The sequence below is a fragment of the Coregonus clupeaformis genome, unplaced genomic scaffold (assembly GCF_020615455.1).
Source record: "Coregonus clupeaformis isolate EN_2021a unplaced genomic scaffold, ASM2061545v1 scaf0005, whole genome shotgun sequence".
NCBI lineage: Eukaryota > Metazoa > Chordata > Actinopteri > Salmoniformes > Salmonidae > Coregonus > Coregonus clupeaformis.
The window spans coordinates 1,242,451-1,354,400 of NW_025533460.1; the positions used below are offsets into that span (position 1 = coordinate 1,242,451).

A 111,950-nucleotide genomic window follows, 5' to 3' on the forward strand; every position below is an offset into this window, starting at 1 on the left:
GCTCAACATTTAAATGGACTGAAAAATAACGGTAAGTTTTGTGACTAACGACACCCTTTTAACTAGCTGACCACCGATTTTCAGTGCAATTTATGTAAGTTAAGTTAGGTTTTGAGAGTTTTCAAAAAAGTTATATGTACACATTTTGTGGAACACGCTGCATATTGTAAAATTCGACTGCGCGACAGACCACACCTAATTTAATATCCAACTTTTTACCTCTGAAATATAGCTAACGGGTTTTCTAATGTTGCTATCTTAGTTGCTAAATGTTGATAGAACTGCTAAGTAAGCAAAAAGGAAAGAAATTGTAAGTGTTAGATAATACATATCACGAAAACAGCTGCATGTTGTCAAGCTTTACCGTATCAAAATTGGAGTCCTCTGACGGAGGCGTTTTGCACAATCTGCAAAAATGTATTTGGAACTTTGAACCATGAACTTTTCGACACCTATCACTGTTGGCTATATTTCATCTTACAACAGCTACATAGAGGCAGTATTTAGTTAAATGGTACAATGTATGCATCAATATTACACTAATTGGGACACTAATTTTCATTACAGATAACATCAAACAAAAAACGTGGGTACACTTTCAGTTATTGTGAAAACTTTCATCACCTTTCAATGCCTTAGCTTTGAAATGTTAATGTTTATACATATTCAGATTGAGTTATCTTTCTAAAATGTGTATAGTATGCCAAGTTATTTAGCTACATGTATTTACCACTGCAGCATGGAGAAAGTCAAGAGGAAGCAGTGGAGTGAGGTGGACATGTTCCATGCCATGGAGGACTGCGGGGCAGGGATGGCTATCCGCCAGGCTGCCAAGGTTAGGCATCTTTTGTTTTTAGGAGATTACCATGTGTATGTGAATTTTATCTGCTAGTAACAGTTTTCTTTTCTTATCTACCAAGGTGCATGGTGTACCTCGGCAGACCCTGGCGGACAGGCTGAGCGGCCGGGTGACCCATGGTTGTCGCAGTGGACCACCCACATTGCTTGCACCAGAGGATGAAAAGTCTCTGGTGCAGTACTGTATCTACTGCGCCAGCCATGGGTTCCCCTTCACCAGACAGAGGCTGATGAAATACGCCGACAAAATACGCAGGTATTTGGTGTTCTATGTGTTTATGTATGTAGAATGCTGGACTGACTGTTATCAATGTGTGTGATGTAAATGTGGATGTGTATGGTGATGCCAAAACAAACATTTTCATCCTGGATGGACAATTATATATTCTATTCTATTGTAGGTTTCGGCACCCAGGGGGAAACAATCCCACCACTGGGGAAGAGGTGGTGGGAAATGTTCAGGAGGAGGCACAAGAACCTAAGCATGAGGAGGCCGGACACCCTGGACAGGGGGAGAGCTGAGTGTGCCACACGTCCGACGATGGACACCTTCTTCACTTCTTATGAGAAGCACTTGGAGGAGAGTGGGTTGAGGGAGAAACCCAGACAAATCTATAACTGCGATGAGTCTGGGTTTCGTAGCGACCAGAGCAGGCACAAAGTGCTGGCTCCCGGGGCGCAAAACACGTGTACCAGCAGGCTCCGGGGGACCAAGGAGCACATCACAGTGCTGGCCTGCTTCAACGCAGCTGGGGAGGACGTCCCCCGTTTATCATCTACCCCAAGTGTTTCCCCGGTGGCCACTACACACTGGGAGGCCCCCCAAGCCTTGTATGGACGGTCAAGCAGTGGCTACATTGACGGGGACCTGTTCAGGAAGTGGTTTCAGCACTTCATTAAGTATGCAGTGAAAGAGCGCCCTCTCCTTCTCCTCTTTGATGGGCACAAGAGCCACATGGACCCGGAAGTGCTCGCGGTGGCACTAAGGGAAGGGGTTATACTTCTTTGTCTTCCACCACACTGCACCCATGTCCTGCAGCCGCTGGACGTGGCATACTTTGGCCCTTTAAAGGCTGAGTTCTCCAAGGTAGCTGGAGACCTTAGCCATTTTGACCACTCCTACATGGTAAACAAATCAGAATTTGCCAGAGTATTCCGCTACCCGTACCAGCGATGCAAGGACATGCGCTATGTGGTGGAAGGGTTTAAGAAGTGTGGCCTCTTCCCTTTTGACCCTTCAGCCATTGAAGGGTCCCGTTTATGCCGTCTCGGACCCTACCGGGTCCCAACACCGCCTCTACTGGAACCAGCAGCAATGTACCATCCATCAGCACCTCCTCCCCAGCGACTACAGGAGGACCCTCAGCCCCTGCCCCAGTCCCAGCCGCTGCTCCAGTCCTATCCCTAGCTCTAGAAGAGCACCCCCTAATAGAGGGGGGGCTGATAGCGAAGGACCTGGGGCACATCCTTACTGTCCTGAAGTATCGGCTGGACCGATACAGAAGACTCCCTGTGGTCGCCACATGCCTCACCGGGGAGGAATACACGCGCCAGTGGCAGGAGAGGGGTGAGAAGGGAGAGGGCCGGGGCAGAGGAGAAAGAGCGTCGGGCAGCCCTCAGAACACAGAGGGCACAGGAGAGGGCTGCCATGGATGAGACCATTGACGCCATCGCCTCTGCTGGACCCCCTGCTGGAACCACTCCTGACAGCTGCATCACCACTGCCAGTGCCTCCCAGTGTGCAACACCTGTAGGAGCCGCCGGAGTCCCCAGCTGCAGAAGAAGGCCACATGCCTACTCTCCCGGCCACACCATCGTCGGCCCCTCAACCCCCACCATTACAAACACCAGCTCCTCCAAGCCATCGTCGGCGGTTTTGTCCACCACCACCCCAATGCACACCACCCCCCATGTCTGTCACCACCAACACGGCCTCCTCTGGACCAACTGCCTCCTCCGTCTCCCCTGGTCACACCACCATAGCAGCCTCGTCTGGTGTCCCTGCCCCCTGCAATTTGAATACCACCACCTCCACAGGTAAACACATGTTAAATTACGAAAAAATGACTGTTTGTTATCTGTTTTATAAAACAGCAATGTAAAAAAATATATATATATATCTTTATATATCTACAGTAAATAGCACCAGCCCTCAAGTCATCTCCGCCTCCTCCAAAACCTCTGCAGCTTCCTCCAGAGGTATTGATGTAAAAAAAGTTGAAAAGGGTTTTCATGCAACATGCTCTGTCTAACACTACTTTTTCTCAAACTGCAGCACAGAAAAGGAAGAGAAAAGCTCCACCGGTCACATCTGTCACACCACCCATGGCACCACTCTCAGGTACTTCATAATCTGTTTTTCTCGCTCTCTCAGTTGTATCAATTACTATTGTTGTTGAAGAACTTCTACATTTTGCAAAACCATATTAATCAATTTGTATTATTATTTAATTTTTTATAAAAGAAGACACCACCTGCTGTGCTCGCTGCGGGGAGCGTGATCCGCCTGCAAGCTCCTCTCAGGAGTGTAGATCCGAGGTGCCATGGGTGTGCTGTGACTTTTGCCAGCACTGGTTCCACTGCAGGTGTGTGCAGTGGGATCAAGAGGTAGCGGTGGAGCTGGATTTTTATTGTGATTTTTGTGACAATATAGGGATGGAGGTCGAGATTTAATTGTTTGTTTTGTTTGTGTTCATATGAAATTATTTATTTGTTCAAAAAAATAAATGTCTAAAATATAATATATATATTTATTTATCTTTCTGATGATACCAACAGATTTCATCACTTTGCTACAGAATAAGAAATATAGTAAAAAATAGAAAAAAAGAGCCAGAATCTCAATTGGTGGGAATGAAATGGAACAAATCACATCCACTAGATTCCTCTGAGTTCTAATTGATGAAAAGTTATCCTGGAAAGATCATATTCAATTTGTCTGTAGCAAAGTGATGAAATCTGTTGGTATCATCAGAAAGATGAGTGGTTTGGTTCATCAGGAAAGCTTCCTAACTCTACTGTAAAGTAGCTTAATTTACCCATATCTCATTTACTGTAATATTGTCTGGGACAGTACATATATATGCCTCCTACCTACACAAATTACTCATCATACAAAATAAATTTGCAAGACTAGCCACCTCTAATTACCTGGCTCCATCTGCACCTTTGTTTAAGAAACTCAAATATTTTGTCTATTTACGACATTAATGTACGCCAATTATGCACTTTAATCTACAAATACTCATACCTCCCAGACAGTTTACCTAAACCCTTCAATGGATTCTTCCAGGTTAATTCTGAAATCCACCTATATAACACAAGACACTGCGATAACCTTCACCCTCCCCACTGCCGCACCTCACATAGTCAATTCTCTATCAGATACAGAGGTACCATACTCTGGAATTCTTATCTTCACATTGCCAAAACCTCATCATGCCTCAATAAACTTCAAGTGAAGATTTGGGGTCAGTCTGATTAACCAAACTAAACAATAATCCCCTCCATGTAGCCTAACTCTCATACTCACACACACACACAATCAAACATGGTTTTTCTTGTATACTGAGTATATCATGTACAATTATAATTAATATGCTTAGTTGAACTGATTGAATAAATGTAAATTTTTTTGTGCTTATATTTGTGGTGTGGTTTTCATAAAGCACTTTTGGGCTTCCAACCTCACTTGCACACCGTTTTTACCATTTTTTTCATCTGTAATTCTTTGGTGCGTATAAATAAAACCTAAAACCTCATAATAAACCATCCATAAAAAACGATTATATATTTTAACATTTATTATTTGGCCCTTAAAAATAATAATGTGCAAATATTGTACAATCCACGTGTACAAAGCTCTTAGACACTTACCCAGAAAGACTCACAGCTGTAATAGCTGCCAAAGGTGATTCTAATATGTATTGACTCAGGGGTGTGAATACTTAAGTAAATGAGATATTTCTGTATTTCATTTTCAATCAATTTGCAACAATTGTCATTATGGGGTATTGTGTGTAGATGGGTGAGAAAAAAAATATTGTAACCATTTTGAATTCAGGCTGTAACACAACAACATTTTGAATAAGTCAAGGGGTATGAATACTTTCTGAAGGCACTGTACATAACATGTTAGGCTATACCCCGATCAAATACTGCTGTCGTCTATTGTTGTCTTCTATAACCCCTGAAATATTGTTGCCACCTAAACATCGATATCCACTAAATTGTGTCACAGTTTTACAGAATGCATTAAAGTTACAATAAAGCTTTCACAATGATAGACACCAGTGCTTTTTTTTTAGAAAGGAGCACAGTTCATTTTCTTCCCATTCCATATCTCTCTCAGGTCACACAGACCCAGATAATATCTTAGATTTGTTTCAGGCTCTTTCTTAGAAAAGAGCACCTCACCTTTTCCAACCCCTTTGAACCTCTCTTTGTCCACTCAGCAATTGCCATTGTTCCCCATACCTACTTATTTTGTTAATCTTTTGTTTAGCTTAGCCTTCAACACCATAGTGCCCTCCAAGCTCATCACTAAGCTCGGGGGCCCTGGGTGTGAACTCCACCCTGTGCAACTGGGTCCTGGACTTTCTGACGGGCAGACCCCAGGTGTTGAAGGTATGTAACAGCACCTCCGCCACGCTGATCCTCTACACGGGAGCCCCACAAGGGTGCGTGCTCAGCCCCCTCCTGTACTCCCTGTTCACCCATGACTGCAAGTTTGCTGACGACACAACAGTAAGCCTGATTACCAACAACGACGAGACAGCCTACAGGGAGTAGGTGAGAGCCCTAGTGGAGTGGTGCCAGGAAAATAACCTCTCCCTAAAAGTCAACAAAATGAATGAGCTGATCGTGGACTTCAGGAGAGAGCAGAGAGAGCACGCCCCCCATCCATATCGATGGGGCCAATTAGTGGGCTCGGCCAACACACCTGAACACATTTAACAAGATAGAGGATAGAGAGTTTTGTTGATACGGAGAACGGAATGTATATGTTTTTAAATAACATTCTTAGAACGTTCTTTGAACGTTTGTTTTCTTGTGGTTTTTATAGAAATTCCCACAAAACAACATTGTTTCTTAACGTTCTCTGAACTTTCTGAGAACATTTACTTTAAATAGAACCATGAGGAAACCTGTAGAAAACATTATGCTGATGTACTGAAATTCCAACAGAAGAATGTTCTTTCTTAACGTTCTCTAAACAATTTAAAAACATTACTTTAAATAGAACCATGAGGAAACCTGTAGAAAACGTTATGTTTAAGTACACCTAAGAAACATATGGTTCTCAGAATGTTTTGTGGTAGCTGGGTATATTGCGCCATTCCCAGAACATTGTGGGAAGGTTGAATGCAAAATAATCATAGGACAACCATGCTCTCACCAAGCTCTAAGAAACATATTGTTCTCAGAACATTATGTACTCCCTGGGGTCTGTCCATCCTTATTTTCAGTTAATCAGATTGCACTGTACCTGCCTGCTGTGTGGGATTTGGTGGTTTACTGGAAGGCATTAACATGTTAATGACATCCCTATGAGATGTCCAGGACCCCTATTTTCCTCTAGAGAACTTTGGGAATACTGTAACTTACTTTACTGTAGGCCTACTAGGATATCTAGTTATGAGATAGCGCACGACTTCTGAAAATGTAACACAGATAATTTAATAGATTTCAACGCAAACATAGATTTAAGAAACATTGAATACATTTGCGCAAAATATATTAAGATAAATCAGTGATTACATTTTTGGGGGAGGCATTTCTTCACCCTGTGTTTTGATTTAAGCAAGGAAGTCCAAGCGAAGTAGGACTTTCTAAAATCAATCAGTCTTTCTAAAATACTAGTCCAGTGTGTGTCCATAAAATGGCCACTCTGTCCTTTTGTGCCTCCATCTGGTCGGAGAATCAGCTGGAAGAGCATGCCGTAAAGACAATGCTCTCTCTTCCCATTGTCATAGAAACCATTAAAACACACCCTGTTGTCAGATGTCGACAGAGAATAGAACTCTGACAGGTCTCCAAAATTCCAGAACTCGAGGCACCTGATGATGATGATACTGTTTCTCTGTGTTCCACAGGTGACAAAGCTAGTACTAAATAGTCTTTTTTAACTTATTGATGGATACAATTAAATAAATAGCTCTTTTAAAAACGGTATATTTTATCTCTATATGACAGTACTTGTCAGTTAAGGAATTGTAACAACAAGGTAGTAAATGAGGAGTGTTTTCGTATTGAGCCGGCTATGGTTCTGTAGCTGTAGTTGTAGCTGTGTTCTGGTGAGCTATGCAAAGATCTCAGCAATGAACTCATGGAACCTCTTGGCATACTGCTCAGGGTGAACGGTGGAGATTTATGCTCCGGACTAGGAATCACACAAACAAATACAGATATTGATAAACCAACAACGATAAGAATAAAACATGTTCATATAGGGAAGACATCTTGAAAACAATAGATCAATCAAATGTATTTATAAAGCCCTTTTTACGTCGTTGGAATTTTTACTCACATCCCTATTACACACAAACGCAAACACACATCAGCGTGTCACTCAGCCCGTGTTTGATGGTCTTGGCAGCATGAAATGCTTTCTTCTTGGTGTCATAGTGGGTCAGAACGTCAATCAGACCCATGAAGTACACCTCCCTCTGGGCAGCAAGACAGGCAGTGAGTGACAGGCTATCATACAGTGGATGGATGTTAATCACTCCCCTGTTGACTGTGAGGTATAGCTACTGTACTGTGCATGGCCTAATACAGTATGAGACTAATCCTAACTGGAGATCCTGATGCAGTATCAAAAGTAAGTAATGGGTCTCTCAGGTTAGGATTTGGTCCATTGTGTCATTATCACTTACTGTGTCTACACTAATGTACTGTCTTATAAAGAATATTATCTAACAGTAAGATCATCAACCACCATACAAAAATCTAAGACATAAAAAAAAGAGCCCACCCTCTTTTAATCAAGGTTCTGTTCAGCTACAAAATTCACTTGCTGGGACTCACACGGTGAGAGAACAGTAGAATGGAAATTGTCATCCTAGCAATATGCCTAATAACTCAATAATCATGGTCAGGAAAACTTTCATTCTAGAAGTGAATTATAGGATCTCTATGGGGACTCACTATATAAGGGTCAAACTCCCCGGGCCCCAGCGGTTTAAAGGAGTTCATGTAGCCAGCGATGCCTTCAGGAGAGGTGCCATAGAAGCCCACAGCAGGAGCAGGAGTCAGGCCGTTCTCCTTGTCCACTTCATCACAATCATCATATGACTCCTCCTCCATCTCCTCCTCCTCCGTCCGGCCCACATTGTGGATCCCCAGCAGCAGGCTGTAGTCCATGATCCTCAGACGCACCAGTAACTAGATAGATAGCGAGCGAGAGCCCCACAGAAGACAAACGTAACACAGTTAGCCACTTATAACAGATCAGTCACATTTGTCTATATACATCTTTTCTCCCTCCCTACACACACTGGGGCATCCCTCCCAGCCACTCTGCACGTATGTATAATGTGCTGCTGTGCTACTGATGCTGTGCCCTGTCTCTGACACTCGCCTTCACGTCTCTGTTGAGCTTGTCCATGATCCTCTCCTTCTCCTCCTCTCTCACATAAACCTTCTGCATGTTATTCCTGAAGTTCACATCTTTGCGCATGGGCAACTTTTCACCTGAAAACACGATGAAAGAGAGGGGAGAGAGAGCAAGTGAACAAGATAATCAATTTAAAGATAAAGTGCCTCCAGAAAGTATTCATACCCTTTGACTTATCCCACATTTTGTTGTGTTACAGCCTGAATTAAAAATGGATTAAGTAGATTTTTTTTCTCACCCATCTATCAATCAATTTTATTTTATATAGCCCTTCGTATATCAGCTAATATCTCGAAGTGCTGTACAGAAACCCAGCCTAAAACCCCAAACAGCTAGTAATGCAGGTGTAGAAGCACGGTGGCTAGGAAAAACTCCCTAGAAAGGCCAAAACCTAGGAAGAAACCTAGAGAGGAACCAGGCTATGAGGGGTGGCCAGTCCTCTTCTGGCTGTGCCGGGTGGAGATTATAACAGAACCATACCAAGATGTTCAAAAATGTTCATAAGTGACAAGCATGGTCAAATAATAATCAGGAATAAATCTCAGTTGGCTTTTCATAGCCGATCATTAAGAGTTGAAAACAGCAGGTCTGGGACAGGTAGGGGTTCCATAACCGCAGGCAGAACAGTTGAAACTGGAATAGCAGCAAGGCCAGGCGGACTGGGGACAGCAAGGAGTCACCACGGCCGGTAGTCCCGACGTATGGTCCTAGGGCTCAGGTCTCTCAGTTGGCTTTTCATAGCCGATCATTAAGAGTTGAAAACAGCAGGTCTGGGACAGGTAGGGGTTTCGAATCAGCAGGCAGAACAGTTGAAACTGGAATAGCAGCAAGGCCAGGCGGACTGGGGACAGCAAGGTGTCAGCATGCCCGGTAGTCCTGACGTATGGTCCTAGGGCTCAGGTTCTCAGAGAGAAGAGAGAACGAGAGAATTAGAGAGAGCATACTTAAATTCACACAGGACACTGGATAAGACAGGAGAAGTACTCCAGGTATAACCAACTAACCCCAGCCCCCCGACACATAAACTACTGCAGCATAAATACTGGAGGCTGAGACAGGAGCGGTCCGGAGACACTGTGGCCCCATCCGAAGAAACCCCCGGACAGGGCCAAACAGGAAGGATATAACCCCACCCACTCTGCCAAAGCACAGCCCCCGCACCACTAGAGGGATATCCTCAACCACCAACTTACAATCCTGAGACAAGGCCGAGTATAGCCCACAGAGGTCTCCACCACAGCACAAACCAAGGGGGGGCGCCAAACCAAGGGGGGGCGCTACACACAATATCCCATAATGACAAAGCTAAAACGTGTTTAGACATTTTTGCAAATTGATTGTCTCATTTACATAAGTCAATACATGTTAGAATCACATTTATATTTTAGTCATTTAGCAGACGCTCTTATCCAGAGTGACTTACAGTTAGTGCATACATTTTCATACTGGCCCCCTGTGGGAATCAAACCCACAACCCTGCCGTTGCAAACGCCATGCTTTACCAACTGAGCTACACGGGACCACCTTTTCTTTGGCAGCGATTACAGCTGTGAATCTGTCTGGGTAAGTCTCTAAGAGCTTTGCACACCTGGATTGTACAATATTTGCACATTTTCCTTTTTAAAATTCTTCAAGCTCTGTCAAGTTGGTTGTTGATCATTGCTAGACAGCCATTTTCATGTCTTGCCATAGATGTTCAAGCCGATTTAAGTCAAAACTGTAACTAGGCCACTCAGGAACATTCAATGTTGTCTTGGTAAGCAACTCCAGTGTATATTTGGCCTTGTGTTTTAGGTTATTGTCCTGCTGAAAGGTGAATTTGTCACTCAATGTCTGCTAGAAAGAAGACTGGACCAGGTTTTCCTCTTGGAGTTTGCCTGTGCTTAGCTCTATTCAGTTTATTTTTATCCAAAAATACTTGCCCCAAACATAACACTTTGTATTCAGGACATAAAGTTAATTTCTTTGCCACATTTTTTGCAGTTTTACTTTAGTTGCTTATTGCAAACAGGATGCATGTTTTGGAATATTTGTATTCTGTACAGGCTTCCTTCTTTTTACTTTGTCATGTAGGTTAGTATTGTGTAACTACAATGTTGTTGAGCCATCCTCAGTTTTCTCCTGTCACAGGCCGGCTCATAGCCTGTGGCAAAAATGAGTGGTTAGTGAAGCAGTTTTAAATACCCTGAGCCCAGGTGGCTCCAATCACACCAACTCCAATCACTAACGACCCTCCTCTGCCTGCAGGAGGAACCGCCCCTGCACTGCAGAGGGGCCGTGACACCCCCCTCCTTAAAATGAGGGTCCCACCCTCAACCCAAATTATGACCCAACATATTTAAAACAATCCAAAAACCAAAAAAAACAGATACCAGTCCCGGCTTCTAACAGTAGCCCCGTGTCCCCTAGCTGACTGTCCGTCCTCAAACTCAGCAGCCCTGGTACCTGGGGAGCAATTGAAGAGAAAGGAGGCACAGACAGCCCGCAGGGGTCAGCAGAGAGAAAATACAAACTAGGCTAAAGGAGCACGGGACAGAGCATCAGCAATGATATTATCCTTACCACCAATATGTCTAATATCGAGGTTGAATCGTTGCAAGAACAAAGCCCAACGTATCAGGCGCTGGTTTGGATTTTGCAGGGACTTCAGAAAAATAAGTGGGTTGTGGTCAGTAAACACAGTTACAGGGGTTAAACCAGAACCAACATAGACCTCGAAGTGCTGTAAAACCCAAATGAGACCTAAAGCCTCCTTTTCAATTACAGAATAGTTTTGCTGATACATTTCCGGGAAAAGAAACTGACTGGACATAATTTTCCTGGAGAAGCCCCAGCACCAATTTGACTGGCATCTACCTGCAATTTGAAAGGTTTCCCAAAATTTGGTGCTGCCAACACAGGTGCCAAACACAAAAGAGCCTTAACTGCATCAAATGCCTCTTGACACTGGGTGGACCAGATAAATTCAGCCTTGGCCTTCAACAGATTGGTCAGGGGGGACACTACTACCGAAAAGTTTACAGAAAGCACGGTAGTACCCCGCCATTCCCAGGAAGCGCATCAGTTCTTTCTTTGTGGAGTGCTGTGGGAACTGCTTCACAGCCTGAACCTTGGCTTCCACGGGACAGACAACACCCTGACCCACAACCTTGCCTAGGTATGTGACTGTAGCTTTAGCAAACTCACACTTTGCCAAATTGATAGTCAACCTGGCCCACACCAGTCTTTCGAACAGGGCTTGTACTCTACAGACATGCTCCTCCCAAGAGTCTGAGTATACGACCACGTCATCCAAATACACGGCACACCCTTCCAGACCTGAGACCACCCGATTCATCAGCCTCTGGAAGGTGGCTGGAGCATTCCGCAAGCCGAAAGGCATCACTGTATAAGAGAACAAACCAGATGGAGTTATAAAGGCAGCAATCTCACAAGCTCTTTTGGTAAGGGGTACTTGCCAATATCCCTTTAAGAGATCAAATTTGCTAACCCAACTTGATCAATACAGTCCTCCATCCTAGGAAGAGGGTAAAGGTCTGCATGGAGGAATGGGCCAAAATACCAGCAACAGTGTGTGAAAACCTTGTGAAGACTTACAGAAAACGTTTGACCTGTGTCATTGCCAACAAAGGGTATATAACAAAGTATTGAGAAACTTTTGTTATTGACCAAATACTTCTTTTCCACCATAATTTGCAAATAAATTCATTAAAAATACTACAATGTGATTTTCTGGATTTTTTTTCCTCATTTTGTCTGTCATAGTTGATGTGTACCTATGATGAAAATTACAGGCCTCTCTCATCTTTTTAAGTGGGAGAACTTGCACAATTGGTGGCTGACTAAATACTTTTTCCCCCACTGTAAATGTTTACATTGAAATGGTGCTGTAATAGCGGAGGCAGTGCTCCTGTTGTCTTTGTGCTGACTTGTGGTAACTCTGTGGTTCTAAATCAGTAGTTGTTTAGTAAACTGCTTGTTGCTTGACCATGCTGCAGGTCATATACCTGTTTGTTACATGCAATATTTGCTTTGTGGACTTCACCGGACAGATGTTGATCTCCGGTTTTATGATGAAACAAACTTATGTGTAGTTGAATCTATTCCGCCACTGTGTGACTGTTGTTTTTTTGTTGTCACTGCGTTATTGTTTATCACGGTGGCATATGAACGAATGGGTTATAGAGCTAACAACACAATTATCACAACATAGGTTGTAATATGGCTTTTTTACTGTCTTGGCTTCCTCAGAGATTTTACCCATGCACAGCTACTGCTTGGTTTCTTAACCCTGTGCCACAAATGCAAAAACATTGGCATGTGGAAACAGCGCCAGGGAAACTAAACCAAAGCATGGATTGCTGTCATACCTTGTCCATAATCTGTTTAAAGGGTAAGGAAACCAATGTGTCATTTTGTAATTTGGATAAACTATCCCTTTAATTTAGGAAATATATTCCCAAGTATTCCCACGAATACAAAAAGAGACATATGTGATTGTGTCTCAATGTAATCAAGGTATGAAATTATTGTTATTTTTGGGCTTAGTTGTGGTTGATTTGAAATGTACAAATTATTATAATTATGTTCCGGCACCCCGACCATCCGTTTCAACAAAAATCGTCCCGTGGCTGAATCTAGTTGCCTACCCCTGACATAGGCTATCAAAGCCACAGAGCTTATAAAGACTCACCATGTTGGAGTGTGTTGGTATGCATACCTGATAATCCAGATCCTCGATTCCAAAATGCTCTCGGAGATTGCGGAACACCTGTGGACAATACTCTTTGAACTTGAAATGTCCTGGAAGAGTCTCTCTGTAGAGGAACAAATAATAGGGATCATACAAAGTGTAACTATTGTTACTGTTTATTACAGCATTATAAGCGTTACTAAATGTTGTTTAGGATTACTGATGATCTGAAGGTTATATGGTTATATGGTTATTATCATATAAATCATACAAATAGAATGAATGGGAATGCCCATTCTGCTCATTCTAATTCTATGGTTTTTATAAGGTTAGGCCTATATGAATTCAACATTCACAAACATTAGGACAATAATTATATATATTGTAGACAATCATGAGAAACTCCAGAACAAGACTTCAACTTAATGACCTGACACACTACACTCTTAGAAAAAAGGGTTCCAAAAGTGTTCTTCGCCGCTCCCCATAGGATAACCCTATTTGGTTCCAGGTAGAATCCTTTTGGGTTCCATGTAGAACCCTCTGTGGAAAGGGTTCTACATGGAACCCAAAGGAGTTCTACCTGGAACCAAAAAGGGATCTTCAAAGGGTTCTCCTATGGAGACAGCCGAAAAACCCTTTTAGGTTCTAGATAGCACCTTTTTTTCTAGGAGTGTACTGCTATTAACCCATGAAGACATGGATATCATTTGGCCTCTTTTCTATCTTTTGTTTCTCCCTGTATCTCCCTCTCTGTCTCTCCCAACTTGAGGCAGGAATTTCACACTTCATTGTTCAGAAATGGGACACCACGCTGCTAACCACTCACACAAGCACACTCAGCTGTGTGGTACTGCTTAGGGAGAGAACCAGAGACGATAACAGACAAATACATATATCAGAATGAGCATTTCTGCACAACTTGTGCAATTTAGTTCAATAACTGATTAATATTGGGAATAATGTACTGAAGAATAATCTGAGGACAAGCTCATTGTGCAACGACCATTTTGGATGAGTAGGTATTGCAGTCCAGGGGCTAATGTAAAAATAGCATACAATAGCATTGCAATATTAATTGGATGAATAATAATGGAAGGCATTTCAGAGGACATCTGATTGATATTATGATATTATGACACCTATTATAAAAAATATTTCAAAGGACTTTTTCAATGTTGTGAAAAAAATCCACTAAATCTCATTTAGGTTTATATAGTTTATGGTCTCTGCCTCGGAAACATGCAGGACCCCACTGTCCAATCCCTAACAACACAGAGACGTCAGAGCAGCCAATCTCTGGCCTTGGACAAATACTAATACGACACACACACACACGCACACACACACAAACACACACACACAGACACACACAGACACACACAGACACACACAGACCCTCTCTGTGTCCGATGCCTTTCACATTCCTTACAGTGGACATGTCATCGTGAGTCTAATTGCGTTGGCTACTTAGCCGTTGAGCGTCATGGCGTTCGTGTGAGCTGAGCTGCACCCAGAGATTAAACAATCCATCTCCCACTCCTCCTCTGGTCCACACACAGGAGATGTCTTTCCCTTTTAGCATACTAGGAGCACTTTACTGTAAATTCTCCTCCTTATACAACCTGCAAGGCTGCAAAGCTCTCAACAATGCTTTGGGTCAAAGCGCTCAACAACGCTTTGGGTCAGTGTTTTCCACAAACACTCCCAATCTTTGCACAATATGCCGCTTCATAGGTAGTTCTCACCTTTGAAATTCAGATAGGCCTACATAGACAAACCTATCTTCTAATATTCAATTACTAGCAAATTGGTTTGTGGAGAGACACATCAGGTTTGAATAGAACAGAACAAGTCAAGAAGGGAATTTATAATCAGATTACCTGATGATTAACTAACTCTCCACTTGAGTATGGATCAATATATATATTATTTATGTTGTTACTCTTTGACAAACATTGAATGCAGTGAGTAGGCTATAGGCTACAGTACTTGTTGAAGAGATGGTTGCTGACTTTGATTTTGGTATTGGCTTTGAAGTCATCAGGAAGATGCATGACAGGGTCAGGCACCTGGACCAGGTCATTAATCTGCAGACAGTGGACACTGTTAGAACACACACACACACGCACACACACACACACACACACACACAATAATAATATCAACAAAAACATGAATTTCATCGACATACCGAGTGATTGACTCCCCACATAAGGACACAGAACAGGGTCACTGGCTTGGAACACCTCCACTTTCTGCTGTACAAAATGTTTCTTCTTTGTCTTCGTTTTGGGAACCAGGATACTCAAAGGGCTCGAGGTGGCACCCGGAGAAACCATTGCGCCGTTTATGTAAACAATATTGCGCCGTTTAAGTAAACAATAATCTGAACGGGTTACAACACTATTTTGTTTACATGAATTCACCTTGGTGCACCGGTTTGCCGCTCTCCTTTTGCCTTCTTATTTAAGTGTTTGACTAAGGTTGATCCATTAGTTGCCGAAAGACAACCTTAGATTACATCAAAGAAACTCGCCAACATCTGGCATCACCTGCCCAGTGTCGCGTGTCCAGCCTAGTACGAGAGGTGTGCGAGGAATTATGCGCTCCGCCCTCAACAAATGCAGCAAAACAAGCAACTTCTCATTCAATTCCCTTAGATTTTTACATTACCTGTCCTGAACAATTGTTCCATATTGTTGCCTACCTAGGATATATTTGCATGATCATAAAAGGCTAGAATATGGTTTAGATTATGCCAATGAGACTGTACAGGTTCCCACTTCCCTAAAATTCAAATGTGTTTTGTAACATTTAATTGCAACTTCAACCTTATTCTGGACAAATCGAGTAGGGTTACAGTGCATTCGGAAAGTATTTAGACCCCTTCACTTTTTCCACATTTTGTTACATTACAGCCTTATTCTAAAATTGATTAAATCATTTGTTTACTCATCAGTTTACACACAATATCCCATAATGACAAAGCGAAAACAGGTTTGTCGAATTTTTGATATTTAATTTTTTATATGACATTTACATAAGTATTCAGACCCTTTGCTATGAGACTCGAAATTGAGCTCAGGTGTATCCTGTTTTGCAAAAATGTCTACAAACCTGTTTTTGCTTTGTCATAATGGGTTATTGTGTGTAGAGTGATGAGGGGGAAAAAACTATTTAGTCAATTTTAGAATAAGACTGTAACATAACAAAATCTGGAAAAAGTCAAGGGGTCTGAATACTTTCCGAATGCACTGTACATGAGAACTTTCCGAATGCACTGTACAGGTCGTCCTTCCTAATTCAGTTTGTGGAAATGGAGAAAAAAAAACAGTCTTTGTTTGTTTGTGTGTGTGTGTGTGTGTGTGTACCGTGTCCATCTGTATATAAAGTTGCACATGCCGACTAATTGATTTATCATTCCTGTCTGTTGTTTGGAGAATCTGTGTATTCTGTGTCTTTATTATAAGTCTCAGATTGTGTTTTTGGATGTTTTATTTGATTTTTTCCTTTAAAACTTTGAAGAGCATACCAACTCCAAGCCTCTGTGGCTTTAGAAATTGTCATGGTAACTCTGAGAGCCAGCCTTGAATTGTTCCTGGTCATATGAGAAAGATTTCTGGATTAAGGGCACACAGCCCAGCCATTACAACCATAGCAAAGCTATTTTCAGTCACAAACAGGTTTTTGTTGAACTGTAGAACGCATGCTGTTATGAGGCTCAAATGGAACCTCTAAAACGTATATTATAAAGCAGGTAATCTTCAGCAGACATCTGGGACTAGTAAACTTACCCATCAACATCAGTTTGCTTTTAGTGTGCTTCCACTCAGAGACATTCAACGATAAAATGTCACATTTATTTATGTATTAAAAATGGTCAACATAAATAATTACATCAATAAAACATTATGTTCAGCAGGTACAGTACAAAATAAAATGTTTTGTCATGCCCAATAGAAAACAAAACGCTTAAATAAAATGTAAAATCATTATCAAAAATACATACTGTAAATTAAATAATACATCAGCTTTTAATTTATATATGTATACAAAATACTATCTTATAGTATTAAAAGGAGTCTGCTCAGCTGCAATGTCAGTAAAAAGGTTGGAGGTGCTCCAGTAGTGCTTGATCCTGGAGTTTAAACATCAGAATAATGTCAGATTTAAGAGCATATTATAAGAGAGACATCATCAGAGACAAGCCTGATCACTAGGCCTAGACTGTCATGGGACACAGCGGGTAAATGGGATTGGCTATGTAGTTTACTACTAAAATGAACTCACAACTCTGCGTTATAGCACAGAGTACAGATTTAGAAATTAAAACAAAGTGCATAGCAATTCCATACCAATCTAGTCTCCGCTCAGGAACCTACTTGGTAAATCATCCGTTTCTTGTCTGTAATGCCATAATGCATCACTAGAGGGCGCTGTGAGACCAAACTAACAGGGATGGAGAAAGAGAATGAACATCAGAAATGCAATTGGAAGGATTGTGCTTGTAGGTAGCATGGCTGGGCTCAATTCGAATTTAAGGCAGTCAATTCAGGAAGTAAACTAAAATTACAATTGAATAATCGAAAAAAGTGCATTTATTTTCAATGACTTCTCAAACTGAAAAGTAGAAGCTATATATTAAAGAAAAAAAGTAAATGTCTGAATTTTAAATTCAAATCACTTCCTGAATTGACTGCCTTCAAAATCGAATTGAGCCCAACCCTAGTAGGTAGTAGTGTAGTCGGGTGAATTTGTATATGTCCCAAATGGCACCTTATCCCTTACATAGTGCACTACTTAGGGAATAGGGTGCCATTTGGGACGTAAACCTTGGCTTGTATCAGCCATTTACTGTCCAGCACTTTGGAAAGTGCTTCCTCCTCCATCCCTCTCTTTTTCTCCTCCTCTATGCCTCTCTTTTATCCTCATCTTGCACTTCTTCTCTTCCTCTTGATCCTCACCCTATGGCCCATATTCCAGACTGCAGGATGTGGTGGGCTGGACAGTGCCCTTTCATGCGTTGTCACAGATCAGGGTGCCCTCTGGGCTTGTGTGTGATGGTGTTGGTATGCCACTCTCGTCCACACACCAGCAGTGGCCGCGATGCATGCCCCGAGACGACCGACACTGCCAGAGGGGACACACAGTGATAAAGCATATTTGAGATGTGAATTGTTGTATAGGATACAACAACTACACACACACACATGCACACACATGTTACTGACCAGGCATAGTCATAGACTATCGAGCACAGCTTGCAACTCAAGATTTGAGTTAGCCCACTGAGCTCCTGTTTAGGCAATGTTATACTCATCATGCAAGCAAGCATAGTTCGGTTAACCACGTCTGCTACAAATACAGTCTGATTATAAACCTACCTGCTTCTTTCTGAAGAAACCATGCTTGTCACAGTTGGGCATATATATATCAGCAAAGTCTGACTTGAAGACCAGGGGCTGCAGACCTTTAAGTACATTGTTCAGCAGTCTACGGCATGGAGCCTAGAGAGAAGAGAGAAAGAAAGAGAGTTTTCATTATTTAAAAAAAACACTACCTCATATACTTGTTCTATTGTCATTCAATTCTATTGCTCAACACAATCCTCCTAACATCCATCTGTAAGTAAATACAAGGGATTTTACCTTCTCCAGGTCTTCACTGGGTGTCGGGTGTGTGGCTGGAGAAATACATGACAGCATCTTTAGCATAGTGATGGATTACATTACCACAGTAACTGATTGATTACTGAGATATCTGATGAATGCAGTGGCAGAGACAAACCAGTAGGTAGAGTTGTATATCATGTTCACAGATTGGCACGACAGGTTGTAGAGCAGGGCTCTCCAACCCTGTTCCTGGAGAGCTACCATCCTGAATTAGCTTCGTTACAACTGAGGTTGGATTGAAAACGTACAGGAGAGTAGCTCTCCAGGAACAGGGTTGGAGAGCCCTGTTGTAAAGTAAAAGTACTAGCTGCTGGTGATTTGAGGTTAACATGACGTAATTTTGATTATTTAAGAGAATAACATTTCCCACACCCAAAACAAATTAATTCCTGGTAGAGTCTGAACAGATCTATTTTAAACTTGTGGCTGAGTTTGGAGCACTGCATACTAAGACTTGGTTCTGCCTCCACAATGTAAACTACTGTCAATTGTGTGCTCCATTACATCCTAGCTGTATTTCTCTGAAGCTTACTTCTGATTCACTAATGTTCTACTTCCACAGTCCAATACAATCTCACAATCGGGACCTTTCTTGTCACAACGAAGTCATCAGCACAACATCTACATCTTTATTTGTCTAAAATATACAGTGCCATGTCCTGAGCAGGAAAAACTGGGCCTTAGTTATACAGGCTATAACTAGGTCATGTGAACTGTCTGCAGAGGCTAAATTTACCATTGAATTTAGTTTACAATACCCCCTCCTCCACCCCTACTCTGTGCTGTAGTAGGTGCTTACCTGTGGGTTGGGGCCTCTCAGAAGGGCTGGGCCCGCTGGTGTTGCTGCAGACTCCCCTGCCCTGCAGCAGGGCCTGGAGGGGTTTGGGGTACCCCAGTGGTGGGGTGCAGCGGAGTCCACGGTCACAGCTCAGAGTGTAGACCCCACAGGGCTCCCCCAGGGCCAGGACAGTGGTGCTGAGCTCCCCAGACTGCTGCCTCTGTGTGGGGGCCCTGGCCACCTGTGAGCCCTTACTGGAGGGATTCCCTCCTCTGAGAGTAGGCAGCTGGTAGGCTAGCGTCCACGAGCTGGAGAGGGCAAGCTGGAGGAAGAGCAGGGCCAGAAGGTCAGGGTACAGAAGCATGTTTCCTGCAAGATACACGTTGTCCACCAACAATGAGTAAGTAATAGTCCAGGAGGTTCCTATTTGTTTCAATGCCAGGTAGGCTGTTGTCTGAGGTTTATTCTTATTCAGCTCAGTTCCAGTTGTGCGTTGGGAGATGCGAGGCAGTGTGGATAGGAATCTCCAGCTATGACAGAGCGATAATGAAGCAGACAGACACCAGAGACAGCTGCTTTTAAAGAGCCAAAAGGTGGAGAGAGAGGGAGGGGGAAGGAAAGCGGGAGAGAGAAATATTAGTCTCCGCTCTCGTTTTCAGATTGCTGAGCACACTCCCACTTCCCCTTGTCTCTGACATGCCTTTCTTTTACCAGGGCCAGCTGGTGAAATAGGGTTAGCCCTACCTAACCCCATCATGAATGTATCATTATTGCTGTTTCATATTCAGCATGATTGTTTTCCCACCAGTAATACATTTGATGTATGTGTTTTACGAGTAAGCATTACTGAGCAATTTATTCAAATGACAAATCGGGACATGAGAACATTAGTTTATCGAAAACATATTTGTGGGATTGAGTGTCCTCTTCCGTGTAGGCCTATAGAAACTGAGAAAAACCCTTGTACATGTAATCTGTGTTTTGATGGCTATTATAGGATGAAGAAGCCTGATAATGAATTTGGACAGTTTCCAACAGCAATCGTGTTCATTTTAAGATATATTGTTGGAACAATATACTCAACAAGTACATCAAACTTCCAGAGTGGGTTCTCTGCTAATTCCTCTGTAGCTCAATTGGTAGAGCATGGCGCTTGTAACGCCAGGGTAGTGGGTTCGATCCCCGGGACCACCCATACGTAAAAATGTATGCGCACATGACTGTAAGTCGCTTTGGATAAAAGCGTCTGCTAAATGGCATATTATTATTGTATTATTATTATTAATATTATTATGAGCACCACCAACACAGTGGATGGAAATGGATTCAAAGGGACCTCCCTCTGCTGGTGATTTGCTGAATGTGCAATCCTAATGGAGGGCTGTAATTAGTTAATGACCTATAATGTCATTTTTTTTGTATAAAATTGGTGATATCATTAAAAGTACCAGAAAGCCTACGCTGGCATGGAGTCGCCAACATGAATAATTCTTCCATCACAGGAAACGCATTCCTCTGTGTGTGTGTCATGATAATGGACTAGTGAAGGATTAATTTGAGTGGGATGACCACCTCTTTAAATCATGACTTATTTTAGAAAAACTGTTTTTAAAAAGAACGCTGTTTGATGCTAAAGCCAATCTGGCAACGAATATGTAAAGGCAGGACAATTTGCTGACAGTCCACGGTCCTAACGCTGTTTGGTTCACACGTTTCACAATCGAAAATGTTCCAAGCAATGTGCCAGAATCTATGGATGATTTTACCTATGGAAGCCCTCCCTTTCCACACCTAACTATTGTAACCCCCACACAACTCAGAATTCCCCCTTACACACGCCTCCGCCACATAATTACTGTCCTTTATTATTTTACTGTCACCTCAAATTCTCTCTCTCACTCATCCTCCAATCCACACACGCACACGTTTCATTGATGTTTACCACCACAAGTAGTATAGGCTAATACAAATGTTCACTGTCAAGTGCCTTGTCAATTTTGATGATCATGCTCTTTGAAAAGTAAACTACTACTTTCAGAACGTACTACCATGGAAATATGTTTGCCCCTATAATATAGTCTACCCATAATACCATACTATTAATTCAACAGCTACAATAAAGAGTCGTTTATTTAGATTGATGATGCAAGAGCTCGAAGTTTCCGCCGGAAACGTACATTTTCTAGAACGTAAATGTATCATGATGTCATTAGAAGGCGCCATTTGCACTCTGCGGAATTTGTTTTGATGGAGCTCGACGTACTTGAAATTTGTAAACAACAACGAATATAGTAGTCTAAAGACAAGGTGGGCAACTTGTGTGTGTTTTATAAATAAACAAAAAATTCCCGGACGTGTGAGACTATGTGCTGCGTACGGACGGAGCTATGCTCTTCCTGTGTGTGAAGTCACTAAGTGCTTGATGTGGATAGCTAGCAACCTAGCCAGCCAGCTAGCTAGCTATTTCCCTGGGGCGTAATAATTAGTCCAAACAGTTGCAAAACGTTCCGGTAAGTCCCTCCCCGTTTCGTTCCGTTTAAGAAACGTTTTGCAACAGAATCGGCGAATGAGTACACCCCTGCTGTTGTAACGTTAGCGATGCAGTTGGCAGCTGTAGCTAGTTAACTTAGCTATTTGTCATGAATTGCTAGCTAGGTAAGTATATAGCTAGCTAGTGTATTAAACCGTAAATTAAATGTGTTATTATTAGACACCCTCACCCAAGCTTGCTACCTTTGCCAGTCACTTCTTTTTCAGTTTGATCCAACTGAACCAAACAATGCCGGTGCAACACCGACCACGTCTGAGTCCATAATCTGTGTGTGGAGCCTGTTATTCATATGAAGCCGTATGTTAAAAATTATATGAGAGTAGGGGATAAGCACCTCATTGTTCATGTCTCTGTTCTCAGGTAAGCGATGGACGACATCAACCTCCATTACCGCTTTCTGAACTGGAGGCGGAGGATCCGGGAGATTCGCGAGGTGCGGTACCGCGAGCGGTTCAAGAGGATGCTGAGGGATGGAGAAGTGCTCAGGTGGGCATGAAAACTGTCAGAATCACTTTTATTCGCCAATTACATTTACACACCCGGAATGTTACTTGGTGAAGTGTAGTATGAGAGATAATGACACTTTAGCCAGCGTTCCTCTATCCTGGTTCTGGGTAAGGAATGTAAAGAGAAGGAACAGTCAGATAATAATAATATGCCATTTAGCAGACGCTTTTATCCAAAGCGACTTACAGTCATGCGTGCATACATTTTTGTGTATGATCATTGTCAGTCACAAGTTACCCAAATTCCTGGTTCTGGGGATCCACCTGGTCAATAACATCAAATCGGTGATGCATTCTGGGTAAATTGTGACCGACTGACTGATCTACAAATAATAATAATAAATTATAATGCAAGGTGATTTTTGCAGTCGATGTCGAACAAGCCTGCTGTGAGTGGAGGCTTTTGTTGCAGCCCAGTAGTAACACAATTATTCAATCATTAAAGTTGTGAGTTGACTCAGGTGTGCTAGTTTGTACTTAACCTCGTCCCCAGGCTCAATTGCTACCTCATATAGAGCCTGGAAACACTGTGCAACAAATTGGGACTTGAAAGGGGCATGGGTTAAAATCGAGACGAGAGAGCGAGCCTGCTACAGTTGTATTAGATGGGACAAATCGGCAATAAAAATAAACGTTCTATCGCGGCGACCATATTATTTTTGGGAAGCCCGATTTCCCGAACTCACTTCCTTGTTTAGCCTAAATCAATCAGCGAATTCGTTTTGCGTGGCCCGGTTCCCCAGGTGGGTGGAGATTTATCTTTAGGACCAATGGAATGGTTGATAATGAGCTAACCCCGCCCACCTGGGGCATCGGGCCATGCAAAACGAATTCACCTACTTGCACTGCTCATGCTTTGAAATCCACAATGTAGAGGGGAGGTTCTAAGAGTTGCGCTAGATGGTGATGGACTGAGAGATCAGCCAATTAAAACCAGCAGATGTTTCGTCTGCTCCTGCCATAGACTTCCAGTCAAGTTCCGTCCTGAGGCGCTCGGAAACCAGACACCTCTAAAGAAGGAGAGCCTGCTGGTGGGCAAGATTAGTTTGTACTGGGACCAGGATTGATTGCTTCAGACCAGGGGTCTCCAACAGATAGATCGCAAGCTACCAGAAGCTCGCAGCCCACCTATGAGTAGCTCGCCAATCAATTCTGAAAGTACATCAATTTTCCATCGCAAACTGTCAATCAAAGCCACATTGACATTATCCCACCCTTGGTTAGCCACTATTGGCTTAAAAGCCAAACGTAACACAATATCTGCCAATTAATTTTCAGCAATTGTCAGTCTTTCACTCTGTATGTAGCCAGTTAGACATACTAATGATAACCGTCTTGTTGGTATACAGAAAGACTTTCCCCAAAAACCTTCTAAGTTAAATGTTAACTGCAGAATAGGCTTACCTGACATAACTATATAATTGGGTGGCCATTGTTTTGCAAACTCTGCCATGACGTGTTGCAGCAGTAGGCCTAACAGCAGAAACATCTCTAGACCGACACATTCCTTTCTTGCTAGATGCGCAATTAAAGGGGAATTACACTCAAATCAAAATGGTCTTCTGATTTGATTTAAGCATTGTCATGGACACAGAACATTCATTTTCGTTGTGTCTCTATTAATAATTGTAATATTGAGAGTAAAAACCAAAACAATCCCAAACCAGGAAAAATAAAACAGAGAACAGACAGAATTCAGGAAAATACCAAATACAATTTTATTGTGCCCTTTAGAGTTGTTTATTAACCATTATTTTACCAGGTATATTGACAGAAAACACATCTCTTGTACCCAGGGAAGAGTTGCAGGGTAGAGGAGCAGAGAAGAATGTGCCTATTTGAAAGCTATAGAAAAAAATGAGTAGCTTGTGACATTTTTCTTTTTTTTCAAAGTAGCTCCTCATGCATGAAAAGGTTGGAGACCCCTGCTTTAGACTCATACTTTCTTTCACACTGTACTCCTCTTACTGACTTGGCTGGCCTGTACTGTCCACAAGTTAAAGAACAACTGTATGTTGTGTAGCATATGTTTGTTGCATACATTTGCAAATGCGATACGATTAATGTAAACTAATTTCTGAAATTCCGTTACAGTTACCAAGGGAACTCTGATGAAGTTGGCTGCTACGTGGCTCCAAGGCCGTTATCCAAAGGGAACTGCTACTTTGAGGTAGGCTTCAATACAGAGTTAGTTACAGTGCCTTCAGAAAGTGTTCACACTCCTTGACTTTTTCCACATTTTGTTGTGTTACAGCCTGAATTTAAAATGGATTAAATTGAGCATTTTTTGTTACTGGCCTACACACAATACCCCATAATGCCAAAGTAGAATTATGTTTTTTGACATTTTTACAAATTAATTAAAAATGGAAAGCTGAAATGTCTTGTCAATAAGTATTCAACCCCTTTTTGTTATGGCAAGACTAAATAAGTTCAGGAGTAAAAATGAGCTTAACAAGTCACATAATAAGTTGCATGGACTCACTCTGTGTCCAATAATAGTGTTTAACATCATTTTTGAATGACTACCTAATATCTGTACCACACACATACAATTATCTGTAAGGTCCCTCAGTTGAGCAGTGAATTTCAAACACAGATTCAACCGCAAAGACCAGGGAGGTTTTCCAATGCCTTGCAAAGAAAGGCACCTATTGGTAGATGGGTTAAAAAAAAGCAGACATTGAATATCCCTTTGAGCATGGTGATGTTATTAATAACACCTTGGATGGTGCATCAATACACCCAGTCACTACAAAGATACAGGCTTCCTTCCTAACTCCGTTGCCGGAGAGGAATGAAACCGCTCAGGGATTTCACCATGATGCCAATGGTGACTTTAAAACTGCTACAAAGTTTAATGGCTGTGTTGGAGAAACCTGAGGACAGTTCAACAACATTGTAGTTACTCCACACTACTAACCTAATTGACAGAGTGAAAAGAAGGAAGCCTGTAAAGAATAAAAATATTCCAAAACATGCATCCTGTTTGTAGCAAGGCACTAAAGTAATAGTGCAAAAAATGTGGCAAAGCAATTAACTTTTTGTCCTGAATACAAAATGTTATATTTGGGGAAAATCCAATGCAACACGTTACTGGGTACCACTCCATATTTTCAAGCATAGTGGTGCCTGCATCATGTTATGGGTATTCTTGTAATCGTTAAGGACTGGGGAGTTTTTCAGGATAAAAAAGAAACGGAATGGCGCTAAGCACAGGCAAAATTCTAGAGGAAAACCTGGTTCAGTCTACTTTCACCAGACACTGAGAGATTAATTCACCTTTCAGCAGGACCAATAATCTAAAACACAAGGCAACTACACTGGAGTTGCTTACCAAGAAGATAGGGAATGTTCCTGAGTGGCTGAGTTACAGTTTTGACTTAAATCTACTTGAAAATCAATTTTAAGACCTGAAAATGGTTTGAATAATTTTTTTAAGTATAATGGGCCAATGTTGCACAATCCAGGTGTGGAAAGCGCGTAGACTTACCCAGAATGACTCACCGCTGTAAACGCTGCCAAAGTATTGACTCAGGGGTGTGAATTAATTAGATATTTCTGTATTTCATTTTCAATAACTTTGCAAACATTTCTAAAAACATGTTTTCACTTTGTCATTATGGGGTATTGTGGGTGTCATTTTTTAATTCAGGCTTTAACATCAACAATGTGGAATAATTCAAGGGGTATGAATACTTTCTGAAGGCACTGTAGGTTTACCAATATGCATTTAAACATGTGAAAGAAAGCAACAGCAAGCATTTCAACAAGAGAACAAAACGCTCTCCACTTGCGGGAGTTTGGAGAGCGCAAGTGGAGAGACGTACCACAGTAATAATTAATTTTAACAACAAATTCCAAATGCAAACTTCATAAGTTAATTATTAATTTCAAGCAAATTTGAGATACCAAAAGACCAGTAGGCCTATGCTAGTAATTGTTGCTTGATGCCCCATTGCTGGTGAGTTTGCAAAGTAAACAGTTAATATTCTTGATTACCAAAACGTTTTGGAGCTGCATATTTATTTATTTATTTATTTATTATGGCAATCCTCTCGCCCTACAATTTGAATTTTGCGCTGCACCCGATCCTATAGCTGTACAGAAAATCAGCAATCTGTTCTCTAGCTCACCCGACCTGTGTTGATTGACAGTTTGCTGGTCCAACCAAAGGGCAGAGTGTGCGTTTTACTAGCCAATTTGTTTCACGTTTTTTTTGCAAGGGCCGATGTTGCGGCTACTCTCTCTGGCTGCGTGGAGAGTAATCCACAGACTCTGTGCCATAAAATGTTTGACATAACGTTACAACATGGCCAGGCCATCAGTCTCAAGTCAAAGTCGAGTCTTGAGGCTCCAAGTCAAGTCTCAAGTTATTTTATTTTCTATTAAGTTGAGTTTCAAGTCACGTGACTCGAGTCTACTACTCTGGTTAGGTGTCCCTGACTCAATAATTGGTGATCTTGTAGTTAATTTTGCTCCATTAACTTGACATTAATCATTTGAAGCAACTCTAAACAAATGCACACTGTTTTACCCTGTTCTCAAACTGTTCCCTACTGTAGTATAGGCTAGTGTTTTGACAGTTCAAGTCGAGCATCGTAAGTCTGAGCCCATCACCAGTCACACCCTGTAGATTAACTGATGTCTACGCTCAGAGAACTGCACAGTTGCTAAATTTAGCTGACACATTTTATTAAAAATAGTTTGCAGACCCGAAGCGTGTTATTTTTGGACCCTTTCTTTTTTAACAAATTATCTGAAAAATGGATCAAACATGGTAGTTTTTCCAGTGTAAAATAATGCAGTGTGTAACATAACTCCCCAGTTATTCACCAGTACCTTTTTTAATAAGAGTCCCTCCAGGCTAAATCATAAAGGCAGCAGGCTTGTTAAAAATCATCCTGGGTTTTGGGAAAGCTCAGGAAAGAAGGACTTGGCTGTACATTTTGGGATAGGGAAAGGTCTGGTTCTGGTGTGTAGTGTTGGCTTCCTGAGCCTACTGTATGCTATGCCAGGGCAGTGAGTGGGTATGGAGGTAGAGTGATTTGTGAAGGAGTCCTGCTGGTGTCTATGTGAGTCCCAAATGGCACCTGTCCCTATTCCCTTTAAAGTGTACTACTTTTGACCAGGACCTATAGGGCTCTGGTCAATAGTAGTGCACTATATAGGGTAACAGCATGCTATTTGGGATGCACAGTATGAAGTTGGAGGACTGATTGGGCAGACATAATGAGTGTGACTGAACGCCCGCGCCTGATTTAACTTTCATGGAAGGAAAATCATATCCCACTTTTCAGGAATGGACACATCTTAAAGGGTAGGTAGCATAAATGTAACCACATGTAATATATAGATTTGCATTAAAATATGCATAACAAAGTCCCAATGCAAAGTCACACCTCACTTTAAAAATGTTTGAGTTATTACATCAAATTTATCAGAATGCCTAAGTCATGCCGGGAAAAAGCATTTGCGGGGTGTGACGTAATATGGAGGACCCGGTAAACCAGCCTATTCCCTATAATGTAAACTCCAACAGAAATAACTTCAAATAATTTGCACTCATGACTACTGGTTTCAATTAAATGTTCAGCCAAAATACAAGCAAATTCTTAATGAATGTATAGTTACAAATCAGTTTGCAAGTTTACTAGTCTGCTAATGTTAGCACTACCAGCCTGCTAACGTTACGTTAGCACTGCGTGAGTCAGCGTTGCTATCAACACCTAGCTTACAGCTACATTAAAGTAAACCACGGTTTTGGAAATACATAACTCTTAGTCAGAAAACTAGCCTAGCTAGCCAACCACCAAGGTCGACATAGCAAAGCGAGGAACCCCCAGAACACAACAAAAAAAGCCAGCAGATATAAAGCAGAGAGAGCGGAGACTTCAAAGAAGTGCCAAGGAGAGGCCTTCAGAGCGATAGGCCATTTCACCGGCCGAAGGAGAGTCGGGTAATCCAATAGAGATATACAGTGGGGGGAAAAAAGTATTTAGTAAGCCACCAATTGTGCAAGTTCTCCCACTTAAAAAGATGAGAGAGGCCTGTAATTTTCATCATAGGTACACGTCAACTATGACAGACAAAATGAGAAAAAAAAATCCAGAAAATCACATTGTAGGATTTTTTATGAATTTATTTGCAAATTATGGTGGAAAATAAGTATTTGGTCAATAACAAAAGTTTCTCAATACTTTGTTATATACCCTTTGTTGGCAATGACACAGGTCAAACGCTTTTCTGTAAGTCTTCACAAGGTTTTCACACACTGTTGCTGGTATTTTGGCCCATTCCTCCATGCAGATCTCCTCTAGAGCAGTGATGTTTTGGGGCTGTCGCTGGGCAACACGGACTTTCAACTCCCTCCAAAGATTTTCTATGGGGTTGAGATCTGGATACTGGCTAGGCCACTCCAGGACCTTGAAATGCTTCTTACGAAGCCACTCCTTCGTTGCCCGGGCGGTGTGTTTGGGATCATTGTCATGCTGAAAGACCCAGCCAAGTTTCATCTTCAATGCCCTTGCTGATGGAAAGAGGTTTTCACTCAAAATCTCACGATACATGGCCCCATTCATTCTTTCCTTTACACGGATCAGTCGTCCTGGTCCCTTTGCAGAAAAAACAGCCCCAAAGCATGATGTTTCCACCCCCCATGCTGCACAGTAGGTATGGTGTTCTTTGGATGCAACTCAGCATTCTTTGTCCTCCAAACACGACGAGTTGAGTTTTTACCAAAAAGTTATATTTTGGTTTCATCTGAACATATGACATTCTCCCAATCCTCTTCTGGATCATCCAAATGCACTCTAGCAAACTTCAGACGGGCCTGGACATGTACTGGCTTAAGCAGGGGGACACGTCTTGCACTGCAGGATTTGAGTCCCTGGCGGCGTAGTGTGTTACTGATGGTAGGCTTTGTTACTTTGGTCCCAGCTCTCTGCAGGTCATTCACTAGGTCCCCCCCGTGTGGTTCTGGGATTTTTGCTCACCGTTCTTGTGATCATTTTGACTCCACGGGGTGAGATCTTGCATGGAGCCCCAGATCGAGGGAGATTATCAGTGGTCTTGTATGTCTTCCATTTCCTAATAATTGCTCCCACAGTTGATTTCTTCAAACCAAGCTGCTTACCTATTGCAGATTCAGTCTTCCCAGCCTGGTGCAGGTCTACAATTTTGTTTCTGGTGTCCTTTGACAGCTCTTTGGTCTTGGCCATAGTGGAGTTTGGAGTGTGACTGTTTGAGGTTGTGGACAGGTGTCTTTTATACTGATAACAAGTTCAAACAGGTGCCATTAATACAGGTAACGAGTGGAGGACAGAGGAGCCTCTTACAGAAGAAGTTACAGGTCTGTAAGAGCCAGAAATCTTGCTTGTTTGTAGGTGACCAAATACTTATTTTCCACCATAATTTGCAAATAAATTCATTAAAAATCCTACAATGTGATTTTCTGGAGAAAAAAATTCTCAATTTGTCTGTCATAGTTGACGTGTACCTATGATGAAAATTACAGGCCTCTCTCATCTTTTTAAGTGGGAGAACTTGCACAATTGGTGGCTTACTAAATACTTTTTTCCGCCACTGTAGTGAGGTAAATCCACATTGAATTTACCCAGTTTATCTCCATCACTGCTGACACCCACGATGTACCGGTAGGTCGGTAGGAAATAGAGGTTGCATATTAACGCTCGACACAACACCTGGTTTCAGTCATAGTCTCATTCCGAATCCTGCCTTCCACTAGTTATACTAAGCCATCGAAGTCCTCCAGGGTGAAATGAGCACCGCATACAGTAGACGTGCGCACGGTTCCCATACTTCAATCCGCTCGCTTCAATCGGACAAACCGGTCCCGCTTTGAAGCTAGCTTCTCGTTTTTGGGCTACAAATGAGTCGTAACCCCGTCCTTGTGGGTATTACTGCACTAGCTACGAATGACGGAAAACTACTACAACGCTCGGTCGACTACCACTACCAAATGCACAGGAGAAGAGGAGATGCAGTTTTACGCATGTATTTATATGGTTTCTTCTTTGTGGATGTACATAGTAGTTCACCAGCGCTAACACTTGGTTTGGAATGTAATTACATGCTAGCATGGCTAGTAGCTAACGTTAGCCAGCTGGAACTAGCTAGGTAGCACTATGATGTTGAGAAATTGTGCATTGTGGGTAGTTCTGAAGATATCTGAAAATAAGTTAATAAATATGTAAAAATGCTAAAACATAACTATGTTTGTAGTTATAGGTAACCACATCGTGACTACAACTAAGTCTTTGACCAGACTGTGTTGTTACTTTGAGTAAAATGTATGCTTCCTACACTTTTAAAAGTGAATAAAACACAGCCTTGTTTATGGAAACAGAGGACTGAAGCCATGTAATAATTTTTCCCTTGTCAATTTGTCTTTTCTACTTTTTGACACATCCACTGAAATATTCCCATGTTTTCAAGACAATCATTGCCAAACCACTGATTTTATTAATCAATCATGTAACTGGGGTGCTTTCCAACAGCCTATCAGTCAGTTGTCAGCTCAGCCTATCTCCAGAACACCTGTGTACATCTCAGTTGAAGTGTCTTTAAGTCCAAAATGGCACCCTATTCCCTTTAAAGGGGCACTACTTTTGACCAGGGCCCATAGGTGCCATTTGGGACACAGCCCACATCAGTCTGACTGAGGATTTAGGGAGCTCCGAATGGGATTCAGAACGTGATACAATGACACAACATTGAGACAGACTGCTGCATATTCTGTCCCACACTCTAGGGACGGTGCTAGTGAGGTCATGGGGAAGGACTTAATGGTTTCCCCTTTTCAGCACTCTGGATCTGTCAGTGTTCTGATTGCACTCCATCCACTCTTAGAGACCCCCGGGATAATGTCATAATTAATCGCCCTCGGTAGGGAAGTGTGTAGTCGCAGGTGCTCGTGAGCAGCTGTCTGACTGCCACCCCCACAGGGAATCATGAATGATGACTTTTTTCCCTCTGAGCATGTTAGGACTTCTTGCTAATGCCTTTATGGTCATGTTATGGTTTTTAAGTGAAGTGGTCTGTGATGTTTTCAGGTTTAGTTTATTAGGATCCCCATTAGCTACTGTACATGCAGCTGCTACTCTTCCCGGTGTCCACATAAAACGTACAAATACATGACAAAGTACAGAACAGTGATAAACAAGAACAACATAAGATATTACATTAAATAAATAATTAAATAAGTTATATATATAGGAAATATAGGACACCAGGAGACAACAGAAATACTATTTTTATATACAGTAGGTGCTGTGATACATTTACATTTTAGTCATTTTAGCAGACGCTCTTATCCAGAGCGACTTACAGTAGCAATTAGGGTTTAGTGCCTTGCTCAAGGGCACATCGACAGATTTTTCACCTAGTCGGCTCGGGGATTAGAACCAGCGACCTTTCGGTTACTGGCACTACGCTCTTAACCACTAAGCTACCTGCCGCCCTGATACAATATGTTTTTTAAAGCTAAACTTGCTTTTTGCCTGAGTAACCTCTGGTGGCAAAGCATTCCACGATGACATGGCTCTATACATAACTGAGCGACAACAAAATAACAAAAAAGATGCACTGTTGTCAGACCTCGAATAATGCAAAGAAAATAAGTTCATGTTTATTTTTAAACAACACAATACTAATGTTTTAACTAAGGAAGCATTCAGAAATCAATATTTGGTGGAATAACCCTGATTTTCAATCACAGCTTTCATGCCTCTTGGCATGCACTCCACCAGTCTTTCACATTGATGTTGGGTGACTTTATGCCACTCCTGGCGCAAAAATTCAAGCAGCTCGGCTTTGTTTGATGGCTTGTGACCATCCATCTTCCTCTTGATCACATTCCAGAAGTTTTCAATGGGGTTCAGGTCTGGAGATTGGGCTGGCCATGACAGGGTCTTGATCTGGTGGTCCTCCATCCACACCTTGATTGACCTGGCTGTGTGGCATGGCGCATTGTCCTGCTGGAAAAAAACAATCCTCAGAGTTGGGGAACAAATGAAGCAAGTTTTCTTCCAGGACAACCTTGTACGTGGCTTGATTCATGCGTCCTTCACAAAGACAAATCTGCCCGATTCCAGCCTTGCTGAAGCACCCCCAGATCATCACCAATCCTCCACCAAATTTCACAGTGGGTGCGAGACACTGTGGCTTGTAGGCCTCTCCAGGTCTCTGTCTAACCATTAGACGACCAGGTGTTGGGCAAAGCTGAAAATTGGACTCATCAGAGAAGATGACCTTACTCCAGTCCTCTACGGCCCAATCCTAATGGTATTTTGCAAACCTCAGCCTGGCTCTTCTTTGCTTCTCATTGATGAAGGGCTTTGTTCTAGCTTTGCACGACTTCAGCCCTGCCCCTAGGAGCCTGTTTCGAACCGTCCTCGCCGTGCACTTCATCCCAGCTGCCGTTTGCCATTCTTTTTGTAGGTCACTTGATGTCATCCTACGGTTGTTGAGTGACATTCGAATGAGTTGGTGGTCATCCCGGTCAGTAGAGAGTTGTTTTCACCCTCTGCCGGGTCTGTAGCTTTGTTGTCCCCAATGTCTGCTGCTTGACCTTGTTCTTATGAACCGCAGTCTTTGACATTTTAAGGATGGAAGCAACCTGACACTCACTGTATCCCTCTGCCAGTAAAGCCAGAATTGAACCCTTCTTTTCCTCACTCAAAACGGTCAATAGTTATGTTTTGATTAATATTACTTTTGAGGTACTATTAGCACAGTTTTTGCCATCCAGCTGGTCCTATTGCAAGAGGATAGTGATGGCCACAGCAGTGGATTTTATACTTTTCCTCGTTAAATAAGATTTGGTTCATGTGATCACCTAATCAGTACCTAATTCAGTAGAATGAGGTGTGCCTGTGTTGGAATTCCACAGACACTGGAATGGAATGGCTGTCATACATGTAGAAATGCTAATGTAAGAAAAATTTGCCGTGGTCTCTTAATTTTTTCCAGAGCTGAACACACACACACACACACCTTTTAAAAAATATATTTTCCTTGATTATTTTCCTTTAGCCCTACCACCCCTCCCCTAATTGGAGTATACTAATGAACAGCAACACTTAAGCTTCTACTTCCAGCTGATACATACTATATACATTTTACGGACACAGTATATTTTACATTAGTTATCTTGTTGTTATTAGTCCCACCCTTCAGCTCCACTCAACCCCTCACATCTATCTCTTAACACATCCATATTGAATTTCGATTTGCCAGATATTTTTCAACTGTGCTGTGACAAAAGGTTCTGAACCTTTCCATTCTCATGATTTCGACAGATTGTAAATTAAAGGTATACATTTTTGCTAAAAGTGTTATTATATTATTGATCGATTGACTGACTGAGTTTTCAAATCACCCAGTAGTGCTATCTACAGAGTTAGCGGCAGGTAAATGTTGCAATTCTACAGTCATTCCTTGACCTGCGACCAAAAATAAGCTACATATGGACAGTACCAAAACTAATGATTGTCTCTTCGCAGCAAAATCTACTGCAGCAATAGAGCTGCGATGGTTGTAGCCCTCATATATATAACGTTCTGTTGGTTGAAATAATTTTGTATAATCATTTAAATTGAAAAATTCAAAGTTTTGAATCCGGCGTCGTTTTGCGTATGTGCCATGGAATCGGTACGTATAAAACCTCTTCCCAACTATTTAGCAATCTATATGGCACAGCTGTCACATTTTTGGTCCTTAAATGAAACTGGTATAATTTTTTATTTATCACAATTTTCATGAAACAATTTTGGTCTTTAACGCAGTTCCTTACTTTTTCCCCCTTCCAGTTGCCTCTTCCATTTTTGCGGTAATGCTGCAATTAGTTGGTTGTAATTTTGGGTAGAGCAGACATTTCCATATATTTGTTAGCTGCATGTGTGACAACTCTACCAGTCCTATTTATGATATAATTAACAAAGATGATACTTATTTTAATTTTTATTTATTTATTATAATGGTTTTCTATCAATTAGTATATTTGAGTTGAACCACAATATTTGTTGTATTATTTGTTCTGTCTTTTCTGGTGGATTAAACTGAAATTGCAACCAACTTTCTATGGCTTGTATTAAAAATAGCTATATTTTGGAGATGATTTCATTTTCAAATAACCGAAAGTGAGAGGTTGTAATCTGAATAAAGGGAAAAGGGCCATTCTAGAACATGGGGTGAGACATTCTTACTAATCTGCTAGAGAACCAGTTGGGATTTAAGTATAACTTTTGTATGACTGATGCCTTTAGTGAGATGTCTGATGCTTTAATATTTAATTATTTCTGCCCTCCGAATTCATATTCATTATATAAATATGTCTGTTTAATTTTGTCTGGCTTGCCATTCCAAATCAAATTGAATATTTTTTGCTCATATAATTTTAAAAAACGGTCGCTAGGTGTAGGCAAGACCATAAGCAAATAGGTAAACTGGGATATGACTGAAGAGTTAATCAGGGTGATTTTTCCACAAATAGACAGGTCTTTTATTTTCCATGGTAGCAAGATCTTATCTATTTTTGCTAACTTCCTATTAAAATGTGTGTAGTGAGATCATTTATTTATTTCCGCATATGTATACCGAGTATGTCCACATCACCGTCAGATCATTTTATTGGTCAACTACACAGTAATGTAAAAGTTGTGTTTTTTTGTGATCCAATACGTAATTTAGTACACTTATCATAATTTGGTTGTAATCCAGAGAGGTTAGAACAATAATCTAGATACTCTGAGGCTGTGGAAGGATCCAAATTGTGGATTTAAAAGAAAACAACATGAATCATCAGCGTACAATGACACCTTTTGTTTTCAAGCCCTGGATTTCTAACCCCTTGATATTATTGTTGTATCTGATTTTAATAGCTAACATTTCGATGGCCATAATAGATATGCCGATAGTGGACAACCTTGTTTTACTCCTCTTGACAGTTTAATACTTTCTGAGTAGTAGCCATTATTTACTATTTTACACCTAGGGTTTCTATACTTAACTTTAACCACATTTTATAAGAGATTCTCCAAAATTGAAATATTCCAGGCATTTATATGTATTTAAATTCCAGTCGTACTTTATCAAAAACCTTTTCAAAGTTGGCTATGAATACCAGGACTAGTTTCCCAGATTTTTCATAGTGTTCTATTGTTTCCAGTACTTGTCTCACATTATCTCCAATGTATCGTCCATGTAAAAAAACCTGTCTGGTTAGGATTAATAATATGGACTGGATCTTTATATTTACCACTTGGATCCTCTTTCAGTAATAATGAAATCAGACCTTGTTGAGTATCTGATAATCTACTATATTTATAGGAGTGGTTAAAACATACTAATAACGTTCCTGGAGTTTCACCGGACTTAAAGGCTTTAATTGCATCAAGAAGTTCCTCTTTCTGTACAGCTGTTAATTTTACATTATTAATAGAAAAAAAATTCATACAATTAACTTCAGATAGTGGAGATGGGGGAGAATGAAACGAAAACAGATGCTTAAAGTACTTTGCTTCCTCTTTCAAAATGTTTTTTGGTGAATCATGGGTGACTCCATTTGTAACAAGTTTCAGTAAATTATCTGTAATTATTTTAATATGTGCCTTTAGAGGCCATGCAATTCAGTACTCATCTCTAAAACAAAAGCAATGTAGGTCAAAAGAGTCCATATTAAGAAAGGAAATGGAAGGACTAACAGTACAGATGGATAGCAATAAAAACTGTACCATAGAGGCACAGAATAAGTTGGAGGAAAAACTAAAATATATGAAGGAACCTATTCAAGAAAGATCAAGTGTAATATATTATGAAAATAAATCGAACTGGATGGAATATGGGGAAAAATGCACCAAATTATTTTTTAATCTTCAACATAGAAATGCTACCCATACAATAAGGGGATCTGCTATGTTTTTATGTCAGAAAAAGTAAGTTATAAATTATTCTATCCTAGTTAAAAACAAGTTATCACCCGATAGGCTTTGGTAAAATTTTCAATATCCTCGCCCATATGGAAATTCTGTAAGAGTAATGTATATGCCAATTTATTTGATGGTCCGACCACATTCTGTCCTCTATCAACACTGTTTAAACTTTTGGTGCCAGCGAGAATGACATAAGAAAGTAGTCAAGACGACTATCTTGATTGAGCCTCCGCCATGTATATCTCACTAGGTCAGGATATTTAAGCCTCCATATATCAAACAATATATCCATGACATTCGTGAATTCCTTAAGTGCATGAGGGAGATAGTTTGTAGTGTGATTTCCTTTACGGTCCATTGAGGTTTTTAAACCGTATTATAATCTCCCACCATAATAATAGAGTCTTGTATTGCTTGTAGGTTTGATCAATTATTATATTTTCAAAGAAGCATGGATCATCATTATTTGGGCTGTATAGATTAATAAGCCATATCTGTTTATGGTCCAATAACATATTTAAAATCATCCATCTACCTTGCCGATCTGTTTGGACAGTTTGCACATTCGGATCAAAATTATTGTTAATTAATATCATCACCCCTTTTGAGTTTCTTTCCCTATGGGATAAGTATATTTGCCCCCCCCCCCTTTCACCCCCCCACCCCCCAGTCCTTCTCCACACAACTTCATCTAAAATTGTCGAATGAGTTTCCTGTAAACCTCGTCCTCACCTCGACTTGTATTGTATATAGTTATAAAAAAATATATACAGTACCAGTCAAAAGATTGGACACAGCTACTCATTTATTTGTACTATTTTCTACATTGTAGAATAATAGTGAAGACGTCAAACCTATGAAATAACACATATGGAATCATGTAGTAACCAAAAACATGTTAAACAAATCAAAATATTTTATATTTGAGATTCTTCAAAGTAGCCACTCTTTGCCTTGATGACAGCTTTGCACACTCTTGGCACTCTCTCAACCAGCTTCATGAGGTAGTCACCTGGAATGCATTTCAATTAACAGGTGTGCCTTGTTAATTTGTGGAATTTCTTTCCTTAATGCGTTTGAGCCAGTCAGTTGTGTTGTGACAAGGTAGGGTTGGTATACGGAAGATGGCCCTATTTGGTAAAAGACCAAGTCCATATTATGGCAAGAACAGCATAAAGGCCCCGTGTAGCTCAGTTGGTAGAGCATGGAGCTTGCAATGCCAGGGTTGTGGGTTTGTTTCCCACGGGGGGCCAGTATGAAAATGTATGCACTCACTAACTGTAAGTCGCTCTGGATAAGAGCGTCTGCTAAATGACTAAAATGTAAAAATGTGAAATAAATAAGCAAAGAGAAACGACAGTCCATCGTTACTATAAGACATGAAGGTCAGTCAATCCGGAAACTTTCAAGAACTTTGAAAGATTCTTCAAGTGCAGTCGCAAAAACCATCAAGCGCTATGATGAAACTGGCTCTCATGAGGACCGCCAAAGGAAAGGAAGACCCAGAGTTACCTCTGCTGCAGAGGATAAGTTTATTAGAGTTACCAGCCTCAGAAATCGGCAATTAACTGCACCTCAGATTGCAGCCCAAATAAATGCTTCACAGAGTTCAAGTAACAAACATATCTCCACATCAACTGTTCAGAGGATACTGCGTGAATCAGGCCTTCATGGTCGAATTGCTGCAAAGAAACCACTACTAAAGGACACCAATAAGAAGAAGATACTTGCTTTGGTCAAGAAACATGAGCAATGGACATTAGACCGGTGGAAATGTGTCCTTTTGGTCTGGAGTCCAAATGTGAGATTTTTATTTCCAACTGCCGTGTCTCTGTGAGACGCAGAGTAGGTGAATGGATGATCTCCGCATGTGTGGTTCCCACCGTGAAGCATGGAGGTGTGATGGTGTGGGGGTGCTTTGCTGGTGACACTGTCTGTGATTTATTTAGAATTAAAGGCACACTTAACCATCATGGCTAGCACAGCATTCTGCAGCGATATGCCAGCCCATATGGTTTGCGCTTAGTGGGACTATTATTTGTTTTTCAACAGGACAATGACCCAAAACACACCTTCAGGCTGTGTAAGGGCTATTTGACCAAGAAGGAGAGTGATGGAGTGTTGCATCAGATGACCTGGCCTCCACAATCACCTGACCTCAACCCAATTGAGATGGTTTGGGATGAGTTGGACCGCAGAGTGAAGGAAAAGCAGCCAACAAGTGCTCAGCATATGTGGGAACTCCTTCAAGACTGTTGGAAAAGCATTCCAGGTGACTACCTCATGGAAGGTGGTTGAGAGAATGCCAAGAGTGTGCAAAGCTTTCATCAAGGCAAAGGATGGCTGCTTTGAAGAATATAAAATTTATTTTGAATTGTTTAACACTTTTTTTGGTACTACATTATTCCATATGTGTTATTTCACAGTTTTGATGTCTACACTATTATTCTGCAATGTAGAAAATAGTAAAAATAAAGAAAAACCCTTGAATAAGTAGGTGTGTGTAAACATTTGACTGGTACTGTATATTTAAAAAATCTTGCGTATCTTAATTTCCACAATTAACTAATAATATGCGTAATCATGTAGGCAGTTCATGCGAAGGATTGTTACCTATGGCCAGGATTGGCAAGCAATTATTATTTTAGCAAACATAATTACCCCATACAACACTCGACCCCTTTCCCCCCACAAACAACCACAAGCTCAGATGTTCAAATGTTGTTCCATCCCCGAGCCCAAGTCAACAATTGACTTGATGTGCGAATTCATATGCAGTTGCAGCTGTTTGAGAAGGCATGCAAAATTGAGCATAAATTGGTAGATTTGATTAACCAATGTCAAGTCCTAGCTGATGGAGATCAGATACACCCCCTTCCCCTGAAACACACACATGCTGGTCCCCCGTTGTGACCATTTTCCTAAGCAACTCTGTGCATTCAGACCTTTGATTATTTTGTGCAACCAGGGCCACAATAATTTGCCCCCTCTCTGATTGTCCGAGTGACCCCCTCCCCATGCGTTACTGCAGCTAGTGTTGCCAGCACTGCCACTACCTGGATGGTGGCACCCCACCGGAATTCCCACCGGCTAGGTACAAGGATGTCAAGGTTCTCATTAGCAGCTTTGAGAAATTCTTTGTATATTATGCTCACCCATCAGGGGGCTTTGGCTTTGTAGGACCAACTCTGCCAGGCAGGCTCAGAATCATGAGGGGGCGGTGCTGCTTTAGTGGGTCTCTGACCGCATTTATCGTTCTGTTTTGGCTGTGAATAGGCTACTTGCAGTAGGCCCATAAAACAGATAAGGATGTCACCTTAGTGTATGGGTCGCTCAGGTGGGTGTCTAGGGTATAGGGTTGGGGACCGTTCCATCATGATAGGACAATAAATAAATAAACTATATTTAAAATTAATTTTAAAATGTATTTCCCATATCTGCACAAAATTGAAAGCTCTCTCACAACCCCTGCTCGCACACACGCATGGGCTCTGGGATTTGCAACCATTTTCCTTTTTCACTCACTTAACTCCACACTTTTCCAAACACAAAAACGTACACCCCACCTTCCATCACTACACCCGCACATACCCACATACTGTGTCCTCTATTTGCTATGTTTTTATCCCTACCATGTTGATTCTGAGTACTTTTGTGTTCCAGTTCCTTATATTTTAAGATGTATTATTTAGCTAATTATCCTTTCTTCTAATGCTGTCTTATCTATTTATAAAATACTATAAATAGAAAGTCAAATACAAATAATTTTACAACATTCCTTATCTTGAATGGTATAGTGTAGTTTATTTATTTATTTATCAATTGGTGTAGTTTGTTTTCCTATATATTTTGATATGACAATCCCTACCATGTATAGGATTGGGTGTTCTATTATTCGACTCCTCTATGGGAATTTTGTAATATTTTGAATAGCCATGTCTTGGTGTCTCGGAACATTTGGTTATCAATATATAGTTTATCGACTACAAGAGCTATACATTTCCCTTTTAATCTATTCTCCTTGAAGAGTGGGTACAGAACTTTGCGCCATTCTGCAATTTCCTTCGGGAATCGCACTCCACTCTGCCCTTTCCCACCTGGACAAAAGGAACACCTATATGAGAATGCTGTTCATTGACTACAGCTCAGCGTTCAACACCATAGTGCCCACAAAGCTTATCACTAAGCTAAGGACCCTGGGACTAAACACCTCCCTCTGCAACTGGATCCTGGACTTCCTGACGGGCCGCCCCAGGTGGTAAGTGTAGGCAACAACACATCTGCCACGCTGATCCTCAACACGGGGGCCCCTCAGCGGTGCGTGCTTAGTCCCCTCCTGTACGCCCTGTTCACCCACGACTGCGTGGCCAAGCACGACTCCAACACCATCATTACGTTTGCTGACGACACAACGGTGGTAGGCCTGATCACCGACAACGATAAGACAGCCTATAGGGAGGAGGTCAGAGACCTGACAGTGTGGTGCCAGGACAAAAACCTCTCCCTCAACGTGAGCAAGACAAAGGAGATGATCGTGGACTATAGGAAAAGGAGGGCCGAACACGCCCCCATGAACATCGACGGGGCTGTAGTGGAGCGGGTCGAGAGTTTTTCCAGTTCCTTTGGTGTCCACATCACCAACAAACTATCATGGTCCAAACACACCAAGACAGTCATGAAGAGGGCACGACAACGCCTTATCCCCCTCAGGAGACTGCAAAGATTTGGCTTGGGTCCCCAGATCCTCAAAAGGTTATACAGCTGCACCATCGAGAGCATCCTGACCGGTTGCATCACCGCCTGTTATGGCAACTGCTCGGCATCCGACCATAAGGCGCTACAGAGGGTAGTGCATACAGCCCAGTACATCACTGTGGCCAAGCTTCCTGCCATGCAGGACCTATTACTAGGCATGTCAGAGGAAGGCCCAAAAAATGGTCAAAGACTCCAGTCACCCAAGTCATAGACTAACCCTTACCGCACGGGATGCGGTACCGGAGCGCCAAGTCTAGGTCCAAAAGGCTCCTTAACAGCTTCTACCCCCAAGCCATAAGACTGCTGTACAATTAACAAATCGCCACCCGGACTATTTGCATTGAGACCCCCCACCTTTGTTTTTATACTGCTGCTACTCGCTGTTTATTGTCTATGCATAGTCACTTTACCCCTACCTACATGTACAAATTACCTCGACTAAGTTGTACCCCCGCACATTGACTCGGTACTGGTACCCCCTGTATATAGCCTCATTATTTATTTTTTACTTTAGTTTATTGAGTAAATATTTTCTTAACTTTATTTTCTTAACTGCATTGTTGGTTAAGGGCTTGTAAGTAAGCATTTCACGGCGCATGTGACATGTTGTATTCGGCGCATGTGACAAATACAATTTGATTTGATTTGAACTGATCATTCATGCCTATTTTCGTTCCAGCGAGTCCTTTAACATTTAACATTTACATTTTAGTCATTTAGCAGACGCTCTTATCCAGAGTGCATACATTTTCATACTGGCCCCCCGTGGGAAACGAACCCACAACCCTGGAGTTGCAAGCGCCATGCTCTACCAACTGAGCTACAGGGGACTTTTAACCATTATTTTATCTTTGAAGAATGCAAATTTGGCAACGATTGGGCGCTCATATCTCTCTCCTCTCTGTCCGAAATGGTGTACACGTTTGAGTTGGATTTTGTCGACAGCAACCACAGGGATCTGTAGCAATGTAAGAAATAATTATTTCATCACACTTTCAGGATATTCCCCCTCTTTTTCTTTGATACCAGTAAGTACCAGATTTTCTCTCATAGATCTAGTCTGTGTGTCAAGTGAGGCTTCTCTCAGAAACATGTTCTCCTTTTTAAGTTCATTAACGTCCGTTTCAATCTTATTGACTGTACCTTTTAGCTTGTTTCTTTCTTTCTCCGTTGTCGCAGCTTTTTCGTCACTCATCTCGAGGCTCACCTTCAACTCCTTTTATATCTTTGCTGACGAATTCAAGTATGTCCAGTTCATCATTTATCGACTTCAACAGATCGGTTTCCACCCTTACCATTCCCGGTGGTAAAAAGCATAAATCGTCTGTATTCGTCAAGGAGTCGCGTTTTCTTCTGGGGATTGGTTCTCCATGTTTACTCTCTGTCATGTTTGGGTGTTGTTTGTTTTGGTAATATTGGTTGATACATTTCTCTAGCCTTATAATTTGTTTTATGTTGTTATCCAGATTGAAGGTTATTACCCACGAGTATGTGGAGTGAAGTGCTAATATTTAGTCTAACTTACAGATATTGAATATTATGTTTTTTATCTTGAGGCGATCTGCACTTCTGTGTTCAGTCCGCCATCTTACCTCCCTGCTGATTCTGCCTGCTGGTATTCAAACGTACCTGATGGATGCGCGTAATATACATAATATAAGCATATACAATTTCAGTAGCACATGTCTTAGAGTGATGGACTCCACAATGGATTAGTCCACTCAGACAGGTGTCTTGTACACAATGAAAAAAATAATTTGTTTATACTACTGCTCGACAAAATAAATCTCGGACGACCAACAGCCTATCGACCAAACAATCGACCATTCGACTAAATGGAGTCAGCCCTAATTTGTTCAAACACAATTCTCCCCATCAGTTTACTAAAAAAAGGCATCAAACTGATTGTGTGGCTGTTAGAGCCAGCAAAGGGTTCTTTACTATTTTTAGGTAGTGGAAGTACTTTAGCTTCCTTCCACGCCTGTGGACACAAACTCCTTTAGGCTTTGGTTAAAGACATGGCAAATAGGGGTGGCAATAGTCTGCTACCATTCTCAATAGTTTTCGATCTAAGTTGTATATACCTGGTGGCTTATCATTTATTGATGGATAACAACTGTTTATCCACCTCTTACATAAAAACTTGACAAAATTCAAAACGCAATCCTTCTCTTTCCTTATTAGATCTTTAATACACAAATATGATGGTTCACTGATAAATGTTGTCATTTTACTTATCAGTTTGTCCACTTTAACAGCTGGAATAGTCATTTAAATGACTGGCTATGTCAAAAGATTTTGTTATAAATGACCCATCAACTTCAATGAACGATGAAGATGAATTGGGTTTCTGCCCATAATATCACTTAAGGTGCTCCAAAGTATTTTATTATAGTTTTTTATGTCAATTATCTTGTTTTAATAATATAATTTTGTTTAGTCACACATTTTCTAAATTGACAGTATGTGAACCAATCAGCTGAGCAACCTGACTTGTTAGATACCTTTTTTTGCATAATTTATTTGAACCATACCATTTTTTCAATTAATCATCGATCCAGGGGGCTCTAACAGTTCTCACAGTTAGTTTCTTAAAAGGTGCATGTTGTCAACAATTGACAATAATAATTGTACAAATACTCCAAGTGCTGTATCTGGATTCTCCTCCTTATACTCCTCCAGGTGACCATCGTTGACACAGGGGTGAGGGGGATGATTGCTGTTGGCCTGGTGCCTCAGTACTACAAGCTGGACCATCAGCCTGGCTGGCTCCCGCACTCAGTGGCCTACCATGCTGACGATGGCAAGTATGTGTCGGGCCCCTTCTTAGCTCTAAAAAATATGTTTCTCCACGCTCTAAAATCTCCTCTGTTTCAAACAAAGTTTTGAATATACCTCAACATTCCAGCATCAGTTTGGGATAACGTCAATGGTATAGTCTAAAAGGGAAAATAGAAATAGGTTTAATGTTACTCAAAATGAAAGAATAACAGATTTATTTTGAACGTTCCACATCACCACTTTATGAACATTTGACTTAAGTTGAGAATCACTACTGGGCCTTGTGTTGTGAAGACTTACAATCAGGTCTATAATTATTGGCACCCTTGATAAAGATGAGCACAAAATACTGTATAAAATAAATAATGCAAATACTGAACTACATTGTATGCTCCAAAAAATTGGGAAATTATATTTTTTTATACTAATACAATTGCTCAAAGAAAGATATTTCGTATAACAAGTAATCAAAAAATATGGTTTCAATACTCTAGCACCCTCCCCTTGCGAGGATAACGACACTGAGCCTTTTTCTAAAATGTTTTATGGTTTTTTCAGATCCTTGATATCCTTCGTCTGCTCTTATGGACTGCCCTCTTCAATTCAATCCAAAGGTTTTCAATGGGGTTTGGAGACCGAGATGGCTATTGCAAAGTGTTGCTTTTAGGGCTGTCCCCGACAAAAAAATCTTGGTCGACCAAGATTGGTCGAAATGTTTACAATTATTTTCCATATATAGACAGACACACCCTATGTGTTTGAATAAAACCAACTACATATGCACTGAGCTTGTTTGATGCTTTAAGCACACTGTTTGATTAAATAATATAAGACACACAAATGACAGTTTAAAAAAATGACAGCGTGTGCCTGTGTGACTGGAGCACGATGTCTCCCTCTCCTCCCTACTGCGGAGAAAAGGCACCACAGCAAGTGTTTATTGTGCTGTCTGTGGTGAAGCTCCCGAGTGGCGCAGTGGTCTAAGGCACTGTATTGCAGTGCTAGCTGTGCCATTAGAGATCCTGGTTTGAATCCAGGCTCTGTCGTAGCCGGCCGCGACTGGTAGACCCATGGGGCGGCGCACAATTGGCCCAGCGTCGTCCAGGATAGGGGAGGGAATGGCCGGCAGGGATGTAGCGCAGTTGGTTGAGCATGGCGTTTGCAACGCCAGGGTTGTGGGTTCGATTATGTTACCGAAATCCATCATTTGTTTAGGAAAAACATTCCCTATTCCCTCAACCCTTACTCTTTGTACGTGAAACATGTTGCATGCACGTGACCAATGGGGCCTGACCTATAGCCTATCATAATCACCTCCAATAAATTGGTTATAACAAACTCCAAACACAGTAATGTCGACAGCTAAATGAATGCAGAGGACATGAAAAAGAAACTTGAAGCAGGCGAATGTTTACTGGTTGCTCAGGAGGGAAAGGGGAAGTCAGATCTGTGGAAGACATTTGACTTCGTTGTGGAAATTACTGGAGATCAAGAAAAAGGAGGGTATAGGAGCAAGCGTTGCGTGAGTATTATGTGTGCAAACAGTTGCTGTTAGATTACAATATCATATTAGAAATCTCCTTGCTTTCGAAAGAAAAGCAATTTTTTTTGTCCATTAAAATAACATCAAATTGATCAGAAATACAGTGTAGACATTGTTATATCTACATAGGCGTACAGAGGCCCATTATCAGCAACCATCAGTCCTGTGTTCCAATGGCATGTTGTGTTTGCTAATCCAAGTTTATCATTTTAAAAGGCTAATTGATCATTAGAAAACCCTTTTGCAATTATGCTAGCACAGCTGAAAACTGTTGTGCAGATTAAAGAAGCAATAAAACTGGCCTTCTTGAGACTAGTTGAGTATCTGGAACATCAGCAAATGTGGGTTCGATTACAGGCTCAAAATGGCCAGAAACAAATAACTTTCTTCTGAAACTCATCAGTCTATTCTTGTTCTGAGAAATGAAGGCTATTCCATGCGAGAAATTGCCAAGAAACTGAAGATCTCGTACAGCGCTGTGTACTACTCCCTTCACAGAACAGAGCAAACTGGCTCTAACCAGAATAGAAAGAGTGGGAGGCCCCGGTGCACAACTGAGCAAGAGGACAAATACGTTAGTGTCTAGTTTGAGAAACAGGCGCCTCACAGGTCCTCAACTGGCAGCTTCATTACATAGTACCCGCAAATCACCAGTCTTAACGTCAACAGTGAAGAGGCGACTCCGGGATGCTGACCTTCTAGGCAGAGTTGCAAAGAAAAAGCCATATCTCAGACAGACCAATAAAAATAAAATATTAAGATGGGCAGTCTGAGACTGGTGTTTGATGATCATAATAATAATTGTAATAACAATAAGAAGGAGATCAAGAAAAATGAGGGTATAGGAGCGAGAGCTGTGTGCATATTATGTGTGACAAACAAGTGCTGTTAGATGACTATTATTTTTCTGCCTGTTTGGAACAGTGTAAACAACACTAAATAAAGTATAAGTAATACCAGTCTGTTCTAACAAAAATATATGTTTAAAGCCTTTATTACAGCATAACAAATATTAAAAACAGCCAGATCTGTGAAATTGCTTTATCCGACATTTTGTCGTTGCGTGAGGCTTGGTGCTCACGGAATCAGTAGGCTATTAAACAAACACTCAAACAGGCAACAGAAGCAAGATCGGTCTTATTTCTGCAGATATATATGGGTGATTTATAAAGCCAGGCACATTTGAGCAATTAGGCTATTGATTATAGACCTAATTAAGTTGGGGGTTTGTGCTCTCCTCAATTTTCTTAGACAATTAGGCTAAGCCCTATTTGCACAGGACTAGTATTACTAGAGAACGTTGGTTATGTCATTATTACCCCAGAATGTCCGTTATTCCAGAGGACAATTCGGACGGGATTCGTTTTTTCCAAACTGCCCCCTGTAATTCTTTTTTTTTTTATTCCAATAAATTGACAGTTATGACCGAAGCCTGGAGGTTCTAGGCCTGAAGATATTTCAAGTCCAGGCGATAACAGGGCTACACTGATAACTCCAGCTTGGTTCCCAAGTTTCTAAACCATACCAAACCGTCTTTGGTATAGTGTCGCCATAATATTTGAATTGAGGAAGTGTGATCATAATCATTAGGATATTTTAGCGATCCGCAGTAGACGTCCTAAATACCCCCCATTAATAGGCACAATATTCTTTACTGATGCACTTGCCAATATTCAATTCATATGAACAAAAGCATTGACTGTGAAAGTTGATACATGTAGGCCCTTCATATATAGGTTATGCGCAGCACTTCATTTAATTTATCGACTCAGTAATTGTTTTTGTACTCAAATTGTGAACATCACCTGTCAAACTCAGACATTTCTCTCAAAACACAGGGATGTCGATTCACACGGGACTAGTATTATCAGAGGACCTTGGAGTTTGCAAAAAAACAGTAGGTTATTCTGGCTTTAATTGTGACTCTCCTACCATGTACAAATTACTGACATGGCAGATTTGGACAGGACTAAAATGACAGATGTGGTGTTTTGTGCTTGTGCACATAATTACATTACCCGACCACCCCCAGTAAAACAAATCCCGTCTGAATAGGGCTTTAGGCAAGGGGTGTTTCCTCTTCTCTGCTGCCTCCGCGGCATTGTTCTCAATGCCAATATGCTGGTTAATTGTGCTATTATGCACATACAGTGACTTGCGAAAGTATTCACCCCCCTTGATATTTTTCCTATTTTGTTGCCTTACAACCTGGAATTAAAATTGATTTTTTGGGTGGGTTTTATCATTTGATTTACACAACATGCCTACCACTTTGAAGATGCAAAATATGTTTTATTGTAAAACAAACAAGAAAAAAGACAAAAAACAGAGCTTGAGCATGCATAAATATTCACCCCCCCAGAGTCAATACTTTGTAGAGCCACCTTTTGCAGCAATTACAGCTGCAAGTCTCTTGGGGTATGTCTCTATAAGGTTGGCACATCTAGCCACTGGGATTCTTGCACATTCTTCAAGGCAAAACTGCTCCAGCTCCTTCAAGTTGGATGGGTTCCGCTGGTGTACAGCAATCTTTAAGTCATACCACAGATTCTCAATTGGATTGAGGTCTGGGCTTTGACTAGGCCATTCCAATACATTTAAATGTTACCCCTTAAACCACTCAAGTGTTGCTTTAGCAGTATGCTTAGGGTCATTGTCCAGCTGGAAGGTGAACCTCCGTCCCAGTCTCAAATCTCTGGAAGACTGAAACAGGTTTCCCTCAAGAATTTCCCTGTATTTAGCGCCATCCATCATTCCTTCAATTCTGACCAGTTTCCCAGTCCCTGCTGATGAAAAACATCCCCACAGCATGATGCTGCCATCACCATGCTTCACTGTAGGAATGGTGTTCTCGGGGTGATGAGAGGTGTTGGGTTTGCGCCAGACATAGCGTTTTCCTTGATGGCCAAAAAACTCAATTTTAGTCTCATCTGACCAGAATACCTTCTTCCATATGTTTGGGGAGTCTCCCACATGGCTTTTGGTGAACACCAAACGTGTTTGCTTATTTATTTTCTTTAAGCAATGGCTTTTTTCTGGCCACTATTCCATGAAGCCCAGCTCTGTGGAGTGTACGGCTTAAAGTGGTCCTATGGACAGATACTTCAATCTCTACTGTGGAGCTTTGCAGCTCCTTCAGGATTTTTAATGAATTTATTTGCAAATTATGGTGGAAAATAAGTATTTGGTCACCTACAAACAAGCAAGATTTCTGGCTCTCACAGACCTGTAACTTCTTCTTTAAGAGGCTCCTCTGTCCTCCACTCGTTACCTGTATTCATGGAACCTGTTTGAACTTGTTATCAGTATAAAAGACACCTGTCCACAACCTCAAACAGTCACACTCCAAACTCCACTATGGCCAAGACCAAAGAGCTGTCAAAGGACACCAGAAACAAAATTGTAGACCTGCACCAGGCTGGGACGACTGAATCTGCAATAGGTAAGCAGCTTGGTTTGAAGAAATCAACTGTGGGAGCAATTATTAGGAAATGGAAGACATACAAGAACATTTACATTACATTTTAGTCATTTAGCAGACGCTCTTATCCAGAGCGACTTACAGTTAGTGAATACATAATTTTTTTTATACTGGCCCCCCGTGGGAATCGAACCCACAACCCTGGCGTTGCAAACGCCATGCTCTATCAACTGAGCTACATCCCTGCCGGCCATTCCCTCCCCTACCCTGGACGACGCTGGGCCAATTGTGCGCCGCCCATGAGTCTACCGGTCGCGGCCGGCTGCGACAGAGCCTTGATCTCTAGTGGCACAGTTAGCACTGCGATGCAGTGCCTTAGACCACTGCGCCACTCAGGAGAACTGATAATCTCCCTCGATCTGGGGCTCCACGCACGTTCTCACCCCGTGGGGTCAAAATGATCACAAGAACGGTGAGCAAAAATCCCAGAACCACACAGGGGGACCTAGTGAATGACCTGCTGGGACCAAAGTAACAAAGCCTACCATCAGTAACACACTACGCCGCCAGGGACTCAAATCCTGCAGTGCAAGACGTGTCCCTCTGCTTAAGCCAGTACATGTCCAGGCCCGTCTGAAGTTTGCTAGAGTGCATTTGGATGATCCAGAAGAGGATTGGGAGAATGTCATATGGTCAGATGAAACCAAAATAGAACTTTTTGGTAAAAACTCAACTCGTCGTGTTTGGAGGACAAAGAATGCTGAGTTGCATCCAAAGAACACCATACCTACTGTGAAGCATGGGGGTGGAAACATCATGCTTTGGGGCTGTTTTTCTGCAAAGGGACCAGGACGACTGATCCGTGTAAAGGAAAGAATGAATGGGGCCATGTATCGTGAGATTTTGAGTGAAAACCTCCTTCCATCAGCAAGGGCATTGAAGATTAAATGTAGCTGGGTCTTTCAGCATGACAATGATCCCAAACACACCGCCCGGGCAACGAAGGAGTGGCTTCGTAAGAAGCATTTCAAGGTCCTGGAGTGGCCTAGCCAGTCTCCAGATCTCAACCCCATAGAAAATCTTTGGAGGGGAGTTGAAAGTCCGTGTTGCCCAGCGACAGCCCCAAAACATCACTGCTCTAGAGGAGATCTGCATGGAGGAATGGGCCAAAATACCAGCAACAGTGTGTGAAAACCTTGTGAAGACTTACAGAAAACGTTTGACCTGTGTCATTGCCAACAAAGGGTATATAACAAAGTATTGAGAAACTTTTGTTATTGACCAAATACTTATTTTCCACCATAATTTGCAAATAAATTCATTAAAAATCCTACAATGTGATTTTCTGGATTTATTTTTCTGATTTTGTCTGTCATAGTTGACGTGTACCTATGATGAAAATTACAGGCCTCTCTCATCTTTTTAAGTGGGAGAACTTGCACAATTGGTGGCTGACTAAATACTTTTTTCCCCCACTGTACATGGGTAGCATACCTGAATAATGAGCCAGTCATTGGGTTCCATCTGTCAGCTTGTCCCCTTGTGTGTTGGGTTTGATGTGCTTATAGAAGAAGTATTGAGCTACCTTGGCAGTGGAAAATTAGTGTGTTGTGTTCTGAAAGGTGAAGATGAGTTTTGCCAGGTGGATGAAGCCGCATCTCAGGTTTAGCTTGTGTAGCTGGGATCTCAACGTGTTTTTTCTTCTTCTTTTTTCTTTTTTCCCCTCTCAAATCAAATCACATTTTATTTGTCACGTACACATGTTTAGCAGATGTTATTGCGGGTGTAGCGACATGCTTGTGCTTCTAGCTCCGACAGTGCAGTAATATCTAACAAGTAATATCTAACAATTTCACAACATATACAGTGAGGGGAAAAAAGTATATGATCCCCTGCTGATTTTGTACGTTTGCCCACTGACAAATAAATAATCAGTCTATAATTTTAATGGTAGGTTTATTTGAACAGTGAGAGACAGAATAACAACAAAAAAATCCAGAAAAACGCATGTCAAAAATGTTCTAAATAGATTTTTTATTTTAATGAGGGAAATAAGTATTTGACCCCCCTCTCAATCAGAAAGATTTCTGGCTCCCAGGTGTCTTTTATACAGGTAACGAGCTGAGATTAGGAGCACACTCTTAAAGGGAGTGCTCCTAATCTCAGTTTGTTACCTGTATAAAAGACACCTGTCCACAGAAGCAATCAATCAGATTCCAAACTCTCCACCATGGCCAAGACCAACGAGCTCTCCAAGGATGTCAGGGACAAGATTGTAGACCTACACAAGGCTGGAATGGCCTACAAGACCATCGCCAAGCAGCTTGGTGAGAAGGTGACAACAGTTGGTGCGATTATTCACAAATGGAAGAAACACAACAGAACTGTCAATCTCCCTCGGCCTGGGGCTCCATGCAAGATCTCACCTCGTGGAGTTGCAATGATCATGAGAACGGTAAGGAATCAGCCCAGAACTACACGGGAGGATCTTGTCAATGATCTTGTCAATGATCCGGTTACAGTGTAAACGGTGTGAAATGGCTAGCTAGTTAGTGGTGCGCGCTAGTAGCATTTCAATTGGTGACGTCACTCGCTCTGAGACATTGAAGTAGTTGTTTCCCTTGCTCTGCAAGGGCCGCGGCTTTTGTGGAGCGACGGGTAACGGCGCTTCGAGGGTGACTGTTGTCGATGTGTGCAGAGGGTCCCTGGTTCGAGCCCAGTTAGGGGCGAGGAGAGGGATGGATGCAACACTGTTACACTGGAAACATAGTCACCAAGAAAACAATTGGTAACACACTACGCCGTGAAGGACTGAAATCCTGCAGTACCCGCAAGGTCCCCCTGCTCAAGAAAGCACATATACAGGCCCGTTTGAAGTTTGCCAATGAACATCTGAATGATTCAGAGGAGAACTGGGTGAAAGTGTTGTGGTCAGATGAGACCAAAATCGAGCCGTGTTTGGAGGAGGAGGAATGCTGCCTATGACCCCAAGAACACCATCCCCACCGTCAAACATGGAGGTGGAAACATTATGCTTTGGGGGTGTTTTTCTGCTATGGGGAGAACTTCACCGCATCAAAGGGACGATGGACGGGGCCATGTACCGTCAAATCTTGGGTGAGAACCTCCTTCCCTCAGCCAGGGCATTGAAAATGGGTCGTGAATGGGTATTCCAGCATGAAAATGACCCAAAACACACGGCCAAGGCAACAAAGGAGTGGCTCAAAAATAAGCACATTAAGGTCCTGGAGTGGCCTAGCCAGTCTCCAGACCTTAATCCCATAGAAAATCTGTGGAGGGAGCTGAAGGTTCGAGTTGCCAAACGTCAGCCTCGGAACCTTAATGACTTGGAGAAGATCTGCAAAGAGGAGTGGGACAATATCCTCCTGAGATGTGTGCAAACCTGGTGGCCAACTACAAGAAACGTCTGACCTCTGATTGCCAACAAGGGTTTTGCCACCAAGTACTAAGTCATGTTTTGCAGAGGGGTCAAATACTTATTTCCCTCATTTTAAAATGCAAATCAATTTATAACATTTTTGACATGCGTTGTTGTGGATTTTTTTGTTGTTATTCTGTCTCTCACTGTTCAAATAAACCTACCATTAAAATTATAGACTGATCTTGTCTTTGTCAGTGGGCAAACGTACAAAATCAGCAGGGGATCTTCTTCCCTGCATAGGTCAGACCCCCAGATTCCGCTGCAAGGCGAACAATTCGCCGCTTGACCTCTTTGCTGTGGATCCGTACAATACAGCGAGAGTCGTTCCGGAAAGGACCTATACGGTTCGCAATGTTAATCAGCGGCATGGGACCCAACTTCTCCTGCCCAAACAGTTCATTGAAAAGATTGCTCTTGAAAGAAGTTAGGTTTCCCGCTTCCATACCAGTTTCAATTCCTGTGACCCGCACATTGAATTTACGGGAATGATTTTCGAGTGATTCCGTTTTCTCTGTTAGGAGTTTGATTATCCCTTCCAGTTTAGCTCGCGCCATTTCCAGGTCATGGAATTGCACCGTTGTCGCATTGGCTGTCTTCTTCACTTTACAATTTGTTTGCATAGGTATCTACTTCAGCAGTGAGCACTACCAATGATTCATTCACCGGTTTTAATTGTAAGTCGAGGGCAGGGGTAATCTCCTCATGAACAATCTCTCGTATAGTAGCGGCCAGCTCTTTCTGTTGTCTGGTTTTGAGAGACGCCATGTTCCCCCAGTTGAATTGTGGATGGAGATATTCTAGCTGCTGGAGCATAATAGACCTGCTAGTTATTTCCTGTCACAAAATGAGTGCCCCACACCTTAATATGATGCTTAGTATTGACAGGTTTTAGGAAATAAGTCTGTTAATTCATAGTAATTTGCAAAAGAAAGCCACCGGAACCGGTCTTGATATTATTATCTGATGGACAACAATTCCACAACAATTCTTAAACCACATCAGCAGACCACTTTTGAGGTCTGGGAACAATCCAAAAATAAATCAATTAGAGGGTGTAGTTGCCCTGTGCACCTAGCAAGAGTACTGGCTACATGTGATGGCAGAATTTTCTAAAGAAATGCTCCACACTTGATGCAAACCTAGCGACCAATACAAATCTGTCAATACAAAGGGTAGCAAATGAAAGGGTTTTGGTCGCAGTCTCGAACCCTGGCATGGGGTTAGTGTCTTGCTGGAAGATCCACTTGCGACCAAGTGTCAGCCTCCTGGCAGAGGCAACCAGGTTTTTGGCTAAAATTTCCTGGTACATGGTAAAGTTCATGATGCCGTTGACCTTAATGTTATACTGTTTTTGTGCATCTCTGAGCAATGTTCTATCGATTCCTGGGGTCATTTTAATGTTTTCACATGTATCTGAGCTATTGGCGTTCAAGCAAGCAGAAATAAAGCCGGTATGACATAGTATTTAAAGCAATAATGCCGCTTTCACTACACTGGAAGTGAAAGGAATATGACTTTTAGAAAATGTCTAAAATACACGTCAGATTTCAATACTGGCCGATGTCATAAAGCGGGAGGTTGTCTTTTCTCGAATAAGCCATTGATCATATTTTTGCGATATTCCTACCTCGAGAAATGTGTAATTTAACAGAGGGTTTAACACATTTCTCCTATTTGTCTGCCTCTTCAGTCCAGGGTGTATTACATGGTGCCGTTGCGAATGTCAGACTCCACTCTGTGAGGCACATCGATCTGCAGGTTGAATATGGTGAGATTGTAGACTCCTAAATTGATAGTGCAGTTTGTTTAGGTGATTTTACAGCTAACTAGCTACTTCACATGCTGATATTGACTTTGGTATTATTGTGTGTAGCTACGTTTGCTAGCTACCTAGCCAGCCAGCCCATAGAGAGAGCAGTGCATTGTGGGTTTTGTAGACTTGAGCAACAACAGATTTCCACAATGATTTTCACATGTTGCTACCTACCTTATTATAACAACAAAATGAAACATTTTTATCACAAAAAATATTGGTCTCACATATTAGTTTTATGTAACACTGTTAATTATAGGAATGAGTGATTTTGGGTGGTTTTTTCTTTAACAAGGGCCCCAGGACCAGTGGAAGCAAAATAGCCCCATAACATCAAAGATCCACCGCCATATTTTACTGTAGGTATGAGGTACTTTTCTGCATATGCTTCTGTTTTTCAACACCAAACCCACTACTGGTGTGCGTGGCCAAAGAGCTCTATTTTCATGTCATCTGACCATAGCACCGGTTCCAATCCAAGTGCCAATGCCGTAGATCTCCAGTGGATCTTCCAGCAAGACAATAACACCAAGCACACATCAAAATCCACAAAGAAAAGGTTAATTGACCACAAAATCAACATTTTGCAATGGCCATCAGTCTCCGGACTTGAACCCCGTTGAAAACCTGTGGTTTGAATTGAAGAGGGCAGTCCATAAGCGCAGACGAAGCATATCAAGGATCTAGAAAGATTCTGTATGAAGGAATGGTCTAAAATGTGTTTTCCAATCTCATAAATCATCTTAGAAAAAGGCTCAGTGTTGTTAAAAATTGTATGGTTGAGAGGGATGAGGCAAAAGGAATGGTAAATAAGTCAGGCTGCACAACCGATTGGCAAACATACTGCAAATTGAGAAATCATATGACTAAACTGAATAAAAATGAGAAGAAACTACACTATGAAACAAAGGTAAATGACATAAAGAATAATAGTAAAAAGCTTTGGAGCACCTTAAATTAAATTTTGGGCAGAAAGGCAAACTCAGCTCCATCATTCATTGAATCAGATAGCTAATTCATCACAAAACCCACTGATATTGCCAATTACTTTAAATATTTTTTCTTTTGCAAGATCAGCAAAATTAGGCATGACATGCCAGCAACAAACGCAGACACTACACATTCAAGTATAACTGATCAAATTATGAAAGACAAGCATTGTAATTTTGAAGTCCGTAAAGTGAGTGTGGAAGAAGTTTTACAAATATTGTTGTCTATCAACAATGACAAGCCACCGAGTTCTGACAACTTGGATGGAAAATTACTGAGGATAATAGCGGACGATATTGCCACTCCTATTTGCCATATCTTCAATCTAAGCCTACTTGGACGTGTGTGCCCTCAGGCCTGGAGGGAAGCTCAAATAGCCGACCAATCAGCCTGTTACCAACCCTTAGTATACTTTTGGAAATAATGGTGTTTGACCAGATACAATGCTATTTTACTGTAAACAAATTGACAACAGACTTTGAGCATGCTTATAGGGAAGGACAGTCAACAAGCACTTACACAAATGACTGATGATTGGCTGAGAGAAATTGATGATAAAAAGATTGTGGGAGCTGTTTTGTTAGACTTCAGTGCGGCTTTTGACATTATCAATCATAGTCTGCTGATGGAAAACGTATGTGTTGTGGCTTTACACCCCCTGCTATATTGTGGATAAAGAGTTACCTGTCTAACAGAACACAGAGGGTGTTCTTTAATGGAAGCCTCTCCAACATAATCCAGGTAGAATCAGGAATTCCCCAGGGCAGCTGTCTAGGCCCCTTACTTTTTTCAATCTTTACTAATGACATGCCACTGGCCTTGAGTAAAGCCAGGTGTGGCTATGTATGCGGATGACTCAACACTATACATGTCAGCTTCTACAGCGAGTGAAATAACTGCAACATTTAATAAAGAGCTGCAGTTAGTTTCAGAATGGGAGGCAAGGAATAAATTAGTCCTAAATATATCAAAAACTAAAAGCATTGTATTTGGGACAAATCATTCACTAAACCCTAAAACTCAACTGAATCTTGTAATACATAATGTGAAAATTGAGCAAGTTGAGGTGAAACTGCTTGGAGTAACCCTGGATTGTAAACTGTCATGGTCAAAACATGTTGATACAACAGTAGCTAAAATGGGGAGAAGTCTGTCCATAATAAAGCGCTGCTCTGCCTTTTTAACAACACTTATCAACAAGGTAGGTCCTACAGGTTCTAGTTTTGTCGCACCTAGACTACTGTCCAGTCGTGTGGTCAGGTGCCACAAAGAGGGACCTCGGAATATCACAATTGGCTCAGAGCAGGGCAGCACGGCTGGACCTTAAATGTAAATGGAGAGCTAACATTAATAATATGCATATAAGTCTCATGGCTCAAAGTGGAGGAGAGATTGACTTCATCACTACTTGTTTTTGTAAGAAGTGTTGACATGCTGAATGCACCGAAGTGTCAGTATAAACTACTAGCACACAGCTCGGACACCCATGCATACCCCACAAGACATGCCACCAAAGGTCTCTTCACAATCCCCAAGTCAAGAACAGACTATGGGAGGTGCACAGTACTACATAGAACCATGGCTACATGTAACTCTATTCCACATCAGGTAACTGATGCAAGCAGTAGAATAAAAAAAGAATAATTACAAAATAAAATACTCCTTATGGAACAGCGGGGACTGTGAAGAGACACACACAGACACACGTACACATACATGGATGTTGTATTGTACATATATGGTAGTGGAGTAGTGGTCTGACGGAACACACTAAATGTATTGGGTAAAGTGTTATGAAATGTAATGTCATGTAATATTTTAAACTGTATATAATAATATAATAATAATATGCCATTTAGCAGACGCTTTTATCCAAAGCGACTTACAGTCATGCGTGCATAAATTTTTGTGTATGGGTGGTCCCGGGAATCGAACCCACTACCTTGGCGTTACAAGCGCCGTGCTCTACCAGCTGAGCTACAGAGGACCACATATATAACTGCCAAGGCAGCAGCTAATGGGGATCCTTTAATAAATACAAAATACAAAGGGTAGGGTGCTGGAGTACTGAAAACAGGGGTGCCAATAATTCTGACCCCTATCTTTTTTAGATTTTGAATGACTTTTTAAACAAAATCTCTCTGAGCAATTGTATTAGTATAAAATAATATACAGTGAGCACCATAATTCATTGGACAGTGACCATGTTTTTGTTATTTTGGTTCTGTACTCTAGCACTTTGAGTTTGAAAGGATACAATGACAATGAGGGTGAAGTGCAGTCTGTCAGCTTTAATTTGAGGGTATTTCATACATATCGGATGAACTGTTTAGAAATGACAGCACCTTTTGTACCTGGTCCCCCCATTTTAAGGTACTACAAGTATTTGTTAAATTGGCTTCACAGATGTGTGTCGTTAGGTAGGTGTATTCATTTGTGTCGTTAGTGAATGCAGGAGAGCTGTTGATGAATAGTATTGATTCTAGACTTTGCTATTGCCTTTGGAGGTTGTTGTTGGGGTGTGATAGCAGTGTCGATGCAAAAGAAGCTGGCCGTCATAAGGCTCAGAAAGGAAAATCAATCAATCAGGAACATTGTAAAAACCCTGGCCATGCCCAAGTCAACAGTTTGGTTCAATAGTAACAAGAAAAAAACAACCGGTGAACTCAATTATGTCAAAAGACCCGGTAGACCGAGGAAGACCACTGTAGTGGATGACCCGGAGAATACACTCTATGGTGAAGAAACCCCCCCCTGACAACAGCCCAACAGATCAAAAACACTCTCCTGGATGCAGGTGTAGATGTGTCAAAGTCTACCATATGTAGAAGACTACACCAGCAGGACTACAGAGGGTACACTACAAGATGCAAACCACTGATAAGCCTGAAGAACAGAAAGGCGAGATTACAGTTTGCTAAAAAGCACCTAAAAGAGCCCCAAGAGTTCTGGAAAAAAGTATTGTGGACAGATGAGACAAAGATTAACATGTACCAGAGTGATGGAAAGAGGAAATTGTGGAGAAAAAAAGGAAATGCCCATGATCCAAAGCATACCACCTCATCCGTGAAACATGGTGGAGGTGGTGTTGGGCCTGTATGGCTGCCAGTGGAACAGGCTCACTTGTCTTCATCGATGATGTGACTGCAGACAGAAGTAGAACAATGAATTCTGAAGTCTACAGAAATATTTTATCTGCTCAGATAAAACCAAATGCCTCCAAACTCATTGGCCGGCACTTCATCATGCAACAAGACAATGACCCTAAACATACTGCTAGAGCAACGAAGGGGTTTTTGATGGCCAAAAAGTGGAAAATCCTTGACTGGCCAAGTCAATCACCGGATCTGAATCCAATTGAACATGCATTTTACATGCTGAAGAGGAGACTGAAGGCAATAAGTCCCCGAAACAAGCAGGAACTGAAGATGGCTGCAGTACAGGCCTGACAGAGCATCACCAGGGAAGATACCCAGCTTCTGGTGATGTCGATGCATCGCAGACTTCAAGCAGTCATTGCATGCAAAGGATATGCGACCAAATATTAACAATGATTACTTTATTCTACATTATGTTAAACTGTCCAATGTTTTTTGATGCCCGAAAATGGGGGGGACCATGTACAAAAGCTTCTATAATTTCTAAACGGTTCATCCGATATGTATGAAAATACCCTCAAATTAAAGCTGACAGTCTGCACTTCACCCTCATTGTCATCGTATCCTTTCAAACTCAGTGCTAGAGTACACAACCAAAATAACAAAAAAATGGTCACTGTCCAATGAATTATGGTGCTCACTGTTTTTTGGCGCATGCAGCATAGCTCAGTATTTGTATTATTTATTTTATACAGTCTGTTTTGCTCATTTTTGTCAAGGGTGCCAATAATTATGGACCTGACTGTATATGGCTGACTGAGCTGTGGCTCAGCCAGCACCCTCACTTCTCACCTCTGGCATTCCACAGGCTGTACAATGGGAACACTATTGGACAGCAGTTTGGGCCCAAGTGTAACCGTGGCGATCGTATTGGCTGTGGGATCTACCTAGAGGCATTTGAGGATGGACAAACAACGGTCTTCTTCACCAAGAACGGAAAAGAAGTAAGCTAAGATCTTAGTCTCTTTCACACACATGTAGGCCTACTACATACAATCAAGCTCTTACTGTCGTTTGAAAAAGATTACAGCACCTCCCTCTGGTATTCATATGTTCTATGATATGTAACACCTCTATAGGCAATGAATGTATATTGCGCCACATATCAGAGATGGAGTCTCAATTTCGTAGTCTTACTCTCGAGACCACGTACATGCAGTCAGGGTCAAGGGTCTGGTCTTAGTCTGGGTCTAGTACTCAATGGTCCTGGACTGGTCCAGACTCAATCTCTGTCACCCATATTACATATTATTAATGTGTTTGCATTTAGGTGGGCACGGTGGTGGTCCCAGGGTCTCCAGAGGCGCTCTACCCGGCCGTTGGGATGCACTCTCTGGGGGAGGAGGTGCAGCTGGACCTGCAAGCGGAGTGGGGGATGGAGGAGGAAGACGGACTGATGATAGTGGACAGCCACGAGGATGAGTGGGGGCGTCTCCATGACGTCAGGGTCACCGGCTCGGTAAGGACCTGGCCTTGCCTGTTGTCTTCTAGGCTACTTCATACATAATTCATGTTATTCACATGGTCTTCTTCCTATGATTACATTACACCTCATCTGCTCAACATATACAAGATGAAAAGTGTGTATGACTATGAATAAACATCCTTTGTATGAAGAGAGAGGGTATGGTTACGTTCCAATGTCCATAGTAGCATACCACTTAGAATGCATGCCCAGTACATTGCTTCATTCAAGTAGTATGCCAGTGTGGATATCGGAACATAGTCCCTATGTGTTTGTATCTGTGTTTCGGTCTGTGTGTGTTTTGAATGTTGTTGTCTGTTGGTAGCTGCTGAGTGCAGACCTGCCTGGTGGTGTTTGTCAATGGCATGCTTGCAGAAGGCAGCAGTTACTCTGGTTCTGTGGAAACAGCCTTCATTTTTTAGCTACACCTGGGATTATTTCTACACACCTGTAGATTACCACAGTCTGTTTAAGGTGGAAAACCGAGGTGGGAGGCCAGGAATGCTCGCTGCTTCAGAAGGAATTTTGATATGAGAGCATGGAGTCTTCCTCTGTTGACTGAACCCTTTACCACGTCCTTCAGAACCAAGATAAATGTCATGGGTTGTCAAGGTGTGACCTAATCATTCACATTGTTTCATAATTGTTTTCTTATCGATAACAGTGATTCATGGTGTTTAGTGTGGTTGTTTACCTTTCAGTTTGGTTGCCTGGAAACAACAGGGATATAGGTTTTGCGGTTAGGTTTCTAAACCCAGAGGCCCAACATCGTGAGACTTCCTGGAACGCTTGCGAAGCGAAGCAGACTTGGCAGACCAGACCAGGGTTTGGGGTTTGAGAAGTCATTGAGAGCAGTAAAAAAATGTGTTGTTCTTTAGTTCATTATTTTCTAAATCTAAATCCACAACCTAGATTCACCCCAATGTCTTAAGTAGCTGTACATGTTATTACTCCAACCTCGTGAATGTTTTAATCAAAAACAACTTTATATCGAAGGAGCACCTTTGATTTGACGACCTGCACATGCTCAGTTCGGCGCGAGACGACCATTAAACCTGATGACACGTTTCTGTGCATGAGCTTAGCTAGCCAACGTCGCCATCACATCGCCTACAAGCGTGATCTGGGATTTCTATTGGAGAAGCAGTTTCTACATACACTACATGGCCAAAAGTAAATTTGTGAATTCGGCTATTTCAGCCACACCCGTTGCTGACAGGTGTATAAAATTGAGCACACCGCCATGCAATCTCCATAGACAAACATTGGCAGTAGAATGGCCCATACTGAAGAGCTCAGTGACTTTCAACGTGGCACCGTCATAGGATGCCACCTTTCCAACAAGTCAGTTCGTCATATTTCTGCCTTGCTAGAGCTGCCCCGGTCAACTGTTTATTTATTTATTTATTTTATTTATTTTTATTTCACCTTTATTTAACCAGGTAAGCCAGTTGAGAACAAGTTCTCATTTACAACTGCGACCTGGCCAAGATAAAGCAAAGCAGTGCGATAAAAACAACAACACAGAGTTACATATGGGGTCAAAAAACAAAGTCAAAAATACAACAGAAAATATATATACAGTGTGTGCAAATGTAGCAAGTTATGGAGGTAAGGCAATAAATAGGCTATAGTGCAAAATAATTACAATTAATATTAACACTGGAATGCTAGATGTGCAAGAGATTATGTGCAAATAGAGATACTGGGGTGCAAAAGAGCAAAATAAATAACAATATAGGGATGAGGTAGTTGGGTGGGCTCATTTCAGATGGGCTGTGTACAGGTGCAGTGATCGGTAAGGTGCTCTGACAACTGATGCTTAAAGTTAGTGAGGGAGATAAGTGTCTCCAGCTTCAGAGATTTTTGCAATTCGTTCCAGTCATTGGCAGCAGAGAACTGGAAGGAATGGCAGCCAAAGGAGGTGTTGGCTTTGGGAATGACCAGTGAGATATACCTGCTGGAGCGCAGACTACGGGTGGGTGCTGCTATGGTGACCAATGAGCTAAGATAAGGCGGGGATTTGCCTAGCAGTGATTTATAGATAGCCTGGAGCCAGTGGGTTTGACGACGAACATGTAGTGAGGACCAGCCAACAAGAGCGTACAGGTCACAGTGGTGGGTAGTGTATGGGGCTTTGGAGACAAAACGGATGGCACTGTGATAGAGTACATCCAAAAAGAGTAGAGTGTTGGAGGCTATTTTGTAAATGACATCGCCGAAGTCAAGGATCGGTAGGATAATCAGTTTTACGAGGGCATGTTTGGCAGCATGAGTGAAGGAGGCTTTGTTGCGAAATAGGAAGCCGATTCTAGATTTAATTTTGGATTGGAGATTCTTAATGTGAGTCTGGAAGGAGAGTTTACAGTCTAACCAGACACCTAGGTATTTGTAGTTGTCCACATACTCTAGGTCAGACCCGTCAAGAGTGGTGATTCTAGTCGGGTGGGCGGGTGCCAGCAGCGTTCGATTGAAGAGCATACATTTAGTTTTACTAGTGTTTAAGAGCAGTTGGAGGCTACTGAAGGAGTGTTGTATGGCATTGAACCTCGTTTGGAGGTTTGTTAACACAGTGTCCAATGAAGGGCCAGATGTATACAAAATGGTGTCGTCTGCATAGAGGTGGGTCTGAGAGTCACCAGCAGCAAGAGCGACATCATTGATATACACAGAGAAAAGAGTCGTCCCAAGAATTGAACCCTGTGGCACCCCCATAGAGACTGCCATAGGTCCAGACAACAGGCCCTCCGATTTGACACATTGAACTCTATCTGAGAAGTAGTTGGTGAACCAGGCGAGGCAGTCATTTGAGAAACCAAGGCTATTTAGTCTGCCAATAAGAATGCGGTGGTTGACAGAGTCGAAAGCCTTGGCCAGGTCGATGAAGACGGCTGCACAGTACTGTCTATTATCGATCGCGGTTATAATACCGTTTAGGACCTTGAGCGTGGCTGAAGTGCACCCATGACCAGCTCGGAAACCGGATTGTATAGCGGAGAAGGTACGGTGGGATTCGAAATGGTGGGATTGCGACAATTTCGGCGGCTAGTTTTAGAAAGAAAGGGTCCAGATTGTCTAGCCCAGCTGATTTGTAGGGGTAACTGTAAGTGCTGTTATTGTGAAGTGGCAACATCTAGGAGCAACAACGGCTCAGCAGCGAAGTGGTAGGCCACACAAGCTCACAGAACGGACCGCCAAGCGCTTAAGCGTGTAGCGCATAAAAATTGTATGTCCTCTGCTGCAACACTCACTACTAAGTTCCAAACTGCCTCTGGAAGCAACGTCAGCACAATAACTCTTTGTCGGGAGCTTCATGAAATGGGTTTCCATGGACGAGCAGCCACACACAAGCCTAAAATCACCATGCGCAATGCCAAGCGTCGGCTGGAGCGGTGTAAAGCTCGCCGCCATTGGACTCTGGAGCAGTGGAAACGCGCTCCCTGGAGTGATGAATCACGCTTCACCATATGGCAGTCTGATGGACAAATCTGGGTTTGGCGGATGCCAGGATAACCCTACCTGCCCCAATGCATAGTGCCAACTGTAAAGTTTGGTGGAGGAGGAACAATGGTCTGGGGCTGTTTTTCATGGATCGGGCTAGGCCCCTTAGTTCCAGTGAAGGGAAATCTTAACGCTATAGCATACAATGACCTTTTAGACGATTCTGTGCTTCCACCTTTGTGGAAACAGCCCTTTCCTGTTTCAGCATGACAATGCCCCCGTGCACAAAGCGAGGTCCATACAGAAATGGTTTGTCGAGATTGGTGTGGAAGAACTTGACTGGCCTGCAGAGAGCCCTGACCTCAACCCCATCAAACACCTTTGGGATGAATTGGAACGCCGACTGCAAGCCAGGCCTAATCACCCAACATCAGTGCCCGACCTCACTAATGCTCTTGTGGCTGAATGGAAGCAAGTCACCGCAGCAATGTTCCAACATCTAGTGGAAAGCCTTCCCAGAAGAGTGGAGGCTGTTATAGCAGCAAAGGGGGGACCAACTCCATATTAATACCCATGATTTTGGAATGAGATGTTTAATGAGCAGGTGTCCACATACTTTTGACCATGTAGTATATCTTCATACTAAACCATCTTTGGTTAGGTTGACAGTTAGCATTTTCTCATATCATTAAGATAACTTTCTCATATCATTGGGATGATTATTTTGGGATGGTTACTTTGCTTTTTGAGAAAAAGTGGAGTGTCTGCCCATAGGTATGTAAAGTGATAGGTCACTCCAAAATCAGCGTGTACTCCACATTTTAATATTTTTAAATGTTTGAAAATGAACATTAAGCTCAGTGTCCAAAATAAGTATGTAAAACAAGTCCGTTAAACGAGTGATTTCTTTTCCACACTAGTTTAAGGTAAGTCACTCTAATTTGGTGAAACGTATTTCAGTTCACTGTATTGGTTTCTTCAACGCTGCTGGCACCCGCCCACCCGACTAGAATCACTACTGTTGACGGGTCTGACCTAGAGTATGTGGACAACTACAAATACCTAGGTGTCTGGTTAGACTGTAAACTCTCCTTTCAGACTCACATTAAGCATCTCCAATCCAAAGTTAAATCTAGAATCGGCTTCCTATTTCGCTACAAAGCCTCCTTCACTCATGCTGCCAAACATGCCCTCGTAAAATGGACTATCCTACCGATCCTTGACTTCGGCGATGGCATTTACAAAATAGCCTCCAACACTCTACTCAGCTAATTTGATGTAGTCTATCACAGTGCCATCCGTTTTGTCACCAAAGCTTTTTTTTTTTTTTTCATTTAGCAGACGCTCTTATCCAGAGCGACTTACAGGAGCAATTAGGGTTAAGTGCCTTACTCAAGGGCACATCGACAGATTTTTCACCTAGTCGGCTCGGGGATTAGAACCAGCGACCTTTCGGTTACTGGCACTACGCTCTTAACCACTAAGCTACCTGCCGCCCCACCACAAGCTTCATATACTACCCACCACTGTGACCTGTACGCTCTTGTTGGCTGGTCCTCACTACATATTCGTCGCCAAACCCACTGGCTCCAGGCCATCTATAAATCACTGCTAGGCAAATCTCCACCTTATCTTAGCTCATTGGTCACCATAGCAACACCCACCCGTAGTATGTGCTCCAGCAGGTATATCTCACTGGTCATCCCCAAAGCCAACACCTCCTTTGGCCGCCATTCCTTCCAGTTCTCTGCTGCCAATGACTGGAACGAACTGCAAAAATCTCTGAAGCTGGAGACACTTATCTCCCTCACTAACTTTAAGCATCAGTTGTCAGAGCACCTTACCGATCACTGCACCTGTACACAGCCCATCTGAAATTAGCCCACCCAACTACCTCATCCCCATATTGTTAATTATTTTGCTCATTTGCACCCCAGTATCTCTATTTTCACATCATCTCTTGCACATCTATCATTCCAGTGTTAATACTAATTGTAATTATTTTGCACTATGGCCTATTTATTGCCTTACCTCCATAACTTGCTACATTTGCACACACTGTATATATATTTTCTGTTGTATTTTTGAGTTTGTTTTGTTTTACCCCATATGTAACTCTGTGTTGTTGTTTTTATCGCACTGCTTTGCTTTATCTTGGCCAGGTCGCAGTTGTAAATGAGAACTTATTCTCAACTGGCTTACCTGGTTAAATAAAGGTGAAATAAAAATAAAAATAAATATTAGCCTTCCCTTTCCTCGCTCTCGTTCACTCTCGCTCCCTTACTCTTTTCCTGCTGTGTCGGCCGTTGTTCCAGGAAACAGTACATCTGAGACCCATTGTAGGACAGGTGGTGCCCAGCTCTGTTTGTGTGTCTTTAGATGGGTGTTGAAATGTACCGACACACTTAAAGAAGTGTAGTGGTGCAGCGGCCAATGGAGCAGAGCATGCAAGGATACAGTAACAGTACAGGGGGGCCAATGGGCCATTTCCTGCAGAATCAGTGTGTTGGTACAACGCAGGGCTGGAAAAGCTGCCCTCGCTCTACACAAGATATTAATAGACTAACTACTCACATCAGAGAAAAGATCTGAATATTAACTTTTGACAAACAATAGGGATTTGCTGTTGGTTCTATCAATAAGTTGTCATACAGAGTGAGAATGATGGTAAAATAAATGGGTCAGGAAATGTAGACTATGAGACAGCCATGGCAGGAGTCACATAGTAAGGACAGACACTCCTGTATCAGTTGGAGAATGTAGCCAGCCTCTGTACAGTAATTGTACAGTACTTGAGTGCATAGGAGGGTATGAATGAAGTAGACACATGACTGTATCAGAAATACTGTAAAACTGCCAATGATTTATGGCGTGAATATCTGTTGTGGTTGGATGCTGTTGGTATAAAAAGGAAGGGATGCCATGGGGGCAGGATATTGACTTTGCTGGGGGTAATTTTCCATGTCTCACTCAGACACAGCAATTGTTAGGCTACCTCTCTCGGCAGCCTTGTGTCTTTCCCTTTTCTGTCTGTCTGATTGTCTGTCTCCCCCTCTGTCTCCCCCTCTGTCTCCCCCTCTGTCTCCTCTGTCTGTCTCTCCCCCAATATCTCCCCGTCTGTCTGTCTCCCTCTGTCCCGCTCTCCCTTTCCTGTCTGGGTCTCACCCTCTCTTGGTCTATATGTGTCTCTCTTTGTCTCTCGTTCTGATGTAGATTTATGATGGGGGGTTGTCTGTCTGGTAGTATCTGTCATGAGGCAGGCTGTTGGGCTGGTGTTGGACTCAGTGGGGAGACACACCATACCTGCATTAGTATGGGGGGGGTAGAAGGGTTGTGCAGGGTTAGGGAGTGCAGCTGAATGGCCCTGGGGCAGGCAAGGCAAACCTGCATACCTCCTTCACTTTTAATTACAACCCCATACCGCGTCACCTCAACACCCAAAAACCACTGTCCGTCCATACATCCAACTGCTGTCCGAAACCCTGTCTCCACTTTACATTGTCCCTGGCAATCCCAGCCACACCACTCACACACTTCCCAAATGTGGAGACAGCAGCCAATTACTTTTTTGGTAGGCTAAATCCAAAGCCTGGAAAGGAAAAATAGATTCTAGCATCTGATCTTAAAGCAGGATGTCGTGTCCTGATATGTCACACCTCGTGAAATATAGTGGAGAACATGATTAGATTATTCTGAAAATATTCTAGTCGTATTCATGCCAGGGTGGGAACTCCTCATGCAGGATGTGTGGAAAGTCTGTGTGTGGGTCTGTCTGCAGTGCTTGCCTGTGTGAGTGTGGATCTGTGGCTGGATGGATGCCTATTGTGTGTGTACGTGTACGTGTTGGCTCCAGCGTAGCATAGTACTGGTGTTAGGACTAAAACCTGCCTGGAGCGTTTTAAAACAATTATTGTATTAAGAGGTGGTGAAATACACGAGGAATGAAGGAGGTGTCGACACAGAACTGCATGGTTATGTTTTCACAGAACTGCATGGTTATGTTTTGCACAGATGATGAAACCGTCTCCCACATAACATTGCTGATGTGTGGCATCCTGCAAAGGTTGGCTAGATGGTGGCTAGACATGATGAAAAATAAAAATAAAATAAAAATATTTAAAAAAAACATGATTGTGGGCACAGCCCTGACTTGCCCATGGTGTAGGAAGGATAACCATTGGGCTGAGGCATACAATCTCTGTTTTAAGAGGAACCAGTTCTACACACAATACCCCATAATTTAAAATGAAGTACAGAAATATCTAATTTACATAGATATTCACACCCCTAAATCAATACTTTGTAGAAGCATCTTTGGCAGCGATTACAGCGGTGAGTCTTTCTGGATAAGAGAAAATGTATGCTTCATCCGAAAATGTGGTCGGAGGCTGTACGTCATCTGTACGTCATCGCCGTACGCCTCCCAAATTTTGTAACAATGCGGAAGGCTCCGTATAGCTCCGCATTGACATGATTGGTTGACAACTTCCTTCACAACAGCTCTGCGCTGCTCTCCGAAGTGCAAGAAGTATGACTGCCCTGACTTCTGCAGAGGCAGTCTCACCCTAAATGCTGCACGGCCAATGCAGACGTCGGATTGACCATGCAGCGCCTTTAAGTCTGAGAGCTTTCCACAGCTGGATTGTGCAAACTTTGCCCATTTATTCTTTTAAAAATTCTTCAAGCTCTGTCAAATTTGTTGTTGATCATCAGGGTGGGAAATTAACTTTTTGGTCCACAAGCCACTGTGGCAGGTAGATGAACAAATCTACCAGCCACTCAGATTTTTCACCAGCCAATTTTTTTTTACATTTCATAATTACACCAAAAATAACAAATGAACAGATGAGCATGCTTTCTAATGTTTCAAAAACAATACATGTATTACTAGTAAGAAGTAATGGGGTATATTGCTTAATTTCATTTCATTGTTGTGACCTGCGTCTTTTAACCAATGTATGTTAAAATATATAATTTAGATCCAATAATAAAAACAGATAAACAGTTCTACAACTGAATATCAAGAATCAACAAAGTGCCTGCCCTACCACAAAATGCTGAGTGATACAGCTTATTTATTATTATAGTTCAGGGCTCTACACTGACATTTTTTTCACTGAGTACATGATGTGCTCCTAAGTAGAAATGTAGAAGCACACAAATACATCTAGGAGAACAATGACTAAAAGTTCACGAATAAACGTTTTTGGGAGTGATCCATGCTCAATTAAGCACAATCATTAGGTGAGACAAAAATGTTTAGCTGGCCCTTTAAGGGACGGGCCGTTATCGTGGTAACTTGGGCACTCGCTTATCTGTGATGAAAAAAACTCAGACTGCAATGTCTTCCTAGCAACAGACAGTTGCAGCAAACTCAAACTAACATTGAAAAACAACATAGCATCTGAACAAAACGATGTAACTTGCCAAAAAACATGAGGACAAAGTCACACTTTAGTAGCCTTGTCAATTCGACCAACTTTTTAAAAACTGTTCTCAAATGCTCTGTGTGACCACCCGCCAACGTGGCTGTTGAAATATACATTCTTTCCAGCGAATTACAATATGTACCCGAAATTTGGCGGGTGTTAATTTCCAACCCTGTTGATCATTGCTAGACAACCATTTTCAGGTCTTGACATAGATATTTACATTACAGCATAAGAAACAGCCTTTTTTGTTAGGCTACTTTTTACATTTACATTTAAGTCATTTAGCAGACGCTCTTATCCAGAGCGACTTACAAATTGGTGCATTCAACTTATGATAGGCAGTGGGACAACCACTTTTTCAAGTAGATTTAAGTCAAAACTGTAACTCGGCCACTTAAGAACATTCACTGGCTTCTTTGTAAGCAACTCCAATGTAGATTTGGTCTTGTGTTTTAGGTTATTGTCCTTCTGAAAGGTGAATTAATCTCCCAGTGTCTGTTGGAAAGCAGACTGAACCAGGTTTTCCTCTAGGATTTTGCCTGTGCTTAGCTCCATTCGTTTTCTTTTTTAACCCTGAAAAACTCCCCATTCCGTAATGATTACAAGCATACCCATAACATGATGCAGCCACCACTATGCTTGAAAATATGGAGAGTGGTACTCAGTAATGTGTTGTATTGGATTTGCCACAAACATAACACTTTGTATTCAGGATAAATAGTGAATTGCTTTGCCACATTTTTTGCAGTATTACTTGAGTGCCTTATTGCAAACAGAATGCATGTTTTGGAATATTTGTATACTGTACAGGCTTTCTTCTTTTCACTCCATCAATAAGGTTAGTATTGTGGAGTAACTACAATGTTGTTGAGCCATCCTCAGTTTTCTCCTGTCACAGCCATTAAACTCTGTAACTGTTTTAATGTCACCATTGGCCTCATGGTGAAATCCCTGAGCGATTTCCTTCCTCTTCTGCAGCTGAGTTAGGAAGGATGCCTGGATCTTTGTAGTGACTGGGTGTATTGCTACATCATCCGAAGTATAATTAATAACTCACCATGCTAAAAGGAATATTCAATGTCTGCTTTTAAATTTTTTACCCGTCTACCAATAGGTGCCTTTCTTTGCGAGGCATTGGAAAACCTCACTGGTCTTTGTGGTTGAATCTGTGTTTGAAATTCACTGCTCGACTGAGGGACCTTACAGATAATGGTATATGTGGGGTACAGAGATGATGTAGTCATTCATGTTAAACACTATTATTGCACACAGAGTCCATGCAACTTATTATGTGACTTGTTAAGCAAATGTTTACTCCTGAACTTATTTAGGCTTGCCATAACAAAGGGATTGAATACTTATTGACCCAAGACATTTCAGATTTTCATATTCACTCACACACTTCCAAAATGTGGCGACCACGCCAAATTACTTTTTTTTGGTAGGCTAAATCCAAAGCAAGGAAAGGAAAAATAGATTCTGCCATCTGATGTTAAAGCAGGATGTCGTGTCCTGATATGTCACACCTCGTGAAATATAGTGGAGAACATGATTAGATTATTCTGAAAATATTATAGTCTTATTCATGCCAGGGTGGGAACTCCTCATGCGGGATATGTGGAAAGTCTGTGTGTGTGTGTGTGGGTCTGTCTGCAGTGCTTGCCTGTGTGAATGTGGGTCTGTGGCTGGATGGATGCCTATTGTGCATGACGCCTATGTGTAATATGTATTGCGTATATGTGTGTATACGTGTTAGCTCCAGCGTAGCATAGTGCTGGGGTGAGGGCTAAAACCTGCCTGGAGTGTTTTAAAACAATTATTGTATTAAGAGGTGGTGACATACCCGAGGAATGAAGGCGGTGTCGACACAGAACTGCATGGTTATGTTTTACTCAGATGATGAAATTGTCTCCCACATAACATTGCTGCTGTGAGGCATCCAGAAAAGGTAGGCTAGATGGTTGCTAGAAATGATTGTGGGCACGGCCTTGACTTGCCCATGGTGTAGGAAGGATACCCATTGGGCTGATGCTTACCATCTCCGTTTTAAGGGTAACCAGTTGAGGTTAGCACAGCTTGAGGTTAGCAGTTCCCGTTGTTGGTTAGTTAACTCTGGCTGACTTCTTTACAATACACCGTTATCCATTAGTTACAGCGAACGACAAAAATGTGGCTTCTGCTCCGTTCTCAACCCCCCCCAAACGGCAGACCTCACACATACAGTTGACTAGGGCTGTTGCGGTGACCGTATTACAGCCACACCGGCGGTCCCGAGTCATGAAGGCAGTCAAATTCCACGTGACCGTTTAGTCATGGTAATTAGGCTTCTCCAAGCTCTGATGCTGCTCATGGTCATTAGTAGCCTACCAAACTTGCTAACTGGATCCCATCAGCTTTCTATAGGCTAGGCCTACTATATTTATTTCTCAACTTTCCTAATATTAAGAACATTGCTGTTCTTTACAACAGGAGTATAGCCTACCTGGCTGGCATGAAAATGAATCACGGGAAAAGCGTCCTCCAGTCGCTATTTAAGTGCACAGATGACATGTATTTTTTTCCTGCTGCCCCTGTTTCGAGACAGGTGCATGATAATGGTCCATTCTAAATCAAAACAAATTTCACATATATTATTTAGTATATGTAAAGACAAGATTAAATCAAGAATAGTCTGATGGGTGACAATATTAGCCTATCACTTGTGAATGATGCCCAGCATAAGAAACAGCCTTTTTTGTTAGGCTACTTTTTACATTTACATTTAAGTCATTTAGCAGACGCTCTTATCCAGAGCGACTTACAAATTGGTGCATTCAACTTAGGATAGCCAGTGGGACAACCACTCCCCCCGTTTCGTTCTTTTTTTAAATGGGGGGGTGGGGGAGATGGGGGGGGGTTAAAGGATTACTGTTATACTATTCCAGGTATTCCTTAAAGAGGTAGGGTTTCAAGTGTCTCTAATCATAGTCGCACACCTCATGTAGCCTAGCCCATAGACCTATATGTTTTGATAAGGTTTGTATCACAACTAAAGTGGCCAAATAACTTCTTAAAATTAAGCACAATAATCTGCTTTACAAGTGGTTTAGAGCCTAACTGGCATACATAAGCAGCGAGTGAGTTTCGAGTTTGGGGAAGATAATTTAAACCATAAAAATGCACCTTTTTTTAATAAAAGCATTACATGCATAATCGCATTTGCGGTCACTTTTGATAATGGTGTTTTCCCGCTAATGGAACATTTCCGCTTTTAGCCTACTGCCATGTGCGCATTGCTGCGCTTATAATGTGAAGAAATAGCCTAATAGTTTATCAACATTTTAAGCTAAATGTTCTGATCTGTTGTGTCAGCCACATTGCATAAAAAAAGTTTTGGGGATGCTAGTAGTTGTATTACATTTTTACATTTTACATTTTTAGTCATTTAGCAGACGCTCTTATCCAGAGCGACTTACAGGAGCAATTAGGGTTAAGTGCCTTGCTCAAGGGTACATCGACAGATTTTTCACCTAGTCGGCTCGGGGTTTAGAACCAGCGACCTTTCGGTTACTGGCACAATGCTCTTAACCACTAAGCTACCTGCCGCCCGCCTATTGCATCCCACAACTGTCCCAGACTATGTTTGGAATATTTATTTATTGCACAGAATAGAATAGGTCGACTTTTGTACTATAGGGGATAGTAGATTGACATAGGCTAGTGCTTTTAATGTTCGTTAGGCCTACTCATCTTGTTGGCTGACGAAAAATAAATGTGGACAGTTCTTCCAATATCTTCAATATGCACTTCGGAATTAGATATGGACGTGCACAGTTACATCCCCGATGTGTCTGCCTTCACTTGTAGCCTGTGAGAAAGACCCGATCATGTGATGGAGAGCGCGCAGCACTCAGGGAGTGCTTTGGAGCGCGCAGCACTAAGAGAGAAGGGCACAGCAAAGGCATGGATAATTTTTTAGGGTGCATTACAGCCACAAAGGGGATGCTGCCGTGAAATTCGAGGCATTATCGAGTGCTTGTCAAATTGTGATTGAGAGACTAATGAAGTGTGTACAGCCTGCGCAAAAAACAAAGCAGAGCTCATGCCTTTCAAGCAACTTTTTAGAGCCGCATCATGCAGCCTTAAAATGTATAAAAAATCTAAACATATAGCCCAACATTTGTAGAACAACTAAAGTTACATTAATAACTCTAAATTAAGCATGTAGGAGTACCTATTTCTTTGTTAACCGCTCAACACAGAATAGCTGCATGTGCGCACTCCCTCAAATAGTTTGGAGAAAATATTTATATTTTATTCAGCGTTGTTCAATTGTATTCTTCATACTATAAAATAATATAAAATAATGCCACGGAATTCTAAACAAATCTTCTCTGCAAATTAACTAGTGTTGCCCACAGCCATTTGGCATAGCCACATCAGGACCTAACATAAGGACAACACAGAGTATGCTATTCCATTCTTCTGAAATAGACTACATTTTCTTCATATCAAAAAACAGAATAGTATTAAGTATTCAGACCCTTTGCTATGAGACTCAAAATTGAGCTCAGATGCATCCTGTTTCCATTGATCATCCTTGATGTTTCTACAACTTGATTGGAGTCCACCTGTGGTAAATTCAATTGATTGGACATGATTTGGAAAGGCACACCTGTCTATAAGGTCCCACAGTTGACAGTGCATATCAGAGCAAAAACCAAGCCATGAAGTCGAAGGAATTGTTTGTAGAGCTCCGAGACAGGATTGTGTCGAGGCACAGATCTGGGGAAGGGTAGCAAAACATTTCTGCAGCATTGAAGGTCCCCAAGAACACTGTGGTCTCCCTCAATCTTAAATGGAAGAAGTTTGGAACCACCAAGACTCTTCCTAGAGCTACCCGCCCGGCCAAACTGAGCAATCGGGGGAGAAGGGCCTTAGTCAGGGAGGTGACCAAGAACCTGATGGTCACTCTGACAGAGCTCCGGAGCTCCTCTGTGGACATGGGATCATGCTGTGGGGATGTTTTTCAGCGGCAGGGACTGGGAGACTAGTCAGGAAAGATGAACGGGGCAAAGTACAAAGAGATCCTTGATGAAAACCTGCTACAGGGCGCTCAGGACCTCAGACTGGGGCAAAGGTTCACCTTCCAACAGGACAACGACCCTAAGCACACAGCCAACACCAAAGCAGGAGTGGCTTCGGGACATGTCTCTGAATGTCCTTGAGTGGCCTTGGACTTGAACCCGATCGAACATCTCTGGAGAGACCTGAAAATAGCTGTGCAGCAACGCTCCCCATCCAACCTGACAGAGCTTGAGAGGATCTGCAGAGAAGAATGGGAGAAACTCCCCAAATACAGGTGTGCCATGCTTGTAGCGTCATAACCAAGAAGACTTGATGCTGTAATCGCTGCCAAAGGTGCTTCAACAAAGTACTGAGTAAAGTGTCTGAATACTTATGTATTCAGACATTTCCGTTTTTTAAATTTAATTTAATTTGCAAAAATGTATGTTTTTGCTTTGTCATTATGGGGTATTGTGTGTAGATGGATGAGGATTATTATTTTTAAATCCATTTTAGAATAAGGCTGTAACAAAATGTGGAAAAAGTCAAGGGGTCTGAATGCTTTCCGAATGCACTGTATATGAACTGTAACTCAGTACAATCATTTAAATTGTTGCATGTTGCGTTAATTTTTTTGTTCAGTATACATACTTCCTCTGTTAGCAACAGTCTAATGGCTTCATGAAACAGAGTCCCCTAAATTGACTCCACACTGAAATACTGAAATAAAAGTTAACAATGAGCTTATTGCCAATGTTAGGCTGTGTCTGTAGCTCTATTTGGCATATCCCATTAAAAAAAACAGCTTGTAAAGTGGCAAATTAAAGTAGCTCAGCCTTTTCTGTTTAGCTAGCTAAATTAGCCAGCCCAATTCTAATAACAGTTCAACTTTATCTAGCCTGTAGTTTATCATATTACCTTGGGCTCATATATTTGATTTAAATAATCAACTTTGCTTACCTTAATACATTGAAAAATAACGTGCTTATTGGTAGGCTACTTGCAAGTTGGTTCAACCACCATCCCCTTGTGTGGTCATGCTAGAATGGCAGTTGTTCTTTTAATCGGAATGGCAGTTACATTTTGAGTTGACCAAAATATTCTATATAGAACCCCTTTTTTATCTAAGTGTGTATGCTTTTATTAAACACATATCCTCTTGCTTCTAGCTAGCATTTAGTTTGCAACAGCACAGGTTTGTATGAACCTTGCTGTTTGCCACTCAGACCTTGGCAACAATGTCGCAAAATATGAATGAGATCTTCCCCTGCCATAGAGAGCTAACTGTGTCAGACGTCAGCTAGCCATTTTTCTGACCAGGTGAAATCATGCAGCAGCATCATTAATGTGGATATCAATCGTACTGGACTTCGACTGAAATAGGTGCAGGTACTCATTTTGGGTGTCGGTACTGTTTATAATTAGGTGCAGGAGCTCCAAAATACTTTTGAGCTAATATTATATAAAAGGAACAGGAGCTCAAGCAGTAGAACATTTGAGGTGCCAGTACTCGGCTCCGGTGAGCTCCTGCCCAAGTCAAGCACTGGATAAAAATGTCAATGCAAAACAGCTGAAACAAATTAAAAGGGAATGTTAGCTGTCATTTTAGAGTTTGATGTGACGACTGGGTTAGCTGTTGTTTTCAAAAATTCCCATTACACTCTGGAGTAGGGATAGAACCCTCAAGGTTCTTAGCCTTCACTGGGTATATATAGAGAACCTTTTTTATTAAAGGGTTCTTTAATCACTTCCAAAGAACTAAAAGGTTCTATATAGAACTCCAAATAACACTTTTTTTTTATAGGAGTCTAAGAGTCCTGCCATCTCCTCAGTGCCTCAAACCAGAGACATTGATGTATGTGTATCAAGGCACTAATTGTCCTTATTTCATGGAGTTTAGTAGTAGCTATTGAGGTTAGTGGCTCCAAACAATATTAGCTCTCCCCTTTAGAGTCAGTCACCCAATTGAGGTCCTTCCATCTCCTCAGTGCCTCCAACTAGGGATGTGGCATTCATTACATTTTGTCAGCCAGTTATTGTCATGGAAATGATTGCCGGTCTCAAGGTAATTGACCGTTAATTAACCTAAACACGTTTAGCATCTCCAGGCCTCCACGCATACAAGCCGCTGGTGTGCGCCTTTGGAACATCTACATTTGAAAAAGTATATTTAAATCTATTTAATATACACCATCAGGCAGATCTAAAGAAACATGATGATATGAAGAAAATGTATTTCAGAAGAACAGAATGGATTCATCCCCCTTGGCATATTTTCCTATTTTGTTGCATTACAGCCTGTAATTTAAATTGATTTTTATTTGGATTTCATGTAATGGACATACACAAAATAGTCCAAATTGGTGAAATGAAAAAAATAACTTCTAAACAATAAATAATGGAAAACTGGTGCGTGCATATGTATTTGCCCCCTTTGCTATGAAGCCACTAAATAAGATCTGGTGCAACCAATTACCTTCAGAAGTCACATAATTAGTTAAATAAAGTCCACCTGTGTGCAATCTAAGTGTCACATGATCTCAGTATATATACACCTGTTCTGAAAGGCCCCAGAGTCTGCAACATCACTAAGCAAGGGGCACCACCAAGCAAGCGGCACCCTGAAGACCAAGGAGCACTCCAAACAGGTCAGGGACAAAGTGGAGAAGTACAGATCAGGGTTGGGTTATAAAATCATATCAGAAACTTTGAACATCCCACGGAGCACCATTTAAATCCATTATTAAAAAATTGAAGAATATGGCACTAATCAGGGCATTAATCAGAGAGGCAACAAAGAGACCAAAAATAACCCTGAAGGAGCTGCAAAGCTCCACAGCGGAGATTGGAGTATCTATCCATAGGACCACTTTAAGCCGTACACTCCACAGAGCTGGGCTTTACGGAAGAGTGGCCAGAAAAAATGCCATTGCTTAAAGAAAATAATAAGCAAACACGTTTGGTGTTTGCCAAAAGCCATGTGGGAGACTCCCCAAACATATGGAAGAAGGTACTCTGGTCAGATGAGACTAAAATTGAGCTTTTTGGCCATCAAGGAAAACGCTATGTCTGGCGCAAACCCAACACCTCTCATCACCCGACAACATCATCCCCACAGTGAAGCATGGTGGTGGCAGCATCATGCTGTGGGGATGTTTTTCATCGGCAGGGACTGAGAAACTGGTCAGAATTGAAGGAATGATGGTTGCGCTAAATACAGGGGAATTCTTGAGGGAAACCTGTTTCAGTCTTCCAGAGATTTGAGACTGGGACGGAGGTTCACCTTCCAGCAGGACAATGACCCTAAGCATACTGCTAAAGCAACACTTGAGTGGTTTAAGGGGAAACATTTAAATGTCTTGGAGTGGCCTAGTCAAAGCCCAGACCTCAATCCAATTGAGAATATGTGGTATGACTTAAAGATTGCTGTACACCAGTGGAACCCATCCAACTTGCGAGTATAGGCTATTGATGATTTGAAAAAGTCACAAAAAAAGCTTGCTCTATGTTCCTTGCCTCAGGCCTCACATGCTGTTCTCTCATCAAGTGATCATATTTTCACCCATCAGACTATTCTCAATGTAATGTTGTCTTTGCTAATATGTACAATTAGTTTCGATTTAGAATGGCCCATAATCGCATGGGCAGGGGGAAAAATACATCTAATTCATTTGCGAATGGAGGTCGCTTTCCACAGTTTGTTTTCCAATCATGCAGGGTAGGCTATTCCGGCTTTATAGCGGAGCATGTACTTAATATTAGCAGCTGAGAAATAAGTATGGTAAGAGCTGGGATCCTCCTCTTTTTAGTGGCACCCATCAAAACTCTGCTTTCACACAGGTAAAGCATATATACATTTCTGGGCTTATAAGAACACTTATTTCACACCACGCATCAACCACTATTTGAGGAGCATGCAGCCCCTCGCTGTGCGACAGGTGATATTCCGCCCAAACTCTGTATGCCATGGGCTCTCCAACCCTGTTCCTGTAGCTAACCAGTGCGTAATTTGGGAAACCAAGTGAAATCTGTTTGGGAACATCGATAGTAACATGTTTTCACAACTAAACATATTTCATTAAACTGTTGACAGCCCTTCTCTCTGCACGCTCGAGAAAGGAATGAAGGAGAGAGAAGAAATGGAAACGCACGTGGTGAGATATTCTGTAGCTAAAGATAATGTCAGCCTCATAATTATGAAAATATATCAAATGCCGTATTATAGTAGGCTATTCAAAATCAAATACAAATTCACTGTAATTGTAGGCTAACTGTAAGCTGCCCTTCACAATCAATGAACCAACAGCATTGTCTAGGCCTATACGTTCTCTCCCAGACTCATGAATAGAAAGTTTGGAGCGTAGCGTAATGTAACCAGTCCATCAAGTATGCATAATAAAACAGTCCACACTCAGAGGCGATAACTATAATATTTTGTGTAGGCTAGACCAATTATTTACCAAAGACATTTTAAATCTTTTTTTTCTTTTTAAAAATGTTTTTCTGCCATGCATAATAGGCCTATGGGTAATAGGCCTATTTTTTTTAATTAAGATGTTTTTTCCTGGCTTGGGCTCATATATAGGCTTATACATATGCATAAGCTCTAATATGCGTACAGTGCATTCGGAAAGTATTCAGACCCCTTCACCTTTTCTACATTTTGTTACGTTACAGCTTTATTGCAAATGTATTCACAAAAAAAGTATTCAGACCCTTTACTCAGTACTTTGTTGATGCACCTTTGGCAGCCATTACAGTCTTGAGTCTTCTTGGGTATGATGCTACAAGCTTGGCACACCTGTATTTGGGGAGTTTCTCCCATTCTTCTCTGCAGATCCTCTCAAGCTCTGTCAGGTTGGATGGGGAGCGTTGCTGCACAGCTATTTTCAGGTCTCTCCAGAGATGTTCGATCGGGTTCAAGTCCGGGCTCTGGCTGGGCCACTCAAGGACATTCAGAGACTTGTCCCAATGGCACTCCTGCATTGTCTTGGCTGTGTGCTTAGGGTTGTTGTCCTTTTGGAAGGTGAACCTTCGCCCCAGTCTGAGGTCCTGAGCGCTCTGGAGCAGGTTTTCATCAAGGATCTCACTGTACTTTGCTCCGTTCATCTTTCCCTCGATCCTGACTAGGCTCCCAGTCCCTGCCAATGAAAAACATCCCAACAGCATGATGCTGCCACCACCATGCTTCACCGTAGGGAAGGTATTGGCCAGGTGATAAGCGGTGCCTGGTTTCCTCCAGACGTGACGCTTGGCATTCAGGCCAAAGAGTTCAATCTTGGTTTCATCAGACCAGAGAATCTTGTTTCTCATGGTCTGAGAGTCCTTAAGGTGCCTTTTGAGTCTTGGTGGTTCCAAACTTTTTCCATTTAAGAATGATGGAGGCCACTGTGTTCTTGGGGACCTTCAATGCTGCAGACATTTTTTGGTACCCCTTCCCCAGATCTGTGTCTCGACACGATCCTGTCTCGGAGCTCTACGGACAATTCCTTTGACCTTATGGCTTGTTTTTTTTCTCTGACATGCACTGTCAACTGTGGGACCTTATATAGACCGGTGTGTGCCTTTCCAAATCATGTCCAATCAATTTAATCTACCACTGGTGGACTCCAATCAAGTTGAAGAAACATCTCAAGGATGATCAATGGAAGCAGGATGCACCTGAGCTCAATTTCGAGTCTCATAGCAAAGGGTCTGAATACTTATGTAAATAAGGTATTTAAAAATATATATTTACATTTACAAAAATATCTAAAAACCTGTTTTCGCTTTGTCATTATGCGGTATTGTGGATTGATGAGGAAAAAATATAATTTTATCCATTTTAGAATAAGGCTGTAACTTAACAAAATCTGTAAAAAGTGAAGGGGTCTGAGTGTTTTGAATTAATTGTCACCTTAGAAAGCACTGTCCATTTCCTTGTTTGGCTTTGAAACAACATCCACAACGACCATGTTTTCCACTCAGTTTAAACCTTTCTTCAAATTGATCTATCACAGTGAGGTGAGATTGAAAAGCATGAGACTGTTTTGATGATAAGTGTTTGTTGTGATTTTAGATAGCATTTGCAATGATGTCAGAGTGGTTAGAGGGACAATAGAGTGTTGAGTACCAGGCCATTAGCAACCTGATGGTCGGTAGCGAGTTGGATACTACCAAAGCATGTCCAGAGTGCATAAGAGGAGATTACCGTGACTCAACGGTCACGTGGAATTTGACTGCGGTCATGACTCATAACTGCCGGTGTGGCGGTAATACAGTCACCACAACAGCCCTACCTCCAATGCCACATCTGCCCTCAGAATGACCTTATTTGCTCTGGTAATGACTGGTTGTTCACTACGGACCGGAGTGATCTGTCAAGATGACATGCTAAAAGACATACAGTATGTATGGGAACACACATATTTATGAGAACATGGAAGATAAGCAAAATGAGATTCCACTCTGCAGAGCCATAGGTAAACTTAGACTCTGTTTGAAACTTTGTCTAACACAGGTATGTCACAATTTTGAACTAGGCCTGGCACAATTTTCCCATCAACTCTTGCAGCATCTTTTAGTCAATCTATAATGCTAGAGATGACTCTACCTGACATGATGCCTATGGCCTCAGGGGCATCTAAATAAATAAATAAACACAGCCTTCTCACTGCACCTGTTGCTAGGGCAGCGAGCGGTTCAACAAAATAAGACCTTTACAATGCCAACATCCCTCTACACACACTCACTCACACACACACACCTTGAGGATCAGAGAGAGAGCGATTTGAGGATCAGAGAGAGAGAGAGCGATTTAGCGATCTGTCATCACACCCACCGGATCCTTCTGACTGCTACAGTGAGGGCCAGCTATGGTAAATGTGACCACACACACAGACACACACACTCTATTACTCCGCATCAAGAAGGTGTCATTAGACCTATGAGCCCTACTTGTTCGTCAAAGAAGCAGATGTAACCGTTGTGAAATGGCTAGCTAGTTAGCGGTGTGCGCTAGTAGCGTTTCAATCGGTGACGTCACTCGCTCTGAGACCTTGAAGTAGTTTCCCTTGGTCTGCAAAGGCCACAGATTTTATGGAGCGATAGCCGGAGAAGATGGCTGCCGTTTTACAGCCCTCTAACCAATTGTACTATTATGTGTGTTTTTCCGCGTTATTTGTAATTTATTTTGTACATAATGTTTCTGCCATCGTCTCTTATAACCAAAAAGAGCTTCTGGATATCAGGACAGCGATTACTCACCTCCTATTGGACGAAGATTTTTTCTTCAACGAGGCGGCCGCGAAGGATATCATACAGACACCCGACAAGGCCCAAATTCGCGTGAGGAAGAGACGGAGATATCGTGGACGTAGATCGGGGTGCCTTGTAAGGATCCGACGGCGAGCGAGTAAACTGCCTCTTCCATCAATCCTATTAGCCAACGTTCAATCATTTGAAAATAAATTGGATGACCTAAGATTACGGTTATCCTACCAACGGGACATTAAAAACTATAATATCTTATGTTTCACCGAGTCGTGGCTGAACGACGACATGGATATCATACAGCTAGCGGGCTATACGCTACATCGGCAGGATAGAACGGCTGACTCCGGTAAGACAAGGGGTGGCGGTCTGTGTATATTTGTAAACAACAGCTGGTGCACAAAATCAAATACTAAGGAAGTCTCGAGGTTTTGCTCGCCTGAGGTAGAGTATCTTATGATAAGCTGTAGACCACACTATTTACCAAGAGAGTTTTCATCTATATTTTTCATAGCTGTCTATTTACCACCACAAACCAATGCTGGCATTAAGGTTGCACTGAATGAGTTGTACAAGGCCATAAATCAACAGGAAAACGCTCATCCAGATGCAGCGCTCCTAGTGGCCGGGACTTTAATGCAGGGAAACTTAAATCCGTTCTACCTAATTTCTACCAGCATGTTAAATGTGCAACCAGAGGAAAAAAAACTCTAGACCACCTTTACTCCACACACAGAGACGCATACAAAGCTCTCCCTCGCCCTCCATTTGGCAAATCTGACCATAACTCTATCCTCCTGATTCCTGCTTATAAGCAAAAACTAAAGCAGGAAGCACCAGTGACTCGGTTAATAAAAAAGTGGTCAGATGACGCAGATGCTAAGCTACAGAACTGTTTTGCTAGCACAGACTGGAACATGTTCCGGGATTCTTCAGACAGCATTGAGGAGTACACCACATCAGTCACTGGCTTCATCAATAAGTGCATCGATGATGTCGTCCCCACAGTGACCGTACGTACATACCCCAACCAGAAGCCATGGATTACAGGAAACATCCGCACTGAGCTAAAGGGTAGAGCTGCCGCTTTCAAGGAACGGGACTCTAACCCGGACGCTTATAAGAAATCCCGCTATGACCTCCGACGAACCATCAAACAGGCAAAGAGTCAATACAGGACTAAGATTGAATCGTACTACACTGGCTCTGATGCTCGTCGGATGTGGCAGGGCTTGAAAACTATTACAGACTACAAAGGGAAGCACAGCCGCGAGCTGCCCAGTGACACAAGCCTACCAGACGAGCTAAACCACTTCTATGCTCGCTTCGAGGCAAGCAACACTGAAGCATGCATGAGAGCACCAGCTGTTCCGGATGACTATGTGATCACGCTCTCCGTAGCCGATGTGAGTAAGACTTTTAAGCAGGTCAACATTCACAAGGCCGCAGGGCCAGACGGATTACCAGGACGTGTACTCCGAGCATGTGCTGACCAACTGGCAAGTGTCTTCACTGACATTTTCAACATGTCCCTGACTGAGTCTGTAATACCAACATGTTTCAAGCAGACCACCATAGTCCCCGTGCCCAAGGACTCTAAGATAACCTGCCTAAATGACTACCGACCCGTAGCACTGACGTCTGTAGCCATGAAGTGCTTTGAAAGGCTGGTCATGGCTCACATCAACAGCATTATCCCAGAAACCCTAGACCCACTCCAATTTGCATACCGCCCCAACAGATCCACAGATGATGCAATCTCTATTGCACTCCACACTGCCCTTTCCCACCTGGACAAGAGGAACACCTACGTGAGAATGCTATTCATTGACTACAGCTCAGCATTCAACACCATAGTGCCCTCTAAGCTCATCACTAAGCTAAGGATCCTGGGACTAAACACCTCCCTCTGCAACTGGATCCTGGACTTCCTGACGGGCCGCCCCCAGGTGGTAAGGGTAGGTAACAACACATCTGCCACACTGATCCTCAACACGGGGGCCCCTCAGGGGTGCGTGCTCAGTCCCCTCCTGTACTCTCTGTTCACCCATGACTGCATGGCCAGGCACGACTCCAACACCATCATTAAGTTTGCCGACGACACAACAGTGGTAGGCCTGATCACCGACAACGATGAGACAGCCTATAGGGGAGGAGGTCAGAGACCTGGCCGTGTGGTGCCAGGACAACAACCTCTCCCTCAACGTGACCAAGACAAAGGAGATGATTGTGGACTACAGGAAAAAAAAGAGGACTGAGCACGCCCCCATTCTCATCGACGGGGCTGTAGTGGAACAGGTTGAGAGCTTCAAGTTCCTTGATGTCCACATCACCAATGAACTATCATGGTCCAAACACACCAAGACAGTCGTGAAGAGGGCACGACAAAGCCTATTCCCCCTCAGGAGACTGAAAAGATTTGGCATGGGTCCTCAGATCCTCAAAAAATTCTACAGCTGCACCATCGAGAGCATCCTGACTGGTTGCATCACCGCCTGGTATGGCAACTGCTTGGCCTCCGACCGCAAGTCACTACAGAGGGTAGTGCGTACGGCCCAGTACATCACTGGGGCCAAGCTTCCTGCCATCCAGGACCTCTATACCAGGCGGTGTCAGAGGAAGGCCCTCAAAATTGTCAAAGACTCCAGCCACCCTAGTCATAGACTGTTCTCTCTGCTACCGCATGGCAAGCGGTACCGGAGTGCCAAGTCTAGGTCCAAAAGACTTCTCAACAGCTTCTACCCCCAAGCCATAAGACTCCTGAACAGCTAATCATGGCTACCCGGACTATTTGCACTGCCCCCCACCCCATCCTTTTTACGCTGCTGCTACTCTGTTAATTATTTATGCATAGTCACTTTAACTCTACCCACATGTACATATTACCTCAACTAGCCGGTGCCCCGCACATTGACTCTGCAACGGTACCCCCCTGTATATATAGCCTCCCTACTGTTACTTTATTTTACTTCTGCTCTTTTTTTCTCAACACTTTTTTTGTTGTTTTATTTTTACTTTTTTTGTTAAAAATAAATGCACTGTTGGTTAAGGGCTGTAAGTAAGCATTTCACTGTAATGTCTGCACCTGTTGTATTCGGCGCATGTGACCAATATAATTTGATTTGATTTGATTTGATAGGTAACTATGCTTCGAGGGTGACTGTTGTCGATGTGTTCAGAGGGTCCATGGTTCAAGCCCAGGTTGGGGTGAGGAGAGGGACAGAAGCAACTCTGTAACACAGACATGATAGATGGGAAATACATTTAAATGGAAGAAATATCACGATCAAGTTCACATCTATCGATATTGTATTTTTCTTTTTTCTTCAAAGTTCAGAAGGTCAAGGTGAAGGAGGGAAGAATAGGAAGCTAAAATAGAAAGGTTGATAGAGAGTTGGCTGGTAAGCCGGTAATTGCTCTACAGAAAGGAAAGGGAAAAGAGTGGCGTTGACAGATTGTCGTAAAGTAATAATAATGATCATTTTTTCCCTGTGCTTTATTTACAGTACTTGTCTACTCTCTTTGCTAGTCAGGGCAGAGAGAAAGGGTCACACACAGTGCAGTCTGACACATACACCATGTACGTTAATCCTTTCACACCTCACAAGCATAAAATATCATGGCTGTTTTTGTATTTGTTTGAGGTGGGAACCATGGTTCTCTGGCAGATAAAGCATATCTAGAGAGTCAGGTCTACCCTAACTGATCCAGGTCACGTTGGATTAATGATTAGTTATTAATGCTTAATGTAGTTAGCAAATGACCAGGGAAACGAAGCTATGAGAGGATATGAGGTCATGAATCAGATAGACTACCTCATTGAGTTGTATTGATATGACCGTGCCCTCAGTGTGACCACAGATCAATGTTTGTTTGTGCTTGTTTTGTACTCTATCAGTGAGATGGCAGAGAGGAGTACCTTAGCTCCTCTGTTTTGTCATCTGGACTGGTAAACTGTTATGGTTCATTATGAACATCCTAATTTGCCACCACATGTTTGCTAGTCGACCATTTCATTCGTCACATTAGTTCCAACCTGGGAACACTTTCCTCAATGGACAATTACAGTACTCTACTCTGTACACTGATGTGTTCCTGTCATCCCTACAGATTCTGATCAAGTCATGCCAGATGGCTCCTGGCCCACCAGTCTGGTTGCAATCAGAGAGATTTTGTTACGTTTCAGAGGGTTTTACCTGGCGGGCCACAGGAGCCTTAGGCCTGTTCCAGTTGGATTGGCTCTATGATAAATGTGTATAAAAAGCACTACAGGAGGAGTCAAGTGGAACTGTTAAATTGAATAGACAGTCAAATTGATTCTCATGACCTGGCCTCTAAAAGCCTTCAAGAGCCCATGGCCTCATTGACCTCTCCTGCTGAAATATTCCTATCTGAGGGTTATGTGTGTGTGTCTGTACATGTCTACCTGATTCTGTAATTTCACAAGCGCCACAGAGAGAAGGTCTATTGTAACCTAAATCCTAAATTTGGCCAAAGGTACAAATGGTACATTTTAGGCTTGGGTGGTATACCGTATATACCATTTACAGGGGTACTTTGAAATACCCACAGTATGATTTTCAATACCGTACCCCAAAAAAAGTCACTTCCAAAATGATTGGCAACCTTGATGAGCAAAATACTATTTTGAGCTATATTGAATGCTCCAATTTTTTTGGACAGTTATATTATTTTATATTAATACAATTTCTCAGAGAAATACATTTTGTTTAAAGATAGGGGTCAAAATGATTGGCATCCCTGTTTGCAACACCTTTCAATAGGTCACCTTGCGAGGATAATGGCACTGAGCCTTTTTCTTAAAACAATTCTGAGATTGGAAAACAAGGGATCTTAGACCAGAAAGATCTTTATATAAACTAGGGTACCAGTGAGGATTTCCTACGCAGGACAACTTTTTACAGCTGTTAATAAGTCATTGATAATAATCTGCCTTTTTTTTTTTTATGTCATTACGTTAAGATATAAGGGGGGAACATAGTTATTCAATACAATTCACGAGTTGATTTCAAATATATGTTTAACCCTTTCTCATGGTTGGTGTCTTGAAGGATTTGTCCAAAATTGTGTGACATAAAATATAAATTTTCTGTCCTTGCATTTATGTCAGTGTAAGTTATCGTTATATCATACAGTGCATTCGGAAAGTATTCAGACCCCTTGACTGTTACATTACAGCCTTATTCTAAAACGGATTGAATCGTTTTTTCCCCTCATCAATCTACTCACAATACCCTATAATGACAAAGCAAAAATAGGTTTTTAGACATTTTTGCTAATGTATTAAAAATAGAAAACGGAAATATCACATTTACATAAGTATTCAGACCCTTTACGCAGTACTTTGTTGATGCACCTTTGGCAGCCATTACAGTCTTGAGTCTTCTTGGGTATGATGCTACAAGCTTGGCACACCTGTATTTGGGAACTTTCTCCCATTCTTTTCTGCAGATCCTCTCAAGCTCTGTCAGGTTGGATGGGGAGCATTGCTGCACAGCTATTTTCAGGTCTCTCCAGAGATGTTAGATCGGGTTCAAGTCCGGGCTCTGGCTGGGCCACTCAAGGACATTGAGACTTGTCCCGAAGCCACTCCTGTGTTGTCTTGGCTGGGTGTTTAGGGTCGTTGTCCTGTTGGAAGGGGAGCCTTCGCCCCAGTCTGCCCCAGTCTGAAGTCCTGAGCGCTATGGAACAGGTTTTCATCAAGGATCTCGCTGTACATTGCTCCGTTCATCTTTCCCTCGATCCTGACTAGTCTCCCAGTCCCTGCTGCTGAAATACATCCCCACAGCATACTGCTGCCACCACCATGCTTCACCATAAGGATGGTGCCAGGTTTCCTCCAGACGTGATGCTTGGCATTCAGGACAAAGAGTTCAATCTTGGTTTCATCAGACCAGAGAATCTTGTTTCTCATGGTCTGAGAGTCCTTTCGGTGTCTTTTGGCAAACTCCAAGCGGGCTGTCATGTGCCTTTTACTGAGGAGTGGCTTCCGTCTGGCCACTCTACCATAAAGGCCTGATTGATGGTGTGCTGCAGAGATGGTTGTCCTTCTGGAAGGTTCTCCCATCTCCACAGAGGAACTCTGGAGCTCTGTCAGAGTAACCATCAGGTTCTTGGTCACCTCCATGAACAAGGCCCTTCTCCCCTGATTGCTCAGTTTGGCCCGGTGGCCAGCTCTAGGAAGAGTCTTGATGGTTACAAACTTCTTCCATTTAAGAATGATGGAGGCCACTGTGTTCTTGGGGACCTTCAATGCTGCAGAAAAGTTTTGCTACCCTTCCCCAGATCTGTGCCTCGACACAATCCTGTCTTGGAGCTCTACGGTTAATTCCTTTGACCTCATGGCTTGGTTTTTGCTCTGACATGCACTGTCAACTGTGGGACCTTATATAGACAGGTGTGTGCCTTTCCAAATCATGTCCAATCAATTGAATTTACCACAGGTGGACTCCAATCAAGTTGTAGAAACATCTCAAGGATTATCAATGGAAACAGGATGCACCTGAGCTCAATTTCGAGTCTCATAGCAAAGGGTCTGAATACTTATGTAAATAAGGAATTCTAAAAACCTGTTTTCGCTTAGTCATTATGGGGTATTGTGTGTAGATTGAGGATACATTTTTTTTTACATTCATTTTAGAATAAGGCTGTAACGTAACAAAACGCAGAAAAAGGGAAGGGGTCTGAATACTTTCCGAATGCACTAATCAGTTAAATTTGACATTGAACTGTAACCCTGTAAGAATCCTGGATCTAGCTGTCGGGCAGTTTTTTGTGTAAAGATCTCAGAAATGCAGTGTAACGTAACATTTCATGTCTCCTTATGTTACGGGGTGAAAACAATTTTCATGGGCACACAAAGCCCCCAAAATGTTGGTGATTGCAAAATCGAATGCTTCTAACCGAGAGTCACCTTACCTTGGTTGTTCAATAATTATGCATAATACTTGTTGGATGTGCATTTGGTGTTGAGCTGTTTATTTACCCATTATATTTTCACACATCTTCTGATACAGAAAGGAATTTTCTGAATGACAGTCAAGTGACAAACAGCTGTTGTGATACCGCATGCAATGCAACAACAGCAAAAGTGCTGGAAAAAAGGTATGCTCTATTGCGGTAAAACCACGTGCGGTTATTATGAGGATGACAACATCTAATTCTGGCTTCAAACTTGGCTTTCCATGCAAATCCTTCCATTACAAAAGGAACCTGGTTTTTGGTCACTTTCTCAAGATAAAAACAACGATGGTGAGCTTCAAATGGTGAGATGAATGCTACCACTATTCATGGGTTTATTATGTGTGCCTGCGTCGGCCACATAGGCTACAGAAAAATCACCATGCATCCAATTTCTTTTGTCAGGCAAGTCCACATCATTCTCACATTTTAGAATGTAATAATAATTTGTATATCAAGGCATTGGAAAGGCCTAAAAATATATATTATATTTAAAACAGTGAACATTAGTCTCTGGCTCTGGTATTATGCTGGTGGACATTTTTAACAAATGAAAAATAGTTGGATAAGTACCTGGGGACTGAGTCCGTGATAATTTTGTGGACCAGACTAAATTGAATTAATACTAGTATTTTTTTCCACAGATAGCCAGCCTAGCTGCTTAAAATGCTCGACCTCCAGATGAGTATGAGGGGGGAGTTGAAGTACAATTCTTACATGCTTGTTTTGGCTGGTCTGCAGCTTATTTTTGAGATGTTTGGGGATGCTGGTGAACCATAATGTGCAGGCATAATCAAAGTGACACTGAACTAGCGCACTTCCCAGAGTTTTTAGGGTGTCTATAGCTAGGTTTCCATCCAATTGGCGGCATATTTTCATGTGCATTTTCCCATCAGAGTTGTGTTTCCATCAAATTGACTTGTTGCGGATAATCTGTGCGTAAATACGTAGTGCACATACAAATTACTTTTGCGGTTAAATTCCCATGTACCGAATAAAAAATACAAGTTAAATGTTGCGTAGCTATAGTGAAAGTGCTCACTCTGGTATGTGCGCTCTAGCCAACAGCTGGCAGATACAGTGCGGGTATAGCCTACATGATGAGATTATTATGGACAAAAGGGCGAGATTATTTGTATTTGTCAAACGGCAGCCAAGCATCAATCATCATATCACCAGAATAAGATTGTTTACTTATTGAAAGGAGAATCAAGCTCATCACTGTGCACTTTCACCACCCTATGAAGTTCATCATAACTTATTTAATCTGTAGCCTAATTAACTGTCGTAGTGGGAGGACCACACAACATATCATCGCGTGACTCCAAGTTTACTTCGATATGATGGTTATTATATCAATATTTGTGCATAAAAGCGTTTCCACCGCCATTTCTCCGCATTATAGATTACAGACACAAAAAGATCCCACCTTGTCTAGAGTATTTAGTTTTGTCGACATTTGGAAAGTTTACCAACAAATTTGCTGTTTCCATCAGGCCTGTCGTGACACTTTTTATCCGACGTACTTGACTCCCATAAAAAGGTTGAATGAAAACCTGGTTAATGTCACGCCATTTTGAGGATGCTGGAATAATATTTTGGACGAATGTGTGCATGCCTACAGGAGACATGAATTAGCCTAATCAGATTACAACATTGGGACTGGTTGTGTTTATGCCACATATAAAAGTTACATTATAAACATTTAGGCTATATTAAAGTGTTAGGTTCTACAGTGGGGAAAAAAAGTATTTAGTCAGCCACCAATTGTGCAAGTTCTCCCACTTCAAAAGATGAGAGAGGCCTGTAATTTTCATCATAGGTACACGTCAACTATGACAGACAAAATTAGAAAAAAAAATCCTGAAAATCACATTGTAGGATTTTTAATGAATTTATTTGCAAATTATGGTGGAAAATAAGTATTTGGTCAATAACAAAAGTTTCTCAATACTTTGTTATATACCCTTTGTTGGCAATGACACAGGTCAAACGTTTTCTGTAAGTCTTCACAAGGTTTTCACACACTGTTGCTGGTATTTTGGCCCATTCCTCCATGCAGATCTCCTCTAGAGCAGTGATGTTTTGGGGCTGTCGCTGGGCAACACAGACTTTCAACTCCCTCCAAAGATTTTCTATGGGGGTTGAGATCTGGAGACTGGCTAGGCCACTCCAGGACCTTGAAATGCTTCTTACGAAGGCACTCCTTCGTTGCCCGGGCGGTGTGTTTGGGATCATTGTCATGCTGAAAGACCCAGCCACGTTTCATCTTCAATGCCCTTGCTGATGGAAGGAGGTTTTCACTCAAAATCTCACGATACATGGCCCCATTCATTCTTTCCTTTACACGGATCAGTCGTCTTGGTCCCTTTGCAGAAAAACAGCCCCAAAGCATGATGTTTCCACCCCCATGCTTCACAGTAGGTATGGTGTTCTTTGGATGCAACTCAGCATTCTTTGTCCTCCAAACACGACGAGTTGAGTTTTTACCAAAAAGTTATATTTTGGTTTCATCTGACCATATGACATTCTCCCAATCCTCTTCTGGATCATCCAAATGCACTCTAGCAAACTTCAGACGGGCCTGGACATGTACTGGCTTAAGCAGGGGGACACGTCTGGCACTGCAGGATTTGAGTCCCTGGCGGCGTAGTGTGTTACTGATGGTAGGCTTTGTTACTTTGGTCCCACCTCTCTGCAGGTCATTCACTAGGTCCCCCCGTGTGGTTCTGGGATTTTTGCTCACCGTTCTTGTGATCATTTTGACCCCACGGGGTGAGATCTTGCGTGGAGCCCCAGATCGAGGGAGATTATCAGTGGTCTTGTATGTCTTCCATTTCCTAATAATTGCTCCCACAGTTGATTTCTTCAAACCGAGCTGCTTACCTATTGCAGATTCAGTCTTCCCAGCCTGGTGCAGGTCTACAATTTTGTTTCTGGTGTCCTTTGACAGCTCTTTGGTCTTGGCCATAGTGGAGTTTGGAGTGTGACTGTTTGAGGTTGTGGACAGGTGTCTTTTATACTGATAACAAGTTCAAACAGGTGCCATTTAATACAGGTAACGAGTGGAGGACAGAGGAGCCTCTTAAAGAAGAAGTTACAGGTCTGTGAGAGCCAGAAATCTTGCTTGTTTGTAGGTGACCAAATACTTATTTTCCACCATAATTTGCAAATAAATTCACAAAAAATCCTACAATGTGATTTTCTGGAGAAAAAAAATCTCAATTTGTCTGTCATAGTTGACGTGTACCTATGAAAATTACAGGCCTCTCTCATCTTTTTAAGTGGGAGAACTAGCACAATTGGTTGCTGACTAAATACTTTTTCCCCCCACTATGTGCGCGAGGAATAGTTGCTCAGATTGGAGAGGAGACAGAGCACGTGTTTAGCTTTCCTGAATAACTAGCCTGCCGGGAGCATGTGGCCACAATATTATAGGACGATTTGGGAGAATGACGATCCGCAACAGGCAGCACATCTCACTATCAGAAGTGAAAATACAGCCAGACTGGCCTGCTACTGTGTCTTTCTAGACCTTATAAACTGTGGAGAGTAGACCCACAACTGATCCAAATGGAAAGAAACATTTACATCACAGGTCTTTTGCATCGTTATTCAAATGAAACTTTTTTCACTGCAGCCTAGAGTATAATTTTGTACTCGCTTGAATACAATAATGCAATTATTCATTGCATTGTGGTGTTTGTTGTAGGCTAGCCTAGATAGGATCATTGTATTGTCCCTAAACAAGATCAATAGGGGAGCTTTTTTTAGTTATTTCATGCGCAATAGCTATTTCTATTTGTTCTTTTGGATTCATATTGAATTTTTATGCTGCTTTGAATGCCTTTATGTGTGGTATGATTGCTAGTTAGCCTATTGCAGATCTGGACAAATAATCCACCTACCAATATTGTCACTGAATGTTGGACAGAGCGCAGGATTGGTAGACTATATTGACCTGTGGTATAGTCAAAGTTAGCACGTGGAAAAGCGTAGTGCATAAGGGAAGAACCAAAACACCTTGATATAGGGGAGGCACATGCAAGCGGATAAGGACATTGGGCTAGGATGGAAGAAATAATTTAATAAAACATGCAATAGAGCAAATGTAAACCAAGGGGAAAAAACACACTACCCTCCCCTGCGCAACAAAAAAAAGGTTAGACAACCCTCCCATATTTTGGAACCCCCACCCCCTACCCCAGTAAATTTCGAACTGTCCCTAACTTGCAAGATCAAGCTTCTTGGTTACAACAGAGACAATCAGTCCCCTCCTGGTTCAGGATCCCTGCTGCCTAAATTAGTTTTGAGCGTGCAGCAAACTGTGAGTAGCCTTTTAAGATAGTTGTGTAACTTTAGGAGCTGGGTTGTCTGTCCTTGCAATTAGTTTATGTTTTCTTGCGCTTGTCAGCTAGCATCCGCTATGGGAATTCGCTAGTAATTTGTTAGTCTTTTGTAAGCATTATTTTCAAGAAATAGCGCCCTTGTGTCCACTGCCGCTAATACGTATACCCCGGTATGTTACAGGAACGGTATGAAAATCAATATTTACAAGTGTTTTTTTTAACTGAGCCAACAGTGTGTTTTTATAATCAATATATGACATAATCATATCATAAATTGTCTATTGTTCTTGTCCTGAGGGTAGTTGTGTGCTGAACGTACTGAGAAGAATGTGCTTCTTCTTTACTTCCCTGGCCCTGTGTCCTTGATGCTGTTAAATGGTACTGAATGTACTCCATTGAGCTAGTGGGTTTGTGCAAGAATGGGTTTTCAATTTGTTTATTTATTTGTAGATATTTGCCTTATTGTATTGTGTGATACCATCCTTCTCCCCATCAGTTGGTAGAGTACGTGGGTAAAGGGAAAAGCATCATGGATGTGGGTTTGGCCCAGGCCGATCTACCCCTCAACACACGCTGCCACTACTATGAGCTGGAGATCACTGACGCAGGAGAGAAGTGCTACATCGCCCTGGGACTGGCACGCAGGGTACGTGTCCTTATCATATTTCATTTTTTTAATGATTTTTCTAGTTTATTGGACGGAGTCAGTAAAGAGAGAGGAAAGTAAACAGCAGAAATGGTGTGCTAGAAGGGCGTGCGTGGGCCAGATTCAAGCAAACTCTAGCACTGACATACAGTACATGTGTGCTCCGAATGCAGCGGCAGTAACCGCTAGATCACAGTCCACGTCCTCATACAAAATCATCATCAACTTCATCATTATCATTGTTCATTGCTATTATCACTATTGTCATTATCTCCAGCACAATGAACATCAATGACACTATTATGATCGTCATCATCACCCTACATTCTCATTATCCAGCCTAGAATGAGTCCATCTGAAACATGTTATACTTCCATAGCATTCTACGGTTCTTAATTCACTCTAATATCACATAAAATAAATGTTTTCATACCAATCCGTATATAACATCTACATCTGTTGTACAAATTCTGAATGTGCATTTAAAGATATATGCAGGCCTCAATTCCAAATGAATGGGAAAGATGGGCACCATCTAAAAAGGTGGAATTAGGCAAGATGCCAATCAAACCTTAATTTTGGGGTGAAAAGGAGGTAAAAGGAAAAAGAAACTGAGGTAGTTGTGTAACCAGTCAGTGCCTTTGGTCAAATGTTGCTGTCACTTATCTCGCTACCCCAGCCATGACGATCCTCTCCTCCACTTCTCTCACTATTTCCACCCCATTCTGAGTGATGGATGACGGAGAGGGGAAAAGCGAACAACAGAATAAATATTGTCTCATTTGAACCCCTCATTTGGTGTTCCGTAGAAAACACAGGCTGTTCCATTTACATGCTAGCCAATCGTGCTAACATGATAGCAACACTGACTGAAGTGGAGTGTGGGAAATGTGCTGTATCGAACCCGGTCTCCACCTCACAAGATTACAGCCACTTATCTATCTATCTATCTCTCTCTCTCTCTCTCTCTCTCTCTCTCTCTCTCTCTCTCTCTCTCTCTCTCTCTCTCTCTCTCTCTCTCTCTCTCTCTCTCTCTCTCTCTCTCTCTCTCTCTCTCTCTCTCTCTCTCTCTCTCTCTCTCTCTCTCTCTCTCTCTCTCTCTCTCTCTCTCTCTCTCTCTCTCTCTCTCTCTCTCTCTCTCTCTCTCTCTCTCTCTCTCTCTCTCTCTCTCTCTCTCTCTCTCTCTCTCTCTCTCTCTCTCTCTCTCTCTCTCTCTCTCTCTCTCTCTCTCTCTCTCTCTCTCTCTCTCTCTCTCTCTCTCTCTCTCTCTCACTCATATTATCCATCTATCGCTGTTATTTTTCTTCTGTTACTCATGGCAAGCATAGTTTATTTCACTATTTCCAAGTGAATGACAACTTTCACAGTGTGGCAGTTTTCCAAGCATGGCTATTTAGCCGCTAGGTAGCTGGGCATTTTTGTCTGTTGAGTTGCTTACACAGAAAGAAACGACGTAAAAAGCAAAGTATACAGCAAGTGTTTGCGTCCTCTGGGTTAGAAAGATCAAGTTGCTAATATCGTAGATAAAAGCTAATATCATAAATTAATTAATTTGGACCCCTTCCAACGGTGTCTCTCTGTATAATTGATGACAGCGATTATCTCCATATTGTGGAAATATCATCTGACAGGCAGTTTAGAGAGGGCTTGTCTAATGACTGTTTGCTCAACACAGAGACACCTGAACTCATTATGACAGCAGAGATTTGATCAACATGGAATCTGCCCATCCTGTTTAATGTAAATTAAAGAGCTCCTACTTCAGATATGTCAGTTATTTTATCAGATAAGAGAACCTGGAAATAAGAGCCCCTAGATACTGCTGGATCCTTCTTAAACCTTTTGACTACATCTGGAGCTCCAACTTCATGGAGAGTTTCAAGTAAGTCACAGTTCAGGTATGCCTCCCCGTTTCGGCAAACAAAGGGGAGTAGGTTTGCTCAACAACAAATGGCAGGACAAAAACCCTCCAAAAGGACTTATTCAGAGGAGAAACGTCAGGATACCCGTGCTTCATCAGAAAATGGAGCAAAGCCTGAACATAAGAAGTAAATCTCTGCCTGTTTTTTGAGTGCCCCAACTTTTTAATAGGTGTTGGTGTCTTCTATCTTTGGCCTGTACCTCCTGATAGCTCACCACTGTGGTTCCATGGGTGTTGTAAGGATGTGTTGTACCCAGACAATGACAGTAAGTCCTCCATTGGCCTATGAAGCGAAACCATCCTGATGTCAGTTAGTTACGTTTGCCCAATTAATCTACCTTTGATCAATTCCACACCCTTGTTAATCTCTGGGGTTGCCTAATGTCATGTCACACACAGTCAATCTCTCCCTACCTCCTAAACCTTAGCACTCTTGTCTGTGTGTGTTGCTTGGCACTAAAGGCTGGATGAGGGCGAGAGAATAGAGCTCTGTGATTTCACTGATTGTTTTCCGGGAATTATTTTCTAGAGCAGTCTGTGGTTCTGGTGGGGCATCATAAATCCAACAGTCTGCCATTCCTGAGGTTTCAGACTTCCACTCCTCCCCTTCACCTCCTAGCAGGCCCAATGAGCCATCCTCATTAATGTGTTGATTGTGAACCATTACCTCTCACAGGAAAAATCAGAGGCGGACGTCATCCCCGTTCAGAAACCACTTAAGTCCACTTGTGGTGAAAGCAGATCAGTGACAACTTTGAATCCTCTTTTTTATTGGAGAATGGTGGGATGGTGTGATACACATTCCTGTGTCATTCTATCTCTCGGTCTCCTACCTCTCCATCTCTTTCTTCTCATCTATCATGGTCGTCATCTTCACTTTTTCATCCCTTGATCATACTCACATTTAATCTCCTCATCTTCCCATCTCTCCATTGCCTCACCTGTCCATCTCCATACCTCTCCCACTATCTGACCCTCTCTTTATCCACTGTCCTCTCCTCCCTGTGTCTCTATCTCTCCATATCTATACCAGTAAAACCCTTGCCACTGTGGCCATAGGGGCTTCCATTGGCACAAAGGCAGCTCTCTTCTCATTCTTCTCCACACCAGTTAGCATTAGTCGTGACCTGGTGGCGCCACAGTACATGTCTTTGTGTGTTTCAGTGAATAATACCAGCATAGAAGCTAGGGCTGTTAGCTCCGGTGACGCCATCCCCAGCTGATGTTACCCACGGTGTGTTAAAGATTAGTATCTGAGTCTTCCATTGTATGGGCTGATGGACAGGGTGCACCCCCATTAAATGTGACTCATCTTAATAATAATATTGTTATTACTTATCTTCAGATCTTATCAGCTACAACACTGGGCCTTTGTTGGGGTTTCTGTTAGCTTTGCATTGACATATTATCACTTAATTTCACAGGATTACCCCAAAAACAGACACCCTGGCTGGAGCAGGGGCTCCATAGCCTATCATGCAGGTGAGTGTCCAGAGTCATGTAGCGTCTGTCTGTCTGTCTGTCTGCAAGTGTTCCTGCGTGATGGTTTGGTTGGTTGCTTGAATGTGTCTGTCTCTGTACCTGCTAGCCATGCATGATTCTAATTATTGTTCAGACCAACTCCTCACTTGAGACACGTGCAGAAGTCAAAACTGTCACACAAATCTCCCATTGACGTCAATGTATTCTTTATCTAAACTAGCTTTTCATACTTATCTCAAGTTAGGATTCGGCCCACAGTTTGAACGCCTTCAGTTCATAGTGAGGAAGTAGTCAATCTCATACTGTATAGAACAGAATGTATCCTTATGTGTCTGTATGAAAGGCCTGTTTGGTGTAGCCCTTGGCTAACCTATAGAGGAAGACAGAAAGGAGAAGTGGTCCAACTCAAACATATACAGAAAAGGCAGAACTTGTCCAACTCCAACATACTGTATATGAACTGTGCTGCCCTGACTTAACCTATAGACAGAATGCCCCATAGGGCTCTGGTCAAAAGTAGTGCACTATGTAGGGAATAGGGTGCCATGTAGGGCTCAGCCAGATTGAGAGAAAAGCTGAGAAAGGAGTTGTCCAAGTCCCCATGAATGGTGGGATACCCTTATCAGTGTGTTTGTCTTATGATAAGCCTGTGTGTTTATCACTGTTTATCTGCCAAAGTGGTGATTAGGTGAAACCCCACCTAGTGATCTCTTCATGTTTCATCTGTTCCATGTCATTGTTTCTCTCTTCCTAAAATCCACCCTAAGGATGAGATAGTAGCTCTTTCCTCTCGTATTCCCCCTGACCTCTGGTTGACTATTCTACTGGCGAGGGAGGTTGAGATGAGGACAAATGGAGTTTTAAGTTTATGTTCTAGGCACACAGCAGTCGGAGTCTCAATCTTCTCACTCATTTGGAAGTTCTGGGTTGGGCTCATTTTTGTTTTCAATTCAGTTAATCTAGGAGATTAATTGAAATAGGAATTTTCTGTTTGCCCTGAACTGACTGAATTTGCATGGAATTGAAATACAGAATGATTCAAACTCGCATACATGCTCTCTCATACACACACTCTCTCTTTTATCCTTCCCTCTCTCAGATGATGGGAAGCTCTTCCAGGGTAGAGGGGTGGGGGACGCCTTTGGCCCTCGCTGTTTTGAGGGGGACGTCATGGGCTGTGGCATCATGTTCCCACGGGACTACATCCTGGACAGTGGAGGTGAGTGGACCAATAGGCTGCTGCCATTTGAGACAGACAACCATGAAACAAACAATGTCATTAGATGATCAAATTAAAATAAAGCAGCAAATGTGAGTGGGGATTTTGAATGGTATACTTAATTAACTGTCTCCCTGTCTATCAATCTGTCTGTCTTGCCATGTGTCTGTGTGTCTGTCTTTCTGAGCATATCGGTGTGGCTCCCTCAGATGACAGAGACGACGGGGACTTGGAGGTGCGGCCCAAGCAGCGGCGTGTCCAGAACGACCTCTACATGAACGATGAAGACGAGGAGGAGGATGGAGAGGAACTGGAGGGGGAGCAGGAGGGGAGGAAGGTCATGGTGAGAGACTCTCTTTTGTCTACATCAGCAAACCTTCAAACAGGGCCAGAGCATTAGCTCTGTGAGAGGCAGGAGAGGGGTTATGTCTAATTAGTTAGGGTTTTACAGTGGGGAAAAAAAGTATTTAGTCAGCCACCAATTGTGCAAGTTCTCCCACTTAAAAAGATGAGAGAGGCCTGTAATTTTCATCATTGGTACACGTCAACTATGACAGACAAAATGAGGGAAAAAAATCCAGAAAATCACATTGTAGGATTTGTAATGAATTTATTTGCAAATTATGGTGGAAAATAAGTATTTGGTCAATAACAAAAGTTTCTCAATACTTTGTTATATACCCTTTGTTGGCAATGACACAGGTCAAACGTTTTCACACACTGTTGCTGGTATTTTGGCCCATTCCTCCATGCAGATCTCCTCTAGAGCAGTGATGTTTTGGGGCTGTCGCTGGGCAACACGGACTTTCAACTCAATCAATCAATCAATCAATTTTATTTTATATAGCCCTTCTTACATCAGCTAATATCTCGAAGTGCTGTACAGAAACCCAGCCTAAAACCCCAAACAGCTAGTAATGCAGGTGTAGAAGCACGGTGGCTAGGAAAAACTCCCTAGAAAGGCGAAAGCCTAGGAAGAAACCTAGAGAGGAACCAGGCTATGAGGGGTTCACTCCCTCCAAGGGTTCACTCCCCCCATTCACTCCCTCCAAAGATTTTCTATGGGGTTGAGATCTGGATACTGGCTAGGCCACTCCAGGACCTTGAAATGCTTCTTACGAAGCCACTCCTTCGTTGCCCGGGCGGTGTGTTTGGGATCATTGTCATGCTGAAAGACCCAGCCACATTTCATCTTCAATGCCCTTGCTGATGGAAGGAGGTTTTCACTCAAAATCTCACGATACATGGCCCCATTCATTCTTTCCTTTACACGGATCAGTCGTCCTGGTCCTTTTGCAGAAAAACAGCCCCAAAGCATGATGTTTCCACCCCCATGCTTCACAGTAGGTATGGTGTTCTTTGGATGCAACTCAGCATTCTTTGTCCTCCAAACACGACGAGTTGAGTTTTTACCAAAAAGTTATATTTTGGTTTCATCTGACCATATGACATTCTCCCAATCCTCTTCTGGATCATCCAAATGCACTCTAGCAAACTTCAGACGGGCCTGGACATGTACTGGCTTAAGCAGGGGGACACGTCTGGCACTGCAGGATTTGAGTCCCTGGCGGCGTAGTGTGTTACTGATGGTAGGCTTTGTTATTTTGGTCCCAGCTCTCTGCAGGTCATTCACTAGGTCCCCCCGTGTGGTTCTGGGATTTTTGCTCACCGTTCTTGTTATCATTTTGACCCCACGGGGTGAGATCTTGCGTGGAGCCCCAGATCGAGGGAGATTATCAGTGGTCTTGTATGTCTTCCATTTCCTAATAATTGCTCCCACAGTTGATTTCTTCAAACCAAGCTGCTTACCTATTGCAGATTCAGTCTTCCCAGCCTGGTGCAGGTCTACAATTTTGTTTCTGGTGTCCTTTGACAGCTCTTTGGTCTTGGCCATAGTGGAGTTTGGAGTGTGACTGTTTGAGGTTGTGGACAGGTGTCTTTTATACTGATAACAAGTTCAAACAGGTGCCATTAATACAGGTAACGAGTGGAGGACAGAGGAGCCTCTTAAAGAAGAAGTTACAGGTCTGTGAGATCCAGAAATCTTGCTTGTTTGTAGGTGACCAAATACTTATTTTCCACCATAATTTGCAAATAAATTCATAAAAAATCCTACAATGTGATTTTCTGGAGAAAAAAAATCTCAATTTGTCTGTCATAGTTGACGTGTACCTATGATGAAAATTACAGGCCTATCTCATCTTTTTAAGTGGGAGAACTTGCACAATTGGTGGCTGACTAAATACTTTTTTCCCCCACTGTATATGTGATGTGTACAGATTGATATAGGAGTTGTAAAACAGTAGGCACTGAATTTTAAGTGGAAATTGTCACCTTTGTTCATATCCTAAATTCATTTAAATTGAATCAACCCTAACCCTGGTGTGAATATTAGCTCACTGTCGCACCCTTGTGTTGTGCTAGGTGTTCTTCACACGGAATGGGAAGGTGGTGGGCCGCAAGGAGGTGGCAGTGCCAGCAGGGGGGTTCTACCCTACCATCGGCATGATGAGCACCGGGGAAAAGGTCAGGGTGGACCTGCACCCCCTAAGCGGCTGAGAGGAGAGGAGAGGAGGGATGGAGGAGAGGAGGATGGAGTGAAGAGGGTAGGGACATGACCAGAGAGAGAAGTGGCTCCAACACACAGACGCACACACACCACAACACAAACTCCCCAAAAAAACAATTTGGTTGTGCATCAGCAATTTTTATCTTGTTTTGTCAGTCACTGACAGTCACTCAATTAGCCATGTCAGCTAACCATTTTTAGATTGGTAAATTATTCTAGCCAGCTATCTAAACTTGTAGTAATCATGGCCGAATACCGACAGGTCACACAGGATACGTGCCCAGGGGCCCATTGATTTTGTTACTCTCACTCAGATATCATTAACATGGCATAAGTCATGGCAAAATGTGTAGAATTGCAGGAAATTAGCTTTAAAATGGAAAAAATGTTTCTCCGCCCCATGGCAAAATGGCCAGAATTAGCCAACCAAATCTCGCTTAGGGCCCCCAAAAGAGGCCCTGTCGGAGCATGACGATATGATGCTAGACCAACAGACCAATAGGGGAGTTTGTTTGGAGTCGTCACTCCAAACAAACTCAGTGCAGTATCCCTCTTCTTCACATCACTCCTGGATCCATTATGTTGTCTGGGAAGTCCCACCTCAGTTTAGTTACTCTGGGTTGACTCCTATCAGTAGAGGAAACTCATGCTACTAGATGGTAGGAAGATTAATATTATTCAAAGCTGATATGTCAAGACTGTATTGCATGGGTGCCTCAAAGTGCTTACTGTATAGAAAATTCTATAAACGGTTTATAGATAAGACGCTGGACCAATCCCAGGTCTTTAGCAGCAATCAGTCAAGTCTTATTAGTTAAACTATATTTTGAGATTATTAAAGGAATGAATTCTAAATGCTGAAAAATGTAACCCGCAGCCAAGAAATACAACTCTCAGGTATGCTAATATCAAAATGACTGTAACAACTATGATGCTGTGTTATGTAAAACGTTTCTAAGACTATGATGATGCCATATCCTTTTATCACGAGCACTTTATTGTAGATATACTGGATTATGATGTACTGCTACAGGCATTTGAGAGGCTTTTTGTTTAGCATGTCTATGCTCTTTCTCTTTTGGGTTAATTTATATTGTCGAATGACCGGTTAAATTAAATATTTGATCAAGATCTGCCTTTCTACACCATTTTAATTTGTTTTGATTAATCTTCTGTAGTAACATAACTGTACTCAAGCAAGCAATGTGCTGATTGATTGCATTTTATGATTAAAAAAACTGAAGATCATGCACTAAGTGTTCCTTACCGAGTGCCATTTGATTTCACATTAGTCACAAATTAGGTTCCTTTAATCATTGATATGAATGTATGTGTCACCTCTATATTATGCACTTGTATGCAATGTTTATAAATAAAGATGAGAATCTATTTATGTACAATGGCCTGCTTTGTGTGTTTTTTCTCTCACTTGGATGAAAAACTTGACTTATAGGGTTTTCATAAAGGCACGGACACACCGGTAGCGTTTGCCGGCCAAGACTACTGTTAAGTTGCGTCAATTCAAATCTGGTATAGGAACAAAAAGAGGTCAATACACGTCTTCTAAAATAGACTAGTATTTTAATTAATGCAAACACTTGAATTGGTAAATATGATGTTCGTATATACGGGCCCACTGAAAAACCACGCAGGGCAGACAGAGAACTGAGCCATTGTTATAAGTTCTTCTTTAAATACTCTGACAGAGATAGTTCCCGCTCCCTGCTGGCCTATCAGAGTAGAGACTGAGCGTGGTTTAGACTTACTCAGCCTATCCTTGGCGCACAGGCTGGTCCCGGCCCCTTGGCGCTTCACTGTTACCAGGCATTAGTTGTTATCTCCACAACTTGTCTCGAGTCAGCAACCTCAGACATCTTTGTAGCAGAACACATGGCCTTGAGCGGTTTAACAAAGAGGCAGTGTGTGTGTATGTGAGACACAAGTCTTATCTCATCCTACCCCCTAGCAGTTCCCCACATTAATCACAGCTTGTTATATTAAACAATCTATATCAGTACAGTACAAACCTATTATGTTTAATCATTAATGTATTCTTTCTAAGCTAGGCATCACATCTAGTTATAAGAAAATAGATCCCCACAATCCCCCTTTTCACACCCGCTGGGTGTGAACCCAAAATAAGAACATTTCAGGGAAATGTAGGATTCCCCCTTTTGACACCCACTAGGGTGTCACTCACTAAAATACAGTCACACTTTTATTAATAGGCTTTTTGTACTAGGTTGGCTACCAGCCACCCAGGAACTTCAAACCTTCACAAAAGGAAAGACAAACATTCACAATGGTTAACTTGATTAATAAAGCATAAAACATAAACAGGGAAGTAAACTTTGGCCCCCTTTAGACACCCTCTAGGGTGTCACTCCACCACCTCACCAATAACCTTTGTCAACCCCAGTTTCTTCCGAAAGCTAGACTCAGTGTCTGCATCCCCTTCTTGAGCCCCTAGGAGGGGCATCATACCAGCCGTATGCACGACATCTGTAACAGACTTTCTCAGACAAGGAATTACACAGGCAGCACAGCACATTAATATTAGAAACACAACTACTAGGGTCAGAAATCCAGTAACCACCAGTGCAGCATACTTACCAAACCACTCCCCCAACCAGGAGAACAGTCCGTTTCCCTCCATTCCAGCCATGCTCTTCATTTCAGCTGATAGTTTATCTAAACCAACTAGGGCTTTAGAGATACTCCCGTCAGGACTGGTATTGTTAGGGATAAACGTACAACAATGGCTTACCATTCTATAGACACCACCCCTTTCTGCCTGATCTAGAGCCAACCTCTTTTTACTAAGTCATAAGAGTGAGATGGCGGATAATTGTTCAAAGATCCCTTCCGTTGCATCCCTAGTCCAGCCAATAAATCGTTGTTGGTCGTAATAGATATAATTAATCCAATTCACAATTTTGTTTATTGTCACCCACCAAAAGAATGTGGTAGTAAACCCTTCCCCTAATTGTTTCATAGCTCGGTATCCATCCGATACCCCCCTTGGTATCCCAATCGCATCCATCTAAATAGGGCTATTCTCCTTCTTGTTAAAACTCCTCCTACATCTGTTTAATCCTTGGTTCCTGGTGACTAATTCTAACTAGCTGAACCAGTAGAACCAGGGCGCACGTATCTAGCCACCCTTTTGGAATTCTCTGCCTTATACTGCCTTTACTGGCACACGCCCACCACACATCGGTTACAGGGGCTGTAAGGTTTAGAATTCTCTCCTGTGCTTCTGAACTTAAGTCTGTCACATTACTACTATCTCCAATTGATAATTGGTGATGTCTTTGTTTCTCTTTACCCCCCATCTGGATGTTCAGTCCCCCTCGGTCTCATATCCCCATCCCCAAGTGTGTTTAAACACCTGAGTCAAGGAACAATCCGCCGTGGGGGCCGAACACGAATATAATGGGATTTTATAATCCCAATTTGCTTATTGACATGTACCCCACCCGTTGGCTACGTCCCTAACCCTTATTTTGAATCTGACAGTCTGCCCTTCTCTGACTCCCATTTTGTAGGCCACTCGTCCTTGACGGTCAGTATGTCGGGTCGCTTTTCTTCTCTTTTACTTCTTAACAATGGTAAGGGCATAGCACAATTGGTGGTGGATCTTGACATATCAAGACCATTGCCGAGACTATGATGCAACTCAAGTTATCCATATTCCCAAAAACCGCCAACCCCCTCCTGTCCTCAGTCTTTCTGCTTGGTATTACCCCATACTCACACCCTGAGAACACACTACAGTGATGATAGGTCGGGGTAGGAGATCTTCGTTAACAGAGGTGATCCCCAGACCCTATTTGTCCAGTTCTTCTCTCTAACTCTGCATGTGTTCAGTGGTGCTTGCATGTGTTCTTACCTTTTTGCAGTGGGTAACGTGGACCCAGGTTGCTCTTTCTGCTATTCTAATGGCAAAGGCAGTGACCAATATAACCAGATAGGGCCCTTCCCAACAGGCCTGCTTCCAGTTTTTCTTCTTTAGGGACTGGATGCTCACCAGTCACCTTCTCCTTTAGTTCACCTGTGGGGCACAAAACCTCTGACATACGGGTGTGGTTAATAAACTATCTTCACACATGTTCAGCTCTCAATTTCTATGTCTGACTGCATTCTCTTTCTAGACTGTATCTAAAAAAAATGTTTTTTAAAAGTATTTTGTCCTCTCCTTTGTATATATTTATGATTTAATCCTACCATCCCCCTTTTTACACATGTTTTGCTCATGTGTCAATATTACCACCTACCTAAACAATCACTTAGGTAATATTGGTAATTTATCATCCAATTGCCATCCCTTATTTTTAAATACTGCCTAATTTTAACATAACAACCCTTTATAACCATCATACTAGGTGTGTTGTTTTTTATTTGAAAAACCAAATTTGAAAAACAACAACCACAAATAGCCAGGCCCCACTTGATTTGGTAGCTCACTGCCTAACTTCACTTCTGCTCCCCCTCGCCCTGGGCAACATTCCAATGAGATAAGCTAATCTCTTTCTCCTGGTTATACATTTTGTTAACCTTCAATTACCATCAGTAATCTAAAGATGGTAGTACACAAAAAACATGATACAGATATCCCCAGTCCTAACCCAACAATAATTGTTTGTATCAATCTAATTCCTCATAACTAATCCATAAAACCACTCAAAATTCCTAGAGTATACAATGATTATTTAATTGATTACCCTAAATCTGCTACATGTGATCTCATCTCAAATGATCCATTATCAATTATTTGATCAACACCCTAGGAAAATCTGTCTCCCCTTCTATTGTTCCTGTCCCCCCTGTAAATGTCATATTTCATTTTTTAGCCAATACAATCACGGTTACATCAAATGTTCCCTCCTTTGGCCATTTACTTACTATCTTTCTGGTCCTTTTTCTCATTTGTTAGAGATATTACCAATATCTTCACTATTTTCTGGGAACCTTCTCTTCATGATTGCTACTGGTGATCCTGCCATCTCTACTTCTGGTGTGGTCTAATGTCTATATTAGGGTGTAAGGTAAATTATTCCTGTTGTCTTTTTCAGCTAAATGTTTTATATCCCTCAGTTAATGGTATTTTCTCCCTAATATATCTTCATACTCTTCTGCTTTCCCTAAATGAGATTTAATCCCTTGCCTTTCCTCTACTATCCTTCTATCATTACTGGATCAATGATAATAACTGTAATAACTATTGATAATAATTGTAATAACTATTTCACATTAAATTGTGCCTTTTTCTGATAATGTTATAATTGTAGCCTATTGCATTACTTTAGTTTAAAATATAAGTTTGTTTATTTAACAAATCTAGAACCCACTATATGTTGGTGCTATTCCCTCAACATAATAGCTAAAGCTACTTGCATCCCCTGGTCCCCGTAACGAAAATAAATTATTGTTCTAGAATTCACCAACTATTTGCATACACCACTGGTGTTAAGCAACCTATCGAATAAAGTAATAACAATTAGAATTTATCAAAGCACTGCCTTCCAGTCAAGTATTTAGACCTCTACTTGAAATCTTACAGCTCAATCTAACTCGCTGGAATGTCTCTATTTTTTTTCTCTCCCGCTAACCAGAGCCATAAATTATTCTCCTTTGTCCTCAACTCAATTTTCACAGCTCTATCGCCATTTCAGTTCACTATTCAATTTCTTTAACTGTTCTCTCTGATTAGGCCCTAATTAATAAAACAAATACTTGCTATCATTGATAAGCATACATTTAATGATATTCCTATCATTTGAACTATCTCTCACCCCTCCCCTTGCTCCTTCCTACACAACGGGGAAGGCGCGGGGACCTTGTAACATATTTTCATAGACCTTTCTAGAATACTTCTACTTAAGCTATCTAATTCAACCTTTCACATTTCTCAATCCACGTAGTAATCTAGGTCTATAGCCCCAATGCGAAAGCTTTACCCACTGTCCCTACCTGGGTTCGAACCCGGGACCCTCTACATACATTGCCAGTCACCCCACACATTCCGCGATCCTTTCAAAGTATATACCAGTTCATAGAGCAAGTGACGTCACCAAATGAAAACCGCACTAGCTCTCACCTCATTCAGCAACACAACTCTCTCTCCCTTCACCCATTCCCTATTGAATAAGTGAGTCTTTCTATTTAACCCCAACCACGCTACAAATCTTCCATTCAACATCAACAAACCAAATACTCAGTAGTATCCGGTCACCACCCATACCAGCCGCCGAATTCACTCATACACACAGACCCCACCCCATGCCACTGAAATGCCCAACAAAACATAATAGTTCAATGGAACCCCCTATTGGCTCTCCACTATTTATACATTACTTCCATAACCACACCAGTCATGGTCCAATCACCCATCAAACCCCATCACATGATCAAACAACAGTACAACCTTAAACTCATATGGGGCGGCAGGTAGCCCAGTAACCAAGAGCACCGTGCCAGCAACCGAGAGGTCGCCGGTTCCAATCCCCCGAGCCGACCAGGCGAAAAATCTGCTGATGTGCCCCCGAGCAAGGCACCCAACCCCAATTGCTCCTGCAAGTCGCTCTGGACAAGAGCGTCTGCTAAATGACCAAAAATGCAAATGTAAATATTCTATACTTTCTCACCCATGATGTACGTCTACGTTTGGGTGAGCAAGTTCATACGTTATACATCTAAGGTTGCTGGGGCCTCTTTCATTCCCCGCCAATAGATTAGGTAAGGCTATCAGTGGGTACTGGCCCCCTTCTACTCTCTCTCACTGCTTCTTTAAATTTACCCCTACGCGGTTCTCCCTCCTGTTTCCACTTCCGAACATGTTTTGTCCGTTTTTCGTTTTAATTTGTAATATTCGTCCGTTATTTAATTATTTAAAGTACGTCTATCTATTTATTTAAATCAAATTATTCCCACCTAATTAGTTAAAGTCGGTGCATATTTATATTTCAACGATAAACCAAATTATTTTAGTCTAATTATTTAACCAGTATTTTGCAGGGTCAAACATCAAACGTTAAATTAAATAATAAACCAAATTGCTTCAACTTAATTATTTAAAACCAGTATCATGCTATGTCAGACATCAAATGTTAAATTAAATAATAAACCAAATTGCTTCAACATAATTATTTAAAACCAATATTATGCTATGTCAAACATCAAACGTTACAGTTCAGTTATATCAGTTCAAACGTTTCAGTTTAGTCATACTAGTTATTCATTATTTTACCTTTATGTTCCCAATTATTATTAACGGGTTATACAGTTTAAGCAGCTACAGACTTCTTTAACTCCTAATTAGTTTTCTATCAAGGTATACAGGTTTATTAATTTTAATAACCCGCATTCACTCTTTTATTACACTGGGATCATTCGCACTCTCATTCATACGACACCCTATACTTTAAAGTGCTCCTCCAATCTGGGCCGTACCCCCAAGTACAACTCCCTGCCGAAGCGCAACACTATAGTGTACTTTAAAGTGCTCCTACGATCCTAGCCGTACTAGTTACGGACCTTGCCGATAGCGCAACACTATCTAAAATTGTAAGTGTCCCTCTGATCCTAGCCGTACCCTCGTAGTTATGATCCTTGCCAGTAGCGCAACACTTTTAATCCAATAATTCCCATACCCCCAGTTCCCACCCCTGGTGGTCCTAGCCTGGGGATTTCAGTATTTTCCCTGATCCTAGCCGTACCCTCGTAATTACGGACCTTGCCGGTGGAACAATACTCTATGGTACCATGGTTTAACATCACATTCACCACAGGTTTGCATGTCACAATATGGTGCTTATCTACTCATAATAATTCGTATAATAATTCATAATTTAGTTCACTTACATCAGACAGGTGTTTCACAAAATTAATTTGGATAAAGCCAATGTGCAGAACTTTAGTTATATAACAATAGGTGTCTGCTTACCTGTTTTTAGTAGTCCGGACTCTTTGTGAAACACACCGTCCAACGACAGCGATGTCCAATCGGCCGGACAATACCCAGCGAAGTCCCTCTACCAGATCACGTTGGCGGTCACCAATTGTTAAGTTGCGTCAATTCAAATCTGGTATAGGAACAAAAAGAGGTCAATACACGTCTTCTAAAATAGACTAGTATTTTAATGAATGCAAACACTTGAATTGGTAAATATGATGTTCGTATATACGGGCCCACTGAAAAACCACGCAGGGCAGACAGAGAACTGAGCCATTGTTATAAGTTCTTCTTTAAATACTCTGACAGAGATAGTTCCCGCTCCCTGCTGGCCTATCAGAGTAGAGACTGAGCGTGGTTTAGACTTACTCAGCCTATCCTTGGCGCACAGGCTGGTCCCGGCCCCTTGGCGCTTCACTGTTGCCAGGCATTAGTTGTTATCTCCACAACTTGGCTCGAGTCAGCAACCTCAGACATCTTTGTAGCAGAACACATGTCCTTGAGCGGTTTAACAAAGAGGCAGTGTGTGTGTATGTGAGACACAAGTCTTATCTCATCCTACCCCCTAACAGTTCCCCACATTAATCACAGCTTGTTATATTAAACAATCTATATCAGTACAGTACAAACCTATTATGTTTAATCATTAATGTATTCTTTCTAAGCTAGGCATCACATCTAGTTATAAGAAAATAGAACCCCACACTACTTAACACCTTTGAACAGAGTGCCGGCCGTAATTTGTAGTGATGGGGAAACGAAGCGTCCTGAAGCATTGATGTTTTCCAGCCAATTGTGTCAAATAGGTTCATTACTCAAGGCTTTAATCAACAGTGTACACTAGTGGCACCTGCTGGTCAAAAGAGCTCTGGCATCAAACGTAACATCGCTAGTAATTTTCAAACCTATTCTACATGTAGAAACGGGCAAAAATTGTGGAAGTCGGACATCTACTGGCAGGTGGTCCCTAAAACACACTGCGCCAAACGAACGGCAGACCGTCATTCGGTGCGATGTGTTTTCTCCGTTACATGTCATTTGGCTAGTTTAAGGGATGCTTCTGGATACTGGCAATGAGGACCTTTATCTACTTCCCCCGAGTCAGAAACTCGTGGATACCATTCTTATGTTTCTGTGTGCAGTTTGAAGGAAGTTGCTAACTAGCGCTAGTGCAATTGCTAACTAGTGTTGGCGCAATGACTGGAAGTCATGTGGTCCTCTGTAGCTCAGCTGGTAGAGCACGGCGCTTGTAACGCCAAGGTAGTGGGTTCGATCCCCGGGACCACCCATACACAAAAATGTATGCACGCATGACTGTAAGTCGCTTTGGATAAAAGCGTCTGCTAAATGGCATATTATTATTTATTATAAGTCTATTGTACAGTATCTGCTAGACTTTCAGTCATTGCAGCAGATACCATAGACTTCCAGTCATTGCGCTAACGCTAGTTAGCATTGTCTCGCGGAATTACCTCTAACTTCCTTCATACTGGACGCAGAGACATAAAAATTGTATTGTATCTGTCAAAATCCCGAAGTATCTATTTGGACAGCTCAATTGGAGTGAGACCGCACTTATTCTGTGGAAAGGAATGAAGAGTTCTGTTGACAGAACAGCAAAGTTCAACTGAACTTGAGGGAACACAATAGCAATCACTTCAAAAGGGTGATTGCATTAAAATCTATTCTGAGCAGCTGAGAATGGAGATTCTCCTCTCTGATGATGAGCGTAGCAGCACATCACCTTGATGTTACAGAGCAAAGCTGTTTCAATAAATCACAGAGTCCACAAACGTCCCGTAGAATAGAGCACGGAGGGAGCCCTGAGGAAGGGTAGGCAGTTCATTCTCCCTGCTCTGCTAACTACTGAACCTCAGTCCTGACAGAACAATGAGGTGTTCTGCTGCCCCTAGAGCCTGCTTCCATGTGCTACTGCTGTGGCCTTCTCTCCACAGCCTGGCCTGGCCGCCCTGGCACAATAGCTCTGAGGTGGACGAGCAAGCCCTTCTCTCCGGGTCCATTCTCTCCTCGAGGGGGTGGTTGGCCGGCCGCAGTGACAGATTGAGGAGTAGATGCCCAATTTGCCCGCCTCATTCTCACAAATGTATCCCACATCTTACAGTGTTTAATTTGCGTGGCCATAGAGGCATACTCACCACACAAAGCTTGGCCATTTTCATGAATAAAAATGTAATTGCTAGCTAGCTCCATACCACTAACCCACAAGTAAAATGTTTTTACCCACAAGTATATGAAGGGTGAGCATGGATTTTTATTTCCTCACTTTGTGACGCTGACCGCGGGGTGTTTTGGGATTGTTTCTGAAGTTAGAGCTGATTTGGAGAAAACCTAAAACCCAACTTTTAGAACAATATTACAGTATTATACAAATGTATTTAAGAGTTTGCAGTTTTGGGAATGTTTTCTTGGGGTGCTCTCAGTTACTATTATATGCATTTATGGCATTGAGAAATAGCTGCTACATGCCCTTTAAGGCTGGGATTCAATCTGGTGTAATGATCCTGATGATTTGTCGCCACAGATGGTTAGTTTACGTTTCTACTGTTGTAAAATGTGGCTAGATGGAGTAGGCCTACAGCTCCATCTAATGGTCGCGTCAGTGACAACAGTTGTTGAAAACTGTAGCATTGTAGCTAAACTGTAGCTAAACTTAACCCTTTTCCTAATCTTAACCTCATTCTCCTAACCTGCTATGTTAATTCACCTAACCTGCTGTGTTAGTTCTCCTAACCTGTGTGGTGATACCATAGAGATAGATAGAGGACTCATCTTTGTATCTGTGCCATTATAGCGTCTGTGACAGCATGGGCAGCGCCATTGAGGCCATCATCATTTTGAAGTAGTCAATTTTCTTCTTCACGATTGGTTTATCCCTCCCATTGATCCGGTTGAACATGACTCCAACAGGGTCACCAGGAGGGGTCAGCCAATGAAGTTGGAAGTCCCACCCAGTTGACTACATTAAAATGGTGGAAGCCTTCAAATGGCGCTGCCCATGCTAATACTAGGGGCCTCTATCATTCTCTATGGGGTGGTACTGCTGATTTGTCCCCACATATGGTTTGTTTACATAGCAGGTTAGGCTAATTAACGTGGCAGGTTAGCATAATTAACGTGGCAGGTTAGGAGAAAGAGGTTAAGGTTAGGAAAGGGGTTGGGGTTAGGCTTAGCTACAATGCTACAGATATCAACAACTGTTGTCCCTTACACAACCAATAGATGGCGCTGTAGTCCTTCATCTAGCCACAACAGTAGAAAGGTAAACAAACCATCTGTGGCGACAAATCATCAGTATAACAACACCGGACTGCGTTAGATCTGCGTAATAGCGTGCTTGACGTTTAAAGGTAATTTCCAATTGGGCTGACATTTGCAGCATTCACCGTGAATGTAAACTCCGCGAACGCGGTAACATTGCCTTTAAAAGCTGCACTGGCTACAAGGGCGATCGTATTGAATCCCGGCCTTAGTTAATGTACTGAAACAAGACAACAGATGTATCAATGATAGACCATTTATTATTTATTTCAAATACTTTCAAGATAATGTTTTGGGGTCCTCCATAAAGTAAAGTATAAAACATTGCGGGTAAATTTAATAATCTGACCATTTATCCAGTTTTCTATATTCATTATAAAA

General features: G+C 42.1%; 2 protein-coding genes and 1 pseudogene across 6 annotated transcripts; 1 reads left to right on the forward strand and 2 right to left on the reverse strand.

Annotated features, from left to right (window-relative positions):
* Window positions 1–7,159: 7,159 nt before the first annotated feature.
* LOC121578805 lies at window positions 7,160–15,511 on the reverse strand (annotated as a pseudogene).
* Window positions 15,512–17,194: 1,683 nt separating this feature from the next.
* Window positions 17,195–19,986, reverse strand: LOC121578583 (insulin-like growth factor-binding protein 3). The gene is made up of 4 exons (XM_041892950.1): window positions 19,644–19,986; window positions 18,821–18,855; window positions 18,557–18,679; window positions 17,195–18,302 (listed from the first exon to the last, which is right to left on the reverse strand). Exons 1-4 carry the CDS (start codon window positions 19,984–19,986, stop codon window positions 18,189–18,191), a joined length of 615 nt encoding a protein of 204 aa, XP_041748884.1. The 3' UTR covers window positions 17,195–18,188.
* Window positions 19,987–21,829: 1,843 nt separating this feature from the next.
* LOC121577846 (SPRY domain-containing protein 3) lies at window positions 21,830–100,480 on the forward strand. Of its 5 annotated transcripts, none has more exons than XM_041891782.1 (11): window positions 21,830–22,132; window positions 22,534–22,659; window positions 24,774–24,849; window positions 44,069–44,193; window positions 59,343–59,478; window positions 59,805–59,993; window positions 92,996–93,145; window positions 96,491–96,548; window positions 97,648–97,767; window positions 97,977–98,110; window positions 100,192–100,480. In XM_041891782.1, the coding sequence occupies exons 2-11, from the start codon at window positions 22,541–22,543 to the stop codon at window positions 100,324–100,326; spliced, it is 1,242 nt and encodes a 413-aa protein (XP_041747716.1). In that variant the 5' UTR covers window positions 21,830–22,132; window positions 22,534–22,540; the 3' UTR covers window positions 100,327–100,480. The 5 variants fall into 5 exon arrangements, with proteins under 5 accessions (XP_041747716.1, XP_041747715.1, XP_041747718.1 ...); XM_041891781.1 differs by having other exon boundaries at window positions 21,830–21,929; XM_041891783.1 differs by lacking the exon at window positions 21,830–22,132 and adding an exon at window positions 22,191–22,277.
* Window positions 100,481–111,950: the final 11,470 nt, after the last annotated feature.

Excerpts from the sequence above, each read along its gene's own strand:
- LOC121577846 (XM_041891782.1), top strand. The coding sequence starts at position 22,541 with ATGGACGACATCAACCTCCATTACCGCTTTCTGAACTGGAGGCGGAGG. Across the intron at positions 24,850-44,068 it reads AAGGGAACTGCTACTTTGAG|GTGACCATCGTTGACACAGG; the intron begins GTAGGCTTCAAT and ends ATACTCCTCCAG. Across the intron at positions 98,111-100,191 it reads AGGAGGGGAGGAAGGTCATG|GTGTTCTTCACACGGAATGG; the intron begins GTGAGAGACTCT and ends GTGTTGTGCTAG.
- LOC121578583 (XM_041892950.1), bottom strand. The coding sequence starts at position 19,986 with ATGCTTCTGTACCCTGACCTTCTGGCCCTGCTCTTCCTCCAGCTTGCC. Across the intron at positions 18,680-18,820 it reads CCAGTGAAGACCTGGAGAAG|GCTCCATGCCGTAGACTGCT; the intron begins GTAAAATCCCTT and ends TCTTCTCTCTAG. Across the intron at positions 18,303-18,556 it reads GTTTCTTCAGAAAGAAGCAG|TGTCGGTCGTCTCGGGGCAT; the intron begins GTAGGTTTATAA and ends CCCCTCTGGCAG.